The sequence below is a fragment of the Ammodytes marinus genome (genome assembly GCF_949987685.1).
Source record: "Ammodytes marinus genome assembly, chromosome: 2".
NCBI classification, from domain to species: domain Eukaryota; kingdom Metazoa; phylum Chordata; class Actinopteri; order Uranoscopiformes; family Ammodytidae; genus Ammodytes; species Ammodytes marinus.
The window spans coordinates 32,707,878-32,833,149 of record NC_137231.1 but is presented as its reverse complement, the minus strand read 5'-3'; the positions used below and the strand labels follow the sequence as shown (position 1 = coordinate 32,833,149).

The following is a 125,272-nucleotide window of genomic DNA, read 5'->3' as shown; positions in this document are numbered from 1 at the left end:
ATTGAGAAATAATCTCATGATACACTTAACGCCAATGCAGTACGTGTGAAATGGGGAACCCCAAAATAAGCCACTAAAGCTTTTCGGAGGGGGGCCAAATAACAATGCCACACATACTAGATTTGTTTGCATACTACAAAATCAAATTGGATGTTAAAGGGGCATCTGGGTATTTTCAGCATACTGCATTTGATATGCATGTATTGTTGGGACATCCTAAATCTATTTCTGGCTTTCTAAATAGTATGGAACTATGGGAATTGGAACGCAGGGAAAGTTCTTTAGTACAAACTGTTCTGGTTTTAACTGTTCAAGGGATTTCTGTTAAAAGTATTGGTTGCCCCCTGGTGGAGTAACTGAATACTGCAACGTTTTTTTTTTTTTAGATTTGTTTGCATTTTTCTGTGCTTTGATTTGGTATATTATAATGATGTTTACTCAGAGTTCGATTACAGATGTGTTCAAACTCCAAATACCAGAGGTGGAAAAATGACAAGTTTCTACATTATAAAAATCTAAAAGTTGGGAAAAATTCATAATTTTCATGGTAACATGTCTTCACTAGATTTTTGAGTTTGAGGCTAAAACTAAAACTCTTTAAAGGTGCAGTGTGTAATGTGACATCATCAAGAAAGTTCTAGAATGCAACGCTCCCTGGGTAACCCCACCCCTTTAGAATAATAACAGAAGCTACAGTGGCCTTCAAGGACAAGAACAATTCTACATTTTAAACAATGCAGCTGATGACATTCCAACTATGACACTTTCAAGATGGCGGCACTAGGCCTTGGTCCAAAATAATGCAGAAATATGGACATATATGAGACCCTTTCTAAGGGGAAAAAAAAAATTCATCTATTATGCACTAAATTAAATGTACTTATGGATATTATAATTACTTTCTACAAAATCTGCTAGGAAATAAAACCCAAAATTCTACACACTGCAGGTTTAAGTTTGAAGGAAAACTTTCTACATTTGAGCCAACTCATTATCTTTTGTTCTATCTAGTGTAGACAGTTGCTTTTAAATTTAGAATTTTCCTAATTTTTTTAAATATTTTTTCAGTGTTTTAACTTTGACAGACACAGAGGAAGAACAGAAATGGTTGAGACTAGCGGGCTGGTTGATGCTATTATTTTTTTCTTCTTTTCTTTTCGTATTAGAAGCAAAGTTTTCTGTTTTCTGTTTGAACCTGCAAACGTGTTGACCTTAAAATGAAACCAGAAGGATTTTTTATTTTAGTATTTTGTTTTTTATTTTGTACAGGGTCTTAAAATAATTGTTTTCTGATTGTTAAAAAAAAAAAAAAAAAAAAGAGGGAAAGAAATTAGGGAAAGAAATTAGGCTCCTTTTTCCAAATGCAGGTAATAATTTCACACATGTTGAATTGAGTTAAACAACATGGATGTTATGTAGGTATAGGACTGCAACTATCTAACATGTTCGTCAGTACTTGATTTTTTCTGAAATAATTTGGCTTAAGTGATTAATTGATTTTATCGTTTTAAAATAAATTAGGGATTTTTTTTTCCAAAAGTCCATGTTGAAACTTAAAATAACTTTTTTTTTTTTCGATGAAAACACCTACCCAAAAGCGAAACATATTAAATAAAGTCAAGTAAAGTAGCAAAATCCACTAGATTGACAACTTGGAGGCGGCAAATTAATGACTTTTGTGCTTGAGAAATAGTTGAAAAATAAATTATGAACACAATTGGTTGATATTTTTCTTCAGTTGTCATTTAGTTGCATCAGAAAAATAATTTTTTAAAGCCTATTTTCCCTTCTTTTACAATCAAAAACATGTGCTTTTGAGACTCTGTAAACTCCTCTGTTTGGTCGTTATGATTACAGTTTTTCACACTACGCTGGTTAAAACACATCTCACTATATAAAGCAGAATAACTTGTCTTTACACTACCACGTTTTGTATTTTGCAGCATTTTGTTTATTAATCACTCGGTTTCTCACATTTGGGGATGAACCACTGAAAATTTGGGTTAAAAGTGCACTATGTAGTTTCAGAGGAGGGGGATTTGTTTACATTTGAAGAGCCTGCAGTTAGTTTACAAAACATATTTACTCTACATGTAATTCTTAGTGTTGAATATTTCTATCACCATAAATCAAAACTAAATTATTTTGAGGCGGAATGTTTGTAAACCAAACCGTGGGCCCCCCTGCTGCAGTAAACTACAACAGTGAAACAGTAACTTTTCAGGAAGCTTTCTAACTTCAAATAGTGTTCCAGGGATCACATTTTCCCTGTGAGGAAAGTTTGTTTATTCAGTTATGAGAATATACCTTAGAAAATGTTCACTTCTCTGACACAACCAAAGTTACATAGTGCACCTTCAACATCACCACAGCCACTAGTATTATTTTAAAGCATTTATTTATATAACTTTTATTTTTTTTGTCTAGAGGTTGGTTATAAGCTATGCACACAACTCACCTCCCCAAGCTTTTTCTATTAGTAAATCTAACAAATTATTCTATTGTAACAAAGTTAGTATAACCTAAATTTATAGAAATATTGAAGTTGGAAGTATTCTTCCAATCACAGCGTAGTTGCTACGTGTTTTTGTTTTGTTGTTTTGTGGCATGTCCTCATAAATGACAATAAAAAACTAATTTTGAGTTTGTTTCTGTGTCAATTTTATTTATTTTTTGTGATACAAGTCTGGTATTGTATTATATTGTCAAGATATGTTGTTGCAAATAAAGACATTTTAGCTTATAAAACAATTAAGAAATGTATAAATAAAAAAATCTGTTCACCCAACACAGCATTCGAAGGTAGAATGGTTATATATGGCTGTACAGGGCTGTACCCAAGATATGAGTCCTTCTAAATATCTTCAAACTACAACCAAAAAGTTGCAGTTAGCGGTCAGAGCCGGCGGTCGTTCTGTGCATGCGCGACTCACATTGTGTAGTGATGGTGCCTTTGCTACCTATTCATTGAGGACTGCAAGCAACAAAAAAAGTTGTGTTCTTTAAAAATAAGCAGGATTATTTATGCTTATTTTAACGTAAATATGGTATGCCAGATGCCTTTACATGGGCCAATTAAAATAGAGATTTTACTGGACAGCTACCATTTACGCAGTCTAGGCCTACGTCATTACGCCGGCTACGCTCATTCACGTCGTAACCCCCGCGAATTTCAAAGTCAATATTGCAGCTACCGTCCCTGTCTGCAGATATTTCCAACTGGAGGAATTTTAACAAGTTGGATAATAATTTAAAAGGGAAAATAACAGAATGAATAGCAAGAGAAAGACCTGCGCCAGCCTTGGACGGTTTAGGTTTACAGTAACAACAACAGGGACAAACAATGTTCGCGCGTTTCAAAAGGACAGCTAGCCCAAACAAAGGATCGGCTAGCTAGCTGTGCTATCAGTCAAACTGGATTACTATCGGCTTGCTTTCTTCTACAGCCAGAGTGGCATATTGGTGAGTCAGAAACAATTTTTGGGGTTTATTGAATAATACGTTTGGACGAATTGATGCCGAGTGCAAGATATGATGCTTTTTATATAATATTTAGCAGTTGTATTTTTTTCATTGTTGCTGACGGACAAGCATAATTTGACGTGTGCAATAATTGCGGATAAAGAGATGGTTTCATTCTGATGCTGGACATAGCCTGTATGCTACTGGTCCTTTATCTATTAAGATAGAGTTTATGGAGGTGTCTACAGTTAAATGCTGTAGTCCTACACGGTGAGTGCTGTCTTTTATTTTGAAAGCTAAATAGAAGTACGAAGGTGTGACGTTTAGACCAAACTACAGTAGGCCTACGGGCAAACCCGCAGTCACTGTGTGTGTGTGTGTGTGTGTGTGTGTGTGTGTGTGTGTGTGTGTGTGTGTGTGTGTGTGTGTGTGTGTGTGTGTGTGTGTGTGTGTGTGTGTGTGTGTGTGTGTGTGTGTGTGTGTGTGTGTGTGTGTGTGTGTGTGTGGGAGAGAGAGAGAGATAGAAAGAGAGGCAAAATTATTTGAAATAGAGTGCCTGTGTGTTGTTTATTGTTTTTGATTTAACAATATATAGGTTTAGAGCAATTTCGCTTTCAGAACTGCTCACCCACTCACTGACCTCACCGCACGTCACTGGTTGTGTCTGAATTGTGTTATAGATAAAAACTGTCGTTGTCTGTCACTGCAATAAACTGAGTAAAATCTCGTAAAATCTCCTCAGATTTTACAGCAAATGTTCATTTGACTGTCAATCAAATTGCACGTCATCAGATAAAGGACAACGAGAAATAAAGTATCATGTTGCAAACATGTTTGAACCGGCTACAGTTCTTCTCCAAAAGGAAAAAAATCATTCAGCCCCCTTTTCTTTTCTTTTTTTTTCGTCTGAACTTGCTTTTACTTTCACTTCAACCGTCTCACGCATATGGCGCAGCAGGAATTCAAACGGGTGAGTACAAATCTAAAACTTAATAAATACATATTAGAATGAATCTAGCAGCTAAACGCCCTGTGTCGGTCAATGCGGTAGGCTATTATCCATCACATTGTTATCATGACAGTAACTTCGCTACGCTCTACGTTCACTGAGCTGCTCTGACGTGTCACAGAAACCGTGTAGCTTTTCATTCTCAGCTAAATGCGGAAGCTTCAAACAAATAGGGCCTCTATACAAATCATTAAAATGTTAACAACTAGATGGCCAGTTACTTGTCAATCTTGTCAATCCAGCACTTTCCAAGAATAATGTCTGTTTTTGTTGATACACTGGAATGTATGTATTTGTCTCTTTTTTTCTCATGTCTGTGCTGTCTTTTTGTTTGTCTTGTCATTCTTTTTAACTGCTGCCATTTTGGCCAGGCCTTCCTCGAAAAAAAGAGGTAATTTGACCTCAAGCAATTATTGCCTGGTAAAATAAAGGTAAAATAAAATAAAAATTTCTATTTTAACTTGTATACCAGAGATTGACAATTGTAATTGTTTAGTAGGCTACTGCCTTTTTTAAACACTTTTAGGAAAATTAGTAATATTTCGTTTAATTTTGTATCCAAGTTGCCTAGGCTACTCTGAGGAATGACTTGAAAGGAAATCTTGAAATCAACATTCTGCCATTTCATAAAACGTGTGTGTGTGTGTGTGTGTGTGTGTGTGTGTGTGTGTGTGTGTGTGTGTGTGTGTGTGTGTGTGTGTGTGTGTGTGTGTGTGTGTGTGTGTGTGTGTGTGTGTGTGTGTGTGTGTGTGTGTGTGTGTGTGTGTGTGTGTGTGTGTGTGTGTGTGTGTGTGTGTGTGTGTGTGTGTGTGTGTGTGTGTGTGTGTGTGTGTGTGTGTGTGTGTGTGAGGATGTTGTCTATAAAACCATCGCAACATAAATGTCTTCCTTCTAAAATGAATGTCCTCATATAAAATATATTTTAACATGTTTTCAAAGAGCGAGACACCATAGAGTGAGTGAGAGAAGTTGGTGTCAGAGAAACTACATTTTCTTTATTCTGTCCTGCAGAGGAATTTGCCCTGATGTTTTTCAGCAGAGCACATCATGGCGACTGCAGCAGCCGGTGAGTCCAGTCAGACAACATATTTCACACATGACACATCATGAAATAACATTGTCTCCAGTTGGCATCGGCCATTAACCGGTTGTCACGTGGTTTGTAACTACGTCTACTGCACATAAACAGGATTATTATTTCTCAGTGTAAATGGATTTTTACAAATGAACCCAGGGTTAATCAATGTTTTTTTAAAACAAAAATTATAGACTCGGGGGAGGGCAGGCACAGCCCTGAACTTGATCGTCCTGACTGTAAGTTTAACAGCTTGAGAGTTTGTCAACAACATTTTATCACAAATACTGAAATAAATATTCAGTGTCATAGATCCTTAAGCAAAAATGCAATTGTTAGTTTTGTAAGAATGTCCATTAGCGTTAACATTATTAAAGAACGTGTTTCTGAATCCTTATAGTTACAGATGATCCCAAACCCCTGGAGGGCAGCAGCAGCTATGAATATCTTCCGCCTTACAGTGAGTCAATTTTAACTCGGTATGAAAATGTTTTTATGTTTAATTTAGGGCTGTCAAACGATTAACATTTTTAATCAGATTAATCACAGGATTCCGTGGATTAATCACGATTAATCACGATTAATTCTACCATTCGAAATAGGCCCAAAAAATTACCATTTTTTCTGTATATTGTTATATGAATTGAAAGATAAAGGACAGAAGGTGAATATATACATTTAAATGTAGTTTTTATTCATTGAAAATCCAAATGATGGTGTAATTACTTCAAATAAATTATAATCAACTAAAACAACCACATCATACTTAAATTTGGCTGTCTCTATTCAGCAAATATAGCATAGGCTATAATGGCATGTATTGAGTGAATCCATGGTTTTGCAATCCTGAATACAACCTGATTGCAGTTCGTTCGTGTGTCTGTGTGTAGAAAAGGCCCCAATGTTCATAAGTTAGTGTTTGATATTTTTACAGTGTGTTAAGATGTGTTTTATTCAGTGTGGATAACTGTCAGTTAGGGCCGTGACGTCAGTCGGCCGGAGAGTCTGTTTAGTAAGTTTCCTTTCTCTTCTCCCTCGGTCGGATGTGTGAGCGTTGCCGCAGTAATCGATCATTCCACATGTGAAATGTGTTTATTTGAGTTTATGTGAATCACCCGTGAGTGAGTAAGTAGCCTACATGCAGTCCCGATCGCTGTTATAAATTAGGCTATAGTTTATGCATGTTATTAACGGCCACGATTCGCGGGTCGCAACAGCTGTTGTAACGTCTCCTCACGAGCGGAGTTTAAGCCCAATTGTTTATTTTCCTGCGATCTATGCTGCTGTGTCTGTGAAAGAAGGAAAATAAAGAGCGGATAAACCATACTCCTCCTCTCCTCGTCTCATGCTTATAGTCTGACGTTTTTGGCCACAAGTGCTGTTCTGGCCGACACCTCTGAAGTGAAACCTGTGATACAAGCAGATCAGCGCGGTACCGATACATCCACCAGTTTCCTCCGCTACAGTGTGTGTGTGTGTGTGTGTGCGTGCGTGTGTGCGTGTTTGTGTGTAGCCGACGTTGTTGTCACGTACACACACCTCTGAAAACTGCAGACGTTTGTTTCCTCCCGTGAACGGAGCAGAATGTTTCTCCGAGAGCAACTGCCAGCCGCGACACAGACGTGGCCGTTAGCAGCAGTTATAGGTCCGTGGTTAGTAGTTTAAAACATAGACTAGCGTGCTGCGTTAAATGCGTTAAAAAAAATGAACGCATTAATTCCAGAAATTAATCACCCTGCGTTAACGCGTTAATTTTGACAGCCCTGGTTTAATTAGATAGGAATTTTTAGTTTTCAATGGGCGTTGAAATGCTGTTTACAGTGCATATGGATTGTATTCACAGCGCTTCACTTTTTCCACATTTCGTTATGTAAGAGCTAGGGTTGCCGCGGTAGTAGGTGTTACCAGTTTTACTCGGTGTTGAGGCTCACACCGGTGGGAGCCGCAACACCGGATAGTCTAGGCATATGCCTATTAAAAAAAAATAGACATAAAAGCCAATTGGTTCAATTTTGCGTGACGGCGGCAGTTAATTCGGCTAAATAAAAAACTAGTATGTCTAAGGCTACTCTAAATTCTAAGTTATAATAAGGCTACTCAGAAAACAATGAAACTGAAAGTGTCTGCTCCGTGCAGCGCAGAGCCGCGTCACAGCAGCGGAGTCTCCCGTAGAGAGTTTATAAGACGATGGCGGAGGACTTGGCTTCAAAGCCCAAAGCAAACGCGCCTATTTGGCAATATATTTGATGAAACCCCAATACTAGGGAACCTGAAAACGTAGGCTAAACTAGGTAGTCTGCAAACTGTTGAAGATTCAGCAACGGGAGGTAACCGGAGGTAACACACACACACACACACCCGCACCTACACAGCGGCAGGCTGTCTGTGTGCTGCTGCTCTGTGTCGATGACAGCTTGCGGTGAAAAAATTATAAATTGTAAAGTGTGGGGGGGGGGGGGGGGGGGGGAGAACATGTTAAGTCCCCAGTGGAAATCACGCCGCAAATATAGGCCTATCCGTGGTAGCTTCACTCAAAACATTTGGAGCTGAAGCCCCGGTAAAATGACGTCGCGTCACCGACACACCTCAAAGTGCACGACAACAGTTATTGACAACACTATAGAAAGTTCATATGGGTTGGTATGAGTCAAGGATCACACCGAGTTTAAATGAGTGAATTTAATCCAAGCATTCAATAAACTGCGCTCCGATCATGGCTCTGATAGCCTACAGACAGGTAAAAGTGAAGTAGCCCACCAGTCATTCTGATTCGATGAGGCAACACAGTACGGTGGCTCTGGTGGCTCATATTGAACAAATTGCATAATAATTTAACCAAATGATCTACAAACACTAAGCATTTGTTTTGTTCAAGAATAAATTGCGCGATCTAATGTTTAAGATCAAAGTAAGCGCCTACAGAGCCGACGGACCGTCTTCTCTTGAAATCTGCGGTGAAGCCTAATAATATTTTTTTAATTTTAATTTTTTTAAGACCCTGTCTGGTGGTGTTACCGGTAACACCGGTGTTGACGCACGTGTATTACTCGGTATGAAAATGTCCACACCGCGGCAACCCTAGTAAGAGCCTAGAATAACGCTGGATTACATTCATTTATTCAACCCAAAATTCTGCACATAATACCTCATAATGACAACTAAAAAAAATTTGGTTTGAGATATTTGCAAATTTATTAAAAATAAAAACAAATATAATATGAACAGAAGTATTTACAGCCTTTACTCCAGTGGTTCCCAACCTTTTTTGGGCTCTGACCCCATTTTGACATCAGAGACATTATTTTTCTATAATTCGTTTTTTGATCATGTTTGTTATACTGTGTTGCAAATGCAGAGTAGCCAGGTTTAGTGCACAAAGTGGGCATCCCTGCAAACCTTTTGTAACATTTCGATAGCAGCCGGCAATATTAATGTCTCAGCAATACTATGCTTTACTTTTGAAGTAAAATTCATCAATCTGGTGCACTTTGAGAATAAAACTAAGGATAAATCAACTGTGTCCATGTGAGCTATTTAGTACTTTTTTCTTGAATAATTTTTGGAAGCACAGAATTACCAAAAAGCAGAAAGTACAGGTTTAAAAAGTCAGCTTCGGGAATTATTAAAATAATCCCTTATCCCGAAGCTCCTTCTCTCTTTGAAGTCTTTGTTTATTTTTATTTTTATGACTCAATATAGGGCTGGGCGATATGGCAAAAAATATTATCACGATTATTTTTTCGATATTGATCGATATCGATATTAATCACGATATAAAATGTGATACTGCTGAAGCCTGAAGAAATCAGAGGGTTCAAAAGTTTAAACATAACAATGTTGTTTATTAGCATATTTGTGATTAGGGAACATTGAATCACATTTAAATATAAACAATTAACTTCACAAACATGTTTTATCTGCCCCTAACAAAACAATATAAGATGTATTTAAAATAATGTAAATATAAATAAATAAAAAAAGCTCCAACTTCTTTCACATTAAACTCCTTTGGCAGGGCTGCAGAAAACATCTTGAATCTTGTAGAGGCACAACCAATACATACAAAGTAAAACAGTGGATCAACAAAGGCCCTGGCACATTTATATACTGAACTTTAATATATAAAATATAAAGTACGTAGTGCTTACGTAAGTACAAAATGTAAACATTGTGAAACCAGATATTATGCTACCTAAAATAATGTGTTTAAAACAAAAAAAATATTTGAGTGACTATCACATCAAACTCCTTTGGCAGGGAGGCAACAATCTCAAATATTTGTAGAGGTAGGCTTACAAGGAAACAAAAAATAAGTTGAACAATTTAAACAAGTCATTAAGCTACATCATTTGTTAATGACATTACAGGTTTTTTGCCAGAAAGACTAGTCTGTCTACAGCATCTGGCTTCAAAGCTGCCCTGTGGCAAGTCACAATATTGCCACTTGTGCTAAAAGCACGCTCTGAGGGTGAGCTGGTGGCAGGAATACACAGGTAACGTTTTGCGAGGATGCTCACTCTGGGATAAGTTGTTGAATGGTTTTGCCACCATGCCAGCGGGTCGGTCTCACTGTCTGCCTCAGGTGCCAGCAGGTAGCTGTTCAGTTCAGCCTTAATAGTCTGCTCTTCTGTAAGACCAGATGTAGCAACAGAGTAGGACTTATTGAAAAAGCTGCCCAGTGACTTCTTCTGTACTTTGGCTGGTGTAGCTACAGCATGAGCATCTCCCCCACCTACAGCTGTCGCTGTATATGTGGATGTGTTAGCAGTAGCTTGTGATGTGGTCTGACATTCATCCAGCATCTGAGCCACAGCTCTGGATTTTACAGCCTCAACCTTGTCATCTTCAATGTAGCGGGTCTTGAACCGAGGATCAGTTAGGGATGCCATGTTCAGGAGGTCATCAGTAGCAGCATCGTATTTTTCATTAAGGTAGTTGAGGACAGTAGCCTTGATGGTCTTGGTGAGCTCTGTGTCATCAGCTTCTGGCTTCAAGACCTCCTTGTTAAAGAGCTGCAGCACAGGTTTCAGGTAAGAGACACTCACATATGCTTCACCCGAGAGGGCATCAGTGAACTCAACAAGCGGATTCAGCGCCTTGTGGACAGACTCCAGGACATCGATGTCTGCCCATAAAAGGATTAAGTGCCTTGTTTTTTTATCAGCTGAGAGAACCTTTGCAATAGCCTTCTCCTTCTCCAGCACCCTTGCTATCATAGCATGACGGGACCCCCACCTTGTTGGTGACTCTGTAATCAACCTGTGAGGGGGTAGTTTGAGCTCCTCTTGAGCAGCTGCTAGTTCTCTCTTTTTTTTCCATGAGAAAGAAAAAGCACTGACCACTCTTTTGCACACACCCATGGCTCTTTGGATTCGCTGGTCTCTTACACTTCTCTCTGAAAATGAAAAAGCAACACAATGTAATATACAATATAACATATTGTAAAACTTTACTAAGAAAGAAATTACAACAGTAATTTAATTCTTATATTGTGTGATAAGTTATAATATTGCCATGAAATTCAGAATCTGAAAAATTATTTTTATCAAATTCCTTTGATAAAAGGAAACATTTTCGATTTTTTAACAATAATCAAATTGATCTGATGAGAGACCAATAATATGTTGTGGGTTGGGGGGAAGGAAAAAAAGAAGCACTATTATTGATCCCCTCACAAAAATGTTTAGTAGCTTACATTTAGGCACTTTATTCCGTGTTTGTTTTACTTACCAATGGCAAGATGAAGCCAATGACCGAAACACTGCAGGCGAGTCCAATGTTTAAGTGAGACAGCCTTGACAATGTTCGCCCCGTTGTCAGTTGTGATGCACATCTGTCGGTCTTCACTAAGCCCCCATGATGCAAGTGCCTCCTCCAGGCCTTGGCTGATAATTTCGGCAGTGTGGTCCTCTGGAAAATATGCCGTCTGTAAGCACCTGCTTTGAAGAGCCCACTCCTCGTCGATAAAATGGATGGTGAGGCTCATGTAAGGCTCGGATGTACGACTGGACCATAGATCCGTGGCTGTGGCAAAGTATTTCACGCACCCAAGCTGGATTTCCAGATTTCCCCGGCACTCTTCATACAGACAAGGCAGTGCAGTTTTGGAAAAATATTTTCTGCCAGGGAGATTGTACCTTGGGTCCAGCACATTTATCAACTTTTTGAACCCGTCCTTCTCCACTGTGCTCATGGGCATCATGTCTTTTGCTATACAATAAGACACTGCGTATGTTACATCTTTATGTCTTTTTGATTGTTTTTCATACGGTGTAATTGCCTCAAAAGACGACACGATAGACAGCTGTTTTGGAACAGCCCCGCTCGCGCTGCTGACAGCTGCGGTGGGATGGCGGGCAAAGCTTGTTGTTGCGCGAATTTGCATGATTTCTGTGTGTTCGATGGGATGGTACTTTTTCAGATGTTGAAATAAGTTTGTAGTGTTTCCCATTCGTGCTGGCACCGACCGACGGCATATGTTACAGACGGTCTTATCCTGTGCTTTATCACTTTTAAGATAGCCAAACCACTTCCATATAACGGACGTCCTGGAACCTTTTTTTCAACCACTTCTTCTACGGCGGATGATGCAGGTTCACTTGCAGCCTCCGCTGTTCCACTCATGTTATCTTTTTTTTCTCGCCAAATACTCCTCTCCGCTCTCCTCTCCTCTCCGCGGCGCTCAAAGCTCAAACATGCACCAGGAAATGGGCGTGTACTTCGACATGAACGGCAAACACTGCGATCTGACTGGCTGTTGCGAGTATTTCTGCTGCGTGATTGGCTGTTAGGTAAATCCATATCAGCAGTTTTTTTATTTTTATTTTTTTATTATTATTTTTTATTTTCAAATCGAGCATTTATGTCTTATGCTTATCGAAGTAATCAACGTGAGTTTTATCGCGATTATAATCGAAATCGAATTATTGCCCAGCCCTAACTCAATATAGGCCCCTGATCTTTGTGGCCCCGAACAATGTAATCTAAAAGATATCTAAAATGTACTTCCACATGATAGGCCCCTGATCTCCGTACGCCCCCCTCTACGAAGATCAGGGGCCTATCATGAGCCAGTAAATCATTTATTTTTAAATAATATTTTAAAAATCCATTTATCATGTTTTACTAGCATTTCAGGCGACCCCATTTAAATCCCAGGCGACCCCACGTGGGGTCGCGACCCAAACGCTGGTATACAGCCATGCCAATGGCACAACTCTCAGAAATGTTATTTTCACTAGCTGCTCCGTGCTTGTGGAACCAACTGCCCCCTGACATGGGATTCCCCCTCCATTTCTGCATTTAAATCAAGGCTCAAACCCATCTGTGCACCCTGGCTTTTCCTTCCCATTAACTATCTTACCTCTGCACTACTATCTTTGTTTATATGTGGATGTCTGGGCTTTATATCTTTTATTTTTGTTATTGTTATTTTACACGCGGCGAGACAAAATACACTCAAAGTCCCGGAGCGTTTGGGAGTAAATACCATAGATAGTATATAAATACAACAGAATGAAGCCGGTAGTCTCTGGCCAATCAGTGGCCGGCAGTCTGCCGACGTCACCTTTTAGCATCGGCATCCCAAAGACCTCCCACGCCTAAATGCATTTATAAAAACATTAACCTATCAACCACACACAAGGCACATCCTGGAGTTGACAGTGCTAAAGGAGTTGTTCACCACTATCAATCTCAAGGACACTTATTTTCACTTCCCTATTCTTCAGGAACATTGGAAGTCATGTAGATGTGCTGACAGTGTCGTTATAATTCCTCAGAATTCCTCATGGGGACAACAATACTATAGCTTTATGTTATTGTACATGTAATGTAACTAACACAAAAAAGTCAATTCAGTGTCATAAGTAGATTTTGAAATAAATTATCACTTTTCTATTTCAGTGTCTGAGCTGAGGGTCATTCTGCTGGGGAACAGCTGGCCTGAAAGGAGTTCAGTTGGGAACTTAATATCCGGAGAGGCTAAGTTCAACACTGAGGAAGAACCAGACTGCTGTGTGAGCGCTGAGGCATCGTTAAAGGAGAAACGCATGGTTCTAATCAACACCCCAGATCTCCTGCATCCCAACATCTCCGAACTGAAACTGACAGGACATGTGAAAAACTGTGTTGAACTCTCTTCTCCTGGACCTCATGTGTTCCTGCTGGTTCTACAGCCTGAAGACTTCACTGAGCAACAAAAAGTGAAGCTCTGCAGAATCCTTGAAAATTTCAAGGATCAATTATTTGATCATTCTCTGGTTCTGATTTCCGAACCCAAAGGGGAGAGTTCCGGTTTAATTAAAAAGTGCATGGAACATCCTCAGTTAAAAGACATTAAAAGAAAATGTAGATACAGATACTTGAAACTGAAGAACCTTGAACGTTCAGAGCTGTTAACCCGTTTGGGTCAAGTAGCAAAGGAGAACAATGGAGAGTATGTTAGCTATGAAGCATTTGAAGACGCAAAATCTACTTTACCAGATGATCAACAAAGCCCCAAACAAAAGGAAACACAACACAAGGAGACTTCTATCTTAGAAAGAGTTGAAGTTGCTGGTAAGTGCAGAAAACTTTCCGCAGGAATGGGAACTTGGTCCATTCTTATCTTCCTTCATTAGATGAGAACATTAAGTTGTAAACTAATAATGTGTCTTTTTACAGGGATACATGAGGTAACAATAATCACTTCGAAACTATCAGAGACAAACCCTTTATCTCATAACAGTAAGTATATTAATCTCATTACTTATCAGGTATTTGCAAATACATTTTTGGTGGATATATATAAATCTTAGATGCTTTCCTGTGTAAGTACCTCCTATCTGTTACATTGATGTTTAGCTATTTTGAATTTATAAAGAACAGTTAGGGGGAAATGTGATGCTGCCTTTCCTTTTCTTTTTAAATACAGAAATGTTCATATTGAGCATTTATACAAAATATTTTAGGGCTTACATACATATTCCCATCTACTATCCCGACTTCATCATTCACTGCTGTTTGGATTAAAAGCATTTACTCTAATAGCACTGATAGCCGCCATACAGTAATTTTGATTGAATATTTTTTTACCAACATTACATCTTCTCTAAGATGTAAATTCTTTTGTAAAACTGTTTGGTATGATACAAGTACAGGATTGGTTCAGGACTTGCAGGAGATTGATTTGACGTATTGAGAAATTTGGCAAAGTTTGGAGTTCACTGAAACCTCACACTGAGTTTGATTTTATCTTTCTCTCTGACGTTTTACAGCATTGAGGATTGTGCTGCTGGGAAAAAGTGATGACAAGCAGATAACACTTGGCAACTTCATCATCAATCATCAAGGTTTTCACCAAAGACGTTTCCCATCCAAACAATGTGTGGCAGCCAATGGAGACTGGAAAGGAAAACCATTAAGAGTAGTGAAAACTCCAGACATGTTAAGTTTGTCTATGAAGAATGTGGTAAGAGAGGTCCAGAACTGTGTGACTCTTTGTTCTCCAGGACCAAATGTTCTGCTGCTGTTAGTGAAACCTTCTGATTTCACTGAGAGGAACAGACAAACACTGAAGTCCATCCTGAGTCTGTTTGGTCAAGATGCTTTTCAATACGCAATGGTCATCGTGACACACAATGAGAATAAAACTGACCCTGTTGATCAGCTTATTGAAGAATGTAAGGGAAGACTCCACATTATGTTTGTATACAATCTGGACCTGTTAATGCAGAATATTGAGTACATTGTGCATGAAAACAAAGGAACCTTTCTGACCTTCACTGACAAGACCATTAAACCAGCCTTGAACCTGGTTCTATTCGGGAGGAGAGGAGCAGGGAAGACTTCAGCAGCAAAGGCCATTTTGGGTCATTCAGTCTCCAACTCACCAGAGTGTGCTAATCATCAGGGAGAGGTGTGTGGACGTTGCGTTTCCTTAGTGGAGCTGCCTGCTTTGTATGAAAAAAGGCAGAAGGCAGTGATGGATGAATCACTCCGGTGTTTCTCCCTCTGTGAAGACATCCATGCCTTCATCCTGGTGCTACCTGTGGGTCCCCTCACTGATGATGACAAGGCAGAGTTAGAAATCATTCAGAACATATTCAGCTCTCGAGTCAATGACTTCACCATGATTCTGTTCTCTGTGGAGTCAGATCCTACAGATCCAAATGTTGTTAACTTTGTAAAGGAAAACAAGGAGATCCAGGAGCTCTGTCAGAGCTGTGGAGGAAGATATGTCATTCTCAACATCAAGGACAAGAAGCAGATCCCAGAGCTGTTGGATTATGTGGAGAAGATGAGTGTTAGATGCTTCACAAAAGACATGTTCACCAAGGCTCAGATGGAGATGGTTTTTGAACTGAAGGCTGAACTGCAGGATGTGAAACAGAGGCATGAGATGAGAGATGACACTGGAAATCAGAGCACAGATTGTCTCAGGATGGTGCTGATTGGGCGGACTGGCAGTGGGAAGAGTGCAACTGGAAACACAATTTTGAGTAAAGATCATTTCCAATCTGAGGTCAGCTCCAGTTCAGTGACCAGGTTTTGTCAGAAGGAAAAAGGAGAGATCAATGGAAGACCCGTCCATGTGGTTGACACCCCCGGATTGTTCGACACGACTCTGTCCAATGATGACGTTCAACAGGAACTTCTGAAATGCATCAGCATGTTGTCTCCTGGACCTCATGTCTTCTTGCTGGTGCTGCAGATCGGTCGCATCACACAGGAAGAAAAAGATTCTGTGGAACTGATCAAGAAGTACTTCGGAAAGAATTCACAAGATTTCATCATCATTATATTCACCAGAGGAGATGATCTCGGATCTAAGTCTATCGAGACTTTCATAAAAGAAGACCGCAACGGCTTTTTGATAAATCTGGTAAATGACTGTGGAAGAAGATACCAGGTCTTCAACAATAAGGAGCAGACAGACCGCACACAAGTCAGGGAGTTATTGAGAAAATCAAACCAATTGATGATGAAAAATGACGGCAGATGCTATACCTCAGAGATGTTTGAAGAGGCTGAGGCAGCGATACAGAAGGAGGTAAAGCGGATCCTGAAAGAGAAAGAAGAAGAGATGCAGAGGGAGAGAGAGAAGCTAGAAATAAAACATAAGGTGGAAATGGAAGCAGTGAAGCAGAGAATGGAACAAGAGAAAGCAGAAATTGAACAGAAGAGAAACAGACAACTTAAAGAAATGGAGGAAAAAATTAATAAGGAGCGTGAAGAGAGAAAGAAAGAAAAGGATATGAGAGAAAAAGAGGACGGGGAGAAGAAAAAGCAGGAAGTGATTCAAAAACAAGATTGGGAACACAAACTCAAAGACCTGGAAAAGAAAATTTGGTCAAAATCGGAGGAAAAGAAAGACACTGACAGAGAGTTGGAGCAGAGCAGAGAAGAGATGAAAGAGCAACATGATAGCTGGGAGAAGGAAAGAAAAGAATGGTGGAAGAAACGAGAACAAGAAGATGATCAGAAACGACATGAGGAACGATCAAAAATCAAAAAGCTACAAGAAGAATACAAGCAGGAGACAGAAAAACAAGAAAACATAAGAAAAGAGGAAGATCGAATCAGAAGAGAACAGGGGGAAAAAGAAAGAGAAGAATTAGAAGATAACTATAAGAAAAAAATTGATAAAATGAAGAAGAGCTATGAAGAGGAGGCCAGGAAACAAGCTGAAGAATTCAATGACTTCCGAAAGAAATACTCCAAGGACTTCACAGCATTGGTAGATAAGCACATGGAGGAAATACAGGAAATGAAGCAAAAGCATGACAGACAAATGAGAGAGGCAGAAGAAAGCAAGGGCAAAGAGTACGATCTCTTACACAAGCTCTCCAGCCACAAAGAAAAAAATCTTAAGGAGCAAATGGAGGACTTGCAGAAAAAGCATGAAGAAGAAGTAAAGGAACTAAAACAGAAATATGAAGAGAAATGCATCATCCTCTAATTCTTGATCATTACGAAATCGTCTGTTTTGCTTTCTATATTATTGCCGAAGGCCACACACTTGACCTGGTGTGCACTACTGGCATCTCTCCCTCCCATCTTCAGTGCCTTGTCCGCTGTCTCCAACCACTTAACTGTCCTGTTCACTCTGTCCCTGTCCCCCTCCAAGCAACGCACCATAAAGTTCAGGAACCTCAAATCTGTGAACACACCAGCCCTGATCAACTCCCTCACAACCTACCTGGCCCCTGATCCCCCCCCCCCACATTTTTAAGGGCGGCTGTGGCGAAGTAGGTAGGGTGGTTGACCTTCAACTATAGGGTTAGTGGTTTGATCCCCCGTCTCCCCGCCACATGTCAAAGTGTCCCTGGGCAAGACACTGAACCCTAAACTGCTCCCGATAGCTGCCTGCTATCTACAAGAATGAATGTATGTGTGAATGGCAAAGTGGGAATGGGAACAAAACACGGACTGTCTCCTTCTCTCGCCCTGCCCCCCTGGTACAACTCTGAACTCCGCACCATGAAGACCTGCGGCCGAGAGCTGGAGAAGCTCCAGAGAAGATCTAGCCTCACTGTCTAACTGGAGGCCTATAAATAGCATGTCGTACAGAGAAGCTCTCTCCAAGGCCAGGACCCAATTCTATTCCACCCTCATTGGCAATCGGCAAAACCACCCTAGAAAGCTGTTCTCTACCATCAACTGACTGCGACCCCCCGACTCCCCTGACTGCTGCACCATGTTCCAGGAGTTTTTCAAGACTAAAGTGGACACCATCTATCAGCAACTCCAATCGCCTGCCCACCCTCACACACCCCAGCTATTTGGTGTTGCCCCCCCAGCTGCCTGTCCCTCCCAGTGCTCTTCCTCCTCATCCTCCCCTGTGGATGTGGCCTAAACTGGTCTCCAAAGCCACCTGCTCCTAAGACCCTAAGCCCACTGGCCTTGTCAAGGCTGGCATACCATGGTCGTCATCATCAACTTCTTCATGTCATCCGGCACGGTTCCCACCAGCTTTAAAATGGCCTCTGTCACACCTGTCCTTATAAAGTCTGACAATCCCAACCTCTACCTTCCCATCTCCAACCTTCCGTTCCTAAGCAAAATCAAAAAAACTAAATGGAATGAGCAGTTGCCGCCACAACTGAATCATGAGCTTCACAAACCCTTTCAATCTGCATTCAGAACCCACCACAGCACAGAGACCGCTCTCATCAAAATCACAAATGACCTACTCATCACTGCCAGAGCAGGCTGTATCAGCATCCTGATCCTCCTCGACGTCACAGCTGCGTTCGACACAGTCTCCCATACCATCCTCTACACCCGTCTCTCCAATTGGCCTTCTTCCACCACAAGAGCATCTCCAGACTCCGCCCATCACTATCTGTGTCCGTGGCAGAAACACTCATCCACGTCTTCATAACCTCCCCGCTGGACTATGGTAACAGAGTTTTCATCCGCACTCGGCCCTGGCAGCACATCACCCCCACCCTCATCCATCTCCACTGGCTCCCCATCAAATCCTGCATTACCTACAAACCCTCCTGCTCACCTACAAGTCCCTCCATGCCCTTGCCCCCCAATACCTCACTGATTTCCCCCAGCCCTACGCCCCGTCCCGGAAGCTGCGGTCCTTGGTCACGGGTCTGCTTTCCATCCAGCTTCGAACATTTGGAGACCGAGCCTTCAGTGAAGCAGCCCCCACCCTCAGCCACTAAGAAACCTTTTAGATATCTGATGAAATCATTGTCCAACTCTCTGACTCGCTGACAAATTTCACAAACAATTTCAAACTCATGATGGTTTTGGACTTTTTTTCTATGATATACGACTCAACATCAACATTTAGAGCCGTTGAAATCGGCTGCTTGGAGAAAGTTTCCCGAAAACAACATCAATTCCAATGTTTTTTGTTTCTATTTATGTGAAAAAATGTTGTCGAAAAAATCAATTTGTTTTCATATATTTTTTAATGAATAGAAAGCCTGTCTGTGGTTTTATTATTTGCAATTTGTATAATTTGTAAAAAATAAAAAGGAGGCCGCCATTTTGCACTGTTGTGATTCTAGAACAAAATGGACAAACTTATTTCTAAACTAAGGGCCCGTGTCCACCGAACGCCTTTTTCCCACCGCAAGGGCCTTTTTCCCACCGCAAGGGCCTTTTTTCAATTGATTCCCAATGAGAAGCGGCCGCCTCGGCAAAAGGCGGCCGCTCGGAGAAAAGGCGCATTTTTTCCCAGCGTTTTTGCCTTTTTGTGCGGCCGCTTCGAGCTTTTCCAGTTGAAAAAAGTTTAACTTTTCAGAAAGGCGGCGGGGACGTCACCGCCGCTTTTTTCAAAGGGCCAATCAGATAGTAGATCGTCGGGACTCGTCGCCTTGGCAACAAAGAAGACGGAAGAGAAACTGCTTTTTCCGTCTCTGTTTACCCGAAACTGTACGAAAATAGTGACTTAAAATGACCAGAACAGAGGGAGGAGAGCCAGTTTGTGGGAGCAGATTAGGCGAACACTTGATTCGCTGTATTTTTATCTACTACGGATCGTTTCATGCGCACACGTCAGCCTACAACTTGCTCCGTGTGTGTTTGCAGGAGCCGCGATAACTCCTCATCCAAACAGAGGATGGTGGAAAGTATTCTCTGTTTCATAAGACTACTCATATTAAAATGTAACGATTTAAATAGAAAACAGCAAGCCTAAACAGTTAAACTAGTGTTGATCATAGGTCTGACTGACAGGTGACGATCAGCTTTTTTTCTACCCCGATCTCAGCGCTCTCTCTCCCAGCCCATAAAACGCTTGAAAAAAGCGGTCGAAAAAAACGCTCAGTAGACACACTCCCGAGCGCACAGCCAGCATTTAACGCTGGAAAAAGGTGTTAGGTGGACACAAGCCCTAAGGCCACTGTAGCTTCTGTTGTTCTTCAAAAGGGAGGGGTTACCTAGGGAGCGTTATATTCTAGAACTTTCACCACTAGATGCCAATTAATATTCAGATATTACACACTGCACCTTCTAAGATAGTTATTCATTAGTTTATAGATCCGTTTCTTGATGTTGTACGTTTTATTTTCCTGATGTGTGATCAATTAGAGGGTCAATTTACAAAGACATTTGTTATTCTAAATATGTCTGTCTCTTACAAGTGCAAGTGATTTTTGTTAATGGACCAATTGCAAATAACAAACTGTCCTGTGATAAGTAACAGATATATTCTTTGTACTACGTATTCAGCCACTGTTATTTCTTAACAGGGCAATAATGTTGTGTCATCCAAGTGTTCCAAGTTTACAGAGAATTTGCAAAGAAGACCCCAAGCTGTTTTGACTAATTGGTTTCTATAAAGTTCCTAAATAAGGGTCTCAATACTTATGTAAATAAGACTTATTGCAGATATTACAATTGCTAATAAATTAAAAACATTTTTACACTTTGTCATTATGGGTTATTGAATGTATATTAATAGGAACCATTTATTTTTGTTTAGATGAATCCTTAACTATTTTGTTACGTTGACTTAATTCTATATCTATACTTTCAACTGCTGGCACGAAAATATCAAAAACAACTGACATTATATTTCTGTACACCTACGGCATCAAAAAAACATAATTATTTTTAATAAAATTTTATTTACAAGACTATTTTTCTGAAGTTTTTTTTTACAGTGTATATGGCTTTCTATATTTCTGGTTACTAATGTGTTTAAGACTCTGATCAAAACAACAAACTACAGCCTCCAAAAAGGTCACTGAGATGAAACAACAGCTCCTGCAGCGTCACTAAAAGTAACATTATGACTTATGAGCTTCACAAAACTCCAACAAGTTGCAAACAATAGTTCCTGTTATTGTCTCCATCCCCTGTATGGCACATTCACCATATTTCAGTTTATAGGATGGTTTAATATAGGAGAGATCCACTATGATCCTCCTGTGTGTTCAGTGTTTTGTCCAGCAGATGGGGCACTTGCAGCAACTACTGAACTGAAGTTTGTTTCAAAGCTTCTATTGCCAGAACTTTTTGAATGGAACCCCCTTAATTTACTGTTATTTTCATTTACTGTTAATGTCTCAATTTGTGTTTCATTTCACGTTTTAATCTTGATCGCTCTGCACATGTATGGATATCATTATTTTTTTAAACTAGGCAATCGCACATATTAGTCATACAATATTGTTAAGGGTTTGTCTCCACCGCCGTGCGTAAAGGCAGCATTATAACAGCTGACGGGAGGAAAAAGAAAAACAACATCTGACAATGTGAGTGAACACAGCGGGTCTTAAGGCAGAGGTCAAGAAAACCTTTTTGCTTTGCTTTATGCTGCTCTCACCTTTTTATCTCTCTCCCTCTTTTATTAGTCCACACCTAGGCCTACACACACGTTAATTCTCACACATTTTATGTTCAAGTCCAAGTGATGGGCAATTCTGGTGCCGACTAGTAAGGCATCCATAATAAATTCACGCCAGGAACGCCGTCTGTGCGCTTGCGTGTCATCTCATTATCTGTACTTTGGCTACATCACTCCTCTCTCAAGCGTGCTGTTGCCAAGGAATTGAGTCGGCTTGAGCACAGATGGCATGCTCACACTAGCCAAACTATCTAGACTTTAGGGGGTAAACATGCTCGGGCAGAGAACAGATGGCCAAGTGTGAGTGCGCCCTTAAGTTGTCTGCTTACCACTGTGTTGCAATCTTCGTTATGTCCCCTTCATTACTGTAACAGGTAACACATCATATTCATCCTTATAATATAGTGGATATGAAATCTTCATCTCTTATCTACCATACAATTAAGGTTATCCACTCTTTTGTGCACATCATTCCAACTGTTAACTTTGGCAGCTGGGAAGTCGGTTTTGGATTACTGTGGAAATACTTTGACTTACCCTGTTTAGTTTAGTTTATTTGCTTATAGTTTTGTGGACAGTCCCCTTTGAGAAGGAGCAATTTTAGCCTATTTGGCTAATTTCCAGCTGTAGTCCCCGGCCAGTTGTCAGTAGGCAACCTACAATACATACACTGTGGCTTGATCCTCAGCTGATCTTGAGGGAAACCTTGCCAATTTCTCTTGCCAAGCATGAAACTAACACTTGGATGTAAATTAAGTCATATACATTTCCTGGGGTTGTAGTTAGGCTCATAAAGAACTAGCACAACTGAATTGTGTGCATGCATCAGTATCTTTTTTGATGAAAATAAAAGCATTTTTGTTCTATTCTGTGCATCAGACAGACAACTGAAAAGTGCAGCTGAAACATTATTTTTTGTTAACAGTTTTACAACCATTAAATATGTTCTACAAGTATCAATCATGTAAAAAATATATGTAATATAAATAATTGTTTTAATTGAATGGAAAGCAGGAAATGGAACTTCAAGACCTAAATGTAAGAATGAAGTACTAATAACACTGGATTAAACAGATGTCAAATGATTTAGTTATCCACACCACACCACATTCGGCATTCGGTTCCATATTTAACTCATGCTGCATAAGCAAGCCGGATTAAATATAAGGAGCCAAAGATATGTCAGTGTGGCATTACGCACATGTTGTTTAATCTTTTGAAAATGAGGTTACTGTAATTAAAAACAATAAATAATGACTGACCGATCTGTCTGCTCTGTCTGTAACAATCAACTACGTTTAGTTTGTGTGTTCACACTGAAGGTGAAGCAATGTTTCACCTTTTGTCATTTTCAGGAATTTGACCAATTTGTGTTTGCAGTGTTGTGGATGAGTAGTGAAACTAGTAGGTTTGCAGTGACTTGCTGGCAGTTCAGTACTGTACAGACATGTTTGCATAGTGAATTAAGTACCAACAGCACTTGATTACACAGATGTCAAATGATTTAGTTATCGACACCACATTTGGAACTTGGTTCCATATTTAACTCATGCTGCATAAGGAAGCCAGATCATATCAAAGGAGCCAAAGATGTGTCAGCGTGGCACTATGTTCATGTTAGGTGTTTTCCCTTTTGGAGATGAGGTTACTTTATAAAACCAATAAAGAATGACTGACCAATCTGTCTGCTCTGTCTGTAGCTAGTAGCTGTTTACTGAACATTTTTCATAACAATCAAATAAGTTTAGTTTGTGTGTTCACACTGAAGGTGAAGCAATGTTTCACCTTTTGTCATTTTCATGAATTTGACCAATTTGTGTTTGCAGTGTTGTGGATGAGTAGTGAAACTAGTAGGTTTGCAGTGACTTGCTGGCAGTTCAGTACTGTACAGACATGTTTGCATAGTGAATTAAGTACCATCAACACTTTATTACACTATGTCAAATGATTTAGTTATCGACACCACATATCGCCTTGGGTTACATATTTACCTGTGCTGCGTAAACAAACCGGATTAAATAAAAGGAGCCAAAGATGTGTCACTGGGATATGAAACAACCAAATCTAAAGGGAAATTCAAATACTGTACTTAATAATTAATCACGAAAATTCAGAAAATGTTTATATTTTTTGGCTCTCGGGCAAGTGAAAATATACAAGGGGCCAGTAAAAAGCTTATCTACTGGCCAAGTTGGGAAAAAATATTACGTTGAACCCTGCTGGGACATGGGCAATTTGGAGAAGTTTAAATATGAATGATTTATCTTCTACAATTATAAATCATGTAAAAAAAAAGGAAATGGAAATTCAAGGCTGAAATCCAAAATGTCAGAATGAAGTGCTAACAACACTCGATTAAAAAGATGTCAAATGATTTTAGTTATCCACACCACATTCAGCATTTGGTTCCATATTTAACTCCTGCTGCATAAGCAAGCCGGACTACTGCAAGGAGCCAAAGATGTGTCAGTGTGGCACTATGTTCATGTTATGTGTTTTCTCTTATGGAGATGAGGTTACTTTATAAAACCAATAAAGAATGACTGACCAATCTGTCTGCTCTGTCTGTAGCTAGTAGCTGTTTACTGAACATTTTTCATAACAATCAAATAAGTTTAGTTTGTGTGTTCACACTGAAGGTGAAGCAATGTTTCACTTTTTGTCATTTTCATGAATTTGACCAATTTGTGTTTGCTGTGTTGTGGATGAGTAGTGAAACTAGTAGGTTTGCAGTGACTTGCTGGCAGTTCAGTACTGTACAGACATGTTTGCATAGTGAATTAAGTACCATCAACACTTTATTACACTATGTCAAATGATTTAGTTATCCACACCACATATCGCCTTGGGTTACATACTGTGCTGCATAAACAAGCCGGATTAAATAAAAGGAGCCAAAGATGTGTCACTGTGATATGAAACAACCAAATCTAAAGGGAAATTCAAATACTGTACTTAATAATTAATCACGAAAATTCAGAAAATGTTTATATTTTTTGGCTCTCGGGCCAGTGAAAATATACAAGGGGCCAGTAAAAAGCTTATCTACTTGCCAAGTTGGGAAAAAATATTACGTTGAACCCTGTTGGGACATGGGCAATTTGGAGAAGTTTAAATATAAATGATTTATGTTCTACAATTATGAGTCATGTAAAAAAAAAAGGAAATGGAAATTCAAGGCTGAAATCCAAAATGTCAGAATGAAGTGCTAACAACACTCGTATAAACAGATGTCAAATGATTTTAGTTATCCACACCACGTTTGACATTTGGTTCCATATTTAACTCATGCTGTATAAGCAATAAAGATTATATAAAAGGAGCCAAAGATGTGTCAGTGTGGCAGCCGGACAGAGCAGTGTGTGAGGACCGTAGGTTACCCCAGCTTGTGGTAAGTGTGTATTTCCTCTCTGGAAATTTTCAAAGTTTTTGTTTAAAATATGAAGTAATTACTATATTTCTTAAGCACATCTTGCCAAACTTAAACCAATATCTGAATATATGGATTATGTTTTCAACAGGATTGAGGAATATAAAAGATTTTTCACGGATAGAGGCTCAGGTATGAAGCTCTTTTAACTGTCTTAAATTTGTATATTTTGTGTGAAACATTTCATTTACTTGTTATTTGCCTGGTTATTGTTCATCTTATTACTATCAACTCAAGAAAATATTTAGAATGGGCTAATGTTAAGTCTTTGTAATGAAGCAGGAACATCAGTTAGATGGAAAGATGGATAGAGATAGATAGATAGATAGATTTGTTTGTTAATGTATATTATTCAGTTTAACTTAGTTATTTTAGTTTGTCATGTGACTTGAAGTTATTAGTTTAAAAAAAGATGAATAGGAATACTCAAATTTTCAATTACCTTACAGAAGTAACCAGCGACCATGAGTACTGACGCTGAGATGGAGGCTTATGGCAAAGCTGCCATTTACCTCCGTAAGCCAGAGAGGGAGAGGATTGAGGCTCAAGCCTCGCCCTTTGACGCCAAGACTGCCTGCTATGTGGAAGATAAGGTGGAGTTGTACTTGAAAGGACAAATTCTCAAGAGGGATGGTGACAAAGTCACTGTCAAAGTCTTGACCACTCAGGAGGTTAGTATCATAAAGTAAAAGTAATCTAGGAATGTTTTATGATCAGTTCTCATCGTGACAAATGTCTTGTTCCAGGAGGTGGTAGTTAAAGAATCACAGGTCACTGCAATGAACCCTCCCAAGTACGACAAAATTGAGGACATGGCCATGATGACCCATCTCAATGAAGCCTCTGTGCTGTATAACCTCAAAGAGCGTTATGCAGCATGGATGATCTACGTAAGACAATCTGCCTAATGAGAAAAGAGAAATGCTGAAAATGGCTACACTTGTATGAATCTTAAAGTTAACTGTTGAATCTCTATGGTTACTTTCAGACCTACTCTGGGCTGTTCTGTGCCACTGTGAACCCCTACAAATGGCTCCCAGTGTACGATGCTGAGGTTGTAAATGCCTATAGAGGCAAGAAGCGTGTGGAGGCTCCACCCCACATCTTCTCTGTCTCTGACAACGCTTATCAGTTCATGAATACTGGTAAATTATAACAACTCTAATACAAATTACCATTTTATCAGGTTTCACTTGCAAGAAAAACATAGTAAATTCCGTTGTTTTTATTTCTAACAGATAGGGAGAACCAGTCTGTCTTGATCACGTAAGTTTCATATTTGTTGACTTTGTTTACAATGATTAAATACTTTGAAGAGATTCTTATAAGTCTATGTCTATCCCCAGTGGAGAATCTGGTGCTGGAAAGACTGTGAACACCAAGCGTGTCATCCAGTACTTTGCAACAATCTCAGTATCAGGCGGACAGAAGAGGGACGAGTCAAAGGTGTGATTATGTTATTGTATGAGTATAATTCAGTCTTATTTAAACGTGATATCTTTCAATGGAGAATAATTATAATAATAGTAACTTTCTGGTATCAATTCTCTATTTAAATTACAGGGGTCACTGGAGGATCAGATTATTGCAGCCAATCCCCTGCTGGAGTCCTATGGTAATGCCAAAACTATTAGGAATGACAACTCTTCTCGTTTTGTAAGTACGGAGGGATTTTTATAACATATACTATAGAAATTCCACATGTGCCGGGACATTAAATATTCCTATGTTCCAAACAGGGTAAATTCATCAGAATCCATTTCGGCAAAACTGGCAAACTGGCTAGTGCTGATATTGAGACATGTAAGTAACAATCCTCAGAGAGCATACAAATGTCTTTAATTGCGAGTTGGCCAGGCTGTGACAAATGAACAATGTTTGTAGATCTGCTGGAGAAGTCTAGAGTGACATACCAGCTTTCTGATGAAAGAGGCTATCACATCTTCTTCCAGATGATGACCGGCCACAAACCTGAGATAGTTGGTAAAAGATTGAGTATATGCACAAAGTTTTTTTTTGCATGCCTGACAATGCATTAAATTTTTCACAATTCTTTGATCTCCAGAAATGTCCCTCCTCACAACCAACCCCTACGACTTCCCCATGTGTAGCATGGGTCAAATCACCGTGAAGAGCATTGATGATAAAGAAGAGCTGGATGCCACTGATGTGAGTGAACTTCAATTCAAAATATTGGCATTTATTATGAGCAGTAAATGCAACATCAGAACTGCTCTTTTAAAATAAGTTTCTAAATTGATTATTGTGTGGACAACTCCTTTGAAAACAGAACGCTATTGATATCCTGGGCTTCACTCATGAAGAGAAGCTGAGCATCTACAAGATGACTGGTGCTGTGCTTCACCATGGTAACATGAAATTCAAGCAGAAGCAACGTGAGGAGCAGGCTGAGCCTGATGGCACAGAGGGTGAGAATTTCATGTTAGCTCAAAGTGCATAGCTTATAAACAACAGTAGGCCAAATACATGTCCTAGTCACTAAGGTATCTGTCATGATGGACAATCACTGTCACATCCTGTATATATTTACTGTAAATCTCTGAAATATTTTCAGATGCTGACAAGGTTGCTTACTTGCTGGGTCTGAACTCCGCTGACATGCTCAAGGCTTTTTGCTTCCCCAGAGTGAAGGTCGGAAATGAGTATGTCACCAAGGGACAGACTGTACCTCAGGTATTCAAGATATACTGTTTAAAAAAAACATTTTAACTTTAAGAAAAAGAAAACTGAGAAGTGTAATTCCTCTTTGTTTAGTAACATCAGATGCCCTGTGTGAATTAGCTCTACTTTTATATTTGTTTATTAACAAATAACATTGAGTAAAATATGAAAGTGTTTTCCTTGATTCTTTCGTTTTATCTCACTGGAAGTAGTTCAAAAATACCAGCAATCCATAATTTAAAAAAAAAGCTGACTGAATCAAATCATATATTTTCTTTGTTTGTTCTTCAGGTGATGAACTCAGTGCCTGCCCTGGCCAAGTCTATCTATGAGAAGATGTTCTTGTGGATGGTCGTTCGTATCAACCAGCAGCTGGACACTAAACAAGCAAGACAGTACTACATTGGTGTGCTGGATATTGCTGGCTTTGAGATCTTTGATGTAAGATTCATTTTCAAAAAATCAGCAGCCTTTGATTTCCGAAGAATTATTGTGGTGTGGAAGATATATTGATTATTTGTCCCCTCACAGTTCAACACCATGGAGCAGCTGTGCATCAACTTCACCAATGAGAAACTGCAACAGTTCTTCAACCACACCATGTTTGTACTGGAGCAAGAGGAGTACAAGAAGGAGGGTATTGTCTGGGCGTTCATTGACTTTGGCATGGACTTAGCTGCCTGTATTGAGCTGATTGAAAAGGTAATGATTCCATTTGGAAATTAAATGTATTTGTTCTGTTGGTCTAAATTAGACAACATCTAGCATTTAATGACATACCTCTTCCTGCTTTTTTCAAGCCCATGGGCATCTTCTCCATCCTTGAAGAGGAGTGCATGTTCCCCAAGGCCTCAGACACTTCCTTCAAGAACAAGCTGTATGACCAGCATCTTGGAAAGAGCAACGCATTTGAGAAACCAAAGCCAAAAAAGGGCAAGGCTGAGGCCCACTTCTCCCTGGTGCACTATGCTGGTACCGTGGACTACAATATCGCTGGCTGGCTGGACAAGAACAAGGATCCACTGAACGATTCTGTTATCCAGCTGTACCAGAAGTCCCCAGTTAAACTGCTGTCTGCTCTGTATCCTCCTGTTGTTGAGGGTATGATATTGACTTTAGCAAACTAAAACGTACTTTCACTGTATACGTTTATAAGAGCAGCATGTGTTCATGTACATTTGATTTATTGTTCTAACAATAAATGTCTACTTAAAATTATCAACAGAGGTTGGCGGTGCAAAGAAGGGAGGCAAGAAGAAGGGTGGTTCCATGCAGACTGTGTCTTCGCAGTTTAGGGTAATGTTTAACACTGTACATTATAGTATCAAATCATATCTCAGTTTATACCCAAACTCACAATTGTTGCACTTTCTGACATGAGTTACCATCTTGGATCTACAGGAGAACTTGGGCAAGCTGATGACTAATTTGAGGAGCACCCATCCTCACTTTGTGCGCTGCCTGATTCCCAATGAGTCAAAGACTCCAGGTACATAGAGAACATAATATATTACACATTTGTTAGTGTTGTTGATGTGTTTTATTTCACTCACTGTGTGCTGCTCCAACAAGGAGACTTACTAATTATTTCAAAGATGTAACTAAGAAATGTCATTTGTATAGGATTGATGGAGAACTTCCTGGTTATCCACCAGCTCAGGTGTAATGGTGTGCTGGAGGGTATCAGAATCTGCACAAAAGGTTTCCCAAGCAGAATCCTCTATGCTGATTTTAAGCAGAGGTAACAGTGTATCTTTTAACAGAAGTTTGATGTAGAGTATTAAAAGAAAATACTCCCACTGACCATTTACTCTCATTAAAAAGGTACAAGGTGCTGAATGCCAGTGTCATCCCCGAGGGCCAGTTCATTGACAACAAGAAGGCTTCAGAGAAGCTGCTTGGGTCTATTGATGTTCCTCAAGATGAGTACAAATTCGGACACACCAAGGTAAGAACCTTGCTTTCCGTATGTCACTTACGTGAGTTGGTATGGAATTTGTTTGTTTTAAAGGGAATTCACTATGTACTTCATCCTATATTAATTCAATTGTATTTCATCATTCAGGTGTTCTTCAAGGCCGGACTGCTGGGTCTCCTTGAGGAGATGAGAGATGAAAAGCTAGCAGCTCTGGTCACAATGACTCAGGCTCTGGCTCGTGGTTATGTCATGAGAAAGGAATTTGTGAAGATGATGGAGAGGAGGCATGTTAAAAACAATCAATTCTGAATAATGGTACGGAAATTACAAACAACATTTCCATAACAGCAACTTCTTCTCAACAGGGAAGCCATCTATACAATCCAGTACAACATCCGCTCATTCATGAATGTGAAACACTGGCCATGGATGAAGGTGTACTACAAGATCAAGCCTCTGCTGCAGTCTGCTGAAACTGAAAAGGAGCTGGCTAGCATGAAGGAGAACTATGAAAAAATGACAACAGACCTGGCTACTGCCTTAGCCAAGAAGAAGGAACTGGAGGAGAAGATGGTGTCCCTCTTGCAGGAAAAGAATGATTTGCAGCTGCAAGTAGCATCTGTAAGTAGACATCAACCGACTGTTTTACTTTTTTAAGTTTTTCAGAATTGATTGTTAACCTCTATTTTCATGAAATGAATTAGGAAGGAGAGAATCTGTCAGATGCCGAGGAGAGATGTGAAGGACTTATCAAGAGTAAGATTCAGATGGAGGCCAAACTCAAAGAGACAACCGAGAGACTGGAGGATGAAGAAGAAATCAATGCAGAGCTCACTGCCAAGAAGAGAAAGCTGGAGGATGAATGCTCCGAGCTCAAGAAAGATATTGATGACCTGGAGCTTACCTTGGCTAAAGTGGAAAAGGAGAAACATGCCACTGAGAACAAGGTTTGAAAATATGAATATTATATTGCAGGTCAAGTAACATTAGAATATTACTATTTAACATCTTTCTGAAAAACATAGGTGAAGAACCTGACCGAGGAGATGGCCTCTCAGGATGAGAGCCTGGCTAAGCTGACTAAAGAAAAGAAAGCCCTTCAGGAGTCTCATCAGCAGACTCTTGATGACCTTCAGGCAGAGGAAGACAAAGTCAACACTCTGACCAAAGCAAAGACCAAGCTTGAACAGCAAGTGGATGATGTAAGTTTACAACTTCACTTTCGAGTGGCAAAGCATAATTCTTCATGAGCACAACTTATAACTTATATGAATGTTCAGCTTGAGGGTTCTCTGGAGCAAGAGAAGAAGCTGCGTATGGACCTTGAGAGATCCAAGAGGAAGCTTGAGGGGGACCTGAAACTGGCCCAGGAAAGCATCATGGATCTTGAGAATGACAAGCAGCAGTCTGACGAGAAAATCAAAAAGTGAGTTTCTTTGTGAATTTGAACAAAAACCTCTTTTGAATGAGGAGTTCCACTGCTTGAACTCTTACCATGAACTCTATCTATTAATCTCACAGGAAGGACTTTGAAATCAGTCAGTACCTTAGCAAGATTGAGGATGAGCAGTCAATGGGTGCTCAGCTTCAGAAGAAGATCAAGGAGCTTCAGGTAACATATTGTCTTACATAAAACATACCTCATCCATTTTGTGTTTATGAAGCGAAAGTTCACTGAAAGGCAACTCACCTACATTCAACAGGCCCGTATTGAGGAACTGGAGGAAGAGATTGAGGCTGAGCGTGCTGCTCGTGCCAAGGTTGAGAAGCAGAGAGCTGACCTCTCCAGGGAACTTGAAGAGATCAGTGAGAGGCTTGAGGAGGCCGGTGGTGCAACTTCTGCTCAGATTGAGATGAACAAGAAGCGTGAAGCTGAATTCCAGAAGCTCCGTCGTGACCTTGAGGAGTCCACTCTGCAGCATGAAGCCACTGCTGCTGCTCTTCGCAAGAAGCAGGCTGACAGCGTGGCCGAGCTGGGAGAACAGATCGACAACCTCCAGCGTGTCAAGCAGAAGCTTGAGAAGGAAAAGAGTGAATACAAGATGGAGATTGATGACCTCTCCAGCAACATGGAGGCTGTTGCAAAAGCAAAGGTAAAATCACATTAATGTAAAAAAAAAAAATCAAAAGTAGAACAGCAAAATAAGGTAATTCATCTTCTAGATAAAAATGACTTCATGATCTGATCTCTGTTTTCCTCATTAGGGAAATCTTGAAAAGATGTGCCGTACTCTTGAGGACGGACTTAGTGAGCTGAAGACCAAGAATGATGAAAATGTTCGTCAAATGAATGACCTTGGTGGACAGAAAGCACGTCTCCTGACTGAAAATGGTATGTATAAGTAATCACTCGATGAAGTGTTGTGTATATTTAAGCAAAATAACACAAAATAATGTATCATGACATTTTTTCACAATAGGGGAGTTCAGCCGTCAAATTGAAGAGAAAGAAGCTCTTGTGTCCCAGCTGACCAGAGGCAAACAGGCCTTCACACAGCAGATTGAAGAGCTGAAGAGACAGATTGAGGAGGAGGTCAAGGTAAGAAAAAGCTAGGTGTGCAGAAATCAAATTCATGTGTGATATTTAGAAACTTTGCAAACTGAAAATGATTTCTTACACAAGGCCAAGAATGCTCTTGCCCATGGACTGCAATCAGCCCGCCATGACTGTGACCTGCTGAGAGAGCAGTTTGAGGAGGAGCAGGAGGCCAAAGCTGAGCTGCAGCGTGGAATGTCAAAGGCCAACAGTGAGGTGGCTCAGTGGAGATCTAAGTATGAAACTGATGCTATCCAGCGCACTGAGGAGCTTGAGGAGTCCAAGTGAGTACAATTTAAACAATTAAATGGCTAGAACGATTGTAATGTTAATCTTGTATCTAAAAAATATATAACTATATGTAGTTCATTCAGGTACTAGTTTTTCACAAAGAGATGAAATGCACCTTTTCAAACAGGAAAAAGCTTGCCCAGCGCCTTCAGGAGGCTGAGGAGCAGATTGAGGCAACAAATTCCAAGTGTGCTTCTCTGGAGAAAACCAAACAGAGGCTCCAAAGTGAGGTGGAGGACCTCATGATTGATGTGGAGAGGGCTAATGCTCTGGCTGCCAACCTGGACAAGAAGCAGAGGAACTTTGACAAGGTACCAACAATCACTTTGTTTGTCCCAGCCATAGCAACAATACAATATGTAAATATTTATATATGCTTTTTATTACCATTTACTAAATGACCAACTGATCTGTATCAATGGGGTTATTCAGGTATTGGCAGAGTGGAAACAGAAGTATGAGGAGGCTCAGGCAGAGCTTGAGGGAGCTCAGAAGGAGGCTCGTTCTGTTGGCACTGAGCTCTTCAAAATGAAGAACTCCTATGAAGAATCTCTGGATCATCTGGAGACAATGAAGCGGGAAAACAAGAACCTGCAGCGTGAGTTTTTGCGACATTATATTCTATTCAACACATGGTGGTGGTAGGATGGCCCAGAGGAAAGGTGGCCGACCAGTAACCATGAGGTCGCTGGTTTGATCCCCGGCACCGGACGGGGGTGTTAGTTGTAAAATCAACAGAGGCTGGTATTACGTCTACGGTGCCCACCATCTCTACCATTGTGTCCTTGAGCAAGACAATTAACCCCAAACTGCTCCAGGGGCGCTGTACTTCAGCTGACCCTGCGCTCTGACCCCCTCCGAAATGTGTTAACTTGAGAGGGGACATGCGAAAAGACAAATTTAAATGTAACCATTGATTAATAAAAATAACTTCACTTAATGGATGTTTTTGAATGAAGCATCCATATTTCACATATACAGTCTTAACAACATAGAACATGCATCTTTCTACAGAGGAGATCTCAGATCTGACTGAACAGATTGGTGAGACTGGCAAGAGCATCCATGAGCTGGAGAAGTCCAAAAAGCAAGTGGAGACCGAGAAGTCTGAAATCCAGACAGCTCTTGAAGAGGCTGAGGTACATTTAAGATGAGATCTTAAAAAAATAATTCCATTATAAACCATCAATGACAAACATATTATAAACGCTGTGCAGCCGAGCTGACTCTTTCTTTCTTTCTTTCTTTCTTTCTTTTTTCTTTCTTTCTTTCTTTCTTTCTTTCTTTCTTTCTTTCTTTCTTTCTTATCATTAGGGAACTCTGGAACACGAAGAGTCTAAGATCCTGCGTGTCCAGCTTGAGCTCAACCAGATTAAGGGTGAGGTAGACAGGAAGCTGGCAGAAAAAGATGAGGAGATGGAGCAGATCAAGAGGAATAGCCAGAGGGTGATTGACTCAATGCAGAGCACACTGGATTCTGAGGTCAGAAGCAGGAACGATGCCTTGAGGATCAAAAAGAAGATGGAGGGAGACCTGAATGAGATGGAGATTCAGCTTAGCCATGCCAACCGCCAGGCAGCTGAGTCCCAGAAGCAGCTTAGGAATGTCCAGGCACAGCTGAAGGTATTGTAAGACACAGGCGTTGTTACACAGTGCTCAGTATAACTAAATGTTGGCATTCATTTTGATATGTTTTCACTAGGATGCACAACTGCACCTTGATGATGCTGTCAGAGCACAGGAGGACTTCAAAGAACAAGCTGCTATGGTGGATCGTAGGAATGGTCTCATGGTAGCTGAGATCGAGGAACTTAGAGCTGCTCTGGAACAGACAGAGAGAAGCCGCAAAATCGCTGAGCAGGAGCTGGTGGACGCCAGTGAGCGCGTTGGACTTCTGCACTCCCAGGTGAACACTTTTTCAACATTTCTCCACTAATTTACAAATCTAAATATTTGTCAGGCAAGTTATAACTTAAGTTATTTCTGATCTTTTAGAACACAAGTCTTATTAACACCAAGAAGAAGCTTGAGACTGACTTGGTCCAGGTCCAGGGTGAAGTGGATGACACTGTTCAGGAAGCAAGGAATGCAGAGGAGAAGGCAAAGAAGGCCATCACTGATGTAGGTTTACATTTCACGCGTTCTTAATTTTAGTTTTAAAAAGAAAGAGAGGTGCTTTTTCCAGACATTTCTCATTAACATTATTTCCTCTAGGCTGCTATGATGGCTGAGGAGCTGAAGAAGGAGCAAGATACTAGCTCCCACTTGGAAAGGATGAAGAAGAACCTGGAGGTCACTGTTAAGGACCTGCAGCACCGCTTGGATGAGGCTGAGAACCTGGCCATGAAGGGTGGCAAGAAGCAGCTCCAGAAACTGGAGTCTAGGGTAAGAAATGAATGTAAAGAGTTTGTACAGCTGAAGCAAGACTTTGAAAAAGTTTGGATACTTTATGTCTTTACTGTGTTCTATAGGTGCGTGAGCTGGAGGCAGAGATTGAGGCTGAGCAGAGACGTGGAGGAGATGCTATTAAGGGTGTCCGCAAATATGAGAGGAGGGTGAAGGAGCTTACCTACCAGGTACAACCACATTAAGATTAGACATGTAAACATCTACTACATGTATATCATTGAGAACATTTTACCATGCAAATTTTATTTGCATAACAGACTGAAGAGGACAAGAAAAACGTTGCCAGGCTGCAGGATCTGGTTGACAAGTTGCAGCTTAAGGTTAAGGCTTACAAGAGGCAATCTGAGGAGGCGGTAAGGGACAACTTTTAACACTAAAAACTTGATGTTGTGTCAGATTTAACATACACATAGAAGGCTTTGGATCTTCTGGATATTCAAAAAAGTCCATTTCTATCTTACTCCAGGAGGAGCAGGCCAATACTCATCTGTCCAAGTGCAGGAAGGTTCAGCATGAGCTAGAGGAGGCTGAGGAGCGCGCTGACATTGCAGAATCCCAGGTCAACAAAATGAGAGCAAAGACCCGTGACTCTGGCAAGGTAAATATACGTTTTGGCACAGAAACATTTATTTTAAATTAAAAAGTACTTACATGTATTTTGTTACCTAATCAAACCCTTTGTTATTTGTGTGTGTTTTAGGGAAAGGAGGCGGAAGAGTAAACCACTCCAGCTAGTGGGCTGATAGTTTCTAATCATATAATATGATGTGAAATGAATGATACCGCAATAAATGCATTTGATCTTAAATTACTATTTGTGTCATTTTGATCTCATATTGTGTCTTCAAAAATAAGCAAATGTTAGTTTTGTAACAATTCATATGAAGGTCCTGTCTGTAAAGTATTATAAGCATATTCATAAGATGTTATTTATAAGGCTTTATAAAGCGCAATATAAATGATAACAGTTTATAATGTTAATTTATTAGTCACACATAAGTCATTTATAAATCTTATACAAGTCATTAGATAATGATGAACTAATCATTGAATAAAAACAGTTATATATATTGTAAGTCATCTATAAAGTGACATCTATTCGACTGTGCCAATCTCAAAGTTGAATAGTTGCAGAATTTGAAACAAAGAGCATTCTGTTCCAGCTGAATGTCTGATTTTACATGGAATTGCTTGGTTTCTCCTAATTTATCACGATACATCACCTATCATAGTATAACTATCAGCCTATTATACTGGTAATAAAGATTTGAAACCAACTCAAGCTTTTAACCAATCTTCTAAGTGTGAGTCAATGACTAAGGTAGACACAAGTTATTATGCCAACCCAAGAAGACAAACTATAATTGGGTCTTTTAACCCCTTTGTGTGGTTTAGGAAAGAGATGTTCCAATGTAGCAAATGAGAATATGGATCAATAAGCAGGAAAAAATGATTTTGATTTGACGATTAGTTGACTATAGGCAGGCAAGATTCGACCAATAGGACTCGTACACTTTAGATTAGGGGGATGCAGAAAGGTTTGTAAATGACTTATTAATATTATAACAATGACTTGTTACTGAGTGTGTCCTGATTTACTAAAAGCTTTATAGATGACTTACACCACATCTGTGATGTTAACATAACACTTATTAATCATCTACAAAGTATATTACTTTTTTGTAAATCATTAGTTCATCATTATCTAATGACATATATGACTTATGATTCACTGACAATGAACATTATTATAAAGTGTTACCCAATATGTTACTGTAAATCTACTCTATATATTATTTGGGTAATACCGGACGAGCCCCCGTAATTGTTATCTCCAACAAAATGTCTAAATTGGGATTATCAAAGAGACCGATGGATTTACTGAAACAATTCAAGATACAATCAAGTCATTAATTATTTAACTAGATCACAGCACCCGTAAATAAAAGTGATCTCCACAAGACAAGCAAAGATGGACTGTTAAGTAAACACTGCCAAGGCCACACATTTGAATCCCATACCAAACGGCACGTAACACCTATTTAAGCAATATCACACGAGAGGGAGTTATGTTGTCCCTGTACTATATCAGCACGGCTGTGATTCGGTCATAGACACGAGACCGAAGACAATCCTTATAGTTTTCTATATTTATGTTTATGTTTATTTTGTGCACCATCTGGTCAAAGCAAATTCCTTGTATATGTGAACCTACCTGACAATTAAACCAATTCTGATTCAGCAGGGTTTAAACCAACCCAATTTTAGAACCAATAACACCCGCATACCTAAAGTCACAGGAAGATACAAAGGGCTGGAAAGAAACCAAAGAATATGCAACCTCTGTGATTCTAATTGTGTTGGAGATGAATACCATGTACTTTTTGAGTGTAAAAATGTGGATGTAATGTATTTTAGAAAAAAGTATCTGCCAAATTATTATGTTTATTTTCCATCCATGACCAAATTGATTTCACTTTTGAGGGCAAGTAGGCCAGGGGTTATTGTTAAAACAGGTGCCTTTTTGAGAAATGTTTTGCCATTGTTTAAGTGATGTTTTTGTTTTGTTTTGTTTTGTTTTGTTTTGTTTTTCCTTGCCGTGCACCATTGTTTTGTTTTGTAATGATTTCAGTTGAATTGTGTGCTCCATGCCATGTGCTATGGCCGTGAGCCGTAATTAATAAATAAATGAAAAAAAATAAAAATAAGATTGTTTTATTATTGTTAAATAGGGCTGTCCCTTTTTATTTGAAATTTGAATATTCGTTCGAAGGTGGGGCGAAAAGTTCAAATTCGAACTGTAAATTCCAGTTCGATACTGTGTGCTGCAGACTCATGCGTATCAGACCATTCAAAGTAGTTTCCATTTTCACGTTTCAAAGGAATAATACCAGAAAGGGTAAATCAGTTAAAGAAAAACTGTCTACTAAGAACAACATTGGAGTTGCAATGATACCTCCTACAATTCATTCACAGTTTTGTAAACTTATATAATATTTTTCGATTTCATAGTAAAGGCATGTGAGGAAGCATTATGAAAGATTATTGAATAATTGTTTCACATTTAAATAAAAGGATAAACATAGAACAGAAAGGCCAATCAAATCGATAGAAAGCGGTGTGGGTAACATTTGTGTAACAGCTAGTTTAATCACTTCCTACAGTTCATTCACAGTTTTGAAAAGTTAAATAAAGCCATTGTTACATCAAGATGCTGCTGCCACTGGGAGAGACAGTGGTGGAGCCGGAGGTTACTTCATCGCTCCTGTAATTACAAGACAAGAAAATGTATGTTGTGAAGATGTATTATAGTTATTTATTCTATAGTACTTCTTCTTCTTGGTCTTCCAACAGGTGCATTTCCTCAGGACGCCCACTATATATAAAAACGTGTAAGGCCGTAAAGTTTGTCCGTTCTGAGCTACTGTAGAAACATGGAAACATTACCCCTACATAGCCTATTTGTAGCTCACACATAATGAATGATATAATGCAAAAACAATAAGTAATAGCATGGTTTGACAATATTGCGATTAGAGCTCTCAAATGTGTTATTTTTAAATGTCTGGGAAAAAAAAAAATTCTTGACTATAGCTGTTTACAATCTGTCTGTCTGTCTGTCTGTCTGTCTGTCTGTCTGTCTGTCTGTTTGTGTGTGTACAGACCTGTAGACTGATAATATCGGCGTCACAGCCGGTGATCTCCTCCTTCAGCTGATCTTGAGGGAAACCTTGCCAATTTCTCTTGCCAAGCATGAAACTAACACTTGGATGGAAATTAAGTCATATAAGTTTACTGGGGTTGTGGTTAGGCTCTTAAAGCACTAGCACAACTGAATTGTGTGCATGCATCAGTATCTGTTTTGATGAAAATAAAAGCATTTTGTTCTATTCTGTGCATCAGACAGACAACTGAAAAGTGCAGCTAAAACATTTTATTCTAACACAGTGTTACAACTAGGGCCACTGGGAAATTGGCAATTTGGAGAAGTATAAATATAAATTAAATATGTTCTACAAGTATAAATCATGTAAAAAAATATGTATAATATATATAATTGCTTTCATTTAATGGAAAGCAGGAAATGGAACTTCAAGACTGAAATCCTAAATGTAAGAATGAAATACTAACAACACTGGATTAAACAGATGTCAAATGATTTAGTTATCCACACCACACCACATTCAGCATTGGGTTCCATATTTAACTCATGCTGCATAAGCAAGCCGGATTACTGAAAGGAGCCAAAGATATGTCAGCGTGGCACTGTGTACATGTTATGTGTTTTCTCTTTTGGAGATGAGGTTACTGTTATTAAAACCAATAAATAATGACTGACCAATCTGTCTGCTCTGTCTGTAACAATCAACTACGTTTAGTTTGTGTGTTCACACTGAAGGTGAAGCAATGTTTCACCCTTTGTCATTTTCAGGAATTTGACCAATTTGTGTTTGCAGTGTTGTGGATGAGTAGTGAAACTAGTAGGTTTGCAGTGACTTGCTGGCAGTTCAGTACTGTACAGACATGTTTGCATAGTGAATTAAGTACCAACAGCACTTGATTACATAGATGTCAAATGATTTAGTTATCTACACAACATTTGGAACTTGGTTCCATATTTAACTCATGCTGCATAAGCAAGCCGGATTAAATAAAATATGTGTCACTGGATATGGGCAATTTGGAGAAGTTTAAATATAAATGATTTATGTTCTACAATTATAAATCATGTAAAAAAAAAGGAAATGGAAATTCAAGGCTGAAATCTAAAATGTAAGAATGAAGTGCTAACAACACTCGATTAAACAGATGTCAAATGATTTTAGTTATCCACACCACATTCAGCATTTGGTTCCATATTTAACTCCTGCTGCATGAGCAAGCCGGACTACTGCAAGGAGCCAAAGATGTGTCAGTGTGGCACTATGTTCATGTTAGGTGTTTTCTCTTATGGAGATGAGGTTACTGCTCGTAGACATGTTTACATAGTGAATTAAGTACCAACAACACTTGATTACACAGATGTTAAATGATTCAAATCAAATACTGTACTTAATAATTAATCACCAAAATTCAAGATGTGTCAGTGTAGCACTATGTTCATGTTAGGTGTTTTCTCTTTTGGAGATCAGGTTACTGTATAAAACCAATAAAGAATGACTGACCAATCTGTCTGCTCTGTCTGTAGCTAGTAGCTGTTTACTGAACATTTTTCATAACAATCAAATAAGTTTAGTTTGTGTGTTCACACTGAAGGTGAAGCAATGTTTGACCTTTTGTCATTTTCATGAATTTGACCAATTTGTGTTTGCAGTGTTGTGGATGAGTAGTGAAACTAGTAGGTTTGCAGTGACTTGCTGGCAGTTCAGTACTGTACAGACATGTTTGCATAGTGAATTAAGTACCAACAGCACTTGATTACACAGATGTTAAATGATTTAGTTATCCACACCACATATCGCCTTGGGTTACATATTTAACTGTGCTGCATAAACAAGCCGGATTAAATAAAAGGAGCCAAAGATGTGTCACTGGGATATGAAACAACCAAATCAAAAGGGAAATTCAAATACTGTACTTAATAATTAATCATGAAAATTCAGAAATGTTTATATTCTTTGGCTCTCGGGCCAGTGAAAAGCTTATCTACTGGTTGGGAAAAATATTAAGTGGAACCCTGCTGGGACATGGGCAATTTGGAGAAGTTTAAATATAAATGATTTATGTTCTACAATTATAAATCATGTAAAAAAAAAAGGACATGGAACTTCAAGACTGCAATCCAAAATGTAAGAATGAAGTGCTAACAACACTCGTATAAACAGATGTCAAATGATTTTAGTTATCCACACCACGTTTGACATTTGGTTCCATATTTAACTCATGCTGCATAAGCAATAAAGATTATATAAAAGGAGCCAAAGATGTGTCAGTGTGGCAGCCGGACAGAGCAGTGTGTGAGGACCGTAGGTTACCCCAGCTTGTGGTAAGTGTGTGTTTCCTCTCTGGAGATTTTCAAAGTAATCACTATTTGATGAATTTGTTTAAAATATGAAGTAATTACTATATTTCTTAAACATATATTGCCAAACTTAAACCAATATCTGAATATATGGATTATGTTTTCAACAGGATTGAGGAATATAAAAGATTTTTCACGGAGAGAGAGGGTCAGGTATGAAACTCTTTTAACTGTCTTAAATGTGTATATACTTTGTGTGAAACATTTCATTTACTTGTTATTTGCCTGGTTATTGTTCATCTTATTACTATCAACTCAGTCTAGAAAATATTTAGAATGGGCTAATGTTAAGTCTTTGTAATGAAGCAGGAACATCAGTTAGATGGATAGATAGATAGATAGATAGATAGATAGATAGATAGATAGATAGATAGATAGATAGATAGATATATTTGTTTGTTAATGTATATTATTCAGTTTAACTTAGTTATTTTAGTTTGTCATGTGACTTGAAGTTATTAGTTTAAAAAAAGATGAATAGGAATACTCAAATTTTCAATTACCTTACAGAAGTAACCAGCGACCATGAGTACTGACGCTGAGATGGAGGCTTACGGCAAAGCTGCCATTTACCTCCGTAAGCCAGAGAGGGAGAGGATTGAGGCTCAAGCCTCGCCCTTTGACGCCAAGACTGCCTGCTATGTGGAAGATAAGGTGGAGTTGTACTTGAAAGGACAAATTCTCAAGAGGGATGGTGACAAAGTCACTGTCAAAGTCTTGACCACTCAGGAGGTTAGTATCATAAAGTAAAAGTAATCTAGGAATGTTTTATGATCAGTTCTCATCGTGACAAATGTCTTGTTCCAGGAGGTGGTAGTTAAAGAATCACAGGTCACTGCAATGAACCCTCCCAAGTACGACAAAATTGAGGACATGGCCATGATGACCCATCTCAATGAAGCCTCTGTGCTGTATAACCTCAAAGAGCGTTATGCAGCATGGATGATCTACGTAAGACAATCTGCCTAATGAGAAAAGAGAAATGCTGAAAATGGCTACACTTGTATGAATCTTAAAGTTAACTGTTGAATCTCTATGGTTACTTTCAGACCTACTCTGGGCTGTTCTGTGCCACTGTGAACCCCTACAAATGGCTCCCAGTGTACGATGCTGAGGTTGTAAATGCCTATAGAGGCAAGAAGCGTGTGGAGGCTCCACCCCACATCTTCTCTGTCTCTGACAACGCTTATCAGTTCATGAATACTGGTAAATTATAACAACTCTAATACAAATTACCATTTTATCAGGTTTCACTTGCAAGAAAAACACAGTAAATTCCGTTGTTTTTATTTCTAACAGATAGGGAGAACCAGTCTGTCTTGATCACGTAAGTTTCATATTTGTTGACTTTGTTTACAATGATTAAATACTTTGAAGAGATTCTTATAAGTCTATGTCTATCCCCAGTGGAGAATCTGGTGCTGGAAAGACTGTGAACACCAAGCGTGTCATCCAGTACTTTGCAACAATCTCAGTATCAGGCGGACAGAAGAGGGACGAGTCAAAGGTGTGATTATGTTATTGTATGAGTATAATTCAGTCTTATTTAAACGTGATATCTTTCAATGGAAAATAATTATAATAATAGTAACTTTCTGGTATCAATTCTCTATTTAAATTACAGGGGTCACTGGAGGATCAGATTATTGCAGCCAATCCCCTGCTGGAGTCCTATGGTAATGCCAAAACTATTAGGAATGACAACTCTTCTCGTTTTGTAAGTACGGAGGGATTTTTATAACATATACTATATAAATTCCACATGTGCCGGGACATTAAATATCCCTATGTTCCAAACAGGGTAAATTCATCAGAATCCATTTCGGCAAAACTGGCAAACTGGCTAGTGCTGATATTGAGACATGTAAGTAACAATCCTCAGAGAGCATACAAATGTCTTTAATTGCGAGTTGGCCAGGCTGTGACAAATGAACAATGTTTGTAGATCTGCTGGAGAAGTCTAGAGTGACATACCAGCTTTCTGATGAAAGAGGCTATCACATCTTCTTCCAGATGATGACCGGCCACAAACCTGAGATAGTTGGTAAAAGATTGAGTATATGCACAAAGTTTTTTTTTCTTATTTAATTTGCATGCCTGACAATGCATTACATTTTTCACAATTCTTTGATCTCCAGAAATGTCCCTCCTCACAACCAACCCCTACGACTTCCCCATGTGTAGCATGGGTCAAATCACCGTGAAGAGCATTGATGATAAAGAAGAGCTGGATGCCACTGATGTGAGTGAACTTCAATTCAAAATATTGGCATTTATTATGAGCAGTAAATGCAACATCAGAACTGCTCTTTTAAAATAAGTTTCTAAATTGATTATTGTTTGGACAACTCCTTTGAAAATAGAACGCTATTGATATCCTGGGCTTCACTCATGAAGAGAAGCTGAGCATCTACAAGATGACTGGTGCTGTGCTTCACCATGGTAACATGAAATTCAAGCAGAAGCAACGTGAGGAGCAGGCTGAGCCTGATGGCACAGAGGGTGAGAATTTCATGTTAGCTCAAAGTGCATAGCTTATAAACAACAGTAGGCCAAATACATGTCCTAGTCACTAAGGTATCTGTCATGATGGACAATCACTGTCACATACTGTATGTATTTACTGTAAATCTCTGAAATATTTTCAGATGCTGACAAGGTTGCTTACTTGCTGGGTCTGAACTCCGCTGACATGCTGAAGGCTTTTTGCTTCCCCAGAGTGAAGGTCGGAAATGAGTATGTCACCAAGGGACAGACTGTACCTCAGGTATTCAAGATATACTGTTTAAAAAAAACATTTTAACTTTAAGAAAAAGAAAACTGAGAAGTGTAATCCCTCTTCGTTTAGTAACATCAGATGCCGTGTGTGAATTAGCTCTACTTTTATATTGGTTTATTAACAAATAACATTGAGTAAAATATGAAAGTGTTTTCCTTGATTCTTTCGTTTTATCTCACTGGAAGTAGTTCAAAAATACCAGCAATCCATCATTTTGACTGAATCAAATCATATATTTTCTTTGTTTTTTCTTCAGGTGATGAACTCAGTGCCTGCCCTGGCCAAGTCTATCTATGAGAAGATGTTCTTGTGGATGGTCGTTCGTATCAACCAGCAGCTGGACACTAAACAAGCAAGACAGTACTACATTGGTGTGCTGGATATTGCTGGCTTTGAGATCTTTGATGTAAGATTCATTTTCAAAAAATCAGCAGCCTTTGATTTCCGAAGAATTATTGTGGTGTGGAAGATATATTGATTATTTGTCCCCTCACAGTTCAACACCATGGAGCAGCTGTGCATCAACTTCACCAATGAGAAACTGCAACAGTTCTTCAACCACACCATGTTTGTACTGGAGCAAGAGGAGTACAAGAAGGAGGGTATTGTCTGGGCGTTCATTGACTTTGGCATGGACTTAGCTGCCTGTATTGAGCTGATTGAAAAGGTAATGATTCCATTTTGAAATTAAATGTATTTGTTCTGTTGGTCTAAATTAGACAACATCTAGCATTTAATGACATACCTCTTCCTGCTTTTTTCAAGCCCATGGGCATCTTCTCCATCCTTGAAGAGGAGTGCATGTTCCCCAAGGCCTCAGACACTTCCTTCAAGAACAAGCTGTATGACCAGCATCTTGGAAAGAGCAACGCATTTGAGAAACCAAAGCCAAAAAAGGGCAAGGCTGAGGCCCACTTCTCCCTGGTGCACTATGCTGGTACCGTGGACTACAATATCGCTGGCTGGCTGGACAAGAACAAGGATCCACTGAACGATTCCGTTATCCAGCTGTACCAGAAGTCCCCAGTTAAACTGCTGTCTGCTCTGTATCCTCCTGTTGTTGAGGGTATGATATTGACTTTAGCAAACTAAAACGTACTTTCACTGTATACGTTTATAAGAGCAGCATGTGTTCATGTACATTTTATTTATTGTTCTAACAATACATGTCTACTTAAAATCGTCAACAGAGGTTGGCGGTGCAAAGAAGGGAGGCAAGAAGAAGGGTGGTTCCATGCAGACTGTGTCTTCGCAGTTTAGGGTAATGTTTAACACTGTACATTATAGTATCAAATTATATCTCAGTTTATACCAAAACTCACAATTGTTGCACTTTCTGACATGAGTTACCATTTTGGATCTACAGGAGAACTTGGGCAAGCTGATGACTAATTTGAGGAGCACCCATCCCCACTTTGTGCGCTGCCTGATTCCCAATGAGTCAAAGACTCCAGGTACATAGAGAACATAATATATTACACATTTGTTAGTGTTGTTGATATGTTTTATTTCACTCACTGTGTGCTGCTCCAACAAGGAGACTTACTAATTATTTCAAAGATGTAACTAAGAAATGTCATTTGTATAGGATTGATGGAGAACTTCCTGGTTATCCACCAGCTCAGGTGTAATGGTGTGCTGGAGGGTATCAGAATCTGCACAAAAGGTTTCCCAAGCAGAATCCTCTATGCTGATTTTAAGCAGAGGTAACTTTTAACAGAAGTTTGATGTAGAGTATTAAATGAAAATACTCCCACTGACCATTTACTCTCATTAAAAAGGTACAAGGTGCTGAATGCCAGTGTCATCCCCGAGGGCCAGTTCATTGACAACAAGAAGGCTTCAGAGAAGCTGCTTGGGTCTATTGATGTTCCTCAAGATGAGTACAAATTTGGACACACCAAGGTAAGAACCTTGCTTTCCGTATGTTACTTACGTGAGTTGGTATGGAATTTGTTAGTTTTAAAGGGTATTCACTATGTACTTCATCCTATATTAATTCAATTGTATTTCATCATTCAGGTGTTCTTCAAGGCCGGACTGCTGGGTCTCCTTGAGGAGATGAGAGATGAAAAGCTGGCAGCTCTGGTCACAATGACTCAGGCTCTGGCTCGTGGTTATGTCATGAGAAAGGAATTTGTGAAGATGATGGAGAGGAGGCATGTTAAAAACAATCAATTCTGAATAATGGTACGGAAATTACAAACAACACTTCCATAACAGCAACTTCTTCTCAACAGGGAAGCCATCTATACAATCCAGTACAACATCCGCTCATTCATGAATGTGAAACACTGGCCATGGATGAAGGTGTACTACAAGATCAAGCCTCTGCTGCAGTCTGCTGAAACTGAAAAGGAGCTGGCTAGCATGAAGGAGAACTATGAAAAAATGACAACAGACCTGGCTACTGCCTTAGCCAAGAAGAAGGAACTGGAGGAGAAGATGGTGTCCCTCTTGCAGGAAAAGAATGATTTGCAGCTGCAAGTAGCATCTGTAAGTAGACATCAACCGACTGTTTTACTTTTTTAAGTTTTTCAGAATTGATTGTTAACCTCTATTTTCATGAAATTAATTAGGAAGGAGAGAATCTGTCAGATGCCGAGGAGAGATGTGAAGGACTTATCAAGAGTAAGATTCAGATGGAGGCCAAACTCAAAGAGACAACCGAGAGACTGGAGGATGAAGAAGAAATCAATGCAGAGCTCACTGCCAAGAAGAGAAAGCTGGAGGATGAATGCTCTGAGCTCAAGAAAGATATTGATGACCTGGAGCTTACCTTGGCTAAAGTGGAAAAGGAGAAACATGCCACTGAGAACAAGGTTTGAAAATATGAATATTATATTGCAGGTCAAGTAACATTAGAGTATTACTATTTAACATCTTTCTGAAAAACATAGGTGAAGAACCTTACCGAGGAGATGGCCTCTCAGGATGAGAGCCTGGCTAAGCTGACTAAAGAAAAGAAAGCCCTTCAGGAGTCTCATCAGCAGACTCTTGATGACCTTCAGGCAGAGGAAGACAAAGTCAACACTCTGACCAAAGCAAAGACCAAGCTTGAACAGCAAGTGGATGATGTAAGTTTACAAATTCACTTTCGAGTGGCAAAGCAAAATTTTTCATGAGCATAATTTACAACTTATATGAATGTTCAGCTTGAGGGTTCTCTGGAGCAAGAGAAGAAGCTGCGTATGGACCTTGAGAGATCCAAGAGGAAGCTTGAGGGGGACCTGAAACTGGCCCAGGAAAGCATCATGGATCTTGAGAATGACAAGCAGCAGTCTGACGAGAAAATCAAAAAGTACGTTTCTTTGTGAATTTGAACAAAAACCTGTCTTTTGAATGTGGTGTTCCACTGCTTGAACTCTTACCATGAACTCTATCTATTAATCTCACAGGAAGGACTTTGAAATCAGTCAGTACCTTAGCAAGATTGAGGATGAGCAGTCAATGGGTGCTCAGCTTCAGAAGAAGATCAAGGAGCTTCAGGTGACATATTGTCTTACATAAAACATACCTCATCCATTTTGTGTTTATGAAGCGAAAGTTCACTGAAAGGCAACTCACCTACATTCAACAGGCCCGTATTGAGGAACTGGAGGAAGAGATTGAGGCTGAGCGTGCTGCTCGTGCCAAGGTTGAGAAGCAGAGAGCTGACCTCTCCAGGGAACTTGAAGAGATCAGTGAGAGGCTTGAGGAGGCCGGTGGTGCAACTTCTGCTCAGATTGAGATGAACAAGAAGCGTGAAGCTGAATTCCAGAAGCTCCGTCGTGACCTTGAGGAGTCCACTCTGCAGCATGAAGCCACTGCTGCTGCTCTTCGCAAGAAGCAGGCTGACAGCGTTGCCGAGCTGGGAGAACAGATCGACAACCTCCAGCGTGTCAAGCAGAAGCTTGAGAAGGAAAAGAGTGAATACAAGATGGAGATTGATGACCTCTCCAGCAACATGGAGGCTGTTGCTAAAGCAAAGGTACAAATCACATTATTGTTTAAAAAAAATCCAAAGGAGAATAGCAAAATAAGGTAATTCATCTTCTAGATAAAAATGACTTCATGATCTGATCTCTGTTTTCCTCATTAGGGAAATCTTGAAAAGATGTGCCGTACTCTTGAGGACGGACTTAGTGAGCTGAAGACCAAGAATGATGAAAATGTTCGTCAAATGAATGACCTTGGTGGACAGAAAGCACGTCTCCTGACAGAAAATGGTATGTATAAGTAATCAGTCGATGGAGTGTTGTGTATATTTAAGCAAAATAACACAAAATAATGTAGCATGACATTTTTTCACAATAGGGGAGTTCAGTCGTCAAATTGAAGAGAAAGAAGCTCTTGTGTCCCAGCTGACCAGAGGCAAACAGGCCTTCACACAGCAGATTGAAGAGCTGAAGAGACAGATTGAAGAGGAGGTTAAGGTAAGAAAAAGCTAGGTGTGTACAAATCAAATTCATGTGTGATATTCAAAAAACTTTGCAAACTGAAAATGATTTCTTACACCAGGCCAAGAATGCTCTTGCCCATGGACTGCAATCAGCCCGCCATGACTGTGATCTGCTGAGAGAGCAGTTTGAGGAGGAGCAGGAGGCCAAAGCTGAGCTGCAGCGTGGAATGTCAAAGGCCAACAGTGAGGTGGCTCAGTGGAGATCTAAGTATGAAACTGATGCTATCCAGCGCACTGAGGAGCTTGAGGAGTCCAAGTGAGTACAATTCAAACAATTAAATGGCTAGAACGATTGTAATGTTAATCTTGTATCTAAAAATATATAATTATATGTAGTTCATTCATGAACTAGTTTTTCACAAAGAGATGAAATGCACCTTTTCAAACAGGAAAAAGCTTGCCCAGCGCCTTCAGGAGGCTGAGGAGCAGATTGAGGCAACAAATTCCAAGTGTGCTTCTCTGGAGAAAACCAAACAGAGGCTCCAAAGTGAGGTGGAGGACCTCATGATTGATGTGGAGAGGGCTAATGCTCTGGCTGCCAACCTGGACAAGAAGCAGAGGAACTTTGACAAGGTACCAACACTCACTTTGTTTGTCCCAGCCATAGCAACAATACAATATGTAAATATTTATATATGCTTTTTATATTACCATTTACTAAATGACCAACTGATCTGTATCAATGGTGTTATTCAGGTCTTGGCAGAGTGGAAACAGAAGTATGAGGAGGCTCAGGCAGAGCTTGAGGGAGCTCAGAAGGAGGCTCGTTCTGTTGGCACTGAGCTCTTCAAAATGAAGAACTCCTATGAAGAATCTCTGGATCATCTGGAGACAATGAAGAGGGAAAACAAGAACCTGCAGCGTGAGTTTTTGCGACATTATATTCTATTCAACACATGGTGGTGGTAGGATGGCCCAGAGGAAAGGTGGCCGACCAGTAACCATGAGGTCGCTGGTTTCATCCCCGGCACCGGACAGGGGGGTGTTAGTTGTAAAATCAACAGAGGCTGGTATTACGTCTACGGTGCCCACCATCTCTACCACGGTGTCCTTGAGCAAGACAATTAACCCCAAACTGCTCCAGGGGCGCTGTACTTCAGCTGACCCTGCGCTCTGACCCCTCCGAAGTGTGGTAACTTGAGAAGGGATATGCGAAAAGACAAATTTAAACGTAACCATTGACAAATAAAAGTAACTTCATTTAACTTAATGGGTGTTTTAGAATGAAGCATCCATATTTCACATATAAACACATGCATCTTTCTACAGAGGAGATCTCAGATCTGACTGAACAGATTGGTGAGACTGGCAAGAGCATCCATGAGCTGGAGAAGTCCAAAAAGCAAGTGGAGACCGAGAAGTCTGAAATCCAGACAGCTCTTGAAGAGGCTGAGGTACATTTAAGAGGAGATCTTAAAAAAAGAATTCCATTATAAACCATCATTGACAAACATATATAAACGCTGTCCAGCCGAGCTGACTCTTTCTTTCTTTCTTTCTTTCTTTCTTTCTTTCTTTCTTTCTTTCTTTCTTTCTTTCTTTCTTTCTTTCTTTCTTTCTTTCTTTCTTTCTTTCTTTCTTTCTTTCTTTCTTTCTTTCTTTCTTTCTTTCTTTCTTTCTTATCATTAGGGAACTCTGGAACACGAAGAGTCTAAGATCCTGCGTGTCCAGCTTGAGCTCAACCAGATTAAGGGTGAGGTAGACAGGAAGCTGGCAGAAAAAGATGAGGAGATGGAGCAGATCAAGAGGAATAGCCAGAGGGTGATTGACTCAATGCAGAGCACACTGGATTCTGAGGTCAGAAGCAGGAACGATGCCCTGAGGATCAAAAAGAAGATGGAGGGAGACCTGAATGAGATGGAGATTCAGCTTAGCCACGCCAACCGCCAGGCAGCTGAGTCCCAGAAGCAGCTTAGGAATGTCCAGGCACAGCTGAAGGTATTGTAAGACACAGGCGTTGTTACACAGTGCTCAGTATAACTAAATGTTGGCATTCATTTTGATATGTTTTCACTAGGATGCACAACTGCACCTTGATGATGCTGTCAGAGCACAGGAGGACTTCAAAGAACAAGCTGCTATGGTGGATCGTAGGAATGGTCTCATGGTAGCTGAGATCGAGGAACTTAGAGCTGCTCTGGAACAGACAGAGAGAAGCCGCAAAATCGCTGAGCAGGAGCTGGTGGACGCCAGTGAGCGCGTTGGACTTCTGCACTCCCAGGTGAACACTTTTTCAACATTTCTCCACTAATTTACAAATCTAAATATTTGTCAGGCAAGTGATAACTTATTTCTGATCTTTTAGAACACAAGTCTTATTAACACCAAGAAGAAGCTTGAGACTGACTTGGTCCAGGTCCAGGGTGAAGTGGATGACACTGTTCAGGAAGCAAGGAATGCAGAGGAGAAGGCAAAGAAGGCCATCACTGATGTAGGTTTACATTTCACGCGTTCTTAATTTTAGTTTTAAAAAGAAAGAGAGGTGCTTTTTCCAGACATTTCTCATTAACATTATTTCCTCTAGGCTGCTATGATGGCTGAGGAGCTGAAGAAGGAGCAAGATACTAGCTCCCACCTGGAAAGGATGAAGAAGAACCTGGAGGTCACTGTTAAGGACCTGCAGCACCGCTTGGATGAGGCTGAGAACCTGGCCATGAAGGGTGGCAAGAAGCAGCTCCAGAAACTGGAGTCTAGGGTAAGAAATTAATGATAAGAGTTTGTACAGCTGAAGCAAGACTTTGAAAAGTTTCAATACTTTATGTCTTTACTGTGTTCTATAGGTGCGTGAGCTGGAGGCAGAGATTGAGGCTGAGCAGAGACGTGGAGGAGATGCTATTAAGGGTGTCCGCAAATATGAGAGGAGGGTGAAGGAGCTTACCTACCAGGTACAACCACATTAAGATTAAACATGTAAACATCTACTACATGTATATCATTGAGAACATTTTACCATGCAAATTTTATTTGTATAACAGACTGAAGAGGACAAGAAAAACGTTGCCAGGCTGCAGGATCTGGTTGACAAGTTGCAGCTTAAGGTTAAAACCTACAAGAGGCAATCTGAGGAGGCGGTAAGGGACAACATATACATTTTTAACACTAAAAACTTGATGTTGTGTCAGATTTAACATACACATAGAAGACCTTGGATCTTTTTGATATTCAAAAAAGTCCATTTCTATCTTACTCCAGGAGGAGCAGGCCAATACTCATCTGTCCAAGTGCAGGAAGGTTCAGCATGAGCTAGAGGAGGCTGAGGAGCGCGCTGACATTGCAGAATCCCAGGTCAACAAAATGAGAGCAAAGACCCGTGACTCTGGCAAGGTAAATATACAACTGCGTTTTGGCACAGAAAAATACATTTTAAATTAAAAAGTACTTAACATGTATTTTGTACCTAATCAAACCCTTTGTTATTTGTGTGTTTTAGGGAAAGGAGGCGGCTGAGTAAACCACTCCAGCTAATGGGCTGATAGTTTCTAATCATATAATATGATGTGAAATGAATGATACCGCAATAAATGCATTTGATCTTAAATTACTATTTGTGTCATTTTGATCTCATATTGTGTCTTCAAAAATAAGCAAATGTCAGTTTTGTAACAATTCATATGAAGGTCAATATGAAACAAAGATCATTCTGTTCCAGCTATATGGGGGTGCTGAATGTCTGATTATACATGGATTTGCTTGGATTCTCCTAATTCATCATGATACATCACCTATTATAGTATAACTATCAGCCTATTATACTGGTAATAAAGATTTGAAACCAGCTCAAGCTTTTAACCAATCTCCTAAGTGTGAGTCAATGACTAAGGTAGACACAAGTTATTATGCCAACCCAAGAAGACAAACTATAATTGGGTCTTTTAACCCCTTTGTGTGGTTTAGGAAAGAGATGTTCCAATGTAGCAAATGAGAATATGGATCAATAAGCAGGAAAAAATTATTTTGATTGCACGATTAGTTGACTATAGGCAAGATTCGACCAATAGGACTGATACACTTTAGATTAGGGGGATGCAGAAAGGTTTGTAAATGACTTATTAATATTATAACAATGATTTGTTACTGAGTGTGTCCTGATTTACTAAAAGCTTTATACACTGTTTGCAAAATTTTTAGGGAAGTTGTATTTTTGAGGATTAATTTTATTATTGAACAACTAGCCTACAGTGCTCTCGGTCAATCCAAAATGTTAAAGAACCTAAACCTGAATGTTTACGAAAGTAAAAGTGAGGTTTTGTCTTTCTTACGAGAATATATATATGTTTTGCTAATATTAGGCAACTATTAGTATGCAGAATTATTCTGCAACTAAATAAAAAAACGAACATTTTCCCATCTCACTTGTTTATTTTCATCTGTTAAAGTGAGAATAATAAAACAACTCAAAATGTACAAATAAAAATTTACGACATGTAAAAAAAAAAAATCAGTGACCAATATAGCCACCCTTCTTTTCAATAACTGTCACAAGCCTTCTATTCATGGAGTCTGTCAGTCTCTTGATCTGTTGACGATCAACTTTTTGTGCAGCAGCAACCACAGCCTCCCAGACACTGTTCCGAGAGGTGTACTGATTTCCTTCACTGTAAATATCCCGTTTAAGCAGGGCCCACAGGTTCTCAATAGGGTTTAAGTCAGGTGAGGAAGGGGGTCATGTCATTATTTTTTCATCCTTAAGGCCTTTACTGGCTAGCCATGCAATTGAGTACTTCGATGCATGTGATGGAGCATTGTCCTGCATAAAAATCGGTATTGATTAAATTAAATTGGTAGTTGATTTTGAGGCCATCTTCAACCCGAAAAGGTCCAACTAGCTCATCTTTAAAGGCAACTATTAGTATCTTTAAAGATGAGCTAGTTGGACCTTTTCGGGTTGAAGATGGATTAATTTCTGACTTTAAAATCACCACTATCACCAAATACAAGTGATTTCCGGCTGCAAACAGACATTATATAGAACTATAAAATACAAAAAAATTATGTTGGAAGATGCTGCTGACATTAACCAGAAGTGTGAGTTTCCTGCATTCCTTTTTTATATAAAGTTTATATGTATTATGTGTTTGTTTTGTAGGATATTTATTATTAAAATGTATGCTCAAAGTGTCTACTGAAGAAATATACAAGTGTGTGTGCCCTTCTTTGGATTTTCATATATGTATGGTTTATACCGGTATATGTGTTTGTTTTCAGGAAACCCTCTGTCCCAGGACATCCTGAACCTTTACCAGGAGTCAGATGGAACCAGGAAACTGCTCAACTACATGCTCGACAATCTGGCAGGTGAGTGACATCACCTTTTGCATATTTAAAGGAACAGTGTCTATATTTTTATGGCGTTTTGCAAATTTACCTTGGGGTTTATTGTGTAAAAACGTTATCATGGGCTGCTTGCGAAAGAGTAGGTTGCCATAGAGTCTCAGAGACCCGCCTTGTTTATAGCGCTCTGTCTCCTGATTGGATAAAAACAAACGGTGTACTCAAAATGTTAGCTGGCAATTACTGCAAAGCTGAATGACTGGGAGACCTGTGTTATGAACTGTGCATAATGATCAAGTGATTGCTGTATGAATATAGAGAGATTTAACACGTATATTAACACAAAAATATCACTTACTTCTCCTTTAATGTCTGTGTTACTCAGTTCACCCGGAGCAGCTTCCCCTGAGACCCTGGATCACTCTGAAGGAACGGGACCAGATGGCTCCATCAGGTACAGGCATCAATTTACACCTTCAACATATTATAATGATAAGTCATCCACTGTATGTTTGCGAAGGTGAAACATAGATTATGTTTTGACTTAAAGCTCAATCATGATAAATGTTTTACTGAAATATTAAAACACTATAACATAAGAGTGCATAAAGGTTAGTTTACAGAATGTTAGCCACACTTACTTTAAAAGCACATAGGGGAGGACGGGGGAATGTGAGACATCGGGTAATGTGAGACACCCCCTGTATCTAGGACACGGAACACATTTTTGGTCATGTGAGATATATGTTTTCAAGCCCCTCTCATTTCCCCTTGGCCATGAAAAAGAGGACCTCATGGTGATGTAAGCATGTTTTTTTCACAAAAATTTATTTTTTGTATGTAAAAGTAAATTTTCTTGCTGTCAACTTAATCGATTGGTGTGCCTAATCAAATTTGAATCAGGTAGAAAAACTTCTATCACACACGTTGATGAACTACCAACATATGAAACCATGTGATGATAACTGAAGATTAGACTGAATTGCTGATAGAGGTAGTTTTTTCTCAAATTGTGGCAGTGGGGTAAAGTGAGACAAATTCTGCGGGGTAAAGTGAGACAGTGTCTGTGCCCTCTTTTAATGAATCCATTATATTTTAGGTAGCAAGGAGACTAGTTTGAAAAGACAATGTGGGCTGGAGGTGGGGGTTGATGGTTGAAGAGGTGTCAGCAAGGGCATGGTTTGGCACATATGTATGTGGGGGACAGGAGAGTGACCTTTAACATCAATAGACTGTAGAAATATGTCTTTATTTAATGAATGATCCCAATAAAACAAATGCAGAAAAAAAGACTCAAAAGATAAAGGAAAAGACAGCTGGGTCTAGTCCTGTGCTCTGAGTCCCAGGCTGTTCTAGCTGGTTCTGATTGTCCTTTGCTCTGACCCCCAGACTGTGTTTTAATCTAACGGGTTCTGTCATTTGAATGTTAATTATTGAATATGAATTATATGTTGTATTTGATGAGTTACTTTCAAGTGTTTAGAAAAATGTTTTGCTTAATTGACCAAACCCCATGATGCTGTTACTAGTAAGACATTCGTTTTGTAATATTTGGTTTTCAAGCTAGCTTTCAGGATTCTAACTGTTACAATTTGTGTTGCTATGGTAGTTTCAGAGTGGAAAAAGTAAGTGGATCAGTTTACCCCCTTGATTCTTCTGGTCTGTCTCAGTTTACCCCACAGCTGGGGTAAAGTGAGACACATGACAACTTTGTTTAAAACAATCATATTTTCACTGCCCTTTGTCTTGAATAAATTCTGCTAATGCCCATTTCTAGGAAACATCCTGAATTAAAGGGAAATGTGTAAATTTGAGTGATAAATTATTTTAGCTCGCTTAGAGGGGAGAAAATGTAAAAAGTGTCTCAGATTACCCCGTTCTCCCCTACATTTCTTTTTGTTTTTAAGTTGACTGAAAACTGTTTTGGTTTGAACAGAGACAAAAACTTAAACTAAGTAATGACAGGGAGAGGTGTGTGTTGAGTTTAATCCAAAGTACAAACGGTTTCAGTGGAGTGTCTTTCTAAAAGTAAATATTCTTCAGAATTTTTGTGATATAGATCCCAACCTCTCTCTCTGTCCCCCGTCCCTAGCTGTGTTCACGGTGATGTGCTACAACGTGCTGTGTGATAAATACGCCACGCGGCAGCTGTACGGCTACTGTCAGTCCTGGGCGCTCAGCTGGGACTACAGGAAGAAAGGAATCATGGAGGAGATCACCGGATGTGACGCCGACATCATCAATCTACAGGTAAGAGATAGTAGACAGACACAGACAGACAGACAGACAGACAGACAGACATGATTTGAGGTACAGTCATATGAAAAAGTTTGGGACCCCCTTCTAATTTTGGGGATTTTTGTTCATCATTAGCTGGGATTTCAAAGAAGCAAATTCCTTTTCATATATGACATACCTTAGGGAAACAGAAGCAATTCAGCAGTGTCATTTTGTTTATTGGAATAATAGAAAATATGCAATAGGCATCATAACAAAATTTGACTGGTGCATAAATTTGGGCACCCCAAAAGAAAAATGACATCAGTACTTAGTTGAGCCTCCTTTTGCAAAAATAACAGCCTCTAGACGCCTTCGGTAGTCTGTGATGAGTGTCTGGATCCTGGATGTAGGTATTTTGAACATTCTTACATACTAAAGCGATCCAGTTCAGTTAAATGTGATGGCTGCCGAGCATGGAAAGCCCGCTTCAAATCATCCCATAGATTTTCGATGCTATTCAAGTCATTGGACTGCAACGGCCATATTAGAACATTGTACTTTTCCCTCTGCAGGAATTTGAACTGTGTTAAGGGTCATTGTCTTGTTGGAATATCCAACCCCTGCGCAACTTCAACTTTGTTACTGATGCTTGAACATTATCCTGAATAATCTGTTGAAACTGGGTTGAATTCATCCGACTATCGACTTTAACCAGGGCCCCAGTCCCTGAAGTGGCCACAGCATGACCAAATTTAACAGTAGGTAGCAGATGTTTTTCTTGGAATGCAGTTGTCTTCTTTCGCAATGCAAAGCGCTTTTTATAAAGACCAAATAACTTAATTTTTGTCTCATCAGTCCAAAGCATTTTCTTCCAATATGAATCTGGCTTGTCTAAAGGAGCTTTTGCATACTCCATGCAACTGTATCTGTGGCGTGGGCGCAGAAAGGGCTTCCTTCTCATCACCCGGCCATACAGATGTTTTGGTGCAAATTGCGCTGAATTGTTGAACGATGTACAGATACACAATCTGCAGCCAGATGTTCTTGCAGGTCTTTGGAGGTGGTCTGTGGGTTGTGTGCAACCATTCTCACAATCCTCCACCTATGCCGCTCCTGTTTTTTTCTTGGTCTGCCATGCCTGGGTTTAACTGCCACTGTGCCTGTGTCCTTCCATTTCCTGACAATGTTCCCTACAGTCGAAATTGACAATTGAAACCATTGGGAAAGCTTCTTGTAGCCTTCCCCTAAACCATGACAATGAACAATCTTTGTTTTTCAGATCTTTTGGGAACTGCTTTGATGATCCCATTCTGTCTCATTTCAGCAGAGAGTCAAAGAGAAGTGCAACTTGCATTTAGGCACCTAAAATACCTTTTCTCATGATTAAACAGACATTTCTATGCGGTTCAAGGCTTAACAAGATAATCCAACCAACTTTGTGTTTAAAGTCATCAGTTTTACATGCTGTTACAGGCATTAAAATCAACAAAACCACAAGGGTTCCTATATTTTTGCACAGCCAGTTTTTCACATTTTATTTTATTTCATACAACCAAATACTGCTTTTCAAAAAATCTTTGTTTGGAAAACATCCCAGTACTTAGCTGTTCCTGGTAAATTAAAGACATACTACTTGTATCTTTTTTTTTGTGAAAGCAGAGTCAATTATAATGCCGGCTGAGAGGGGTTCCCAAACTTTTTCATATGACTGTATCATGTCATCTGCTGCTGTTGGTCCACTGTGTTATCAAGTCCAAAGTCACCACAGCCATCTACCAGAAGATTTTAGAGCACTTCATGCTTCTGTCTGTTGACAAGCTTTATGGTGATGACAATTTCCATTTCCAGCTAGACCTGGCACCTGCCCACGGTACCATAAACCACTGGTAACTGGTTGACTGACCATGGTATTACTGTGCATGAATGGCCAGACAACTCTCCTGACCTGAACTCTATAGAGAAACTATGGACTATTGTCAAGAGGAAGATGATACACACCAGACCCAACAATACAGACGAGCTGAAGGCCACATCAAAGCAACCTGGGCTTCCATAACACCTCAGCAGTGCCACAGGCTGATAGCATCCATGCCACGCCGCATTTAGGCAATAATTCATGCAAAAGGGGCCCAAACCAAGTACTTAGTACATATGCATGATTATACTTTCTAGAGGGCCGACATTTCTGTATTTAAAATCCTTTTTTTATTGATTTTATGTAATATTCTAATTTTCTGAGATTTTGAATTTGGGGTTTTTATAAACTGTAAGTAAGCCATAATAATCACAATTATAAAAAATAAAGGCTTCACATATCTCACTTTGCATGTAATGAGTCTGTATAATATATTATTTTCACCTATAAAGTTGAATTACTGAAATAAATGAACTTTTGCACGATATTCTAATTTTTCGAGTTTCACCTGTATAGAGAGACAGACAGACAGACACAATATAAAAGAAGTTAATGAAATTGACATTTCTCTCTCCTGTGTGTAGGAGGTTGAGACAGAGCAGTACTACGCCATGTTCCTGGACACACTGAAAGGCGATGTGCTGTGTTCTTCAAGACAGACAAGTACGTTTAACAAGACACACACTTAACATGAAGTTTAAGTACTGTATTTATATTTGCATTGATTTCTATTGGGTAGTGTTGTCTGAAATCACTTAAAGGTATAGTCAGTGATTCTGGAGACAACTTGTTGTCAGAATAATTTTTTTTAAATCAGTGAATATCTCCTCACGATCCTGTCGGTTCTGTGTGTGCGTGTAATAAAATATCTGGTGTAAATATGGTGTTGCTTGCTAAGGTGGGCCCCTTTTGTTTACATGCCAGTTTACAGAGTCTAGACTGTGTATTAACACTGGATTTTGTTCAGCACACACACAGTACAGGTAGCGGATCATGAAGATATATTCACTGATTATGACAAAGTGATATTGACAACAAGCGTTCTCCAGAATCACTGACTCCACCTTTTAAAACTGCTAAGATATTAAAAACGTGTGTCTGTCTGTCTGTCTGTCTGTGGGTCTGTCTGTCTGTCTGTCTGTCTGTCTGTCTGTCTGTCTGTCTGTCTGTCTGTCTGTCTGTCTGTCTGTCTGTCTGTCTGTCTGTCTGTGTCTGTCTGTAGGTTCACGTTGGTGCAGAAACACACGGTGGAGTTTAACCAGGTTGCCATGGCGAACTCGGAGGGGTCAGAGGTGATGCTGAACAGAGTCATGACCAAAGACAACATCGGAGTCGCTGTGCTGCTGGAGGTCAACAAGGACATGTTCTCTGCTGGTGAGACGGACGGACAGACAGACAGACAGACAGACAGACAGACAGACAGACAGACAGACAGAGACACAGACAGACAGACAGACAGACAGACAGACAGACAGACAGACAGACAGACAGAGACACAGACAGACAGACAGACCCACAGAGACAGACAGACACACACTCACTCACTCTGAGACTCTCACTCACTCACTCCATCTCGCACACACACACACACACACACACACACACACACACACACACACACACACACACACACACACACACACACACACACACACACAAAGATCAGTCAGACAGACAGACAGACAGACAGACAGACAGACAGACAGACAGACAGACAGACAGACAGACTGACCCACAGATACAGACAGACTGACCCACAGGTACAGACAGACACACTAACTCACTCTCTTCCCCCCTCTGTCTGTCTTTCTTTCTCTCACACACTATCACAACAAACCAGACAATGTGATTTTATCCATTTACATCAAGTGCTGTGTCCAGATTGCAAAATAGTAATATATCAATGACTTTGCAGTCAGCTTGCTAGGACCAATCCAATTTAATAAATGTCATATTAATCTGCAATGACGTCTTTTTGCCACACGGGGTCACTAGGGTCATGTAGGGTGAAAGAATGTCCTGTTATTTATTTACTAATAATGTTTTAACCTATACAGTACTTACTTCTCATGTGTAATATTTTATATTTTATTTTGTGCAATACAATACTTTTCGGAAAAACCAAAGAAATAAGAAAATTAAATATATTTTATACGTATTTTTTCACCTTTATTGACAGAGATGAAATGGGGCAGAGCTTTTTTTGTTTTTTAAGATATTTTTTATGTATTATTTATTTTTATATTTGTATATTGTTTTTTGGGCATTTGTAAATAAAAAAAAATGTCTTAATGACCTGCCTTTGTGAATTATGTGAAAATTGAAAGAATACAAAAAAATAAAAAATGTTAAAAAAGTTAAATCGACATTGACAAAAATAATACAAAATTAACTACATTTTTCCCTATATTATGTCCTCCCAGGCATGAAGCCCCCCCAGGAGTGTTCTATGATCCTAGTAGCTAACACTCACATGCACTTGGACCCAGTACTCAGTATTTTTTCTCTGTATTATTTTAGATATTTTATCACCTTTATTGACAGTAAGGAGAGACAGAGATGAAATCGGTGTTTTTTTTGTTTTTTATTTTTTAGGTATTTGTAAAAAAAAATTTTTTTAATGATCTTCCTTTGTGAAATAACAATAATTTAAAATAAAATTTAAAAACTAATTTAAATTTAATTAATTTAATTAATTTCGATGATCCTGGTAGCTAACGCTCAGATGCACTGGTACCCAGTAGAGGAGAACGGGGTAAGTAGGCACACTTTTTACTCTAGTGAGAATTGGTCATCACCTAAACATCTTTCAATAGTCATTCCTACATTTTTTTTTGGTATTTGTAAATTACAAAAATGTATTGATGACCTGCCTGTCTGAAAAATATGAAAAAAAAGAATAAAAAAAAATAATTAAAATAAAATGTAAAAAATGGTTAAAGAAATTAAATAAAAATTGACATTGGAAAGAAAACACAATAAAAAATGTCAAAAGAGTAAAAAAAAAAAAAAATTTAAAATGTTTTGGCATAACTACATTTTTCCCTATATTATTTCCCCCCAGGCATGAAGTCCCCCCAGGAGCGTTCTATGATCCTGATGGCTAACGCTCACATGCACTGGGACCCAGAGTAGTGGTGGCAACAGGAGAACCAGACTATGATGTTCCTGTCGAAGCTGAAGAGCATCGCAGAGAGGGCTCTGGTCTCCGTGGCAACAGGAGAACCAGACAGAGACCCTTCCTCCATCCCCATAGTGCTCTGTGCAGACCTCAACTCACATCCTGACTCTGGTAGGACATTTTTTTTTACAATTTATTTCTATTTTTAAAGATATTACATTTTTAATAATTTTTTTGGGGGGGAGATTTTTTCATGCTTTATTTGACAGTTTCGAGAGACAGAGATTAAATGAGGTAGAGCTTTTTTATTTTTTGATGATTTTTTTTTGGTATTTTTATCACCTTTTTATTTGACAGTTTGGAGAGCCAGAGATGAAATGGGGAATGTATAGTAATAGTTCTGTGTGCAGACCTCAACTCACTGCCTGACTCCGGTAGGACATTTTTTTTACACATTTTTTCTATTTTTAAAGATATTTTTTGGTTACGTTAGGAAATGATGTGTTATTTTATTTTATTTTTTTGGGGTGTTATTCATGCTTTATTTGACAGTGTAGAGAGACGGAGATGAAATCACACAAGAGGGAGTTATGTTGACGATCTATATCAGCACGGCTGTGATTAGGTCATAGACACGAGACCGAAGACAATCCTTATAGTTCTCTATATTTATGTTTATTTTATGCACCATCTGGCCAAAGCAAATTCCTTGTATATGTGAACCTACCTGACAATTAAACCAATTCTTATTCAGCAGGGTTTAAGATTGTTTTATTATTGTTAAATAGGGATGTCCCTTTTTATTTGAAATATGAATATTCGTTCGAAGGTGGGGTGAAAAGTTCAAATTCGAACTGTAATTTCCCGTTCGACACTGTATGTGTGCTGCAGTCTCATGCGAATCAGACCATTCAAAGTAGTTTCCATTGTGATCCAGCAGAGGGCGCTTTCTAACTGTTCTATCAGTTTGACATATTTTATGCCCTCTTGGCCTATCAGTAAACCAAGCTAATGTTAATCATGATGTTAATCTGTTGGATCATATACAGTGAAACAAGGATGTGTGACATTTTGGAAAGCAGCACAGTCAACAGGCAGTTTAACGTTTTCTCAAAGAATATGTTTTACGTCTGTGCTTTTTATTCTTTATCATGGATTTCAACACAAGCACGTCAGAAGTTATTTTAAAGGTGCAGTGTGTAATATGACATCATCAAGTCGTACAATTCTAGATCACAACAGTTCGTCTCAATGGCTCCCGTTCAGAGAAGCAACAGAAATTCTTCAAGAACATTCCAGCTGGTAGTTCTGATGGACACAGTGTGGCCAACTGTTCCGTTCTGTGCTTCTGTAGAGCTGATGACATTCCAACTATGACGCTTCCAAAATGGCGGCGCCCATGCCTTGGTCCATGGTATGGAGAAATATGGAGATATAAGAGACCCTTTCTAAGGGAAAAAATAAAAATTCTAAAAATTTAATTCAGCTATTATGCAATTCATTAAACATGTGGATATTATAATTATTTTCTACAAAGTCTGCTATGAAAAAAATCCCCAAATTCTACACAATGCAGGTACAGCGTCATGACATATAAAATTAATGCACAACAGGATTTGAGTTACATCCTGTAGAAATAAACAATTCTTTATTTTGTGCATTGTGTGATCAGTTTTTATAAAAACAGATTTTTTTAGTTTTTTGTAATAACATTGAATCTTAAAAACTATTTAAGTCCTTTTATTTCAGATTATTACAGAATATGTGTGTCAATACAGCAACATGTTCCCCTTATAAACATTATATACTAAAAGTAGCACCAGTTATGCATTATTCAGTAATTATTTCACATTTCAAAAGAATAACGCCAGAAAGGGTCAATCAATTAAAGAACAACTGTCTACTTAGAACAACATTTCAGTTACAAGTGTAGGTTTCAACACCTCCTACAGTTCATTCACAGTTTTATAAACTTAAATATGTATTTTTTTTAACATTATAGCTAAGGCATGTGAGGAAGCATTATGAAAGCATTATTATTGAGTAATTGTTTCACATCTTTCAAAAGGATAAAAACAGAACAGAAAGGCCAATCAAATTGATAGAAAGCTGTGTGAGTAACAATATAGTTACAAAGATAGTTTTATCACTTCCTACAGTTCATTCATAGTTTTGTAAAGGGAAATAAAGCCGTTGTTACATCAAGATGCTGCTGGCATTGGGAGAGACAGTGGTGGAGCCGGAGGTCACTTCATCACTCCTGTAATAAAATACAAGAAATATTTATTATTAAATAAATGGAGTGAAGAAGAATTAGTCAAGGAGTAATAAAAGATACAATTTAAAAGTGAAAAAGTTAGGGAATCTCATATTTTCAAGGCAGTTGTCTAGGGTTTTGAGTTTTGAGTCTTAAACTAGTAAAGAGTATTAGTTATAGCCTCAAGGAAACCGCTTACATTTCAGCCAACTTATGATTTTTTGTTGAAATAACTTTCTTTCATATTAAAACGTATCTTAACTTAAAATTTTAGAAAAAAAAAACAGGTCAGGGATGACATGATAAAGTTTGTTTTTACCATTATGACAATAACTGACGACGACCAGCACAGTTTGGAGCCCTTCCTGTCATACAGCCCATCCTTCAGACACAACAGAGTAAATACACAGTTTCCCTCACATTGATTTAACTAAAAAGCTATTAAATATGATATTTTTGATATCATGCAGATAAACAAGAATTCAATTAATTATTTAAAAAAGTGAAATGACCTCTGCAAATCGCTGAGCAGGCCGTTGATCCACTTTGCATTTGGGTTGATGCAAACTTTGGAGCCGTTTTTCCTGGTGATTCTGTGGAGGAAGACATTTAATTAATTGAAAACACTCACACAGAATAAACACTCACAGTCGACTACATTTTTTGTTTTGTTGGTATTTTATGCTTATATAAGACAGTTTGGAGAGACAGAAGTTAAACTGGGAGAGAGAGGGGGAATGACATGCAGAGAACGACCCGGGCTGGATTCTAACCCGGGTCTGCTGTGAAGAGGACTGAGCCTCCATTGAGCACCCCGACAATTGACTTTGATTTGTTTGATCCGTCACAAATGAGTGATGATATAGTGTACATTTTTCACTATTAGTGTTCTGAGTTTCATTTTGACAGAAGTGGAACATAAGGTACATTTACAGAAGTGGTTCAGTCCTGTATGTATGTATTTAACTTCAGTTTTTTTCCTCTTTTGTGAAATGTTGTACTATCACTATTACTTTCACTTTAACAACGATATGGCTGTGCTGATGGGGCACTTTCAATCATAACAAACAAAAAACAGCATTCTGTTTTATTATTAGACCGTTTGTAGAGACAGAGATGGAATGAGGCAGAGAGGGGAAGACATGCAGAGAACGAAAATACACAGCAATTTTTGAATCCATCCTGAATACTCACATGATTTCAGTCCGGCGACAGTTTCCTGAAATAGGAATCATCTCAATTTTGTCGATGAATCGAACTTTGACGGGATTGTAAGTCGTCTTTATGCACTTGCATCTCGGGGCCTGAGCAGCTGTGAAGTTTTTTAAATATAAAAAAGGCAATTTAGATTATTATGGCAGTCTGTAATTTTTACATTCGAACTTTGTTAATCCTGAAACTGACCAAATATTTTTTAACGAAAACCATACAAAAAAAGAGAAGATAGTATCAGTATAAGTAACAAAGTCTTGTACTTTTTATAGATTTTTTTTGGGAATGGGACATATTTGATAAAATTGTTAACCATCTGAAATATATCAAAATTAATATACCTGTACACATATCGTGGTGTAAGATATCAATAATATTTATTAAAATTAGTTTTAATGATTAAAGGCCTACTTCACCGGTTTGAATATGAAGGTGTATTGAATTCTGAGATCCTATGTAGTATAAATGTGCGAAAAAAATTGAAATCGGTTCATCCTAGCCTGAGAAAAGGCAGAAAGAGTGTTTTTTTTAACCCTATATTTCTTTCTCGTGACATCACAGAAAGAGAAATATAGGGTTAAAAAAAACTTACTTTGTAAATATTACTGTGATGTCTTTTACTGTGACATCACAGTAATATTTACAAAGTACGTTTATACTACATAGGATCTCAGAATTCAATACACCTTCATATTCAAACCGGTGAAGTAGGCCTTTAATAAAAAATCTCTTTATATGCAGATGCCACCTTATTGTTTCGTTAACTTTAGTTGCACACATTACAAAAATAACATAATATAATAAGAAGTTAATATAAAGTATACGGTTTTAAATATAAACGTGATATGATAAATAAATCATCTCACCGTGCAGAGAGGCGATGCAGCAGCAGAGGGTCAGAGCGGCGAGGAGGAGCAGAGGTTTAGTCGTCATGTTGTCGCTTGTTTTGATGTTTCAGCAACGATGAGCAGACGGCAGGTTTATAAAGCAGCAAAAGAGGAAGGTGTGTGTGTTTGTGCATGTGTATGTGTGTATGTGTGTGTGTGTGTGTGTGTGTGTTTGTGCATGTGTGTGTGTGTTTGTGTGTATGTTTGTGCATGTGTGTGTGTGTGTGTTTGTGCATGTGTGTGTGTGTTTGTTTGTGCATGTGTGTGTGTGTGTGTGTGTGTGTGTGTGTGTGTGTGTGTGTGTGTGTGTGTGTGTGTGCATAAACACTAGTCTCATCTCATCAAATGATGTCAACAAAGATTCCTGATGTATCAAAATAATGTGGATTCCCCGCTGAAGCTCTATTTTCTCTCATCTACTCACTATTTTGTCTGAACGAATGTGCTAACTTGTGCTAGGTTTCTCAGCATCTAACGTCTGCCTTTAATGTTACTGTTTTGCATTTATCCTGTTTTTGTTATTGCTGTTTTTTAATAATTAATCTACTTTTCCAAAACAATTCAGCCACATTATTTTCTATAGATAATTTTCAGCATTATCAGCATAAAGTTGAATAATAAACAAATAAATCATCTTTTACTATTTAATGTATTATGCAGAAACTGAATCTTAACACAGCAAAATTCTTCCCACTGCGCTCTTTACTCAGCAGTATCTCTGAGGTAGGGGCGGAGCTTTCTATTCTAATGTAGTGAAATGAAAGTTGGGAAATTGAAATTCAGTGGTTTCCATTGCGGGCAGACAGATGGGTACTATGGGCTGGCATAGTGCCCAAAACTGTGCTATTGATAGAGCGTATACGGTTGGTTTATGTGGTGCGGGCTGCATTGCCTGGCATAGAGGAAGCGTCTGCAGTGGAGGGGGATTTCTTCTTTTTCCTTTTTCTGGATCCTTTTACTTCAGAGAAATCCTTTAGGTTTCGTATTATCTGTAAATTACATCTTTGTGTTTAGTTGATTTCTAAGAGAAATAAGTCCAAGTGTCAATTTTACAAAGATAATAGCTGAGTCGGTCGGGGCGCCCTTAGCTCAGTTGGTAGGGCGTCCCCCCCGGGCCGGGCCCAGCAGCTTTAAAAAAAAAAAAAAAAAAAGATAATAGCTGAGTCATAACAGCACTGCAATGTATCAGAGTGGAATTATTGAAATTTTTTCTCTGGTGTGTTCTCCCTTTGTAGACGGTGCCTGTGCTCTCGTTTTACAGCCCACTGCACATAGAGAGCAAATCGTAACATTTTTAAAAATTCCTTCACTCCTAAAGCGATTGGGGTACTGAACACCATGTCCCGCTGATGTGTATACTGCCACTGCTGCCCTGCTTCTTGCCCTGAAGATGTCTGTGTGTAAATGTTGTTGTTGTTGCTTTTGTTGTTGTTGTTGTTGTGTTGTCCTGCTTGTTGTTTTTTGTATGAGACCAAAGACGAATCTCCACACCGTGGACAATAAAGATTTAACTAACTAACTAACTAACTTATCAGTGGAGCTCAGAGGACGTCTGCTATCAGTCAAAATGAGGTTGTCGCCCATTGTCTGCCTTATGACCGGTGGCGGGCCATCAGGGCCAGGCCAGCAAAGCCTTCTCTGCTGGCCTAAAGACATTCAGAAAAACGAAATTATATTATTATTAATAAATGATTATGTTTTTTATTAAATATATAATTTTACATTTTAATATATAAAACGTTTTCATTAATTCTATCTATTTTAAAGACTTTGCTCACGTAAGTCTAAATACGTAATTTAATTGTTTTTCCTTCGGCTGCACTGCCTCCAGTGTGCTAATATATATTAGAGCTCTTATCCAATCAGATTATTTCCCTGCGCTGTCTCTGTGTAAAAAAATATCTGGCCGAGGCCTTCAGAATGCTCTGTTCACGCTAATGGGGACGATGTTGTGATTGACATGTTCATTAACCAATCAGATTTTGAGTTTTTCGAGTTGGGCGTATCATTTTACGCCGCTAAGCCTTCTAGCCATGCTTCTAGCTGGCCTCGTCGCAATCGCAATCTGGAGGGAAAGTAGCCTACTTGAACTACCGCTAGCTAGCCGACATTAGCCTACTTTCCATTGATAGAAGGCAGTATGATCTCTTCTATTTTTGATTAGATCTTTTAGATGAGACTTTATCGAAACACACAGTGGATTACAGCGGAGAAGGAGTGGATTTAATGGCCAATTTACTGAGAAAAGGACCTTCTAAGAAATGCTGGACATTGTGAAGCTAGCCGCTATGACCCAGCTGGATAGACGATCTGTGCAACACTTCCAATCAGGCAGCAACTTATGAAAGGTAAGACTATACTTGGCTCAATGCTAATGGTATTGCTGGATATGTCTGCTAGCCTACTTACAACTGATTGCTGCCTTGTGGGTGCTACACTGGGTTTTCAAACCGGTGTTTACTAGCGCTACGTGCGCTGCCAGTGCCGTTCTGCTATTCATTCTTCTGGGATTTGTGTGTGTGTGTGTGTGTGTGTGTGTGTGTGTGTGTTTGACATTTGCCTTGACCGGTAGTTGCTAGTGACTTGTGGCTGTTTTGAATTTGTTCTTGATTATTTGCTCATGTCATGATTTAGACTGCGTGGGGTCTTTTCTTGATGCGGCATTTTGTCAAGCTGTGAAGTGTGTAATATTAGTTGGCCTGTGCTCTTGATGGTTTAGTCAACATGTTTAGCGTCATTAGTGTAATGTAATTGTATTATTATTTAACTCGTTAAAGGTTACTGTAACTGCTGCAATCGTATGGTTAATCCAATGACAATAGCCGTGACGTCATCATGAAGTTATTTATTTATTAAGCGGTTTGATTTTCGGGATGATGGCACTGAAGGCCTAGGGGTAAAAGGCACGGCCCGACACTGCTTATAACGATAGCAAAGATGCATCGTTTGTGTTTTAATAACGTTTTGTTTGTTAGTTATTGATCCCAGAAGTTTGTAGTTAATCTTAATTTCATAGCTAAATATTTTTAATTTAAAAAAGTCGCATGGTAGGTGAGATGCCTTCTTTTTAAGTTGGCACAGTTTCTATCTGAAATCTCATCCACATTTCCTGTTAAGAAGCTGTACGGTGCATTTTCATTAAAGCATATCTTTTCTTCATATCTTATCTTGAAAATGTTTTTTTTTACACTGATTATAAGATTTGTCAGTGTTGCATTTTGTACCCTGCATCAATTCCAGGGCTAGCTGTAAAAGACACACACATCTAGACACTTTAACACACACACACACACACACACACACACACACACACACACACACACACACACACACACACACACACACACACACACACACACACACACACTATAGCAGTTTCCTTTTTAGTTCTGAGAAGGTGTGAAGTATAATTTCAATGCAAATGTATATGTTTACATAAATGACTCGGCAAATAATAAAGACAGAAGCATTTCCTCTTTTTCTTACATCTGTCATAAGACTGTGTGGCCTCCGAAGTGGTTCACTTGTAAAAAATGTTGACAGAGGGATTTTCATCATGATATTCTTTGGTCGAATAGTCAGCGAATTGGTCAAAATATAAGAGTTAAACAAAACACATTTTATCTTGTTGTTTATGAGCTGTGCGCTTGTGTTGTTGCTGCAGAGTTTTGGGCCGATGTGCCGTATTAATCAGTCACCCCTGTCATTGAAAGCTTGTCGCCCGTTTGAAGATGGTCGCCTTAAAACGACAACCAAACCTACAGATAGTGTACTACCCCCTACCCTTCAGAGATCTGCTTGTAATGTACTTTTTTTCTTAAGATTCTTTTTTTTATGGCATTTTTGCTTTGTTATACAGATTTTGGAGAGACAGAGTTGAAATGGGGCAAAGAGGGGAAGACATGCAAAGAACTGACCCGACGGGATTCTAACCCGGGTCTGCTGCGAGGCCTTGGCCCGGAGGGCGGGGGGGGGGAGGAAGGTCCGCTCTACCCACTGTGCCACAAGCGCCTCCGTACTGTACATTTTTAACCCTTTATAACTTTATTAACTGGAAATATAAGTAGTTTATAAACACATACCAAAATACCAAATTTAACTTTTGCCCCACTTGAACCATCTTGTTTTTTTTAAAGTCCTCAACTCAACTTATTGTAGATGACTGCACATACATACAGGTATTTATACATCTTATTTTCATGAACGGGAACTACAGTCTATTTTGTGAGGGGGGACATCAGATTCCCTTTCAATTACTTACCAGAAGAGGATGTGGTTATCTGTCAGAAAACCGCTGTGGCGTAAAAAGATGTCTGACGTTTGGTTTCAGGTACTCTCCAGTATTCGTCCCTATAGTATTTTCTGTTCCTGATTCTGACCCAAACTAATGTATTTACATTCAGTCTCATCTTGAACCAAAATTTCCACATGTCCCCTTTAGACTTCAAGTAGTTGCAGTTTTAACAAATCTCCACATCATGTCGTTATCTAGACTAAAGGTTCATTTTCACCAGAAACACTTGTTTTTGTGTCACTTTCGGCTTTAAAATGTCAAGCTTCTGCATCTGCAAGAAGTCAGGGGGATTCGTTTGTTACTGTTAATCAGATTCTACAGAGGGAAACTGAGACAATAAATCAATAAATAAAATAAAATAAAGAATGGAGGACAACAAATTTACTTTAGTATCGATGTATTAAGAAATAAATGCTTAGAAAATGTGCAAAAACAAAATACAGGAAAAATGTATGACGAAATAAGGAACATTTTTAATTAAAAGCACAAATAAATACTATAATAAATAGTAATGTATTGATACTTTAGTCCTTTATTGTCTTCAATTCTAAAATTTCACCATCCTAGGCTAGAAAAGTGAATAATTGATATTTATACCCAGTTACTACTACTCATGCTCTCATATCACCACAGTCATCCCAGCTGTGCAGACAGAATAGTGAGTAGATCAGAATAGATCAATAAAAATAGTGCCTCAAACGGGGAATCCACATTTTGCTGATACAGGAACCCCATCTCCAAAAAGCGCCTATGTTTTTTTTTTAGTTGATGAGATAAGACCAGTGTTTCTCCACAGACACACACACACACACACACACACACACACACACACACACACACACACACACACACACACACACACACACACACACACACACACACACACACACACACACACACACACACACACACACACACACACACACACACACACTTCCTCTTTTGCTGCTTTATAAACCCGGCGTCCGCTCCATTCGTTCTCTCACATCCTCTTCAGTTCTGAAACATCAAAACAAGCGACAACATGACGACTAAACCTCTGCTCCTCCTCGCCGCTCTGACCCTCTGCTGCTGCATTGCCTCTCTGCACGGTGAGATGATTTATTTATCATATCATGTTTACAAGTATATTATATTATAAAAAATATCCTTTAAATGCACGGTTCTATGGTTATTTTTGATATAATGTTACGTTATATTAAAAACAATATAATTTAAATCAACTCTAATATCCTTCTGAAACTTAACAATTTGTGCAACTGAAGTTAATGGAAAAATAAGGTGTAATCTGCATGTAAAGAGATTTTTTATTCATCTTCGAGCGTGGAAAACAAAGTTCCTAAATATGTTTTTAATTTAAGGCGCACTGTAATTATATTAATGATATCTTACAACACAATATTTAGAGGTATTTTAATTTTGATATCTTGCAGAAGGTAGAGACAACTTTATAAATATGTCCCATATCTTTTATCTTGTTCTAGGTGATGTTATTTTCTTTTTTTCAAAATTCCGACACATCAAACTTCATACATGTTTATCAGAATGTTTTGCGTATTGAGGAAGTGTTGAGTTTATTATTTTTGTTGTCAAAGTTTAAAGATGTCAGTTTGACGATTTACAAAGTCAGACTATTGTGTCCAACTACAGACTTCCATAACAACCAAAATCAACTTTTTTCCACAGCTGCTCCAGGTTGCAAGTGCATAAGGACGACTTCTAATCGGGTCAAGGTTCAAATCATTGAGAAAATCGAGGTGATTCCGATTGCAGGACACTGTCGTCGGACTGAAATCATGTGAGTATTCATTATGTATTCAAGGATTGCTGAGTTGTTTTTTGTTACAGCTGCTTTAAGGATGATATCTAGCAGATCTGACGGGATACTATGATAAAGTTAAAGAATAGCAATATGCAAAAACAAAACAAAAAACTTTGGAAAACTATCATTCGATTTTTAACACCAAAAAGTAGAACCAACTTGTGTTTTGTAAATATGAGTTGAAACTCACAAAATGTCCTAGATACATACATGCAGTACTGAACCACTTCTGTAAATGTACTTTATGTTCCACTTCTGTCAAAATGAAACTTTATTTGAATGTAATTCTTGTGGTCAACAGATAGATAGATGGATGGATGGATGGATGGATGGATAGATAGATAGATAGATAGATAGATAGATATGAATCTTCCCATGGGGATAAATAAAGTATCTGTTTGTCACTCATTTGTGACACAAGTCTACTCCAAGTTGAGTTTAATGTGAGAAATTTATTCAGTTAAAAATATAACATTTCTTTCGCCACAGAATCACCAGGAAGAGCGGCACTAGAGTTTGCATCGACCCAAACGCAAAGTGGATCCACAAGCTGCTCAGCAATTTGCAGGGGTAAGGTTTCCATGTTTCAACAGTAGCTCAGAATGGACTAACTTGATGACCATAGGCGTTTTTATATATAGTGGGCGTCCTGGGGAAATGCACCTGTTGGAAGACCAAGAAGAAGAAGTACTATAGAATAAATGACTATACATCTTCACCTCATCACTTGATATTGTGGAAAGACTTGTGACAGTGGTGGATGATGCCATCTTTAGTAACTAGCATCTTGTCCTTGAAGGCCACCGTTGCTTCTGTAAATTATTAGTATACAACTCATAATTTGAAGTAGAATTCTATATACATTTTCCTTACATATAAGTTATACGTTATCTCAACAAAAGATAATTAGTTTGCTCAAATGTGGGCAGTTTTACTTAGTTTAAGCATCAAAACTAAAAAATCTAGTCTAGACAGTTGCCTTGAAAAAGTTGCCGTTTTCATAACTTTTGCATTTTAACAGTGTATCTTTTATGACTCATTCTTCTTCACTCCAGTCATTTAATTAATACATTTCCTTGTATTTTATTACAGGAGTGATGAAGTGACCTCCGGCTCCACCACTGTCTCTCCCAATGCCAGCAACATCTTGATGTAACATTGGCTTTATTTAACTTTACAAAACTGTGAATTGACTAAAACTACCTTTGTAACTATATTGTTACGCACACAGCTTTCTATCAATTTCATTGGCCTTTCTGTTCTGTTTCTATCCTTTTGAAAAAAGTGAAACGATAACTCAATAATGCTTTCATAATGCTTCCTCACATGCCTTAGCTATAACGTTAAAAACATTTTTTTTACAAAGTTTATAAAACTGTGAATGAACTGTAGGGAGTATTAAAACCACCTTTGTAACTCAAATGTTGTTCTTAGCAGACAGTTTTTCTTTGATGATTGACCCTTTTTGGTGTTATTCTTTTGAAATGTGAAATAATTACTGAATAATGCATAACTGGTGCTACTTTAAGTATATAATGTTGAATTAGGGAAACATTATTCTTGCTGTATGAACACAGACTCTGAATAATTTGAAATAAAAGGAATTAAATTGTGTTTAAGTTGCCATTTTATTACAAAAAAACAACAATAAAGTCTGTTTTAATAAAGACTGATCAAAAACTCAAACAAATAAGTGTTTTTATACAGGTACTGATCACACAATGCACAAAATAGAGAATAATTTTATTCTACAGGACGTAACTCAAATCCTCTGGTCCACATTGCATTCATTTTATTTGTCATGACGCTGTTAAAATAACTTCTGACGTGCTTGTGTTGAAATCCATGATAAAGAATAAAAAGCACAGACATAAAACATATTTTTTGAGAAAACGTTAAACTGCCTGTTGACTGTGCTGCTTTCCAAAATGTCACACATCCTTGTTTCACTGTATATGATCCAACAGATTAACATCATGATTAACATTAGCTTGGTTTACTGATAGGTCAAGAGGGTATGAAATATGTCAAACTGATAGAACAGTTAGAAAGCGCCCTCTGCTGGATCACAATGGAAACTACTTTGAATGGTCTGATTCGCATGAGACTGCAGCACACATACAGTGTCGAACGGGAAATTACAGTTCGAATTTGAACTTTTCACCCCACCTTCGAACGAATATTCATATTTCAAATAAAAAGGGACATCCCTATTTAACAATAATAAAACAATCTTAAACCCTGCTGAATAAGAATTAGTTTAATTGGCAGGTTCACATGTACAAGGAATTTGCTTTGGCCAGATGGTGCATAAAATAAACATAAATATAGAGAACTATAAGGATCGTCTTCGGTCTCGTGTCTATGACCGAATCACAGCCGTGCTGATATAGATCGTCAACATAACTCCCTCTTGTGTGATATTGTTTAAATATGTGTTACGTGCCGTTTGATATGGGATTCAAATGTGTGGCCTTGGCAGTGTTTACTTAACAGTCCATCTTTGCTTGTCTTGTGGAGATCACCTTTATTTACCTGTGCCGTAATTTAGTTAAATACTAAATGACTTGATTGTTTCTTGAACTGTTTCCTTAAATCCATTGTTTCCCCCCCCCGCGTTTATTTATTTAGTTATTTGATAATCCCAATTTAGACATTTTATGGGATATAACAATTATGGTGGCTATTACCCAAATAATATAAAGAGTAGAGATATTGGGTAACACTTTATAATAATGTTAATTATAAGTGATTCATAAGTCTAATGATTTACAAAACAGTAATATACATTTCTAGATGATTAATAAGTGTTATGTTAACATCACTAATGTGTTGTAAGTCATCTATAAAGCTTTTAGTAAATCAGGACACACTCAGTAACAAATCATTGTAATAATATTAATAAGTCATTTACAAACCTTTCCCCGTAATCTAAAGTGTACAAGTCCTATTGGTCACATCTTGCCTATAGTCAACTAATCGTCCAATCAAAATAATTTTTTCCTGCTTATTGATCCATATTCTCATTTGCTACATTGGAACATATTTTTCCTAAACCACATAAAGGGGTTAAAAGACCCAATTATAGTTTGTCTTGGGTTGGCGTAATAACTTGTGTCGACCTTAGTCATTGACACTTAGGAGATTGGTTAAAAGCCTGAGGTGGTTTCAAATCTTTATTACCAGTAAAATAGGCTGATAGTTATACTACGATAGGTGATGTATCCTGATAAATTAGGAGAATCCAAGCAATTCCATGTAAAATCAGACATTCAGCACCCCCATATAGCTGGAACAGAATGATCTTTGTTTCATATTTTGCATCTATTCGACTGTGAGATTGGCACAGTCGAATAGATGTCACTTTATAGATGACTTAAAACACATTTGTGATATGTAAACATAACACAAATATATATTACCGCTTTTATTAAATGATTAGTTCATCATTATCTAATGACTTGAATAAGATTTATAAATGACTTATGTGTGACTAATAAATTAACATTATTATCAAGTGTTACCATTTAGGGCTGCAACAACGAATCGATAAAATCGATTAAAATCGATTACTAAAAGCGTTGGCAACGAATTTGGTCATCGATTCGTTGAGTCGCGCGATTAATAAGTCACTTGCAGGCGCGGCACTGTTTACATCCAGCTGCCGACAGGTTCATGCACGCCCACAGCGAGCCTTCCGCACGTGAAGGCTCGCTTCACGTGCGGGAAAGCTATAGTGTGAGCGGCCACAGCTTGTATTTTGGTCATATCTAACACTGGACTGCAGGCCTATATAAAAGTGTTGTACCTTTGCTTTCTTTGGGTTAAAAAAAACTCCTTCAACTCAGTATCCGTCTAGTCCAAAAAAACTCTGTCAGCTGCTGCTGCTGCAGACGGTGTGCAGACGTGCTCGGAGAGTCGGCATCGGCGAATCAACAGTCATTCAAAGCAGCGGCAGTAATCACACAACCGAACGGTGTAGAAAGTCCCGTCAGTTAAAAATAGTGATCCAGATTTTAAATCCATGTTAAAATCGGAAGGATATAGAGCTAGTTAGCTTAAAAAAAGTAGCAAACATGTCAACTGTGATGTGTTCAGGCCGGCTCAGTAATATGATTGATGTGTTCAAATGCAACACAAACAAAAAGAAATTTGAGATTTTGGCAAAACTTGTTTTCCCAGCAATATAAAATAGATAGTAAAGATGGAATTATGACCTGTTTATTATCCTATCTTGAGCTATGATCATATCAGCAATTAAAGCAATAATACAAGTTCTATTTCAACAAAATAATAGAAAATTATCAATTGTGATATCAATAAAGACTTGGATCGTTAAGGAGTCTTGAAAATGGTATCAACATCAATACAAATTAACGATCTTCTGTCATCTGAGAGAAATTAAGATGATTTAATTTTTTTAACCGTTAGTATTTACCGGTTAAAAATATTATCGGTTGACTGGTTTACCATGGACATCCCTTATACTGTATACATGTATATCATACATTGTATGTTTTTTTTTGTGTTATCCCAGTTAAGTTTATTATTAATTTTTTATCATTTAATATTACTTTTAATAGTTCCGGGACGTTGGAGCAATAACCTGGTGTTTTGACACTTCAGTCTGCACTGTGAATTTGAAGTAATGTTCAGTTTCTGAATAAAGATGCGGCATTTACAAATGTTTCTTTTTTTTTATCCGATTCATCGATTAATCGAAAAAATAATCGACCGATTAATCGATTATTGAAATAATCGTTAGTTGCAGCCCTATTACCATTTATATTGAGCTTTATAAAGCCTTATAAATAACATCTTGTGAATATGCTTATAATACTTTTCAGACTGGACCTTCATATGAATTGTTACAACACTAACATTGGCTTATTTTTGAAGACACAATAAGATCAAGATGACACAAATAGCAATTTAAGATCAAATGCTTTTATTGCGGTATCATTCATTTCACATCATATTATATGATTAGAAACTATCAGCCCACTAGCTGGAGTGGTTTACTCAGCCGCCTCCTTTCCCTAAAACACACACAAATAACAAAGGGTTTGATTAGGTACAAAATACATGTTAAGTACTTTTTAATTTAAAATGTATTTTTCTATGCCAAAACGCAGTTGTATATTTACCTTGCCAGAGTCACGGGACTTTGCTCTCATTTTGTTGACCTGGGATTCTGCAATGTCAGCACGCTCCTCAGCCTCCTCTAGCTCATGCTGAACCTTCCTGCACTTGGACAGATGAGTATTGGCCTGCTCCTCCTGGAGTAAGATAGAAATGGACTTTTTTGAATATCCAAGGTCTTCTATGTGTATGTTAAATCTGACACATCAAGTTTTTAGTGTTAAAAATGTATATGTTGTCCCTTACCGCCTCCTCAGATTGCCTCTTGTAGGCCTTAACCTTCAGCTGCAACTTGTCAACCAGATCCTGCAGCCTGGCAACGTTTTTCTTGTCCTCTTCAGTCTGTTATACCAATAAAATGTGCATGTTAAATGTCCTCAATGAAATACATGTAGTAGATGTTTACATGTTTAAACTTAATGTGGTTGTACCTGGTAGGTAAGCTCCTTCACCCTCCTCTCATATTTGCGGACACCCTTAATAGCATCTCCTCCACGTCTCTGCTCAGCCTCAATCTCTGCCTCCAGCTCACGCACCTATAGAACACAGTAAAGACATGAACTATCAATACTTTTTAAAAGTCTTGCTTCAGCTGTACAAACTCTTAACATTAATTTCTTACCCTAGACTCCAGTTTCTGGAGCTGCTTCTTGCCACCCTTCATGGCCAGGTTCTCAGCCTCATCCAAGCGGTGCTGCAGGTCCTTAACAGTGACCTCCAGGTTCTTCTTCATCCTTTCCAAGTGGGAGCTAGTATCTTGCTCCTTCTTCAGCTCCTCAGCCATCATAGCAGCCTAGAGGAAATAATGTTAATGAGAAATGTCTGGAAAAAGCACCCCTCTTTCTTTTTAAAACTAAAATTAAGAACATGTGAAATATAAACCTACATCAGTGATGGCCTTCTTGGCCTTCTCCTCTGCATTCCTTGCTTCCTGAACAGTGTCATCCACTTCACCCTGGACCTGGACCAAGTCAGTCTCAAGCTTCTTCTTGGTGTTAATAAGACTTGTGTTCTAAAAGATCAGAAATAAGTTAAGTTATCACTTGCCTGACAAATATTTAGATTTGTAAATTAGTGGAGAAATGTTGAAAAAGTGTTCACCTGGGAATGCAGTAGTCCAACACGCTCACTGGCGTCCACCAGCTCCTGCTCAGCGATTTTGCGGCTTCTCTCTGTCTGTTCCAGAGCAGCTCTAAGTTCCTCGATCTCAGCTACCATGAGACCATTCCTACGATCCACCATAGCAGCTTGTTCTTTGAAGTCCTCCTGTGCTCTGAGAGCATCATCAAGGTGCAGTTGTGCATCCTAGTGAAAACATATCAAAATGAATGCCAACATTTAGTTATACTGAGCACTGTGTAACAACACCTGTGTCTTACAATACCTTCAGCTGTGCCTGGACATTCCTAAGCTGCTTCTGGGACTCAGCAGCCTGGCGGTTGGCGTGGCTAAGCTGAATCTCCATCTCATTCAGGTCTCCCTCCATCTTCTTTTTGATCCTCAGGGCATCGTTCCTGCTTCTGACCTCAGAATCCAGTGTGCTCTGCATTGAGTCAATCACCCTCTGGCTATTCCTCTTGATCTGCTCCATCTCCTCATCTTTTTCTGCCAGCTTCCTGTCTACCTCACCCTTAATCTGGTTGAGCTCAAGCTGGACACGCAGGATCTTAGACTCTTCGTGTTCCAGAGTTCCCTAATGATAAGAAAGAAAGAAAGAAAGAAAGAAAGAAAGAAAGAAAGAAAGAGTCAGCTCTGCTGCACAGCATTTATAATTTAAAATGATGGATTTATATTGGAATAATTTTTTTAAGATCTCCTCTTAAATGTACCTCAGCCTCTTCAAGAGCTGTCTGGATTTCAGACTTCTCCGTCTCCACTTGTTTTTTGGACTTCTCCAGCTCATGGATGCTCTTGCCAGTCTCACCGATCTGTTCAGTCAGATCTGAGATCTCCTCTGTAGAAAGATGCATGTGTTTTATGTTGTTAAGCCTTTATATGTGAAATATGGATGCTTAATTCTAAAACATCCATTAAGTTAAGTTACTTTTATTAGTCAATGGTTACATTGAAATTTGTCTTTTCGCATATCCCCTCTCAAGTTAACACACTTCGGAGGGGGTCAGAGCGCAGGGTATGCCAAAGTACAGCGCCCCTTGAGTAGTTTGGGGTTAAGTGTCTTGCTCAAGGACACAATGGTAGAGATTGTATTTTTACAACTAACACCCCCCTGTCCGGTGCCGGGGATTGAACCAGCGACCTCATGGTTACTGGTCGGCCACCTTTCCTCTAGGCCATCCTACAACCACCATGTGTTGAATAGAATATAATGTCACAAAAACTTACGCTGCAGGTTCTTGTTTTCGCGCTTCATGGTCTCCAGTTGATCCAGAGATTCTTCATAGGAGTTCTTCATTTTGAAGAGCTCAGTGCCAACAGAACGAGCCTCCTTCTGAGCTCCCTCAAGCTCTGCCTGACCCTCCTCAAACTTCTGTTTCCACTCTGCCAAGACCTGAATAACACCATTGATACAGATCAGTTGGTCATTTAGTAAATGGTAATATAAAAAACATATACAAATATGTATATGTTATTGTATTGATGCTATGGCAGGGACAAACAAAGTGAGTGTTGGTACCTTGTCAAAGTTCCTCTGCTTCTTGTCCAGGTTGGCAGCCAGAGCATTAGCCCTCTCCACATCAATCATGAGGTCCTCCACCTCACTTTGGAGCCTCTGTTTGGTTTTCTCCAGAGAAGCACACTTGGAATTTGTTGCCTCAATCGCCTCCTCAGCCTCCTGAAGGCGCTGGGCAAGCTTTTTCCTGTTTGAAAAGGTGCATTTGATCTCTTTGTGTAAAACTAGTACATGAATGAACATATATATATTTTTTAGTTACAAGATTAACATTACAATCGTTCTAGCCATTTAATTGTTTGAATTGTACTCACTTGGACTCCTCAAGCTCCTCAGTGCGCTGGATAGCATCAGTTTCATACTTAGTTCTCCACTGAGCCACCTCACTGTTGGCCTTTGACATACCACGCTGCAGCTCAGCTTTGGCCTCCTGCTCCTCCTCAAACTGCTCTCTCAGCAGATCACAGTCATGGCGGGCTGATTGCAGTCCATGGGCAAGAGCATTCTTGGCCTTGTGTAAGAAATCATTTTCAGTTTGCAAAGTTTCTAAATATCACACATGAATTTGATTTGTACACACCTAGCTTTTTCTTACCTTAACCTCCTCTTCAATCTGTCTCTTCAGCTCTTCAATCTGCTGTGTGAAGGCCTGTTTGCCTCTGGTCAGCTGGGACACAAGAGCTTCTTTCTCTTCAATTTGACGGCTGAACTCCCCTATTGTGAAAAAATTTCACGATACATTATTTTGTGTTATTTTGCTTAAATATACACAACATTTCATCGACTGATTACTTATACATACCATTTTCTGTCAGGAGACGTGCTTTCTGTCCACCAATGTCATTCATTTGACGAACATTTTCATCATTCTTGGTCTTCAGTTCGCTAAGTTGGTCCTCAAGAGTACGGCTCATCTTTTCAAGATTTCCCTAATGAGGAAAAGAGAGATCAGATCATGAAGTCATTTTTATCTAGAAGATGAATTACCTTATTTTGCTGTTCTACTTTGGATTTTTTCTAAACATTAATGTGATTTGTACCTTTGCTTTTGCAACAGCCTCCATGTTGCTGGAGAGGTCATCAATCTCCATCTTGTATTCACTCTTTTCCTTCTCAAGCTTCTGCTTGACACGCTGGAGGTTGTCGATCTGTTCTCCCAGCTCGGCAACGCTGTCAGCCTGCTTCTTGCGAAGAGCAGCAGCAGTGGCTTCATGCTGCAGTGTGGACTCCTCAAGGTCACGACGGAGCTTCTGGAATTCAGCTTCACGCTTCTTGTTCATCTCAATCTGAGCAGCAGTGGCACCACCGGCCTCTTCAAGCCTCTCACTGATCTCTTCAAGTTCCCTGGAGAGGTCAGCTCTCTGCTTCTCAACCTTGGCACGAGCAGCACGCTCAGCCTCAATCTCTTCCTCCAGTTCCTCAATACGGGCCTGTTGAATGTAGGTGAGTTGCCTTTCAGTGAACTTTCGCTTCATAAACACAAAATAGATAAGATATGTTTTATGTAAGACAATATGTCACCTGAAGCTCCTTGATCTTCTTCTGAAGCTGAGCACCCATTGACTGCTCATCCTCAATCTTGCTAAGGTACTGACTGATTTCAAAGTCCTTCCTGTGAGATTAATAGATAGAGTTCATGGTAAGCAGTGGAACACCTCATTCAAAAGAGGTTTTTGTTCAAATTCACAAAGAAACTTACTTTTTAATTTTCTCGTCAGACTGCTGCTTGTCATTCTCAAGATCCATGATGCTTTCCTGGGCCAGTTTCAGGTCCCCCTCAAGCTTCCTCTTGGATCTCTCAAGGTCCATACGCAGCTTCTTCTCTTGCTCCAGAGAACCCTCAAGCTGAACATTCATATAAGTTATAAGTTATCCTCATGAAGAATTTTGCTTTGCCACTCGAAAGTGAATTTGTAAACTTACATCATCCACTTGCTGTTCAAGCTTGGTCTTTGCTTTGGTCAGAGTGTTGACTTTGTCTTCCTCTGCCTGCAGGTCATCAAGAGTCTGCTGATGAGCCTCCTGAAGGGCTTTCTTTTCTTTAGTCAGCTTAGCCAGGCTCTCATCCTGAGAGGCCATCTCCTCGGTCAGGTTCTTCACCTATGTTTTTCAGAAAGATGTGAAATAGTAATACTCTAATGTTACTTGACCTGCAAGATAATATTCATATTTTCAAACCTTGTTCTCAGTTGCATGCTTCTCCTTTTCCACTTTAGCCAAGGTAAGCTCCAGGTCATCAATATCTTTCTTGAGCTCAGAGCATTCATCCTCCAGCTTTCTCTTCTTGGCAGTGAGCTCTGCATTGATTTCTTCTTCATCCTCCAGTCTCTCGGTTGTCTCTTTGAGTTTGGCCTCAAGCTGAATCTTACTCTTGATAAGTCCTTCACATCTCTCCTCAGCATCTGACAGATTCTCTCCTTCCTAATTCATTTCATAAAAATAGAGGTTAACAATCAATTCTGCAAAACTTAAAAAAGTAAAACAGTCGGTTGATGTCTACTTACAGATGCTACTTGCAGCGACAAATCATTCTTTTCCTGCAAGAGGGACACCATCTTCTCCTCCAGTTCCTTCTTCTTGGCTAAAGCAGTAGCCAGGTCTTTTGTCATTTTTTCATAGTTCTCCTTCATGCTAGCAAGCTCCTTTTCAGTTTCAGCAGACTGCAGCAGAGGCTTGATCTTGTAGTACACCTTCATCCATGGCCAGTGTTTCACATTCATGAATGAGCGGATGTTGTACTGGATTGTAAAGACAGCTTCCCTGTGGAGAAGAAGTTGCTGTTATGGAAATGTTGTTTGTAATTTCCATACCATTATTCAGAATTGATTGTTTTTAACATGCCTCCTCTCCATCATCTTCACAAATTCCGTTCTCATGAGATAACCACGAGCCAGAGCCTGAGTCATTGTGACCAGAGTTGCTAGCTTTTCATCTCTCATCTCCTCAAGGAGACCCAGCAGTCCGGCCTTGAAGAACACCTGAATGATGAAATACAATTGAATTAATATAGGATGAAGTACATAGTGAATACCCTTTAAAACTAACAAATCCCATACCAACTCACGTACGTGACATACGGAAAGCAAGGTTCTTACCTTGGTGTGTCCGAATTTGTACTCATCTTGAGGAACATCAATAGACCCAAGCAGCTTCTCTGAAGCCTTCTTGTTGTCAATGAACTGGCCCTCAGGGATGACACTGGCATTCAGCACCTTGTACCTTTTTAACGAGAGTAAATCGTCAGTGTGAGTATTTTCTTTTAATACTCTACATCAAACTTCTGTTAAAAGATACACTGTTACCTCTGCTTAAAGTCAGCATAAAGGATTCTGCTTGGGAAACCTTTTGTGCAGATTCTGATACCCTCCAGCACACCATTACACCTGAGCTGGTGGATAACCAGGAAGTTCTCCATCAATCCTATACAAATGACATTTCTTAATTACATCTATGAAATAATTAGTAAGTTTCCTTGTTGGAGCAGCACACAGTAAAATAAAACATATCAACAACACTAACAAATCTGTAATATATTATGTTCTCTATGTACCTGGAGTCTTTGACTCATTGGGAATCAGGCAGCGCACAAAGTGAGGATGGGTTGCCCTCAAATTAGTCATCAGCTTGCCCAAGTTCTCCTGTAGATCCAAAATGGTAACTCATGTCAAAAAGTGCAACAATTGTGAGTTTTGGTATAAACTGAGATATGATTTGATACTATAATGTACAGTGTTAAACATTACCCTAAACTGCGAAGACACAGTCTGCATGGAACCTCCCTTCTTCTTGCCTCCCTTCTTTGCACCGCCAACCTCTGTTGACGATTTTAAGTAGACATTTATTGTTAGAACAATAAATCAAATTTACACGAACACATGCTGCTCTTATAAACATATACAGTGAAAGTATGTTTGAGTTTGCTAAAGTCAATGTCATACCCTCAACAACAGGAGGATACAGAGCAGCCAGCAGTTTAACTGGGGACTTCTGGTACAGCTGAATAACGGAATCGTTCAGTGGATCCTTGTTCTTGTCCAGCCAGCCAGTGATATTGTAGTCCACGGTACCAGCATAGTGCACCAGGGAGAAGTGGCCCTCAACCTTTACACCCTTTTTTGGCTTTGGTTTCTCAAATGCTTTGCTCTTTCCAAGATGCTGGTCATACAGTTTGTTCTTGAAGGAAGTGTCTGAGGCCTTGGGGAACATGCACTCTTCTTCAAGGATGGAGAAGATGCCCATGGGCTTGAAAAAAGCAGGAAGAGGTATGTCATTAAATGCTAGATGTTGTCTAATTTAGACCAACAGAACAAATACATTTAATTTCAAAATGGAATCATTACCTTTTCAATCAGCTCAATACAGGCAGCTAAGTCCATGCCAAAGTCAATGAAATCCCAGACAATACCCTCCTTCTTGTACTCCTCTTGCTCCAGTACAAACATGGTGTGGTTGAAGAACTGTTGCAGTTTCTCATTGGTGAAGTTGATGCACAGCTGCTCCAGTGTGTTGAACTGTGAGAGGACAAATAATCAATATAATATGTTCTACACCACAATACATATTCGGAAATCAAAGGTTTAAGCTGCTTTTTGAAAATGAATCTTACATCAAAGATTTCAAAGCCAGCAATATCCAGCACACCAATGTAGTACTGTCTTGCTTGTTTAGTGTCCAGCTGCTGGTTGATACGAACGACCATCCACAAGAACATCTTCTCATAGATAGACTTGGCCAGGGCAGGCACTGAGTTCATCACCTGAAGAAAAAACAAAGAAAATATATGATTTGATTCAGTCAGGTATTTCGTAAAATGATGGATTGCTGGTATTTTTGAACTACTTCCAGTGAGATAAGACGAAAGAATCAAGGAAAATACTTTCATATTTTACTTGATGTTATTTGTTAATAAACAAATATAAAAGTAGAGCTAATTCACACATGGAATTACACTTCTCAGTTTTCTTTTTCTTAAAGTTAAAATGTTTTTTTTAAACAGTATATCTTGAATACCTGAGGTACAGTCTGTCCCTTGGTGACATACTCATTTCCGACCTTCACTCTGGGGAAGCAAAGAGCCTTCAGCATGTCAGCAGAGTTCAGACCCAGCAAGTAAGCAACCTTGTCAGCATCTGAAAATATTTCAGAGATTTACAGTAAATACATACAGTATGTGACAGTGATTGGCCATCATGACAGATACCTTAGTGACTAGGACATGTATTCGGCCTACTGTTGTTTCTAAGCTATGCACTTTGAGTTAACATGAAATTCTCACCCTCTGTGCCATCAGGCTCAGCCTGCTCCTCACGTTGCTTCTGCTTGAACTTCATGTTACCTTGGTGAAGAATAGCACCAGTCATCTTGTAGATACTCAGCTTCTCTTCATGAGTGAAGCCCAGGATATCAATAGCGTTCTATTTTCAAAGGAGTTGTCCACACAATAATCAATTTAGAAACTTATTTTAAAAGAGTAGTTCTGATGTTGCATTTACTGCTCATAATAAATGCCAATATTTTGAATTGAAGTTCACTCACATCAGTGGCATCCAGCTCTTCTTTGTCATCAATGCTAGCCACGGTGATTTGACCCATGCTACACATGGGGAAGTCGTAGGGGTTGGTTGTGAGGAGGGCCATTTCTGGAGATCAAAGAATTGTAAAAAATTCAATGCATTGTCATGTATACAAATTAAATAAGAAAAAAAACGTTGTGCATATACTCAATCTTTTACCAACTATCTCAGGTTTGTGGCCGGTCATCAACTGGAAGAAGATGTGATAGCCTCTTTCTTGCTCAAGCTGGTATGTCACTCTAGACTTCTCCAGCAGATCTACAAACATTGTTCATTCGTCACAGCCTGGCCAACTCGCAATTTAAGACACTTGTATGCTCTCTGAGGATTGTTACTTACATGTCTCAATATCAGCACTAGCCAGTTTGCCAGTTTTGCCGAAATGGATTCTGATGAATTTACCCTGTTTGTAACATAGGAATATTTAATGTCCCGGCACATGTGGAATTTCTATAGTATATGTTATAAAAATCCCTCCGTACTTACAAAACGAGAAGAGTTGTCATTCCTCACAGTTTTGGCATTACCATAGGACTCCAGCAGGGGATTGGCTGCAATAATCTGATCCTCCAGTGACCCCTGTAATTCAAATACAGAATTGATACCAGAAAATTAGTATTATTATAATTATTTTCCATTGAAAGATATCACGTTTAAATAAGACTGAATTATACTCATACAATAACATAATCACACCTTTGACTCGTCCCTCTTCTGTCCGCCTGATACTGAGATTGTTGCAAAGTACTGGATGACACGCTTGGTGTTCACAGTCTTTCCAGCACCAGATTCTCCACTGGGGATAGACATAGACTTATAAGAATATCTTCAAAGTATTTAATCATTGTAAACAAAGTCAACAAATATGAAACTTACGTGATCAAGACAGACTGGTTCTCCCTATCTGTTAGAAATAAAAACAACAGAATTTACTATGTTTTTCTTGCAAGTGAAACCTGATAAAAATGGTAATCAGTATTAGAGTTGTTATAACTTACCAGTATTCATGAACTGATAAGCGTTGTCAGAGACAGAGAAGATGTGGGGTGGAGCCTCCACACGCTTCTTGCCTCTATAGGCATTTACAACCTCAGTATCGTACACTGGGAGCCATTTGTAGGGGTTCACAGTGGCACAGAACAGCCCAGAGTAGGTCTGAAAGTAACCATAGAGATTCAACAGTTATGATTCATACAAGTGTAGCCATTTTCAGCATTTCTCTTTTCTCATTAGGCAGATTGTCTTACGTAGATCATCCATGCTGCATAACGCTCTTTGAGGTTATACAGCACAGAGGCTTCATTGAGATGGGTCATCATGGCCATGTCCTCAATTTTGTCGTACTTGGGAGGGTTCATTGGAGTGACCTGTTCTTCTTTAACTACAACCTCCTGGAACAAGACATTTGTCACGATGAGAACTGATTATAAAACATTCCTAGATTACTTTTACTTTATGATACTAACCTCCTGAGTGGTCAAGACTTTGACAGTGACTTTGCCACCATCCCTCTTGAGTATTTGTCCTTTCAAGTACAACTCTGCCTTATCTTCCACATAGCAGGCAGACTTGGCGTCAAAGGGCGAGGCTTGAGCCTCAAGTCTCTCCCTCTCTGGCTTACGGAGGTAAATGGCAGCTTTGCCGTAAACCTCCATCTCAGCGTCAGTACTCATGGTTGCTGGTTACTTCTGTAGGGTAATTGCAAATTTGAGTATTCTTATTAATCTTTTTTAAACTAATAACTTCAAGTCACATGACAAACTAAAATAACTAAGTTAAACTAAATAATAGACATTAACAAACAAATCTATCTATCTATCTATCTATCTATCTATCTATCTATCTATCTATCTATCTATCTATCTATCTATCTATCTATCTATCTATCTATCTATCTATCTATCTATCTATCTATCTATCTATCTGTCTATCTATCTATCTATCTATCTGTTTACAGTGCTGCTCGAAAGAATTTGAACCCCTTGAGCATTAATCATTCATTTTTATCAATAACAGTATTTTTTATAGAAAATAACAGATGTTTGTTTATCAATTCAAAAATGTTCTTTTACGGAAATCAATTGTTAAAACAGATAAAACAAATGATTTGCTAACTTTTGTATGTGCAAAGGTTTGTGAATCCTGAGCTGCATTGCTTAAATCGAGCCGGTAAACACAATCAGGTGGGCAAAATTGAGTGATGAAATGGACCATTGTAATGAGAGATCTTTAGTGAAGAAATTGGGCGGCACTAGATAAAACAGAGATCAAACCAGGTCAGTTTAGGCCCACTAAAGTGAACCCATATACAGTGAACTCATTTTATTAGAATATCATGGAAAATGAATGGGAATTGAGGCAAGACTTCATGCAAAAGGGGCCCAAACCAAGTACTGAGTACATATGGATGATTTTACTTTATAGAGGGCCGACATTTCTGCATTTAAAATCGCTTTTTTTATTGATTTCAAGTGATATTAAAATGCTCTGAGATTTTAAATTAAGGGTTTTCATAAGCTGTAAGCCATAATAATCAAAATTCTAACAAATGACGGCTTGAAATATCTCACTTTGCATGTAATGAGTCTATATGATATATCAATTTCACCTTTTAAGTTGAATTACTGAAATAAATGAACTTTTGCACGATATTCTAATTTTGAGTTTCACCTGTAGGTCACCTAAAAAGGAAAGACAATCTCAGAGGACCTCACGAATAGAGTTGTGATGTTGCACATTTGTCCGGGGACAGCTATAAATTCCTTTAAAAAAAGTTTGAGCTCCATCGGTCCACCTTGAGGCAAATCATCTGCAAATGGAGAGCTTAAAAAGTGACTTAACATCTGCCTAGAAGTAGAATTCCTTCAAAAATATCCACAAGTGCCACAAGAAAAGTGATTTTTCTGGTAAAGGCCAACTCAAACATTACATCTGGAGATTTGCAGACCATTTGCCACCACCGTTCTTCACTTGGGAGAAGGTTCTCTTGGTGGCAGGCAGAGTTGAATTTTAGCCCAAACATGGCGGTTTTGGTTATTACTAATCAGTTAAATTTTGGACTAATCTGTCCACAGAATAGACTTCCAGAAGACAGGTATCTCTAGGTGCTCTCTGGCAAAGTTGTGACAAGCAGTTTTGTTATTTTTTGAGAGCAGAGGCTTCTTCAGCAACCCTCCCATGAAAGCCATGTTGACTGAGTTTTCTTCTTATTGTGGAACCATGCACATCTGCCCCAGATGCTGCAAGAGAGGTCTGCAAATCACTACATGTAATGTTTGGGTTGGCTTTTAACTGATAAATCACTTTTCTTGTGGCGCTTGTGGATATTTTTGAAGGAAGTCCACTTCTAGGCAGATGTTCAGTCACTCTTAAAGCTCTCCATTTGTAGATGATTTGCCTCGTGGTGGATCGATGGAGCGCAAACTTTTTTTAAAGCAATTTATAGCTGTCCGCAGACAAATTTGAAACATCACAACTCTATTCCTGGGATCCTCTGAGATTTCCTTTACTCTTGGATAACTGACCTGAATGGGTTCACTTTGGTGAGCCTAAACTGACCTGGTTTTATATTTGTTTTATCTAATGCCGCCCAATTTCGTCCCTAAAGATCTCTCATTACACTGGTCCATTTCATCACTCAATTTGGCCAACCTGATCGTTTTGATCGATTTAAGCAATGCAGCTCAGGGTTCCCAAACTTTTGCACATACAAAAGTTGGCAATTCATTTATTTTGTCTGTTTTAACAATTGATTTCCGGAAAAGAAAAATTTTGAATTGATAAACAAACATCTGTTATTTCATATAGAAAATACTGGTATTGATAAAAATGAATTAATAATGGTTAAAATAAATACAATTCCAAAAGGCTCAAGGGGTTCACATAGATATACAGGTGAAAACTCGAAAAATTAGAATATCGTGCAAAAGTTCATTTATTTCTGTATTTGAACTTAAAAGTTTAAACTAATATATTATATAGACTCATTACATGCAAAGTGAGATATGTCAAGCCTTAATTTGTTATAATTTTGATGATTATGGTTTACAGTTTATGAGAACCCCAAATTCAAAATCTCTGAAAATTTTAATATTACATGAAATCAACAAAAAAGGGATTTTAAATACAGAAATGTCGGCCCTCTATAAACTATAATCATACAAATGTACTCAGTACTTGGTTTGGGCCCCTTTTGCATGAATTCCTGCCTCAATGCAGCGTGGCATGGATGCTATCAAAATCATCACTGACTGTTGAAACTTGGATGTTTTGCCTCTCCACTCTTCCTCTAGACTGTGGGACCTTGATTTCCAAATGAAACACAACATTTCATTAGGATCAGTGATGATTTGAGGTATCATGTCATCTGCTGGTGTTGGCCCACTGTGTTATCAAGTCCAAAGTCACCACAGCCATCTACCAGAAGATTTTAGAGCACTTCATGCTTCCGTCTGTTGACAAGCTTTATGGAGGTGACAATTTCCTTTTCCAGCAAGACTTGGCACCTGTCCACAGTGCCAGAAACCACTAGTAACTGGTTAGCTGACCATGGTATTACTGGGCTGGATTGGCCAGACAACTCTCTTGACCTGAACTCCATAGAGAATCTATGGGCTATTGTCAAGAGGCAGATGAGACACACCAGACCCAACACTACAGATGAACTGAAGGCCTCTATCAAAGCAACCTGGGCTTCCATAACACCTCAGCAGTGCCACAGGCTGATAGCATCCATGCCACGCTGCATTGAGGCAAGAATTCATGCAAAAGGGGCCCAAACCAAGTACGTAGTACATATGCATGATTATACTTTCTAGAGGGCCGACATTTCTGTATTTCAAAACCTTTTTTTATTGATTTTATGTAATATTCTAATTTTTTGAGATTTTGAATTTGGGGTTTCTATAAACTGTAAGCCATAATAATCACAATTATAACAAATAAAGGCTTCACATATCTCACTTTGCATGCTATGAGTCTATATAATAATCTTCACCTTTAAAGTTGAATTACTGAAATAAATGAATTTTTGCACGATATTCAAATTTTTCGAGTTTCACCTGTAGATATACAGTGCTGCTTGAAAGTAAGCAGCACTCTATCTATCTATCTATCTATCTATCTATCTATCTATCTATCTATCTATCTATCTATCTATCTATCTATCTATCTATCTATCTATCTATCTATCTATCTATCTATCTATCTATCTATCTATCTATCTATCTATCTATCTATCTATCTATCTATCTATCTATCTATCTAACTGATGTTCCTGCTTCATTACAAAGACTTAACATTAGCCCATTCTAAATATTTTCTAGACTGAGTTGATAGTAATAAGATGAACAATAACCAGGCAAATAACAAGTAAATGAAATGTTGCACACAAATACAAATTTAAGACAGTTAAAAGAGCTTCATACCTGACCCTCTCTCTCCGTGAAAAATCTTTTATATTCCTCAATCCTGTTGAAAACATAATCCATATATTCAGATATTGGTTAAAATGTGGCAAGATGTGCTTAAGAAATATAGTAATTACTTAATATTTTAAACAAATTCCTCAAATAGTGATTACTTTGAAAATCTCCAGAGGAGATGAAACACACTTACCACAAGCTAGGGTAACCTATGGACCTCACACACTGCTCTGTCAGGGTACCACACTGACACATGTATGGCTCCTCTTATATGATTTTTATTGCTTATGCAGCAAGAGTTAAATATGGAACCAAATGTCAAACGTGGTGTCATTTTTATATATATCCCAGCATCATATATCCTTGCATTAAAATCCTGCTACTGAAGTTTCTTTTTGCCAGCTGGCTGCGCGTGCAACCAGTTTTGTTTGTAATCAAGAAACCCATCAACAATTGATTTGCGAAAATTGAGGTATGACCTGTGTCACTCAGTAATGCGGACTATTGTTTAATAGAAGAAAATTATCAGAGTATTGTTTTGATGCTTTATTGAAGCCAGTGACGCCAATGTAGTCAGTGGGTTTTTATATCCTTTACATCCCTATAAGAAGTTTTGATGTCTGAGCCTTTTTTTTATTTATTTCTTTATGAATGCGAAAATACTATCAAAAAATAGTGCTGGCTTTTCATCATGTTTTTAAGAAAAAAATATAGGGGAGAACGGGGGAATGTGAGACATCGGGTAATGTGAGACACCCCCTGTATCTAGGCAATGGAACACATTTTTGGTCATGTGAGATATATGTTTTCAAGCCCCCCTCATTTCCCCATGGCCATGAAAGAGAGGACCTCATGGTGATGTTGTTGTTCAGTTCAGTTTCAGTTCAGTTAATTTTATTTTGTCATTGTTACAGGTAACAACGAAACGTTGTCAGAGCAAACACAAACAGGCATAACGTTTTAGTTGTCCACAAATTTACATTTACATAATTAATCAGATCTCAGTGAATCAATCAATAAATCAATCACTCAGTATTTTACACATGGTAACTACTCCTATATGTCATAAATACCCCATAGACTCCCCATAACCCATAAGGTCCTTGGTGCAATAAATAAATACATCTGATGGTGGTAGGGTTGTTGAGTGGTATGCTGCGATGCAAAGTCCAGTTCATAGTTATGGAGGTGTATGGGATGCAATTATGTCACAGAGGGGTGTCCAATGTGGAGTGGGGGGGGGGCAGACAATCCATTTAGCAGCCTGACTGCCTGGGGGTATAGACTGTTGGCCAGCCTGCTAGTTTTGGCCCTGATGGACCTACAGTGGAGGAAATAAGTATTTGATTTGATCCCTCACTGATTTTGTAAGTTTGCCCACTTACAATGAAATGAGCGGTCTATCATTTTAATGCTAGGTTTATTTTAACAGTGATAGACAGAATATCAAAAAGAAAATCCAGAAAATCACATAAAAAAAGATAGAAATTATTTTGCATTTCATTGAGTGAAATAAGTATAAACATCGTTCAACAAACATTTACAATTGAACCAGCTTGTAGTTTGCAGTTTAAGGACTTGATTTTCAGTTTTTTACACTTTTTGAAACCCAAGACTTAAAGGACAAGGACACCATCAAGATGGTTCTGGTTAAACCAGTGAAAACTTTGAGGATTCCTTGACAACACACTCCAGTAACAGACTCCAAGAAAGCATCTCCTCCCTTCGTTTTGAGGTTTGGCCTATTCGGTTTGAAATACCTGCCTTCTCTTTTGATACTGAGCTCATTCTTACCACTGCAAATGAAGCCTTTAGAAAAGATGGATTCCTACTCATTAACCCTTCAGTAAAATCAAACATACTGGAAAAATCTGTGACTGTCAGTCATTCACATGCATTTTCTTATGTTATGAAGTTTTCTCGTCTTCTTCAACTTCATAATAATAGTGTTTTCTCTGATGGTCTGGTTCACTTGTTTGTGTAACATTTACATGTTTAGGAGGTTTAAACGAATGCTAAAACATGTTTGAATTGTGTTTGTTACTTTATGAAATGATGTGCTGTCCACACAATAAATCCTATGAATTCATGGTGACTTTATGATCTTTTTCTGGCTCTTTAGAGCACAATATTGTCTTGCACACAATATTTAAAAATCACTGGGGCAGACACCATGCTATTTGAGGAGCATATTACTAATTTTAATACCTGGAGCCTTGTAAATGTTGATTTCATCACCAAAATGTCACAAGGTACCACAATTGCCATACTTTTTGAAATTGCATCAGATTATGTAGATTGAGCAAGACTAGTCTTCGTAAGAACTACATAATTTTTCTAACATAAGAATTACATTTTGCAAGTAAAGGTAACTAGATTTTCTTCATAAAAACTACATCATTTGATTAATGTAAGAAATACTTTTGCAGGTAAAGTCAACTTAATTTTACTAAGTAGACTTTACTTGCTAAATGTATTCCTTGCATTCAAAAATGTATGTATTTCATACAAATAGTATTCTTGTGTTGTCTACACAGGGGCGTAGGAATGAGTTTAACATTGGAGGGGACACATATACTGTAGGAAGCGAGCGGAATTTTTGCGCCTGCTTTTTGGCACAGCTACTGTAATGTAAGCTTTTAGACACATAAATGCTGTAGCGGGGAGGGGGGGTTACCATGATAGCACTACTACCAGAAGCTTTCCACATCAGTATAACAACCATCTGCCACCTTCCATGGGAAGCAAAAATATTACATTTTCAAATTTGCTTTGAAAATAATAAATTGATAAAATATACAGAATAATTTTCACGACACCTGTTGAATCCCTTCATAACCTCCACAAAGACACCTAAGAACTTGATGAAATATCACCGTATTTATGAATTGAAAATCCACTGATGCTGGCAGAAACACTATATTAAGGAATGGTCCTGACAAAAGAAAAAAAACAAACAAACAAAAAACTGTATGATATGCAATCATACTTTGAATGTTACTGTGTGGAAGATTTAATTCTTGCAAGTTAAGTTTCCAAATTTTTCATGAATAAAAACGTCACCATTTTTTTATTTATTTTTTTAAATCGCACCTTACATCAACCTGAAAACCTATATTTATAATATAGGCAGCCCGAGCCCATAGAACAGAAGGCTTTTAGAGAGCGCATGCCGCAGAGTCGCAGAGCTAGTGGACAATAACGTTCAGGAGCAGTAAACCTCTGATATGCCAGCAGCAGCATTAGAGAGGCGGAAGCAGCACTAGGCTTGTTTACAGGCTTAAATAAGCGATACGTTACACAAAAAGATGTTTAAGTTGGTTTGGATAAAGTAGGAAGTGAATGAGCTTTTGCGCAGAGCATTTACTAACAGAAAGAACAGGTTAACGTGTGAAAAAAGTCGCAGAGTAGCGTTCTAAAGGTGCCCACACACTGCACACCGCCGCGCGGCGAGTTTACATAGAAAGTCAATGTATTTCGAGCGCCGCCGCGCGAATGGGCGGCCGGCGGCGAGCGGATCACGCGGCGCGAATCCTGCTCGCCAATCACGTTGAGCTCCTCCCGACGTCACTCACTTCGGGACGACGGACAGAGGAAATTAAGATGGATGAAAACATAATAGTTACAGTTTGCTCCTATAAGTTCTGTGAATAGCCTATGTGTCTGTTGCCTGCTGTGTACAGTTATCAGTTTTGCTTTATGAACCAAGTTAGCAGCGGTTAGCTTGGGTAAAGCACCATCAGCACAGCAGACTGGTGCGCTCAGCACCGGTTAGCACTAGCGCCAGCATATCCCCAGAGTAGAGAAGGCTGCTCTGGTCTGGCGGCGGACACAATATGACCCAATATGATCACGCGGCGCGGAACCTGCGATTCGCGCGGCCATACGCCGCGCCGGGGAGTGCAGTATGTGGGCACCTTAACTGCCTGAGAGACTTCCCAAACAGTCTGAGCTGGTTGCTCGATGGTGTTTTGTGCCCCCAACGCAGCCTTCTAGGCAGCGCTGCGTTAAGGCACTCCAATGGGCACTCCCCGCCTGAATGCCTAACCGCCAACCCTGCGCGCTACCTCAAAGGCTCGGTTCGGGGCACACAAAAAAACATTCAGGGGGCCGATGACAAGAAGCTGTGTTGCGCTTTCAAAATAAAAGCAATTTCAAAATCAAATATTTTTCTCCTCGCGATATCATTTTTGGGGGGGACAAATGCGTTTGTCTCCAATATTGGAGGGGACACGTCCCCCCCCCCCCCGGTTCCTAAGCCCTTGGACAAGATAGAAGAAATATCGTTCTATTTTAACCTCGGAATGAGTTACAATGACATCTAATGCCATTTTATTTCATGACTAAATAACATGCTGATCTGATATAAAACCGCGCTGAAAAATGTATGTAGTTCATACAAATAGTATTCTTGTGTGGTCTACATAATAGTTTTATGCAGAAAGTTGCCTTGATTTATTTAAGTAGATCGAGCAAGATATTTTTATTGGTGCAGTAACCTCATCTCCAAAAGAGAAAACACCTAACATGTACATAGAAAATGTCTGGCCCAACTGAATTTGTAATTGAATAGCCCTGATGTACATAGTGCCACGCTGACATATTTTTGGCTCCTTTAGTAATGTGGCTTGCTTATGCAGCATGAGTTAAATATGGAACCAAATGTCAGACGTGGTGTGGATAACTAATATCATTTGACATCTGTATAATCGAGTGTTGTTAGCACTTCATTCTTACATCTTGGATCTCAGTCTTGAAGTTTCATTTCCTGAAAGCAATTATATATATTACACATATTTTTTTACATGATTTATACTTGTAGAACATAAATCATTTATATTTAAACTTCTCCATATTGCCCATGTCCCAGCAGGGTTCAACGTAATATTTTTTCCCCAACTTGGCCAGTAACATTTTCTGAATTTCCGTGATTAATTATAAAGTACAGTATTTGAATTTCCCTTCAGATTTGGTTGTTTCAAATCCCAATGACAAATATTTGTCTCCTTTTAACTAATCCGGCTTGATTATGCAGCACAGTTAAATATGTAACCCAAGGCAATATGTGGATAACTAAATAATTTGACATCTGTGTAATCAAGTGTTGATGGTACTTAAAGGTTCAGTAAGTGGAATGGTCAGTTTAGCTAACTTCCTGTCAGTGACTGCAGTGAGCAGTCCCTTCACGTCACCACATTAATGCACTGCGGTCTTCAAGCAGCAAGTTATATAGCATCATCTCAGATAAGTCAGTGTGATAAAACATGATAAAAACCATCAAAACAGACATTGGGAAGGATTTTTTCCTGCTCCGCCACTGTAGGCGCATAAACATTCACCAATCTGTCGCTCTGCGCGTGCACCGGCAGTGAGACGGGTGCCGGTTTGTAGCGTTTACATAAATAAATCGCTTACTTCACCTTTAATTCACTATGCAAACATGTCTGTACAGTACTGAACTGCAAGTCACTGCAAACCTACTAGTTTCACTACTCATCCACAACACTGCAAACACAAATTGGTCAAATTCATGAAAATGACAAAAGGTGAAACATTGCTTCACCTTCAGTGTGAACACACAAACTAAACTTATTTGATTGTTGTGAAAAATGTTCAGTAAACAGCTACTAGCTACAGACAGAGCAGACAGATTGGTCAGTCATTCTTTATTGGTTTTATAAAGTAACCTGATCTCCAAAAGAGAAAACACCAAACATGTACATAGTGCCACGCTGACATATCTTTGGCTCCTTTAGTACTACGGATTGCTTATGCAGCATGCGTTGAATATGGAACCAAATGTCAAATATGGTGTGGTGTGGATAACTAATATCATTTGACATCTGTTTAATCGAGTGTTGTTAACACTTAATTACATTTTGGATTTCAGTCTTGAAGTTCCATGTCCTGCTTTCCATTAAATGAAAGCAATTATATATATTACACATATTTTTTTACATGATTTATACTTGTGTGATCCCCGCAATGAGTAACACTGTGCTAGTGCTTTATGAGCCTAACCATAAACCCAGGACATTTATATGGCTTAATTTATAACCAAGTGTTAGTTTCATGCTTGGCAAGAGAAATTGAGAAGGTTCTATTTGTAGACCGATGGAGGATTTTTTTCTGGGATGGTGAAGGAACAAATGTATTCCTCTACAGAATTACCAGGAATAGCGGCACCAGAGTTTGTGTCGACCCAAACGCAAAGTGGATCCAAAAGCTGCTCAGCAATTTGCAGGGGTAATTTTTCCATGCTTCTACAGTAGCTCAGAACGGACAAACTTTACGGCCTGACACGTTTTTATATAGTGGGTGTCCTGGGGAAATGCACCTGTTGGAAGACAGGTGCATTTCTTGTAATTACAGGAGTGATGAAGTGGCCTCCGACTCCACCACTGTCTCTCCCAATGCAGCATCTTGATGTAACAACAGCTTTAATTAATAAAAAAAAAACTGTGAATGAACTGTAGGAAGTGATTAAACTACATGTAACGCAAATGTTACACACGTTTCAAAGGTTCCTTTTGAAAAAGTGCAACACATCCTCCTCACATGCCTCAACTATAATGTAAAAAAAAAAATATATATTTAAGTTTACAAAACTGAATGATGAATAATTACTGAATAATGCATAACTGGTGCTACTTTAAGTATATAATGTTGAATTAGGGAAACGTTATTCTTGCTGTATGAACACAGATTCTGAATAATTTGAAATAAAAGGAATTCAATTGTGTTTAAATTGCCATTTTATTACAAAACAACAATATAACAACAATAAAATCTGTTTAATAAAGACTTAACACACAATGCACAAAATAGAGAATTATTTATTTCTACAGGATGTAACTCAAATCCTCTTGTCCACATTGCATTCATTTTATTTGTCATGACGCTGTTAAAATAACTTCTGACGTGCTTGTGTTGAAATCCATGATAAAGAATAAAAAGTACAGACATAAAACCTATTTTGAGAAAACGTTAAACTGCCTGTTGACTGTGCTGCTTTCCAAAATGGCACACATCCTTTTTTCACTGTATATGATCCAACAGATTAACATCATGATTAACATTAGCTTGGTTTACTGATAGGTCAAGAGGGTATGAAATATGTCAAACTGATAGAACAGTTAGAAAGCGCCCTCTGCTGGATCACAATGGAAACTACTTTGAATGAGCTGATACGCATGAGACTGCAGCACACATACAGTGTCGAACGGGAAATTACAGTTCGAATTTGAACTTTTCACCCCACCTTCGAACGAATATTCATATTTCAAATAAAAAGGGACATCCCTATTTAACAATAATAAAACAATCTTAAACCCTGCTGAATAAGAATTGGTTTAATTGGCAGGTAGGTTCACATGTACAAGGAATTTGCTTTGGCCAGATGGTGCATAAAATAAACATAAATATAGAGAACTATAAGGATTGTCTTCGGTCTCGTGTCTATGACCAAATCACAGCCGTGCTGATATAGATCGTCAACATAACTCCCTCTTGTGTGATATTGTTTAAATATGTGTTACGTGCCGTTTGGTATGGGATTCAAATGTGTGGCCTTGGCAGTGTTTACTTAACAGTCCATCTTTGCTTGTCTTGTGGAGATCACCTTTATTTACGTGTGCCGTAATTTAGTTAAATACTAAATGACTTGATTGTTTCTTGAACTGTTTCCTTAAATCCATTGTTTCCCCCTCCCCCCGCGTTTATTTATTTAGTTATTTGATAATCCCAATTTAGACATTTTATGGGATATAACAATTATGGTGGCTATTACCCAAATAATATAAAGAGTAGAGATATTGGGTAACACTTTATAATAATGTTAATTATAAGTGATTCATAAGTCTAATGATTGACAAAACAGTAATATACATTTCTAGATGATTAATAAGTCTTAGGTTAACATCACAAATGTGTTGTAAGTCATCTATAAAGTTTTAAGTAAATCAGGACACACTCAGTAACAAATCATTTTTTCCGGCTTATTGATCCATATTAGGGTTGTGCACGTGTGCACGTGTAACCGTTTAGTAAATCATAACCGTTTAGGAAAAATCAATAAACGAAAACCGTTTTTAATTTTTTTTTTTTCAAATTTTAAATTTTCCCTTTTTCAAAGTTTTTAAAAATGTTCTGGAGACACGCATTTATTGATTTTACATCACTAATAAACTAATTGGGGATGATAAAAGCTAGTCTTCCTAATCGGTCTGTCCCTCGGCGAGTGTGTGTCTGTGTGAGTGTGTGTATCGGCGCACACACACACGCGGGGAGTCGCTGTGCTGGGGCTCGACTCACAGCCACGGACGAGTGATGAAAGATAACCTAAATATTAAAGTTACTCGGTTGTCGTGAACTACGCTTGTAAGTAGCCCGAACTTTATAACACCTGTTCAACCTGCATAAACGTGGACATGTAGAAATTTGTGCGAGAGGCTATATTAATCAGGAAATTAATGAAGGGCGATAATGACGGCGCACATGACAGGCGAACTTGTGTGTGTGTGTGTGTGTGTGTGTGTGTGTGTGTGCCATGGACCTATTATAAGAGGTGTTTAAACGAGCGTAGTTCATGTCAACTGTGTGTTTACAGGCGAACAAACGCGTATGTGTGTGTGTGTGTGTATGCGCGCGCCTTCAAGCCGGCAGGCGCACAAGGACAATGACGTCACGGTTAACCGTGTACACGAAAAAAAATCCGTCGTGTACACGGTTAGACATTTTTGTAAACGTTCCCCTAATCCATATTCTCATTTGCTACATTGGAACATATTTTTCCTTAACCACACAAAGGGGTTAAAAGACACAATTATAGTTTGTCTTCTTGGGTTGGCATAATAACTTGTGTCGACCTTAATCATTGACACTTAGGAGATTGGTTAAAAGCCTGAGGTGGTTTCAAATCTTTATTACCAGTATAATAGGCTGATAGTTATACTATGATAGGTGATATATCGTGATAAATTAGGAGAAACCTAGCAATTCCATGTAAAATCAGACATTCAGCACCCCCATATAGCTGGAACAGAATGATCTTTGTTTCATATTTTGCAACTATTCGACTGTGAGATTGGCACAGTCGAATAGATTTTTAGATGACTTACAACACATTTGTGATATGTAAACAGAACACAAATAGATATTACTGGTTTTATTAAATGATTAGTTCATCATTATCTAATGACTTGTATAATTTTAAAATGACTTATGTGTGACTGATAAATTAACATTATAAAGTGTTATCATTTATATTGCGCTTTATAAAGCCTTATAAATAACATCTTATGAATATGCTTATAATACTTTACAGAAAGGACCTTCATATAAATTGTTACAAAACTAACATTTGCTTATTTTTGAAGACACAAAAAATGACACAAATAGTAATTTGAGATCAAATGCTTTTATTGCGGTATCATTGATTTCACATCATATTATATGATTAGAAACTATCAGCCCACTAGCTGGAGTGGTTTACTCAGCCGCCTCCTTTCCCTAAAACACACACAAATAACAAAGGGTTTGATAAGGTAACAAAATACATTTTAAGTTTTTTTTAATTTAAAATGTATTTTTCTGTTCCAAAACGCAGTTGTATATTTACCTTGCCAGAGTCACGGGTCTTTGCTCTCATTTTGTTGACCTGGGATTCTGCAATGTCAGCGCGCTCCTCAGCCTCCTCTAGCTCATGCTGAACCTTCCTGCACTTGGACAGATGAGTATTGGCTTGCTCCTCCTGGAGTAAGATAGAAATGGACTTTTTTGAATATCCAAAAGATCCAAGGTCTTCTATGTGTATGTTAAATCTGACACAACATCAAGTTTTTAGTGTTAAAAATGTGGTCCCTTACCGCCTCCTCAGATTGCCTCTTGTAGGCCTTAACCTTAAGCTGCAACTTGTCAACCAGATCCTGCAGCCTGGCAACGTTTTTCTTGTCCTCTTCAGTCTGTTATACAAATAAAATTTGCATGGCAAAATGTTCTCAATGATATACATGTAGTCAATGTATACATGTTTAATCTTAATGTGGTTGTACCTGGTAGGTAAGCTCCTTCACCCTCCTCTCATATTTGCGGACACCCTTAATAGCATCTCCTCCACGTCTCTGCTCAGCCTCAATCTCTGCCTCCAGCTCACGCACCTATAGAACACAGTAAAGACTAAATAATCCAAACTTTTTCAAAGTCTTGCTTCAGCTGTACAAACTCTTATCATTAATTTCTTACCCTAGACTCCAGTTTCTGGAGCTGCTTCTTGCCACCCTTCATGGCCAGGTTCTCAGCCTCATCCAAGCGGTGCTGCAGGTCCTTAACAGTGACCTCCAGGTTCTTCTTCATCCTTTCCAAGTGGGAGCTAGTATCTTGCTCCTTCTTCAGCTCCTCAGCCATCATAGCAGCCTAGAGGAAATAATGTTAATGAGAAATGTCTGGAAAAAGCACCTCTCTTTCTTTTTTAAAACTAAAATTAAGAACACGTGAAATGTAAACCTACATCAGTGATGGCCTTCTTTGCCTTCTCCTCTGCATTCCTTGCTTCCTGAACAGTGTCATCCACTTCACCCTGGACCTGGACCAGGTCAGACTCAAGCTTCTTCTTGGTGTTAATAAGACTTGTGTTCTGAAATATCAGAAATAAGTTAAGTTATCACTTGCCTGACAAATATTTAGATTTGTAAATTAGTGGAGAAATGTTGAAAAAGTGTTCACCTGGGAATGCAAAAGTCCAACACGCTCACTGGCGTCCACCAGCTCCTGCTCAGCGATTTTGCGGCTTCTCTCTGTCTGTTCCAGAGCAGCTCTAAGTTCCTCGATCTCAGCTACCATGAGACCATTCCTACGATCCACCATAGCAGCTTGTTCTTTGAAGTCCTCCTGTGCTCTGAGAGCATCATCAAGGTGCAGTTGTGCATCCTAGTGAAAACATATCAAAATGAATGCCAACATTTAGTTATACTGAGCACTGTGTAACAACACCTGTGTCTTACAATACCTTCAGCTGTGCCTGGACATTCCTAAGCTGCTTCTGGGACTCAGCAGCCTGGCGGTTGGCGTGGCTAAGCTGAATCTCCATCTCATTCAGGTCTCCCTCCATCTTCTTTTTGATCCTCAGGGCATCGTTCCTGCTTCTGACCTCAGAATCCAGTGTGCTCTGCATTGAGTCAATCACCCTCTGGCTATTCCTCTTGATCTGCTCCATCTCCTCATCTTTTTCTGCCAGCTTCCTGTCTACCTCACCCTTAATCTGGTTGAGCTCAAGCTGGACACGCAGGATCTTAGACTCTTCGTGTTCCAGAGTTCCCTAATGATAAGAAAGAAAGAAAGAAAGAAAGAAAGAAAGAAAGAAAGAGTCAGCTCGGCTGCACAGCGTTTATAATATGTTTGTCAATGATGGATTTATAATTGAATTATTTTTTTAAGATCTCCTCTTAAATGTACCTCAGCCTCTTCAAGAGCTGTCTGGATTTCAGACTTCTCGGTCTCCACTTGCTTTTTGGACTTCTCCAGCTCATGGATGCTCTTGCCAGTCTCACCAATCTGTTCAGTCAGATCTGAGATCTCCTCTGTAGAAAGATGCATGTGTTTTATGTTGTTAAGCCTTTATATGTGAAATATGGATGCTTCATTCTAAAACATCCATTTGTCAAGTTACTTTTATTAGTCAATGGATACATTGGAATTTGTCTTTTCGCATATCCCCTCTCAAGTTACCACACTTCGGAGGGGGTCAGAGCGCAGGGTCAGCCGAAATACATCGCCCCTGGAGCAGTTTGGGGTTAAGTGTCTTGCTCAAGGACACAATGGTAGAGATGGTGGGCACCGTAGAAGTAATACCAGCCTCTGCTAGTTTTACAACTAACACCCCGCTGTCCGGTGCCGGGGATCGAAACAGCGACCTCATGGTTACTGGTCGGCCACCCTTCCTCTAGGCCATCGTACCACCACCATGTGTTGAATAGAATATAATGTCGCAAAAACTCACGCTGCAGGTTCTTGTTTTCCCGCTTCATTGTCTCCAGATGATCCAGAGATTCTTCATAGGAGTTCTTCATTTTGAAGAGCTCAGTGCCAACAGAACGAGCCTCCTTCTGAGCTCCCTCAAGCTCTGCCTGAGCCTCCTCATACTTCTGTTTCCACTCTGCCAAGACCTGAATAACAACATTGATACAGATCAGTTGGTCATTTAGTAAATGGTAATATAAAAAACATATATATAAATATGTATGTTATTGTATTGTTGCTATGGCTGGTACAAACAAAGTGAGTGTTGGTACCTTGTCAAAGTTCCTCTGCTTCTTGTCCAGGTTGGCAGCCAGAGCATTAGCCCTCTCCACATCAATCATGAGGTCCTCCACCTCACTTTGGAGCCTCTGTTTGGTTTTCTCCAGAGAAGCACACTTGGAATTTGTTGCCTCAATCTGCTCCTCAGCCTCCTGAAGGCGCTGGGCAAGCTTTTTCCTGTTTGAAAAGGTGCATTTCATCTCTTTGTGAAAAACTAGTACATAAATGAACTACATATAGTTATATATTTTTTAGATACAAGATTAACATTACAATCGTTCTAGCCATTTAATTGTTTGAATTGTACTCACTTGGACTCCTCAAGCTCCTCAGTGCGCTGGATAGCATCAGTTTCATACTTAGATCTCCACTGAGCCACCTCACTGTTGGCCTTTGACATCCCACGCTGCAGCTCAGCTTTGGCCTCCTGCTCCTCCTCAAACTGCTCTCTCAGCAGGTCACAGTCATGGCGGGCTGATTGCATTCCATGGGCAAGAGCATTCTTGGCCTGGTGTAAGAAATCATTTTCAGTTTGCACAGTTTCTAAATATCACACATGAATTTGATTTGTACACACCTAGCTTTTTCTTACCTTGACCTCCTCTTCAATCTGTCTCTTCAGCTCTTCAATCTGCTGTGTGAAGGCCTGTTTGCCTCTGGTCAGCTGGGACACAAGAGCTTCTTTCTCTTCAATTTGACGACTGAACTCCCCTATTGTGAAAAAACGTCATAATACATTATTTTGTGTTATTTTGCTTAAATATACACAACACTTCCTCGACTGATTACTTATACATACCATTTTCTGTCAGGAGACGTGCTTTCTGTCCACCAATGTCATTCATTTGACGAACATTTTCATCATTCTTGGTCTTTAGTTCACTAAGTCCGTCCTCAAGAGTACGGCACATCTTTTCAAGATTTCCCTAATGAGGAAAACAGAGATCAGATCATGAAGTCATTTTTATCTAGCAGATGAATGACCTTATTTTGCTATTCTCCTTTGGATTTTTTTCAAACATTAATGTGATTTTACCTTTGCTTTTGCAACAGCCTCCATGTTGCTGGAGAGGTCATCAATCTCCATCTTGTATTCACTCTTTTCCTTCTCAAGCTTCTGCTTGACACGCTGGAGGTTGTCGATCTGTTCTCCCAGCTCGGCAACGCTGTCAGCCTGCTTCTTGCGAAGAGCAGCAGCAGTGGCTTCATGCTGCAGTGTGGACTCCTCAAGGTCACGACGGAGCTTCTGGAACTCAGCTTCACGCTTCTTGTTCATCTCAATCTGAGCAGAAGTTGCACCACCGGCCTCCTCAAGCCTCTCACTGATCTCTTCAAGTTCCCTGGAGAGGTCAGCTCTCTGCTTCTCAACCTTGGCACGAGCAGCACGCTCAGCCTCAATCTCTTCCTCCAGTTCCTCAATACGGGCCTGTTGAATGTTGGTGAGTTGCCTTTCAGTGAACTTTCGCTTCATAAACACAAAATAGATGAGGTATGTTTTATGTAAGACAATATGTCACCTGAAGCTCCTTGATCTTCTTCTGAAGCTGAGCACCCATTGACTGCTCATCCTCAATCTTGCTAAGGTACTGACTGATGTCAAAGTCCTTCCTGTGAGATTAATAGATAGAGTTCATGGTAAGAGTTCAAGCAGTGGAACACCTCATTCAAAAGACAGGTTTTTGTTCAAATTCACAAAGAAACTTACTTTTTAATTTTCTCGTCAGACTGCTGCTTGTCATTCTCAAGATCCATGATGCTTTCCTGGGCCAGTTTCAGGTCCCCCTCAAGCTTCCTCTTGGATCTCTCAAGGTCCATACGCAGCTTCTTCTCTTGCTCCAGAGAACCCTCAAGCTGAACATTCATATAAGTTATAAGTTATGCTCATGAAGAATTTTGCTTTGCCACTCGAAAGTGAATTTGTAAACTTACATCATCCACTTGCTGTTCAAGCTTGGTCTTTGCTTTGGTCAGAGTGTTGACTTTGTCTTCCTCTGCCTGAAGGTCATCAAGAGTCTGCTGATGAGACTCCTGAAGGGCTTTCTTTTCTTTAGTCAGCTTAGCCAGGCTCTCATCCTGAGAGGCCATCTCCTCGGTCAGGTTCTTCACCTAAGTTTTTCAGAAATATGTTAAATAGTAATACTCTAATGTTACTTGACCTACAATATAATATTCATATTTTCAAACCTTGTTCTCAGTGGCATGTTTCTCCTTTTCCACTTTAGCCAAGGTAAGCTCCAGGTCATCAATATCTTTCTTGAGCTCAGAGCATTCATCCTCCAGCTTTCTCTTCTTGGCAGTGAGCTCTGCATTGATTTCTTCTTCATCCTCCAGTCTCTCGGTTGTCTCTTTGAGTTTGGCCTCCATCTGAATCTTACTCTTGATAAGTCCTTCACATCTCTCCTCGGCATCTGACAGATTCTCTCCTTCCTAATTCATTTCATGAAAATAGAGGTTAACAATCAATTCTGAAAAACTTAAAAAAAGTAAAAGAGTCGGTTGATGTCTACTTACAGATGCTACTTGCAGCGACAAATCATTCTTTTCCTGCAAGAGGGACACCATCTTCTCCTCCAGTTCCTTCTTCTTGGCTAAAGCAGTAGCCAGGTCTGTTGTCATTTTTTCATAGTTCTCCTTCATGCTAGCCAGCTCCTTTTCAGTTTCAGCAGACTGCAGCAGAGGCTTGATCTTGTAGTACACCTTCATCCATGGCCAGTGTTTCACATTCATGAATGAGCGGATGTTGTACTGGATTGTAAAGATGGCTTCCCTGTTGAGAAGAAGTAGCTGTTATGGAAGTGTTGTTTGTAATTTCCGTACCATTATTCAGAATTGATTGTTTTTAACATGCCTCCTCTCCATCATCTTCACAAATTCCTTTCTCATGACATAACCACGAGCCAGAGCCTGAGTCATTGTGACCAGAGCTGCTAGCTTTTCATCTCTCATCTCCTCAAGGAGACCCAGCAGTCCGGCCTTGAAGAACACCTGAATGATGAAATACAATTGAATTAATATAGGATGAAGTACATAGTGAATACCATTTAAAACAAACAAATTCCATACCAACTCACGTAAGTAACATACGGAAAGCAAGGTTCTTACCTTGGTGTGTCCGAATTTGTACTCATCATGAGGAACATCAATAGACCCAAGCAGCTTCTCTGAAGCCTTCTTGTTGTCAATGAACTGGCCCTCAGGGATGACACTGGCATTCAGCACCTTGTACCTTTTTAATGAGAGTAAATGGTCAGTGAGAGTATATTCTTTTAATACTCTACATCAAACTTCTGTAAAAAGATACACTGTTACCTCTGCTTAAAGTCAGCATAGAGGATTCTGCTTGGGAAACCTTTTGTGCAGATTCTGATACCCTCCAGCACACCATTACACCTGAGCTGGTGGATAACCAGGAAGTTCTCCATCAATCCTATACAAATGACATTTCTTAATTACATCTTTGAAATAATTAGTAAGTTTCCTTGTTGGAGCAGCACACAGTAAAATAAAACATATCAACAACACTGACAAATCTGTAATATATTATGTTCTCTACGTACCTGGAGTCTTTGACTCATTGGGAATCAGGCAGCGCACAAAGTGAGGATGGGTGCTCCTCAAATTAGTCATCAGCTTCCCCAAGTTTTCCTGTAGATCCAAAATGGTAACTCATTTTAAGAAGTGCAACATTTGTGAGTTTTGGTATAAACTGAGATATAATTTGATACTATAATGTACAGTGTTAAACATTACCCTAAATTGCGAAGACACAGTCTGCATGGAACCACCCTTCTTCTTGCCTCCCTTCTTTGCACCGCCAACCTCTGTTGACGATTTTAAGTAGACATTTATTGTTAGAACAATAAATCAAATTTACATGAACACATGCTGCTCTTATAAACATATACAGTGAAAGTATGTTTGAGTTTGCTAAAGTCAATGTCATACCCTCAACAACAGGAGGATACAGACTGGCCAGCAGTTTAACTGGTGACTTCTGGAACAGCTGGATAACGGAATCGTTCAGTGGATCCTTGTTCTTGTCCAGCCAGCCAGCGATATTGTAGTCCACGGTACCAGCATAGTGCACCAGGGAGAAGTGGGCCTCAGCCTTGCCCTTTTTTGGCTTTGGTTTCTCAAATGCTTTGCTCTTTCCAAGATGCTGGTCATACAGCTTGTTCTTGAAGGAAGTGTCTGAGGCCTTGGGGAACATGCACTCCTCTTCAAGGATGGAGAAGATGCCCATGGGCTTGAAAAAAGCAGGAAGAGGTATGTCATTAAATGCTAGATGTTGTCTAATTTAGACCAACAGAACAAATACATTTAAATGGAATCATTTTAAAATGGAATCATTACCTTTTCAATCAGCTCAATACAGGCAGCTAAGTCCATGCCAAAGTCAATGAAATCCCAGACAATACCCTCCTTCTTGTACTCCTCTTGCTCCAGTACAAACATGGTGTGGTTGAAGAACTGTTGCAGTTTCTCATTGGTGAAGTTGATGCACAGCTGCTCCATGGTGTTGAACTGTGAGGGGACAAATAATCAATATATCTTCCACACCACAATAATTCTTCGGAAATCAAAGGCTGCTGATTTTTTGAAAATGAATCTTACATCAAAGATCTCAAAGCCAGCAATATCCAGCACACCAATGTAGTACTGTCTTGCTTGTTTAGTGTCCAGCTGCTGGTTGATACGAACGACCATCCACAAGAACATCTTCTCATAGATAGACTTGGCCAGGGCAGGCACTGAGTTCATCACCTGAAGAACAAACAAAGAAAATATATGATTTGATTCAGTCAGCTATTTTGTAAAATTATGGATTGCTGGTATTTTTGAACTACTTCCAGTGAGATAAAACGAAAGAATCAAGGAAAACACTTTCATATTTTACTCAATGTTATTGTTAATAAACCAATATAAAAGTAGAGCTAATTCACACACGGCATCTGATGTTACTAAACGAAGAGGAATTACACTTCTCAGTTTTCTTTTTCTTAAAGTTAAAATGTTTTTTTTAAAAAGTATATCTTGAATACCTGAGGTACAGTCTGTCCCTTGGTGACATACTCATTTCCGACCTTCACTCTGGGGAAGCAATAAGCCTTCAGCATGTCAGCGGAGTTCAGACCCAGCAAGTAAGCAACCTTGTCAGCATCTGAAAATATTTCAGAGATTTACAGTAAATACATACAGTGTGTGACAGTGATTGTCCATCATGACAGATACCTTAGTGACTAGGACATGTATTAGGCCTACTGTTGTTCATAAGCTATGCACTTTGAGCTAACATGAAATTCTCACCCTCTGTGCCATCAGGCTCAGCCTGCTCCTCACGTTGCTTCTGCTTGAATTTCATGTTACCATGGTGAAGCACAGCACCAGTCATCTTGTAGATGCTCAGCTTCTCTTCATGAGTGAAGCCCAGGATATCAATAGCGTTCTATTTTCAAAGGAGTTGTCCACACAATAATCAATTTAGAAACTTATTTTAAAAGAGCAGTTCTGATGTTGCATTAACTGCTCATAATAAATGCCAATATTTTGAATTGAAGTTCACTCACATCAGTGGCATCCAGCTCTTCTTTGTCATCAATGCTAGCCACGGTGATTTGACCCATGCTACACATGGCGAAGTCATAGGGGTTGGTTGTGAGGAGGGCCATTTCTGGAGATCAAAGAATTGTGAATAATTCAATGCATTGTCATGTATACAAATTAAATAAGAAAAAAAAACGTTTTGCATATACTCAATCTTTTACCAACTATCTCAGGTTTGTGGCCGGTCATCAACTGGAAGAAGATGTGATAGCCTCTTTCTTGAGTAAGCTGGTATGTCACTCTAGACTTCTCCAGCAGATCTACAAACATTGTTCATTCGTCACAGCCTGGCCAACTCGCAATTAAAGACATTTGTATGCTCTCTGAGGATTGTTACTTACATGTCTCAATATCAGCACTAGCCAGTTTGCCAGTTTTGCCGAAATGAATTCTGATGAATTTACCCTGTTTGGAACATAGGAATATTTAATGTCCCGGCACATGTGGAATTTCTATAGTATATGTTATAAAAATCCCTCCGTACTTACAAAACGAGAAGAGTTGTCATTCCTAATAGTTTTGGCATTACCATAGGACTCCAGCAGGGGATTGGCTGCAATAATCTGATCCTCCAGTGACCCCTGTAATTTAAATAGAGAATTGATACCAGAAAGTTACTATTATTATAATTATTTTCCATTGAAAGATATCACGTTTAAATAAGACTGAATTATACTCATACAATAACATAATCACACCTTTGACTCGTCCCTCTTCTGTCCGCCTGATACTGAGATTGTTGCAAAGTACTGGATGACACGCTTGGTGTTCACAGTCTTTCCAGCACCAGATTCTCCACTGGGGATAGACATAGACTTATAAGAATTTCTTCAAAGTATTTAATCATTGTAAACAAAGTCAACAAATATGAAACTTACGTGATCAAGACAGACTGGTTCTCCCTATCTGTTAGAAATAAAAACAACGGAATTTACTATGTTTTTCTTGCAAGTGAAACCTGATAAAATGGAAATTTGTATATTAGAGTTGCTGTAACTTACCAGTACTCATGAACTGATAAGCGTTGTCAGAGACAGAGAAGATGTGGGGTGGAGCCTCCACACGCTTCTTGCCTCTATAGGCATTTACAACCTCAGCATCGTACACTGGGAGCCATTTGTAGGGGTTCACAGTGGCACAGAACAGCCCAGAGTAGGTCTGAAAGTAACCATAGAGATTCAACAGTTAACTTTAAGATTCATAAAAGTGTAGCCATTTTCAGCATTTCTCTTTTCTCATTAGGCAGATTGTCTTACGTAGATCATCCATGCTGCATAACGCTCTTTGAGGTTATACAGCACAGAGGCTTCATTGAGATGGGTCATCATGGCCATGTCCTCAATTTTGTCGTACTTGGGAGGGTTCATTGGAGTGACCTGTGCTTCTTTAACTACCACCTCCTGGAACAAGACATTTGTCACGATGAGAACTGATCATACAACTTTCCTAGATTACTTTTACTTTATGATACTAACCTCCTGAGTGGTCAAGACTTTGACAGTGACTTTGTCACCATCCTTCTTGAGTATTTGTCCTTTCAAGTACAACTCCACCTTATCTTCCACATAGCAGGCAGTCTTGGCGTCAAAGGGCGAGGCTTGAGCCTCAATTCTCTCCCTCTCTGGCTTACGGAGGTAAATGGCAGCTTTGCCGTAAACCTCCATCTCAGCGTCAGTACTCATGGTTGCTGGTTACTGCTGTAAGGTAATTGCAAATTTGAGTCATCTTTTTTAAACTAATAACTTTAAGTAACATGACAAACTAAAATAACTAAGTTAAGCTGAATAATAGACATTAACAAACAAATCTATCTATCTATCTATCTATCTATCTATCTATCTATCTATCTATCTATCTATCTATCTATCTATCTATCTATCTATCTATCTATCTATCTATCTATCTATCTATCTATCTATCTATCTATCTATCTATCTATCTATCTATCTATCTATCTATCTATTTATCTATCTATATCTAACTGATGTTCCTGCTTCATTACAAAGACTTAACATTAGCCCATTCTAAATATTTTCTAGAGTTGATAGTAATAAGATGAACAATAACCAGGCAAATAACAAGTAAATGAAATGTTTCAGACAAAATATATACAAATTTAAGACAGTTAAAAGAGCTTCATACCTGAGCCTCTCTCTGTGAAAAATCTTTTATATTCCTCAATCCTGTTGAAAACATAATCCATATATTCAGATATTGGTTAAAGTTTGGCAAGATGTGCTTAATATAGTAATTACTTCATATTTTAAACAAATTCCTCAAATAGTGATAACTTTGAAAATCTCCAGAGAGGAAACACACACTTACCACAAGCTGGGGTAACCTACGGTCCTCACACACTGCTCTGTCCGGCTGCCACACTGACACATCTTTGGCTCCTTTTATATAATCTTTATTGCTCATGCAGCATGATTTAAATATGGAACCAAATGTCAAACGTGGTGTGGATATCTAAAATCATTTGACATCTGTTTAATTGATTGTTGTTTGCACTTCATTCTTACATTTTGGATTTCATTCATGAAGTTTCATTTCCTGCTTTCCATTAATTGAAAGCAATTATATATATTACACATATTTTTTTTACATGATTTATAATTGTAGATCATAAATAATTTATATTTAAACTTCTCCAAATTGCCCTTGTCCCAGCAGGGTTCAACGTAATATTTTTTCCCAACTTGGCAAATAGATAAGCTTTTTACTGGCCCGAGAGCCAAAAAATATAAACCTTTTCACAATTTCCGTGATTAATTATTTAGTACAGTATTTGAATTTCCCTTTAGATTTGGTTGTTTCATATCCCAGTGACACATCTTTGGCTCATTTTATTTAATCCGGCTTGATTATGCAGCACAGTTAAATATATAACCCAAGGCGATATGTGGATAACTAAATAATTTGACATCTATGTAATCAAGTGTTGATGGTACTTAATTCACTATGCAAACATGTCTGTACAGTACTGAACTGCCAGCAAGTCACTGCAAACCTACTAGTTTCACTACTCATCCACAACACAGCAAACACAAATTGGTCAAATTCATGAAAATGACAAAAGGTGAGACATTGCTTCACCTTCAGTGTGAACACACAAACTAAACTTATTTGATTGTTATGAAAAATGTCCAGTAAACAGCTACTAGCTACAGACAGAGCAGACGGATTGGTCAGTCATTCTTTATTGGTTTTATACAGTAACCTGATCTCCAAAAGAGAAAACACCAAACATATACTTAGTGCCACGCTGACACATCTTTGGCTCCTTTAGTAATCCGGCTTGCTTATGCAGCATGAGTTAAATATGGAACCAAATGTCAAATGTGGTGTTGATAACTAAAATCATTTAACATCTGTTTAACGAGTGTTGTTAGCACTTCATTCTGACATTTTGGATTTCAGTCTTAAAGTTCCATTTCCTGCTTTCCATTAAATGAAAGCAATTATATATATTACACATATTTTTTTTACATGATTTATACTATAGAACATATTTAATTTATATTTATGCTTCTCCAAATAGCCCATTTTCCAGTGGCCCCGGTTGTAAAACTGTTAACATAAAAAATGTTTTAGCTGCACTTTTCAGTTGTCTGTCTGATGCACAGAATAGAACAAAAATGTTTTTATTTTCATCAAAACAGATACTGATGCATGCACACAATTCAGTTGTGCTAGTGCTTTATGAGCCTAACCCCAACTCCAGGACATTTATATGACTTAATTTACATCCAAGTGTTAGTTTCATGCTTGGCAAGAGAAATTGAGAGGGTTCTATTTGCAGACCGATGGGGGATTTTTTTCTAGGATGGTGAAGGAAGGTTTGGTTTTGGCCACGCCCCAAACTCATTTCATTGGTCAGAATTGTACACAAAAGGCAGAAAACTGGTCTACATCAGTAAAGAGAAACAGCAACCTCAAGGGAACATTATTTACATATCAGTTGCAAGTTTTACCGCGTTTAATCACTTTTATACACTCAGCTGCCCTCATTTATCAACCGTGCGTAGACCAGAAAAGTGGGTGCACGCACATTTCCACGCAAACCTCTGCATTTATCAATATGGGCGTGAGGGTAGGATACGCTCAAATCCCACGCCAGCTCTCAACTCGTGTACGCAAGTTTGTAAACAGCATGGACTCGCAGTGCAGGCTGTACCGGGTAGCCGACGACTTTGTTGGGCAATTATTACAAGATAATACAAATGCAGTGTTTGCTCAGACCGAAATAAAGATATTAATCTCTTAAAAATGTGCAGCTTATGGTGTGCAACTGAGGAGGAGAGCTGATTCAATAGTGCGCACACCGGCCACTTAGTAGCGCTGCATGGGACTGCGTAAGGGCAGTTGTCTCCGTCTTGGAGCAGCTGGGGGGACACTGAGGCACGGGGGCTGCATGCATTAAAAATGTTAGCCTAAGTATTAAATATGTAGTACGCACACTGCTCTTTATGATAAAAAAATACACGGCACAACATTCAGCTTAACATTTTATTTATTTGACGCACTTTTTTAGATGTTAGTTTAGTTTAGTTTAGTTTAGTTTTATTTGTGCAGATAAACAAGATTAAAATGGCAAGAAGATGCGCATAAACATACATAAATGCACGGGTGGGACAAAAGAAACCCCGAAGGGCTTATAAGGGATGTCCACCTGATATTAAAATACAATAAGGTAAAGAAAAAAAGTAAAAGAAAAAAAAGACAAAGAAAAAAATAAAATTAAAGAGCTAAAACAACTACAAAGTCATGTTACAAAAATGAAAATACATTTAAGTACATATAGTAAAAAAGCAAAGTAAAGATGTAACTAACAAGCAAAAAGACAATATAACATACATTCAGTTTCACAAAGTATCGTACGCTTTTAAAATGAGGTACATTTTAAGATGTTTTTTGAAAGTAACTAAAGATGAGTGTTTACGTAGAGTAACAGGAAAGCTGTTCCAAATGACTGGACCTCTGTCCCTAATTGACAACTGTCCAAGATTTGTTCTGTAAAATTGACGGTGAAGGAGATCTACAGATCTGGTCTGATGACTATGGATCTGTGACCTGGTTATAAAAAAAACTGTTAAAAGAAGAGGGAAGTAAATTATTGAAAAATTGGAAAACAAAAGTGCCGATCTGAAGAGTATTCACATCATATATGCTTAACAACTTCAGACTTTGAAATAACGGAGCACTATGAGCGTCCCAACTGGAGTTGGTTACAGTTCTAACAAACTTTTTCTGTAACATAAAAATCGAATCTAGACTGGTTTTGTATATGCTTGCCCATACTATATTTCCATAGGATATAAAGGGATAAATAAGGCAGTAATATCCATACACATTTTTCTTGACAGCACGGGTCTTACTCGTCGTATAACCCCAATGTTTCTCGCTAATTTATTGGACACCTGTGATATGTGTTTTTTCCAATTGAGCTTATTTGTTATGGTTTGACGCTGGTTGGACCCAAGAGCAGGCAGAGACAGTATAGGATAAATAAAAAGCTTTATTGAATGAGGTGGAGAAGCTGGGGGTTGATGAGGAAGCCGGGGAAAGTGCGAGGCAGGTGAGCTGGAGTGAGAGATCCGGGTAACTGCAGGCAGAGGAAACAAAGTTAGGATGTGATCATCAAAAGCACAACAGGAGACGAGAGAGAGAGAGTGAGAGCGAGGTAGACAAATACACTTGTAGCCAGGTACGTATAATTACCACTGAGTGCGAGGAACGCTCTGGCACCGACTGCAGGGAAACCAGGAGTAGATGTAGGTGAGTTGATTAGTGATGAGAACCAGGTGTGGAGACAGACAGGGGGAGTGGCAGAAGGAGGAGGAAGAACACGCACAGCAACCAGCTGTGATCACCACAGAGCCCCCTCCTCAATGGACGCCTCTTGGCGGCCTAGGCTTATCTGGGTGGGCCAAATGAAAATCATGGACGAGAGAGGGATCGAGGATAAGACCCCGAGAAATCCAGGTCCTCTCCTCTGGCCCATAACCCTCCCAGTCTGCGAGGTATTGGTACCCCCTGCCCCGACGACGTATGTCAAGCAACCGCCGGACGGTGAAGGCAGGGTGGTCGTCAACCAGACGGGGCGGAGGGGGGGAAACGACTGGGGGGGAGAGTGGGCTTGTGGAGACTGGCTTCAACTTAGAAACGTGGAAGGTGGGGTGGACGCGCAAAGAAGGGGGCAGCTTGAGCTTCACAGCAGAGGGGTTGATAATGGCAACAATCGGGAAGGGACCAACGAAACGAGGGGTAAGTTTCTTAGAACCAGTTTGCAGTGGGAGATCCTTGGATGAAAGCCATACCTGCTGTCCCACCTGGTAGGCAGGAGCGGGAGCCCTGTGGCGATCCGCTATGCGCTGGTTTTGTTCCGCAGAGCGCAGCAGAGCGGAGCGAGCGCCCTTCCAGACCCTGCGGCAACGGCGGAGATGATGCTGGACAGAGGGAACGGAGATGTCGTCCTCTTGAGAGGGAAATAAGGGTGGCTGATACCCCAGGGAACACTCAAAGGGGGACATGTTGGTAGCAGCACAGGACATAGAGTTATGGGCATACTCAATCCAGGGTAGATGGTCGCTCCAGGCAGAGGGGTTGCGTGCAGCCACGCAACGCAGTGCAGTACCGAGGTCCTGGTTAGCTCTTTCCGCCTGCCCGTTTGTCTGCGGATGGTAACCGGATGACAGGCTGACCGTGGCCCCTAGCGCACGGCAGAAAGCCCTCCACACTTGGGAAATGAATTGGGGACCACGGTCAGAGACGAGGTCCAGGGGAATCCCGTGTAGGCGAAAGACATGCTGCACCAGCAGCTGGGCAGTCTCGGTGGCAGTGGGGAGCTTAGGTAGAGCAATGAAGTGCACAGCTTTAGAAAATCTGTCCACCACGGTGAGTATAACTGTGTTGCCCTTAGAGGGAGGAAGACCAGTAACAAAATCAAGGCCAATATGAGACCAGGGCCGACTGGGAACAGGAAGGGGGCGTAGCAGGCCAGCAGGGGGTTGATGGGAGGACTTGGCCCGAGCACAAACCGTGCAGGCCAGCACGAACGCCCGGGTGTCAGAGTCCATCGCTGGCCACCAAAAATGCCTTTTCAATAGGGACAGGGTGCGACCCACACCAGGGTGACAGGCAAAGCGCGATGTGTGGCCCCACACCAGAACTTGCGAGCGCACCAAACTGGGAACAAAGAGGCGGTTAAGAGGGCCGTTGCCCGGGTCTGGTTCACTGGCTTGGGCCTCCCGGATGAGGGACTCTATCTCCCAGGTGACAGCCGCCACCTTGAGGCAGGAAGAAGAGAGGATAGTGTCAGGGGGGGCCGGTGTGTTCACAGTGTTAAACTGACGGGAGAGAGCGTCAGGCTTGACATTCCGAGACCCGGGACGGTAGGTGAGGGTGAAATTAAAGCGTCCAAAAAACAGGGACCACCGGGCCTGACGGGAATTTAAGTGCTTGGCTGTCTGGATGTAAGACAGATTCTTGTGGTCGGTCCAAACCACGAACGGTTGTTCTGCCCCCTCAAGCCAGTGCCGCCATTCCTCCAACGCCAGTTTCACAGCCAGAAGTTCTCTGTTCCCCACATCATAGTTACGCTCAGCAGGGACCAGCCGGCGGGAGAAAAAAGCGCAGGGGTGAATCTTCTCATCAGAAGCAGATCGCTGGGACAGAACCCCCCCCCACCCCAGTGTCAGACGCATCGACCTCTACGATGAACTGCCTGGAGGGGTCCGGTTGGATCAGAATGGGGGCAGACGAAAAAAGCTCCTTAAGCCTAGAGAAGGCAGCCTCCGCCTCAGGCGTCCAGGCAAAAGGGCGGGCAGGGGAGGTGAGATGAGTGAGAGGGGCTGCAACCCTGCTGAAGTCACGGATGAACCTCCGGTAAAAATTGGCAAACCCCAGAAACTGCTGCAGTTTCTTGCGGGAGTCGGGGATGGGCCAGCCTGTCACAGCGCTGACCTTCTCGGGACAGGTCCTCACCTGCCCGCTCTCAATGACGAACCCCAGGAAGGATACAGAGGTGACACTGAACTCACACTTCTCGGCCTTAACGTATAATTTGTTCTCCAACAGCCGCTGAAGAACCTGCCGGACATGCAGGACGTGTTCCTCCTGGGTGCGGGAAAAAATAAGGATGTCATCTAAATAGACAAAAACTGAACGGTTGAGAAAGTCCCGGAGGACGTCATTTACCAGGTTCTGGAACACAGCAGGGGCATTAGTGAGTCCGAAGGGCATGACGAGGTATTCAAAATGGCCGAGGGGGGTGTTAAAGGCCGTCTTCCATTCATCCCCTTCACGGATACGCACCAGGTGGTAGGCATTGCGTAGGTCCAATTTAGAAAAAACTGTGGCGCCCTGCAGTGGCTCGAATGCGGAACTGATGAGGGGCAAGGCATACTTGTTCTTAACTGTAATGTTATTGAGTCCCCTGAAATCGATACAGGGGCGAAGTGACTTGTCCTTCTTGGCAACAAAAAAGAAACCTGCACCAACAGGAGAAGAGGAGGGTCTCATGAGGCCAGCCGAAAGAGAATCCTTAATATACTTCTCCATGGCCTCCCTCTCAGGACGGGACAAGTTATAAAGGCGACTACTGGGCAAGGGGGCGCCGGGGAGGAGATTAATGGCACAGTCATAGGGGCGATGAGGAGGCAGGGTGAGAGCGCGACACTTACTAAACACCTCTCCCAGGTCATGATAAACTGGGGGAACCAAGGAGAGGTCGGGGGGTTCCTTGGGCAAGGGAACACCTCCCACTGCTGGAAACAGGGCAGATTGTAAGCAGGTGGAATGACAAAAAGTGCTCCAACTCACCACCTTGCCAGAAGACCAGTCAAATTGGGGATTGTGCCGTTTGAGCCAGGGGTGCCCCAGCACCAGGGGAGTATGGGGAGACAGGATGACATGAAACTGAAGTATCTCGTGGTGATTACCAGAAACAATTAACTCCAGGGGCTTAGTACGGTGAGTAATAAGGGCCAGGTGACTGCCGTCTAAGGCGTTAGCATTTAAGGGAGAGGGTAATTGTTCCAAATTAATGCCAACCTGAGACGCGAAGCCGGCGTCAATGAAGTTCTCATCCGCTCCAGAATCCACCAGGGCTGACACAGGAAAGGGATGCCCGAGGGACAGGAGAGTGGCATCCAGCAGTGAGCGAGAACAGTGAGAAACGGGGACGGAGGGGGCGTGGCTCAGCAGGGCCCCGAGCCTCACTGCCGAGCCCTGTCTTTTGGCAGTGACGGACAGGTGGAGATGAGATGCCCGGGCAGCGCACAGTACATACACACTCCGGTCCTAATCCGATGAAGCCGCTCTGCCTGGGTGAGACGTGTGCGGCCCAGCTGCATGGGCTCCTCTTCAGTGACACCAATCGTCACGGGGGCAGAGAGGGTAGTCTTAGAGAAGAGTGGGGAACAGGAAGCAGCGAATGCCGGGGGCACGGAGCTGCCTGCCTTCTCCCTACGCCGCTCGCGTAGGCGGTTATCCAGCCGGATAGAGAGGGAAATCATTTCATTGAGAGTGTCAACTTCCTCCCTCGTAGCCAGCTCATCTTTGATCGACTCACTGAGACCGGAAAGAAAAAGGCCACGTAGTGACCTGTCGTTCCAGCCCGACCTGGCTGCATAGGTCCTGAACTCGACAGAGAACTCAGCTACACTGCGGGAGCCCTGACGTACAGAAATAAGCCGCTTGGCGGCGTCCCCTCCCTCTACTGGGTGATCAAAAACTTTCCTCATTTCAGCTACAAAAAGGTGAAAATTGTCAATGACTGGGGAATCACTGTCCCATACAGCTGAAGCCCACGCTAGTGCGTTACCCTTTAGTGACCCCATAATGTAAGCGATCTTAGCTTTATCAGTAGGATAGGTGAGGGGCTGCTGACTGAAAACTAGGGAACACTGGATCAAAAAAGCTCTGCACGTACCCATGTCCCCAGCATAGCGCTCCGGTGCAGGAATGAGAGGCTCACGAGCTCGTGGCAGGTGTGACAGGGGAGTGGGAGCAGGCGGAGGTGCCGCTGACGGTGGGGGTGCAGCCGGATGTGGGGCCAGTAAGTCCAACTGCGCACCCATCTGTGTAACACGAGTAGTGAGGTTCTTAAACGCTTCCATAGCGTCATGGAGAGCCTTGCTGTGCTCCGCTACCCGAGAGCCTTGGGCGGCGAGAGCTCCGCGGATACTGTCCATGTCCGCTGGGTCCATCTTGGCCAGAGCGTTCTGTTATGGTTTGACGCTGGTTGGACCCAAGAGCAGGCAGAGACAGTATAGGATAAATAAAAAGGTTTATTGAATGAGGTGGAGAAGCTGGGGGTTGATGAGGAAGCCGGGGAAAGTGCGAGGCAGGTGAGCTGGAGTGAGAGATCCGGGTAACTGCAGGCAGAGGAAACAAAGTTAGGATGTGATCATCAAAAGCACAACAGGAGACGAGAGAGAGAGAGTGAGAGCGAGGTAGACAAATACACTAGTAGCCAGGTACGTATAATTACCACTGAGTGCGAGGAACGCTCTGGCACCGACTGCAGGGAAACCAGGAGTAGATGTAGGTGAGTTGATTAGTGATGAGAACCAGGTGTGGAGACAGACAGGGGGAGTGGCAGAAGGAGGAGGAAGAACACGCACAGCAACCAGCTGTGATCACCACATTATTGTCAATAAATACCCCTAAGAACTTAACATGGGAAACATTTTCGAGTGCATTGTTCGCCATAAAAATTGGCTGGATATGATCAGATAGAATAATATTTTTAGGCTTGAATATCATATAAGCACACTTCTCTACATTAAGGGATAATTTGTTGAATTTGAACCAGTTATACAACCGATCAAGTACGCTATTCATTCGATCTATCAACTTGTGTTCATCTTTATCGGTAATTAAAACATTTGTGTCATCGGCATACAAAATAAAAAGAGCTTCTTCAGATATTAAATGCAAATCATTTATGTAAATAAGGAATAAAAGAGGTCCAAGTATGGAGCCTTGAGGAACTCCACACTGTAGATGACTGTAAGTCGAGTTAGCTCCATTCCATACTACATACTGTTTCCTGTTGAACAGATAACTTTTAAACCAATCAAGCTCAGTCCCAGAAACCCCATGAGCCTGAAGCTTAGTTAATAATATATTCGGATCAACGGTATCAAAAGCCTTAGACAAATCAATGAACACTCCAATTGTGAGTTCCTTGTTGTCTAAAGCTGTAGATATTCTGTTAACTAATTGGACCAGGGCCATAGAGGTAGAATGTTTGGCACGGAAACCAAACTGATAATCATACAATAAGTTATTGTCTTTAAGATGTGTAATTAATCTATTATATACAATTTTTTCGAGAATTTTGGAGAAGCAAGGTAATAAAGAAATTGGTCTATAATTTGAAAATATTGATGGATCCCCATTTTTAAATATGGGAATAACCTTAGCCCATTTCAGTTGGTCTGGTACTACACCTGTTTGAAGAGAACAGTTAAAAACATGACACAGTGGTTTTACAATGGTGGGGAGACACTGCTTCACTAATTTCATTTTGAGATCATCATAACCAGCACTTGTTGACTTTAGACTTGATACAATATCCCATATTTCTTTTTCATTCACAGGAGAAAAATTAAACATTGGTTGACTGGAAGGAGGTCCTGTACCGTGAGAATAAAGTGGTGTTAAAGGGATTTTTGCAGCCAAAGCGGGACCAATATTGACAAAATAGTTATTGAATTCTTCAGCAATTTCCATGGGATCCTCAATACTAGAATCGTTATTATAAAATATGCTCTGAGAATTAATTTTTGATGAGGGTTTGTTGATAACTTCATTAATGAAGGCCCATGTCTTTTTCATATAATTTTTAAATGTATTCAATTTCTGTTGGTAATGATTTCTCTTTGATTTTCTCAACATATGGTTGAGTTTATTTCTGTACTTTGAATACATATTAAAGTTCAGGGGAGAGGGATTTGTCAGATAGTCTTTGTATAGTTTCTGTTTTTTTGATATGCTTTTTTTTAGCTCTTTGGTCAGCCAAGATTTGTGAGTTTTGGGTTTGATGGATTGTTTTTCCAATGGAAAGGATTCATTGAAAATGCCAAAGAATTCATCACTAAAACTAGAGTATGCTTTAATCAAATCACAAGTTGATAAAGTTGAATTCCATTGATTACTAGATAAATTATTTTCAAATTTCTTCACATTAGACATCCTGAAGTTCCTTAACAACACTTTGGTAATATCTTGACCTATTTCATTGGAGTGATAAACTGTAAAAATAGGAAGATGGTCTGATATGTCAGTATATAATATACCAGATAATCCGTTTTTATTTGTATGGTTGGTAATGATGTTGTCAATTATAGATTTACTTGATGAAGTTATTCTAGTGGCTTGTGATATAAGGGGAAAGAAAGCATTAGCAAATAATGTGTTCAAAAATGTTTCTGAATTGGCGTGAAGTAAGTTTATGTTAAAATCCCCTAGTATGAAACACGGCTTCTTTTCTTTCTCAATGAAATTCAAAAGCTTGTTCAGATTATCAACAAAGGAGTTAACATTTCCATTTGGTGGTCTGTAAACACAGCCAATAATAGTACGGCCAGAAAAACATGGTGCATTCACTGCCTCAATGAAGATTGATTCAACAAGAGAATTTGTGTTGGCAATATCAATTGATAGATCTTCTCGCAGGATGTATTTGATAGAATTTTTCACATAGAGCGATACACCGCCCCCTGGTCTATCTTTTCTATGGTGATAGAGATGATCATAGCCGTTTATGGAATAAAAAGACACTTTAGAATCATTTAACCAAGTTTCAGTAAAACCCATTATTGATAAATGAAGAGGTAATAATGTAAGATAGTCAGTTAGAGACTCAAAGTGCTTTGGTAAACTTCTTACATTCAAATGAAATAGTGTGAAGGAATTGAAGTCTTTTATATTTTTTTCTACACAGACTGATTTTAAAGAGTCTTCAGTAAAATAATTACATGAGTTTAATGTGTTCTCAGAGTCAATGGTGTCGCTATCAGGGTCAGCATGTAAGAAGGGAGAGATATCTCGGTTGTTGGTCACCATAATAAGAGAATCACTGTTAAAATGAGTTTGGAGCGAATTAACAACATTTTAAGTTGGGCAAGGTGTTATGACTCGAGGTGGGTGAACAATCAGCTGGTCGTAGCGAAGATAGGCCACCATTCCCCTGTCCCGTGCTTCTTTGAGCTGTGGCCACAGTTCGGAGCGTTTCTGTCGCACACGTTCAGTGAAGTCCTCATTGACATAGATTTTAGATCCTTTGAGCTTACTTCCTCTTCTCAGGATTTCTTCCTTATCTTTGAATCTCAAAAGTTTCATAAAAATTGTTCTAGGCCTGTTGGACTCCTCATTATATTTTCCATTGCGCCGTGCACATTCAATCTCAATTAGTTTAGGGTCAAGATCGAGCTTCTCAGCCAGCATTTGTTTTGCTTTAGCTTCTGTGGCTTGCCATGTCTCATTCCTCTCCTCGGGTACTCCATCAATGAGGATGTTATTTCTCCGTGATTGACTGTCCAGATATTCAGATGTATTAATGATTTTGTCCATAGAGGGTTGTACCAGAAGACACTGGTTTGATAGTTTGCTAAGGGCAGCAGAGTTATCAGACAGCTTTTTGTGGAAATCATCCATGTCCTTTTGCGAGTATTGCAAACTGTTTTTGATATCCTGTACATCTTTTAAAATGTTGTCAACCCTTAGTATGGTGGCATCGACAAACATTTTGACAAAAGATTTGTAGTTTCTTTCTTGTTGATTCATCAGATCTTTAAAAAAAGTTTTTTGTTGCTCAAGCAGCTCATGCACAGTGGTTAATGTAAGAGATTCGTCATCTTGTTGGGCTTTTTTTGGGCCCATGTTGATTGATGTGGATTGATTTGACAGCAACAGTGATTAAATAAACTTTGTACCTGCAGTGCTTGAGTCGGATGCTGAGATCAGGTAGGTTGGTAAAAAGAAGTTGATAATGGTTTTGGAGCCAACAGCTGATGTAAGCCTGAGCCTGGAAGCTGGCTTGAGCTGGAGCCTGGGCCTGGTGGTAGTTAGCTACTGCTGTGGTGGTAGCTGGAGCCTGGGCCTGGTAGTAGTTAGCTACTGCTGTGGTGGTAGCTGGAGCCTGGGCCTGGTAGCAGCCGGCTGCTTGCAGTCAGCAGGCAAACCAGCAAGGCTGATCGAGGGCAGTGAGAAATGTAATCCACCAAAAATCAAAAAATGTGAGAACCATCAAAGATCTTTGAGTAGATATAATTTTGAGTAGGTAGAATTTAAGTCCAAGTTGTTCAAAAGTAGACGTATTCGAAATTAGTCAGTGAGGTTAACTCTCCTGAGAGGTGCATTTGTACAGAGCTAAAAACCGGACACTTTTTAATGTGTCATTGATCGCTTAAGCGAGCGATTTATTTCCAATTTTTCCTGACACAATATAGTAAAGAAATAAAATTAAAGTAGAAAGAACAGTAAAACAGTTAGGGAGTAGTCTGTTTGTGAAATGACTAGCAATCAGTGAAAACAAAATCAGGCCTTTGGGGCGTTACAAAGTGAATCCACTTTTTAAAGTATGAAGTAAATTGCTCTGTTTTATGATTGACAAATGCTGTTATATTTTCCATTTTGTAAATGTCCATTGTGATGTCCATCCATCCATTTAGAGTTGGGCTCTCCTGCGATAACCACTTCCTGGTTAAAGCCTTTTTAGCTGCAACCAACAAAATGTTCAATAAGTATTTGTCCTTTTTCATCCAAGTTTTAGGTAAATTCCCAAAGTACATAGTCTTGATTTCTAAAGGCAGAACATCTTTGAAAATGTCTTGTAGGGCATTGTGTATCCCCTTCCAGTAGTCTTTGATGACAGCGCAGTCCCAAAAAACGTGGAAGTGATTTGCATGCTGGTTACCGCAGTTCCTCCAACGTATTCCATCATAGTGGGATTTCTGAGAGGGTGTTATAAAGTATCTAATCAAGTTATTCCAGTTATATTCCCTCCATTTCTGTGAACTGGTACATTTCCAATGAAACCTCCACATTATTGTCCATTCCTCTTCAGATACATTCATCCCACCTTCTTGTTCCCATTTTTGCCTAATGTATAAAGTTGAATGTGTTTTAAGATTTGACAGCATTTTGTACGCACATGAAATTATTTCCCCATTTACATCAGAGTTATATGCTTTCCTAAACATTTCTATCAAGTTTACATTTATCTCCAACACATTTTTCATCTTCATATTAACATAATGCCGCATTTGCAGATACCGATAGAAATCCTGTTTTTCCAAAAGGTATTTCTCTTTGAGTGAATCAAAACTGAGCATTGTTCCTCCTTTCATTACCTTACATAAAGCTGTTAATCCCTTAAGTGTCCAGTCCTTAAATCTATTGTCTAATTGGTTAGGAATGAAGTCTGAGTCATATGCACACCATTTAAGAAACATAATATCGCCTTCTAATTTATATTCTTTTATGATAGTTTTCCAAATTTTTAGAGTACATTTCACCCATGGATTCTCAATACTGTTTATGTAATTTAGCAAATTATTGTCTGCTATAACTGCTTGTATGGGGGTGGAACTAGGGGTGTAATGGTACACTAAAGTCACGGTTCGGTACGTACCTCGGTTTTGAAGTCACGGTACGGTACGGAATGAACAGCTTTAGCTGTCAGTAACTAGCTGACAGTAACATATGTTTATTTGGAATTGTTTTAGTTTTACAGTCTCTAGTGTTTTCTCTCTGATGATGGCGTTTCCTCAGTGCAGTTTCCTTCCTGTTTTTAATGAATTTTTTATTTTGGGGTATGGATGGGTGGGAGGGGGAATGTTTTTGCATGTATGCATATCTCTGGGTGGGGTGTGGGGGGGGGAGTTGTATTAAGCACTTTGTTACATTTGATTGTATGAAAAGTGTTATATAAATAAAGTTTGATTGATATAATTAAAATGCATAACAAATATAAAAATACTGCTGCAATTCTCCAATAAATAAAATACTTATTAAATACTAGTCAGTGGTTGACACTAACGGTTGCCCGCTTGCCCGGGGCAACTGAAAATAATGTTTGGGCAAGTTGAGATTGCTTCTTGCATACCTGCAAACTCGTCGCTTTTCGGCGAAAATCGCCTTTTAGAATCAAAATATATGACTCACGTGAATCGTATAGATCCGAAGAGTTTTTGTTTTTGAGGGGGGGGGGGGGGGGGGGTAGCGGCAGCTGCCAGAGAAGTCAGCCAGCGCTTCCCAGACTGGACTGTGTGGGCGAGTTACCGTAGTGTGAGGCAAGGGAATATCGTTATCTTGGCAATAAAACATCTTTGGTAGACGTCATGAGTATTGTCCAATCAGCGTTAAGATCGGGCACAGTAAAGCATCACTGCTGCCGCTGTGTGTTCAGACTTTAGAATTGGCTAAAAGTCTCAATCAAAGCCCTTTTGATAATAAAAAATTAGAGGCTTTGATTAAACACTGTCAATGCTTCAGAGGTTAATGTAACAGCCTACTGAAACAGAAACTATACGGAGGGACGCAGCTCACTGTATTTAGTCGCGCTGTCAGTTTGCCGACATGGCTCTCTGTTAGACTCGAGACATAGAAAAAGAACGCGGAAGCCGTTCCCGTAGACAAAGTTAACGGGCAGGATATCCCCGACTGATTTCATCCATCAAACCACAGAGTTTTTTCTGAGCGGCGTCTCACTCGCTCACTGGGTCTCCCGGGTCCCGGTGATTTTCACCGTCACAGCGATCGACTCGCTGCTTTGCTGGGGCGGAGACTTTGTGTGAAGGTGATTTAACATCACGGTCGTAGACGAATGTTATAACTTTATCCTGCATAGTTTGCACTGCACTGTTGACCCACACAGGACTCTTAAGTGAAGCTGACAGTTTAATGAGCGCACATTGCAGAAATGAAGTGTCTGCAGTGCGCTCACAATCAGAGCCGACCGACAGGCCCCCCCCCCCCCCCAATTTATTTTTATTTTTATTTTTTAGTTTGTGTGTTTGATATTAACATCATATTATTATATCATACAAAAAAATTAATACAATGTTTTGATCTAGATAGCCTAGTTAATAGCCCAATAATTTAATCAGTTCATCTGGGAGGTAATCCAAGTTTAACTGATCACGTCACGTTCACGTCCAGTGTGTATTGAGTTTATTTAAAAACATTTGGAAATGGGGCTCAGATACCCATGCACTGTATAACCTATTTCAGCCTCGTC

At 39.5% G+C, this 125,272-nt stretch overlaps 5 protein-coding genes across 6 annotated transcripts; 4 read left to right on the top strand and 1 right to left on the bottom strand.

Annotated features, from left to right (window-relative positions):
* The first annotated feature begins 4,401 nt into the window (after nucleotides 1-4,401).
* Nucleotides 4,402-21,081, top strand: LOC307262110 (uncharacterized protein). The gene is made up of 7 exons (XM_080042867.1): nucleotides 4,402-4,432; nucleotides 5,483-5,537; nucleotides 5,741-5,785; nucleotides 5,947-6,006; nucleotides 13,452-14,105; nucleotides 14,211-14,273; nucleotides 14,804-21,081. Exons 2-7 carry the CDS (start codon nucleotides 5,519-5,521, stop codon nucleotides 17,485-17,487), a joined length of 3,525 nt encoding a protein of 1,174 aa, XP_079898993.1. The 5' UTR covers nucleotides 4,402-4,432; nucleotides 5,483-5,518; the 3' UTR covers nucleotides 17,488-21,081.
* Nucleotides 21,082-25,288: 4,207 nt separating this feature from the next.
* LOC307263763 (myosin heavy chain, fast skeletal muscle-like) lies at nucleotides 25,289-35,830 on the top strand (the record flags this gene model as incomplete). Its single annotated transcript, XM_080045007.1, has 40 exons — nucleotides 25,289-25,405; nucleotides 25,723-25,944; nucleotides 26,020-26,163; nucleotides 26,262-26,418; nucleotides 26,512-26,539; nucleotides 26,620-26,719; nucleotides 26,837-26,929; nucleotides 27,013-27,076; nucleotides 27,158-27,256; nucleotides 27,339-27,442; nucleotides 27,564-27,702; nucleotides 27,849-27,967; nucleotides 28,247-28,396; nucleotides 28,487-28,657; nucleotides 28,756-29,056; nucleotides 29,181-29,251; nucleotides 29,357-29,444; nucleotides 29,579-29,696; nucleotides 29,780-29,903; nucleotides 30,021-30,157; nucleotides 30,239-30,494; nucleotides 30,578-30,820; nucleotides 30,899-31,075; nucleotides 31,154-31,299; nucleotides 31,395-31,485; nucleotides 31,577-31,966; nucleotides 32,079-32,205; nucleotides 32,294-32,412; nucleotides 32,497-32,693; nucleotides 32,828-33,011; nucleotides 33,133-33,298; nucleotides 33,715-33,839; nucleotides 34,015-34,323; nucleotides 34,403-34,606; nucleotides 34,696-34,821; nucleotides 34,915-35,085; nucleotides 35,172-35,276; nucleotides 35,367-35,462; nucleotides 35,576-35,707; nucleotides 35,810-35,830. Exons 2-40 carry the CDS (start codon nucleotides 25,738-25,740, stop codon nucleotides 35,828-35,830), a joined length of 5,799 nt encoding a protein of 1,932 aa, XP_079901133.1. The 5' UTR covers nucleotides 25,289-25,405; nucleotides 25,723-25,737.
* A 5,826-nt stretch (nucleotides 35,831-41,656) lies between these two features.
* On the top strand, nucleotides 41,657-51,866 carry LOC307264081 (myosin heavy chain, fast skeletal muscle-like; the record flags this gene model as incomplete). The annotated part of the gene is made up of 39 exons (XM_080045391.1): nucleotides 41,657-41,863; nucleotides 41,939-42,082; nucleotides 42,181-42,337; nucleotides 42,431-42,458; nucleotides 42,539-42,638; nucleotides 42,756-42,848; nucleotides 42,932-42,995; nucleotides 43,077-43,175; nucleotides 43,270-43,373; nucleotides 43,495-43,633; nucleotides 43,780-43,898; nucleotides 44,167-44,316; nucleotides 44,407-44,577; nucleotides 44,676-44,976; nucleotides 45,101-45,171; nucleotides 45,277-45,364; nucleotides 45,499-45,616; nucleotides 45,692-45,815; nucleotides 45,933-46,069; nucleotides 46,151-46,406; nucleotides 46,490-46,732; nucleotides 46,811-46,987; nucleotides 47,066-47,211; nucleotides 47,309-47,399; nucleotides 47,491-47,880; nucleotides 47,992-48,118; nucleotides 48,207-48,325; nucleotides 48,411-48,607; nucleotides 48,741-48,924; nucleotides 49,048-49,213; nucleotides 49,621-49,745; nucleotides 49,981-50,289; nucleotides 50,369-50,572; nucleotides 50,657-50,782; nucleotides 50,876-51,046; nucleotides 51,132-51,236; nucleotides 51,327-51,422; nucleotides 51,544-51,675; nucleotides 51,782-51,866. The coding sequence occupies 39 exons, from the start codon at nucleotides 41,657-41,659 to the stop codon at nucleotides 51,800-51,802; spliced, it is 5,799 nt and encodes a 1,932-aa protein (XP_079901517.1). The 3' UTR covers nucleotides 51,803-51,866.
* A 508-nt stretch (nucleotides 51,867-52,374) lies between these two features.
* LOC307257032 (CCR4-NOT transcription complex subunit 6-like) lies at nucleotides 52,375-60,955 on the top strand (the record flags this gene model as incomplete). Its single annotated transcript, XM_080036149.1, has 7 exons — nucleotides 52,375-52,384; nucleotides 53,557-53,646; nucleotides 54,008-54,076; nucleotides 55,715-55,872; nucleotides 58,342-58,400; nucleotides 58,980-59,131; nucleotides 60,822-60,955. The coding sequence occupies 7 exons, from the start codon at nucleotides 52,375-52,377 to the stop codon at nucleotides 60,890-60,892; spliced, it is 609 nt and encodes a 202-aa protein (XP_079892275.1). The 3' UTR covers nucleotides 60,893-60,955.
* Nucleotides 60,956-76,368: 15,413 nt separating this feature from the next.
* On the bottom strand, nucleotides 76,369-109,700 carry LOC307258094 (myosin heavy chain, fast skeletal muscle-like; the record flags this gene model as incomplete). Of its 2 annotated transcripts, none has more annotated exons than XM_080037500.1 (39): nucleotides 76,369-76,389; nucleotides 76,498-76,629; nucleotides 76,739-76,834; nucleotides 76,924-77,028; nucleotides 77,115-77,285; nucleotides 77,379-77,504; nucleotides 77,594-77,797; nucleotides 77,877-78,185; nucleotides 78,322-78,446; nucleotides 78,836-79,001; nucleotides 79,128-79,311; nucleotides 79,439-79,635; nucleotides 79,720-79,838; nucleotides 79,927-80,053; nucleotides 80,165-80,554; nucleotides 80,646-80,736; nucleotides 80,824-80,969; nucleotides 81,048-81,224; nucleotides 81,303-81,545; nucleotides 81,629-81,884; nucleotides 81,966-82,102; nucleotides 82,220-82,343; nucleotides 82,427-82,544; nucleotides 82,675-82,762; nucleotides 82,868-82,938; nucleotides 83,063-83,366; nucleotides 83,465-83,635; nucleotides 83,731-83,880; nucleotides 84,135-84,253; nucleotides 84,400-84,538; nucleotides 84,660-84,763; nucleotides 84,857-84,955; nucleotides 85,037-85,100; nucleotides 85,184-85,276; nucleotides 85,394-85,493; nucleotides 85,574-85,601; nucleotides 85,696-85,852; nucleotides 85,945-86,088; nucleotides 86,164-86,370. In XM_080037500.1, 39 exons carry the CDS (start codon nucleotides 86,368-86,370, stop codon nucleotides 76,369-76,371), a joined length of 5,802 nt encoding a protein of 1,933 aa, XP_079893626.1. The 2 variants fall into 2 exon arrangements, with proteins under 2 accessions (XP_079893626.1, XP_079893625.1); XM_080037499.1 differs by lacking the exons at nucleotides 76,369-76,389; nucleotides 76,498-76,629; nucleotides 76,739-76,834; ... (34 more) ...; nucleotides 85,945-86,088; nucleotides 86,164-86,370 and adding exons at nucleotides 99,553-99,630; nucleotides 99,740-99,871; nucleotides 99,987-100,082; ... (34 more) ...; nucleotides 109,275-109,418; nucleotides 109,494-109,700.
* Nucleotides 109,701-125,272: the final 15,572 nt, after the last annotated feature.

Bases quoted from the DNA above. Each gene is read 5' to 3' on its own strand.
- LOC307262110 (XM_080042867.1), top strand. The intron at 5,786-5,946 runs GTAAGTTTAACA...GAATCCTTATAG, and splicing joins TGAACTTGATCGTCCTGACT to TTACAGATGATCCCAAACCC. The intron at 14,274-14,803 runs GTAAGTATATTA...GACGTTTTACAG, and splicing joins AAACCCTTTATCTCATAACA to CATTGAGGATTGTGCTGCTG.